General features: G+C 38.6%; 2 protein-coding genes, 1 long non-coding RNA gene and 1 pseudogene across 14 annotated transcripts; 1 reads left to right on the forward strand and 3 right to left on the reverse strand.

Annotated features, from left to right (window-relative positions):
* Positions 1-710: 710 nt before the first annotated feature.
* On the reverse strand, positions 711-97,947 carry mcf2la (mcf.2 cell line derived transforming sequence-like a). 11 transcript variants are annotated; one of them, XM_073861274.1, is made up of 33 exons: positions 87,486-87,638; positions 54,017-54,100; positions 44,926-45,040; positions 41,449-41,539; positions 27,309-27,428; positions 27,102-27,218; positions 25,801-25,950; positions 25,324-25,448; positions 24,636-24,750; positions 24,429-24,548; positions 21,783-21,974; positions 21,497-21,688; positions 20,044-20,203; positions 19,532-19,584; positions 19,342-19,421; positions 18,353-18,419; positions 18,072-18,187; positions 17,824-17,893; positions 17,641-17,733; positions 15,951-16,043; positions 15,745-15,875; positions 15,409-15,625; positions 13,713-13,805; positions 13,528-13,606; positions 12,767-12,940; positions 11,254-11,346; positions 11,055-11,117; positions 6,945-7,019; positions 6,586-6,660; positions 2,735-2,844; positions 2,529-2,641; positions 2,167-2,270; positions 711-2,063 (listed from the first exon to the last, which is right to left on the reverse strand). In XM_073861274.1, the coding sequence occupies exons 1-33, from the start codon at positions 87,625-87,627 to the stop codon at positions 1,984-1,986; spliced, it is 3,702 nt and encodes a 1,233-aa protein (XP_073717375.1). In that variant the 5' UTR covers positions 87,628-87,638; the 3' UTR covers positions 711-1,983. The 11 variants fall into 11 exon arrangements, with proteins under 11 accessions (XP_073717375.1, XP_073717368.1, XP_073717365.1 ...); XM_073861267.1 differs by lacking the exons at positions 6,586-6,660; positions 87,486-87,638 and adding an exon at positions 97,749-97,947; XM_073861264.1 differs by lacking the exons at positions 6,586-6,660; positions 87,486-87,638 and adding an exon at positions 89,731-90,234 and having other exon boundaries at positions 54,017-54,094.
* A 1,293-nt stretch (positions 97,948-99,240) lies between these two features.
* LOC141355232 (uncharacterized) lies at positions 99,241-106,718 on the forward strand (annotated as a pseudogene).
* A 3,920-nt stretch (positions 106,719-110,638) lies between these two features.
* LOC141353291 (GTPase IMAP family member 9-like) lies at positions 110,639-128,606 on the reverse strand. The gene is made up of 3 exons (XM_073859763.1): positions 128,480-128,606; positions 128,360-128,389; positions 110,639-111,716 (listed from the first exon to the last, which is right to left on the reverse strand). The coding sequence occupies exons 1-3, from the start codon at positions 128,490-128,492 to the stop codon at positions 110,890-110,892; spliced, it is 870 nt and encodes a 289-aa protein (XP_073715864.1). The 5' UTR covers positions 128,493-128,606; the 3' UTR covers positions 110,639-110,889.
* Positions 128,607-129,786: 1,180 nt separating this feature from the next.
* Positions 129,787-133,855, reverse strand: LOC129417579 (uncharacterized). Of its 2 annotated transcripts, none has more exons than XR_012365640.1 (6): positions 133,759-133,855; positions 132,378-132,465; positions 132,196-132,303; positions 132,012-132,106; positions 130,522-130,667; positions 129,787-130,401 (listed from the first exon to the last, which is right to left on the reverse strand). It is a non-coding gene; the product is annotated as an uncharacterized lncRNA (long non-coding RNA). The 2 variants fall into 2 exon arrangements; XR_012365639.1 differs by having other exon boundaries at positions 130,522-130,663; positions 133,759-133,853.
* Positions 133,856-138,695: the final 4,840 nt, after the last annotated feature.

The raw sequence follows: 138,695 nt of genomic DNA on the forward strand, positions 1-138,695 counted from the left end.
AATCGTGTGAATCACGACGCTATAAAATATCGCGTCATATGCCAACTATAGGACAAGACGCAGAAAGACTGTCACGGTCAAAGACTACATGGGCGCGGGGCCACCGAGCCGCTGTCAGTCATCTGGAAACAGGCAGTGGGCGTGTCTTTAATTCAGCAGTCATTTTATAACTATCATTTGCTAGACTATTATGCTGAAAATTTATTGGAAAAATATGTTTTTACATACAGTTTGATGTTACCGTATCTACAAGATTTTATTTTAGGGGAGATCTTAAAAAAAACTGTAAAAATAGCTGTAGTTATGCAGCTGTTTGCCAGTAATTTACTGTAGATTTAAATGCATGTTATTTACTGGAAACAGTTTGTTTAAAGCTAAATGAACATTAAACATTAACAAGTTTTTGTCTTTACAGAATAAAACTAATATAACGCCATCATGCATAGCATTCTGGGAACAAGAAATCCTCATCAACCTTTTTCTGTTTTTCCTTCAGATTTTGGTTCCCAGAATGCTTTGCATGAAGCTGTTATTTTAGTTTGATTCTGTAAAGATAAAGATTTGTTCAAAGGTAAATTAACATTAAACGTCAACAAGCTGTTGCCATAAATAACAAATTTAAATCTACAGTAAGTTACTGTAATTTCTACAGATTTTTTTTACAGTGTAGATAAAAAAATGAAATAATAATGGAACAAGCATAAGAGGACTAAATGTTTCAGTGAAGTTTATTTATGCCTAAACACTTTAAATTTCATCTCATACAACCTCTTAAATACATATTTACACATATACAGAGTCTAATACAGAACAATGCTTTAATGCCAAATAAAAACAAGTAGAGCTAAAACAATAACATGCAGCAATGTGCCACATAAAATGTAAAAATTGACAGTGATGTTGTATTGCTTAAAAGGATTAAACACATTTACAATTATGCAATTTTGAATATAAAGTACAGAAATCCAGTATAATATTTAGTTCATCGCCAAAATCAATCGTTTCTGATACATTAATGTAGACCAACTTGCTGACAGATTTTAGGAAATACTTACTAATTGTCAATTTCCTTCTTTTATACCAAATTAAATGATAGATTATCATAACACAAGAAATTACATTAACTAAATTACATACAATGTGAATACAACCGGTATGCTGTTACTGGAAAACTGTAATACCATGTACATGAAAGGTGCAACTCAGTAAAGTGACGCATACAACAAAATACAATAAAATACAATTCATTGACACACACCAATAGTGGTCATCATATACAATATGTATATATTTATATACTGTTTTAATGAAAAACATGAGATAAAAGTTAATATCTGTACAAATCTTCTTTTACAGGAAATAATTTAAACTATACAGATTTTGATTAATACATACAGTGAATGACAGGACTTTTCACAGTCATTTCAATTGCTGGATCCAGGCATATCAAGAATATCTATCGTAAAAAAAAAACACAATTTCATTGTCTTGCTGCTACAGCAAATCAGACAGGAGCTTATGATGGTAAAAAAAATCTGATGTTCCCAAAAGACACTGAATGTAAGATCAATAAAACTGATGGAGACCCGTGATGTCTAGTTAAAGACCCTATAAGGTTTAAATTAAATATGGGCTACTTGGGTGTAACTGATGAATAACAAGAATAATTTTTTTGTTTTGTCATCATTTACGAAAACCATCATGCAGGTAACAGCATCATTTAAAAAAAAAATGGACGAAAAGACTATTTCAAAGAGATCATCATATACCAAAATGTATCGCTCCACATATAAACAAGTAAATGCTGAGAAGGACTGGACCTCTATTTAAATATCCTGAATGGAGGACACTGACTCCAGAAGTCTGTATATTTTCTCAGCAGAAGTGATTCAATACAGTACAAGACTTGAGTAGCGTCAGTAGAAAGTGCACTGTGAGGGAGCTGCCACAAGGCGGCGCTGCAGCGGGTTCGAGTCACTGGCATCAGGCTTTGATATCCGAGAAGCTCGTGTAGGTCTCGCTACAACTGGAGGATGTGCTGAGGTTTCCAGATCCACTGCCTTCTGTTGAAAATCACGTACAGTTACGTAAGTTACGGCATACAGACCTTGTGATGTGGCAGCATACTGATTCATAGCAAATTTTATTTGGTGGGCGATGTGTTACCCGAGCTGGAGAGAGACTGAGACGATTTGGATTCTCCGATAAGCGTGAGCAGGTTTGCGGCACCGACCCAGCCCTCTTTACTGGTCCTCAGATTACGCACAAACCTGAATGACCACAAAACATCAGAGCATTAACATGAGACCAAGACAACAAACACACACAAATGCCATCTAATTTTATTAAACGAGATCAAAGTACAACAGGGTCCCAAATTAATGTCGCTCTTCTGTTACGTAACATTTGATATTTAAAACAAATCTAATTATGGGTTCACTTCATCTGGAAGTAGCCGACTAATATCTGTGTTAGCTTTCAAAGGCGAGTGTTGTTGAACTTGCATAAACTGAAAGTAGGACACTTACCAACGTCCATCATCTCCCTCCCTCACCAGCTCCACTGTGTCTCCACTCTTTACCGTCAGCTCCTGCGGTCCACTTTTGTCATAGTCAGCAACTACCACATACCTGCCTGGAGACTACAAGCACAAACAAACAAGCAAATATGAGGCTATCGTGGGTGAAACTCAACAAGAATGTGATTTTGGGTAATTGTGGCTACAATGACTCACCAGTTTCTTTCCTCCATCTTCCTCAGGGTCAGAGTTCATGGGATCCTCAGCGCTCGAATAATCGTCGTTCTCCTCAGATGCATCCATAGACAGAGATGCCTTGGTGAACCCTTAAAGACGAGAACACAGGTGAACAAACTGGTGATGGTTGGGTTATGGTGATGTGGGACAAGAGAGTGGCAAACCGTGAGGATGGTGCAAGGAACTAGTAAGCTGCCTCGGAGTCTACTACTACTACTTGGGTAGCTGCACACCGATATTCATGCAGTTGATCTGAAACACTCAGCATCTCCATGTGGCACAAACACAGGCAGGTGAAACACACAGCAAACTGGTTTCGGTATAGTTTATACTAAGTTGCACCAATGATGATAGATATAATCAAGATTGAGCACTTGTATTACTATGAACAGGGGGTAAAGCAACGCTCAATATGCCCGCTCTGGAGATGGAAGTCCCGCCTTCCAGAAAAAAAAGAACCAATCAAAAATCAATGAACACTGTCAATTCTCTGGGGAAAGGGATTATGTGAGGCACTTGCCAACCTGTGCACATGCGCAGTAAAGTTGCAATTCGTGCAGTTATGTTACAGTTGATGTCAGGTTAAACTCTGTGCTCTACAACAAAAAATTCTTATATATATATATTTTTTTTTTTATAATGCACACTGCGAAAAATGTTTTTGTCTTGTTTTTCAGTAAAAATATCTAAAAATTCCTAAATTAAGATGCAAAACGACCCAAGAAAATAAGTCTAGTTTTTAGACCAAAAATATCAAATTTAAGTGGTTTTGTGCATAAAACATGCAAAAAAATCTGCTCTGGGCTAAGCAAAAAATCTTGAAAATTTTTTCTTATACACTTAATTCAAGAAAAATAAGCTTACCCCATTGGCAGATTTTTTAGCTTATTTTATGCACAAAATCACTCAAATGAGATATTTTTGGTCTAAAAACTAGACTTATTTACTTGAGTCGTTTTGCTCATTAAGAAAAAGCATCTTAATTTAAGAATTTTTAGATATTTTTACTGAAAACAAGACAAAAATACTAAAAAAAAATTTTCTTGAAGTATGCTTCATTTTTTACGCGTACATGAGGGTCCGCGTACAGTGTGTGTGACGCAAATTTTGGCATTTTGTGCCTGTTGTACACACAGGTCGCGTGTACGTGCGTGTACAGGGGAATGTAGTATGTAGCCCAGGAGATGCATTGCATTTTGTCGAACTCTGCGTTCACGTACAAGTCAAATAAAGCGTTTATTATACTGTTTATTATACTTAGTAGAGCCCGACCGATATGCATTTTTTGGGACCGATGCCGATACAGATATTAGGGAGTAAAAAAAGACCGATAACGATATATCGGCCGATATTCTTTATGTGCATTTTATAGTACAGTACACATATACTACAGTATATTATACTACAATAGGCTACTGTACATATAATACACTATATACATTAACAGAATATACTATATATAAATACTTTTTTGCAATGATCACTCTATGATCACACCACAAATGTGGTGATCAAACACTTAAAATGACGTGACAAAGATATGTAATATAGGCAGGTGTGTTTTACAAGTTAACAATAAACTTTATTATCCAAAACTATTCTGATATAAGTGCACAAAACAGTAAACTTGACTTATTATAAATAACTTTAAAACACAAACAAAACAAAATACATATAACTTAAATCATTGTCAGTTTTGACAAGAATAATGTTATATTGGGCTTATTTTAAAAAATGAAAACTTATAAAGTCATTGTTTATTAGCTTTACATTAAGTTATGTACTTCACAAAATAATTAGAAACTTACCGTTCAGACGACAATGCTTGACTTACTGACAACATACTGATGTAGGCTTATGTTTAATGTACTGCACAACGTTTTTATGACGCGAACCCACAGTGTTCTGCCGGGACTTTAAACTTTTATAAAACTAAAGCGTCTGCTCTCCGCCTCTTTAATTTTGTGAGGGTGTAAAGTTGCGCGAGCTTATTTAATCAATTGCTTTGAAATGAGCATGTAACAGCACAAGCAGCTGTACTCCCACAGACAGTTTATACGCCTCCTTTCTCCGCCTCGCGTTATTTCTCCCGCTTGCGTTTTAAACAACTCGCAAGTGGACAAAAGAGACGGATTAAAAACACCAAAACTAAACGGGAACGTGTCTCTCTCACCCACTTATAATCCAATCGACCAAAGCGCGTCCTAATACCAGCTGTAAAATGTTGTGAAGAAACCGCCTGACTGCCGCCACCTGAACTGAGAGACTGACTGACTGAAGTGAAGGGGCGGGGGATTGGCTGGTGTCACTCCAGTGAGTGACCTGGGTCGCCATTAGCAACCAGTAGGGCGCGCTCTGCTGGACAAACAAGTACTTACATCTTTCAAAAGCATTTAATGTTTTCTGTAAGGAACGTTCATATCGGCTTCATATCTGCGGCTTATACACCGATACAGATATATCTGCGACATGCTCATATCGGCCGATAAAATCGGCAAAACGATAAATCGGTCGGGCTCTAATACTTAGGGCCTACGCCGTAGCCTTAAAGCCTTACCGTGGGTTCACACCAGCCGCGTTTGAGACGTCAAAATCGCGTCAACTGCACCTAGTTTGCCGCTTGAACAGTTTGAGTTTACTCGTTCATTCGCACGTGAAAGCCGTGCGTGAAATTCTAATCATCGAGACATTCACACAGAAATTCGTATCATGGGAGGGGCTTTTGCGACTCTGCTTGCTTTCTGTAATCACGTCACTACAAGAGCAAGCTCCTGATTGGTTAACGCTGCGCGTTTTCCCCCCAAAGTTACATTTTTTCAACTCGCGCGTTTGTCGCGGCAACGCTCAATTTGCAGCATTCACATTGAGTTAAATATCACCTCTCAACTTGGCCCATCTTTGTTTTTACCTTTTGACCTGATGGTAGGGGTCCTAGCAGACCAATCACAGCGCTTGCGTGCATTGAAACGCCATTTCATTTTGGGAGGCTACGCCACACAATCGACGCATAAGTATAAAGCCCGCTTAAACTGTGCTTTGCAAGGCTGTGCATTCGATCACGCACGTACGTTCCCGTAAAAGGCAGCTTAATCATGCCATCTATGTAGGCAGCTTACTAGTTTAAGGAATGAAGTATCTCTTGCTCGTGTACATTTGAAAAGAGAAATAAACAACAGCTTCAGGCATTGAGCTAACAGGAAGAGCTGTCTGTGTTTCATGTTCAGATGACAATGATTTTGATGATAGATTGTGAAAGGGGTATGTGACACAACCACAAACCAACACAAAAACATGTTCATGAGAGATACATAAACACACTAAAATGCATCTTTAGTAGTGGATAATTACGAATAACAATGCATATAAGTGCTTGGTAGAGATAGATTTGTGGTTTCAGAACAGTAAAAGTGAATCCAGCACCGCAAACCAGCTGACAGAAACCCAAACCAGACACTCGTGCATCATTAAACTCGAATGTTTCCACCCGAAGGATTGTATTTTCTAAAGTGGATTCTCTTGCACAATCATTGCAAATTACTGTAAAATTACTGTGTTTCAAAAAAGGCTTAAATTGGGAGAGTTGATCTCATCCGTCACTTACTGTACAAGCGATTATATGAAAGCTTGTGATTGGTTTCACATACATCCAAAATAAAAGCATTTTTAATAATAAACATTGAGCAGTTATCTGGCATTAACTACCACTCGCAGTAAAATAATACAATGCTTCGTAGTTAGTGCTTCCAGTCTGTGTTTGGGAGTTTGCCACGAGTGAGCAATAAAGACGACCGAGTAGTTAAAGTTCATTCCCACACCAGTCATCTAGTTACCTCTCCTTTTAGCCTGTAACAGACTAGATGTGCTCAGCCACTTCACTCGGGTAAGAGTGATGTGAGGACCTGCGTCTGCGGGAGAGGCAGCCAATAAGAACCTTTCACCGCTTTAGTATCCACCCCCATAGATCAGTTTTAGCATAATATACAACTAAATATAGATTTGCATGGATTGTGAGTGCATAACACATAATATCCTGTAGAAGGGCTGTACATTTGGATTTGATGTATGGATTAGATGCCACACAGGTGAAACAATACATAAAAGTAAAATATAATGAAAGTCTATGTAATATGTACAAATAAATGCTTAGGATGGCCATGAGTGATTTTACACGAAGGAATGCTGGCTGTACCTTTGAAGCCAAATGGCGTGGGATCGCTCTTAATCTCATGTCTTTTAGTTTTGTGATCAGGACTAGGGGGAGATCCTGGCAGCAAAAGCAAGAAGGAAGAAAGGAGAAAGCATAAGAAAGGACAAAACCAGGAAAGAAGAAAAAGAAAAAGACAGGGTTGGTAGGAAGGTACACACATATATGGAACATTTTTGACTCATCTTTAAAGTTGTAAAAGGCGTTTTGATCTGGAGCAATCGGAAGTTATTTAAGTGACAACAACGGTAAAGTTGAATTACGCCTGTGATGCAATGTGGCAACTACCAATGGGAGACCAGATGCTAATCTGCTTCCTGATAGAGTTGAAACCTAAGGTGACGGAGGAACGACTGCTATCAGCAAATAGCAGATAGAGTCCACTGTACTGTGATGACCTCCAGGAATTTAATTGCTTTCTGTGTGACCGCGCCTTAATACTGTAACCGGTGACAAGCTCTTTGACGTAAAGTAAAGTCACGACTACGTCAAGCAAAAAGAGAGATACTCGGTTTCTATTACAGCTATGTCATGCTGGGTAATTCGACCTACAGTTGAAATCACATTGGTTCTAACATCCTGCTCATCCATATTCCAAATATTTAATCGCCTCTAAATGAGTTGGATTTTGACATTTCGTATGGATGTAACAATCTTATAGTTACGGAGCCCCTAAGGGGATATGGAGCAAAAATGAAATAAAGTTTAGTTTTGCGTGCACACATGAAACTATAGCGTGCGAATTGATACTTTTGCGTCTGCACGTGATACTTTTGCATGCGCTTATGAAACTTTCAAGTGCAGATTTTTTTTAAGTTTAGTTTTCGCATGCACACGTGAAACTATCACATGCGCGCGTGAAACTATCACGTGCAGAATTTTAAGTTTAGTTTTTGCGTGCGCACGTGATAGCTTCACATGCGCACGCGAAAACTAAACTTAAAAAAATTCTGCATGTGAAGGTTTCGCGTGAGCACATGAAACTACACTTTAGATTTTTTTTACTCCGATGTCACCTAAGGGACTCGGTAAATATTCTACAGTGTTAAAAAATTAGTTGGTTCAACTTAAAAAAGTAATTTACCTGGTTGCATAAAAATTTTACACTCAAAGGAAAACACCACCGTTTTTCAATATTTTACCATGCTCTTACTAGGGCTGGGTATTGTTAGGATTTTCACAATTCGATTCAATTTCGATTCTTGAGGCTTCGATTCAATCCGATTCGATTCAATTCAATATTGATTTACTTGCTTCGATATCGATTCAATAATAAGTAAATACACAAGCAATTAAGTACCTGAGTATATTTTTAAATAATGTGTGTAGTATTACTAATGTTTGATCACGTTGATGGTGCAGGCTTGAAAGAAGTGCTGCTGTTTGCCATCTTTGATCTTTCTGTTTTGATAAAGCGCGTCTTGTACAACGCTGAACGCTCTCACTAGAGTGTTGCCCACAGCGGCGCCATTTGCCGGGGGGCTGAATCGATTCATAGGATTTGATGAATCGATATTGAATTGAGAAACAAATAATTGCAATGCATTGATGAATCGATATTTTTACCCAGCCCTAGTTCTTACCTCAACATAGACAAATGAATATTTTTTCAATGCGTGCACTTAATCTTTGTACAGCGCCCTGTTAATGTGCCAGCATTTAGCATAGCCCCATTCATTCCTATGGCTCCAAACAGGGATGAATTTAGAAGCCACCAAACACTTCCATGTTTCCCCTAATTAAAGACTGTTACATGAGTAGTTACACGAGTAAGTATGGTGGCACAAAATAAAACTTTTGTTTGGATCCTAAGGAATGAATGGGGCTAGGCTAAATGCCAACACATCCAAGAAGCACTGTACAAAGAATAAAAGTGCACGCATTGAAAAAAGGTATGTATTAATTAGTCTAAGTCAGTCGCGTAGCTATGGGTGGGCCTGGGTCCACCCACCTGTCAGCTAGGCCCACCCACCTGCCTATCCAGTAAAGCCTATTAGTTATCCTAAAGAGTAAATTATGTTGCATTTATTACTATACTTGACCTATAAAATACATCTTTTTTTAAACTCTTGTTTGCTATTATAATAAGGAATAAGTTAATTTTGTAAATAGTAGTGCAATAAATAGCGCATTTCGAACAGCCTCCTCGCCCCTCCTACACCCCACATCATAGAAATGAACACCCGGTTTAAGGCTGACACGTAAGGAATAATGAAAGCTGCGCTGCTTCATTGTCTTAGAATGAAGGTCACGAAGACCTTCGGTGAGAAGACTTTATTACAGCTTGATGGTGCACCCTTTAACATTACCGTTGAGGTTTCTGAACCTGAGATGTTGGTTCAGCAGCTAAAAGAAGAAAAGTCTTTGCAGATAACATTTGCGCCCATGAGCCTTCTGGTCTGAAAGTGTGTTCAGGCGCATTGTTGGTGCTTTGCTATTTTGAGGCAAATAAAATAGACTAGCCTACGCCACTGACCAACTAAAACATGCCAATGGAAGAAATATTGCTTTTGTTATTTAATGAGCGCATACGCGCCTATAAACGGCAACGCGCATTTGCGCCTATAAACGGCAACGTGCATTTGCTTATCACATGGATGCGCAGCAGCAAACAAACGTTTAAAATATGAAAAACCAAAGGATTAAAATGTTAAAATGTTTTAAAGATTATTATTGAGTGTCTTGGACATAAATGAGGACCGATTATGACGTTTGAAGGCGTAAAAAGCTGCTTCACCTGTAGCCTGGTAAGTAATTAAATGTTTTGCTTTAAACAAATGCAAATATTGCATTTATTTAGAATTTTTTTAATGCTACCCCAAAAAATTTATTACATATGATGACTTTGTACCTGTGGATATGATGAGATGAGAACCGTTTTTATGTTATGCTTACATTTCAAAACACCCACAGCGCTGTTCTAGTGCTGAAATTGCGTTTATAGATTATTTATTGTTACAAATAAACTATTTTTAAAGTACAAACCTTTTCTTGCATATTTGTAAATTATTCTTTGAGATTAATGATCATGTAGGCTATCCATACATTTACAATAATTAAAAGCCTGCTATTTTTACTTCCATGACTGAAAGAAAACGACTTTTAAAGGTTTAAATGAAGAATTTCGTTGCAAAACGAGAGAACTCCGTTTTTTAACATTTTTATCAAATTATTATTATGTTATGTTATTATTTTGTTTTATAGTGCTACTTAGCTGTATTTTTTAATTTATGAAGGTTTAAATCAAAACAAACCAACTGCAGTTGAATTGATATTAATTGGAATGCACAACCAAAAAACGAGATTTCTTTTGCAACGAAACTTTTCAAATACCAACAAATTAAGCTACTATTTAAAGTATTTTTAAAGTAGGCCTAAAGCTTTTCTTGCATATTTGTAAACTATTCTTTGAGATAACACGGATCATCTGGGCTATCAATACATTTACAGCAATTAAAAGCCTGCTATTTTTACTTGAATGATCATGACTGAAAGAAAACGACTTTTAAATGTTTTAATACAAAAGAATAACAATTTCATTACAAATAAAAACAACGCAATTTTTTAATATCAATCTTAAACTGGTGGTCTTCTTCCTCTGCTCGTTTTTTTAGTTTACAAATTCTGCCAAAATATGGAATCGGGATGGCGCAAGCGCAACTGGCTTGTAAAGGAGATGAGACTCTTATTGGTTTATTGCACATTGCGCTTAGATTGTTAAAATAGGGCCCAGGCTTTTGTTCTTATTAAACGGTGATATATTGAAACTGGTGTAGTTGTGTGTTTGTATATTTGTATATTTTGATAACAGATGCTTTTTTGGCTAAGGCCCACCTGATTTTCTCTGGGCCCACCCACATTGTGAATCCTGGCTACGCTAGTGGTCTAAGTTAAGGCAAGAACATAGTAAAATATTGAAAAATGGTGGTGTTTTCCTTTAAAAATATTAGTGGAATCAAAAAAGTTGTGTTAAAAAAGTTTTAAGGTAATTTTTAAGTTGAACCAACATTTTCTTACAGTGTACAGTTAGCAACTACTGATCCTAATCTAGACTCATCCACAAACTAGTTTAATGTATCTGAGACGGCAATATACCTGGAGGGCAGAGAGTGACCATGGGTAATGTTAGGCTTTTACCACCAGAGGGCGATACGAGCTCTGCAGTTGGATAAATTAAGTCAAATTTGAAATGTTCCTTTTAAAAATGTATACTTAAATTATTTGATAAATATTTTGGCATAATTCAGTAACAGTGCTGTATTTGCCATTTAAAGCTGTTTCCCCACAGCTGTACCTTTTTGGCTCTTGAGGTTACTGAAGCCCTGCAGTGTAAAACGTTTTTTTGCCACTGCAGCTCTCTCAGTGTTGGGACTGGTGACAGTCTCGTCTATTCTCCACAGAAGAAAAGAAGACAACGGAAAGAAAGATTACAGGATTAGTCAGAAGAATAAGGGAAATAGACACGTATAAGAAAATAAAAGAGGGCTGAAAAGAACATCACAGAAATGCAGAAAGACAGCAGCGGACTTCTGAAACAGTATGGGATTGTTTTTATTGATATGTTGTCGAAATCAAACATATGCTGTGTCCAAAATATACTCCATTAATGAGGAGTTTTCTCGTCAATTACGAAAAAACGTTTCCCTGCCAATGACGAGTTTTTACGACAATCCATTTTTCTGCTATTATCCACTGGGTAGCACTCTTATCCAATTTATAAAACTTGAATTCACTTACTGTTTTAATTCACTTATTCAAGTGAACTATATTATGGAGCTTTTCCATTGCATAGTACCCCACTGTTTGGGTCACCTTACTTTTGGGGGCTTTTCCACTGGGTGCAGTACGTAGTACCCGATACTTTTTTTTAGTACCACCTCGGTTGGGGTTCCAAGCGACCCTAGATAATACCAAAACGTGACGCGAAAACACTGTCGATCACTGATTGGTCTGAGAGAATCATCACTACCAGCATCATCGCTATAATGTAAAGATTAGCTTAACCTTCATGCTAGCTTGTGCTGTCTCGAGTAAACCTGACCTGTTGTCATCCGTGCTTTGCTGTAAGTTCCCAAACTCCTTTTAGCAATGAAAACATCCACAGATTGAGAATCAGGAACACCATTACAGTTTTTTTAGACTTGCAGTTTGCGGCGGCACATTCGCGATGCGCATGTCCGCATATATGCTTAAATGCAACTTAAATGAGGCTCAGCGGAGCGTTTCGACCGACGCAACGGGTGTTCATACAGAAACTGCGAGACAGAGGTAGTGATAAACACGATGTGCAAACATGTATTTGTGATGGTCAATTTTAATTTTGTGTTGCACTGAGAAAAAAATAAATGTATGAGAATGTAAAACAACGCTGTCACTTGTATGATGTCACAGCAGTAGGCAGCGCAAATATAACGACACGCCTATAATCCCTCCCACTCTGAAGTGTTACTAAACTCGATGGAAAAACTAACCAAGCCAAAGTGAGGTGAGCTGACCCGACCTGACCCAAACCAAACCGTGGCGTACTATGCAATGGAAAAGCGCCATTAGTGAACTTATGTAGGGAATAGTAAATGAGAGTAGGCATATAGGGGGCTATTTTGGACATAGCCATAATGTCAACTGATTCCAAATAACATCAAAAGATAATCAACATCTCATTGGTTGAAAAACTGATCATGTGACTTAGTGACCTGTTGAGAAATATGCGTTGATAATTCATGATCATAAAGTTTGACAATGTAGTGAATAGCACCTTTTGTGTTTGTGAAGCAATATATCCATAAACAAGAGAGCAGCTGACTGACCTTTGATCTTATCAGTGTTTTTGGGTACTGATGTCGTGCTGGAATCCACTACTGTTGGTTCGGTTTTCTTCTCGTCTCCCTTCTTGATGGTCTTTGGGTTGCTCCTAAAGGGGCTCATGATAAGGGTGGTGCTGGTGGGAGTTAACTGCTCTGAAGTCTTCTGTTGACTCGCTTCTGTCAAACATCAAAATCATTAGAAACATAATGACAAACTGTCTTGAAATTCATTCATTCAATCATATTGACTCTTATTTTTTCAAATAAGCATCCAGGTAATTTTTTATAGAAGCAAGCATGAAATGTGATCTTGGACCACAATACCAGTCATAAGTCACATGGTGTATTGTAGGAATAGTTAACAATACATTGTTTTAGTCAAAATTATACATTTTTATGCCAAAATCATTAGGATATTAAGTAAAGATCATGTTACATGAAGATATTTTGGAAATTTCTTATCGTACATTTATAAAAATGTATTTATCATTAGTAACACGCGTTGCTAAGGACTTTCTCAATATTAAATATTTTTTTATAGCTGTATCTCAGCCAAATATTGTCCTCTTCTAACAAACCATACATCAATCAAAACTCAAAATTGACCCATATGTCTGGTCTTGTAGTACAGAGTCACAAATGTGCTACTGTATAAAATTGTCCTATTTTATTATTTGGTTCAGCTATACAAAATCCTAAAATAGTTTGTGCTCATAAATACCATACGTGTTGACAAACGATTAGTAAGGCACAGGGTTTTTCACCTCTGCAGGCTTTTAGCTGGCCAGTTAAAACCTTCCGGATCTCATTTACCCAAGCGGTTTTGATCTCTGGTGTCGGTGCCTGAAAATAAATGATAAAATGAAAGGGCAAAGAGACTGTTATAGTGAATCATTTACATTCAATTACATTTACAGACGTCTTGCTTTTGACAATTAAAATAGTTTACCTGTACAATATACACCTCCTCCCGAGAGTTACACCAGATCTCAAATTTTTTGTTGTCACTTTTTGCGTTTTCAGTAATGCCTACAGCGCTCATCTATCAGATAAAAAGACAAACATAATCAGACTATTTATCTTGCGATATACTTGACTGTTAACCACGTATACATTATTTTAAACAATATGAATGGCTCAAGCTAAACGAGTTTACATCCACGTGTTTTTATGTACATTTTGAAAGATCATACAAAAAATGGTGGATGGAAACATTCACATTGATTTCTACCTTTGGCATGACCTTACTCAGTCAATATTAAAGATATTCAAGGTTATATTTTCACAGCGTGACCTTTACATTATATAAGAAAACGGCAAATCACAAAAAATTACTTAAACTCATTTTTTTTAAACGTTGCCCGCCAGCATTTTTTGAGATTTTCACAAAGTTTCCAAAAAAAACTTCCAGGAAAATGTTCTTCTTAACATATATATATATATAAATACAAATATATCAAATCTAAGAACAGACCCTCTGCTTTCAAACAAACAATAATCAAACAAACCAAATGAGAAAAAAAACGTTTTATTCTATTGATATCTTTTCTCTGCTTATTAATTCTTAAATATGGGTATTTTTCTTCAAAAAAAAAAAAAAATGATTAGCAAAAAAACCTGAAATAATTGCATTTTTGTAAAGAATTTTGGTTAGAGATCAGATTCAAAACGATTATCAAAATACAAACGCAGTGTAAAATAAAAAATATTTTTTTGCTTCCGTTTTTTTGTAAATTAGGAAGTGCGCCATCTAGTGCATAATCGCGGTATTACAAATAACCCTAAAACCTCATCAGTAATGCTGCGTTCACACCAGCCACGGTAGAGGCGTCAAACGCGAGTGATTTCAATGTCAAGTCAATGTAAAGACACGTTGACGCGCGTCTGGAGGTCTCGCGACGTGAATGAGGCCTTTAGCGTGGTGCGGTAGACGCATTGCAGCGGGAAACGCGCGAGTTGAAAAATCTGAACTTTGGCGAAAAAAAACGTCAAGTTAACCAATCAGGAGCTTGCTCTAGTAGTGATGTGATTACAGGAAGCAAGCAGAGTCGCAGAAGCCCCTCCCATGATGCGAATTTCCGCGTGAATGTCTCGATGACTAAAATTAAGCGTTGCAGTGGGAAACGCACGAGTTGAAAAATCTGAACTTTGGTGAAAAAAAAGCGTCACGTTAACCAATCAGGAGCTTGCTCTAGTAGTGACGTGATTACAGGAGCAAGCGGAGTCCCAGAAGCCCCTCCCATGACGCGAATTTCCACGTGAATGTCTCGAATAACTAGAATTTCATGCGCGGCTTTCACCTACGAATGAAGCGAGTACACTCAAAATGTTCAAGCGTCCAACTACGCGTGGTAGACGTGAATTTGACGCATCAAACGTGTCTGGTGTGAACCCACAGAAACACGTTTTTTTATGCAAATATTTTCTCTTAAATGACGAATGAGATATCTCGTCAATGGCGGGGAAAGAGTTAACTGGGTTTTTACAGGCAGGGTCACACATATGAACATGAAAGTTATGTTGTTAAAAAAAAAGTTATGTTGTTTTATTGTGACTTTAGCAAATGATTTTCATTCAGGATGAAAGGACTTGGTCTTGGTCATAACTGAATATGGCTATTGAACTAATGTAATGTGATCACTTACGTTGAGTGAGTGTTTGAAGCTGTATGAAGGGGCTTTCTCATAACCCTCTCCATTCTCCTCTCGTTTCTTGCAGAACAGCAGAGCTTTCTCGTGAAGGAACAGGTGTCTCTGCATGGGCTTGAACCGCGCAAAGTCTTTTACCTTCACGTGACCCTTCTTATGCTCCGTCCAAACGCTGAAAGATCCCTGCATCATCAGACGGCCCAGATCACTCAGGTTACCCTGGAAGCACAGGTCAGGGGTCAAAAACTGTAATTTAACACCTCTTTACATTTCACAAAACGATTTTATTATTTGACTGTTAAATTAAACAGTAATCGATCTCGCAGAGCGTGCTTACCTTCATATCCAGTGATGGCGATAAGATGCATAGAGTCATTAACAGCCTTTAGGATTCCTAATATAGAGGAGAGCGCCTCCTGCAGGTCATCTTCACCTTCACAGCCTTTACTGTACTTCAGAAGTTCCTGACACGCATCAACACAAATGCTATAAAAACTCTCTGGGCAAATATCACATTTACATTTGAACTCAGGTCCTACCTTCAGTAAAAGCTGATATTTGGTTATTCTCTGAACAGGTTTGAGCAGGTACGAGTCCAAGCCAAGTTTATGTTCTAGTTTCTTTTGACACTCCTGGAATCAAGATCATACATTCTTTATTGTTTTACTTTTCAATACACTATATGGCTAATCCATGCAGACTGTGGCTTATTTGATCATTTGAGTGAGAGATATGTTATATACGTACAATCAAACTAATGTACTGAATTACTGAAAGAAAATTACTTTTTTACTTCGTATTCTTGTCTTGTTTTCAGTACAAATATCTAAAAAGTCTTAAATTAACTCTTTCCCAGCCAGCGTTTTTAAAAAAAAGATGCCAGTCAGTGACAGAATTTTTTATGATTTTCACAAAAAAAAAGTTTACTGCCTTCCAGAAAATGTTCTACTTAAAATATATAAACATCTCTGCCTACAAAAAACAAAATTTTTATCCTATCTTCATTTGTTTTATTTTTATAACCTCTCAAATATGGGTAGGTTTCCTCAAAAGGACCAATTTTTGAGCAAAAAGCTGAGATAATTGCATTTTTGGCAGGTAAAGCGTTAAGATGCATTTCCTTAATGAGCAAAATGACCTAAAAAAATAGGTCTAGTTTTTAGACAAAAAAATAAATACATTTTTAAGTGAATTTTTACTTAAAAGCAAAAAAATCTGCCAATGGGGTTAGACCTTTTTTCTTGAAGTGTTTAAGACACTTACCCCATTTGCAGATTTTTTTGCTTTTAAGGACAAATTCACATAAATTTTATGTTTCTTTTCTCTAAAAACTAGACTTACTTTCTTAGGTCATTTTGCTCATCAAGAAAATGCATCTTAATTTAAGGATTCTTAGATATTTGTACTGAAAAAAAGACAAAAATACTAAGAAAGTCATTTTTTGCAGTGTGAATATTTTAGGTTATATCAATTTTATAACCATTTATGTTTCAAAACACTTTACATATTTTTTTGCTTTTGCTTTCCATTTAAAGGGCACCTATTATACAAAATTCATTCTTACAAGTCGTTTAGACATAAGTGTGTGTGTTAGCAGTGTGTGAACATAACTACCCTAAAATGAAAAAAATCCTCCCTCTTCTTTTCTATTAAGTCTAATAAGACATGCTGTTTTTATTCTCTTGTTAATGTGACATCACACTGATAAACATCCACCCACTGACTGACAGTCCTGCATTACCATAGGTTCCGCCCTCAGTGCTGTCTGCCATATCTCAATAGTGAAATACTCAGACTGTGTTCACAGAAATCAGATCTATTTTAACCGAAAACGCTCACTGTCTGTTGGTAAGGGAATGAGATGCAGTAGTAAAATGCATTTGCATTTAAAGGTACAGACAAGACAACAGTGTGCTTTTGGTCGCACTCAAATAGGGGCATTTTTGACATGCTATAACAAATGATCTGTGAGGTAACTTGAGCTGAAACTTTGCAAAAAACATTCTGGGCACAGCTAAGACTTATACTGCATCTTTTAAAAATTGGCATAATATGTGCCCTTTAAATGTGAAATAAAACGAACTATGATATAAAAATAATTATTCTGCATAGAGTTTACTACTATGTGTCACACTGCTTTTCTTTTAAGTTATAGAGGCTTGATTTATTTGCATATGTGGTCTCAGTCTTATAACAGTGTCTTTTATAGCATCCTGAAAGTAAGATGACCTGAAAGAAAGCGCAGTCAGAGCACTGTCTCCATAAAGACTCGGAGCGAGGCTTGTTCTGACAGTACTTCTCATAGATCTGCAGATCCGTCATCTGAAAAACATGAGTAAAAAACAACATGAGTAATCCGCTCAATCACCTAATAAAGAACCAGAGAAGCACAGGAAGTGACATCAGACTTACCCTCTCTAGAAAACACCGGCCCACCAGCTCAGGGTAGTCTGTGTACGCCTCCAACTCGCGAAGAAAAGTTCTGCAACAAATGAGATAGACAGACATTCAATACAAAACTGTGGTGCACAACACAAGTAATCCCAGAGAATGAGTGTATAGCACAAATGCAACGAGACAAAGCATAAAGCATCTGCGAAACATGTTAACGTGACGTATAAGCCAAATCTACATAACACAGTGCGAGAAGGCTCACTCACTTCTTGTGGAACTGGTATATCTCGGGCATGTTGCCAAAGAGGATGTCCTTCTTATTAAGCAACGTGTTGGGGATGAGAGGAGCCATGGATGGGTTATCCATTTCTGCTGCATAGCCCTCCAACACAATACAATTGTCAAATATTTTGATTGTTAGCATCATATGAACTCATAGAGAAGTGGTCTCTAACATAGTCTGTGAGGTGCCCGCCAAATAGCCCCAATTAATATATATATATATTTATTTATTACATATTTTTATATTAGCATGGCTTCAGCTCACCTCCAACACGCACAGCAATTCCTCCACGTAAGCTCTCTCTGTCTCCAACAGTTCATTCATCACGTGCCTGCAGACATTACACAGGACACAATCAGCCACTGTATATTTCACATTCAAGCTAGCATCGATGCTACATTCTTAATGTATAGCCTGACCGACAATCATATATATATATTAAAAGGATAGTTCACCCAAAAAAAGAAAATGCTGTCATCATTTTCTCATCCTCATGTTGTTCTAAACCTGTATGAATTGAATATTTTGAATAATGATGGTAAGCACACAGCTGATTGTAACCACTAACTTCCATCATATTTGTTTTTCCTACTATGGAAGTCAATGGTCACAATCAGTTGTGTGCTTACCATCATCTATCAAAATATTTTCTTGTGTGTTCATCAGAAAAAATAAACTCATACAGGTTTAGAACAACATGAGGATGGGAAAGTGATGACAGAATTTTTATTTTTTGGGTGAACTAGTCATATCATGACTTTTTCCATGTTTAAGTGCTATAATTGGGTCCCCAGTGCTTCTTTCAACCTAGAAAATGTGTAAAAGATCAACCCAGTAATGTGAGCATGTGAAAAAATAGGATGTTGAAATTTGACTCCCCTTGTGATGTCAGAAGGGGATATACCACCCCTTAATCTGCACTATCCAACCACAGCACTGCCCTTTAGGGCAGAGATGAGCTCATTTGTATTTTAAAGGACACACCCAAAAACAGCACATTTTTGCTCACACCTACAAAGTGGCAATTTTAACATGTTATAATAAATTATCTAGATGGTATTTTGAGCTAAAACTTCACTCTGGGGACACCAAACATTTATTTAACATCTTATAAAAGTCTTGTGAAATGGCCCCTTTAAGGCATAAACTGGTCAGTGAGGATCTTCTGAAAAGCTGTTTTAAAATGTAAAAAGCACTTTAAAAAATAAAATCGACTATTTGTATAAATTTCGTTCCCACTGCCTGTCACTGACCGTCTGAGCACAGCAAAGTTCTCCTCTTCGTCAGAGACGGATGGGTGTCTACTGCTGTCATTCTGCAAGTGTGAATCCCCCTGTAAATGCGAACGCAAAACACTTGAATTCCTTGCACTTCTACATAAACATGTAATGCTTTAGATATATTATAAATTACATAAAGCATTTCACAGACAGGAGAACTTACTTTTCTGCAGTTTCCGTTGATGATGTCACCCTCTATAGACTTCTCCCTATGGACTGCGTAAAGAAATAACATTTTATGTTATACAATGGGTTTATAGTGACCTTGTCTTTACGATGCTCAATAAAACGGTGTAAAGAAATGATAAATGTATGCAATTCTCCATTATGGGCACTAGATGGCAGCAGAATCAACAAAGGCACAGCTATTGTGCACGAGTGACCAAAAGCAGCTAAGCATGACTTTGTGTGTGTGGGGAGGTGGACGGGGACATTAAAAGGACATATAGACAAGAACCGCACTGCGGATGAGAGAAACTGCTATATTGTCATGTAGAATACTGATGTAACGAGTTCAAATCTATTCATATACCCTGAATGATTTAGTTAATTCTTTTAGATGTTTGTTTTGTACTGTAACTAAAGACCAATAATTCTGGGTCGGGAAAGTTTATATTATTTGTTCACTTGGTTTAAGCTTTAAACCCCACACTGAATTCAAAGCGTTTCATTTACTTGGAGAGGGGACGGGCGATTTAATGATAGCCTCTGGACGCGGGGCGACCGGCTGCACGGGCCGCGTTTGTTTGGCTGCTAACTTCTTCAGGCTGACCCTCCTCTTCTCAAACATCTCTTGCATGGACGTCTGCTTCTGAAACACTCGGTCCACCTGATCCTGTTTGAAATATTTAGTATACAATAGAATTAGAAATACTGATGCTTTATACTTATACAAGGGTGTTCAAACTTCAGCAGGGACCCCCACACATGAGGAACCTTCAGCGAGGGACCCCTAAAATTCATATCCATATTTTGTATATAATTTGAAATTTTCTGGGGACGGACCCTAGTTTGAAAACCCATGTACTTACGTATGCATATTTTGTCTATAACACTACATGGGTGATTCTCACGAAAACTTGGTTTTAAAAATGTCAAGCGTGAAAATGTAAAAATTGCTTAAATTTACTTTTTTTCCACCAGACATTGAAAAACAAAGTCTGGAGTAAATGGGAACATTAATTTAAAAACTTTTACTTATAATTTAACACTTTTTGTAACATAATTTAAAAAATTAGTCCTAAAAAATCTCACAGTCAGAAAACATCAACACTGACATATTTTCAAAATGACATGACAAATCTGAAAGAACATAATTTGGAGATTCTGCACATGCATTTAAAATCAAAGTATTATGCTTCTATTAATTAAATTAACATTTAATAAGCATCTGTTGCGGTAATGATAATCAAAATGTCGTGTAAGCATTCTGACAAGACAATATTTCAAATTGTAAAAAAATGATCTTACCTGGTAGCCATCTTGAAGTAACTGGTCCATGTGCTTGGTCACTCAAAATCAAACTTTATTAAAATTCTGTATGTGTGCTTAAACTGTTCTCAAAAAGTGTTGCGGAGGATGAGAACATCAGGGCATGGACACATAATTTTCCTAATTTTTCTTCATTATTATTATACATGAAAATTCAGTAAATATTTTTTCTGTCATCTAAAGTAGTCTAGCAAAACATCCATTTATTTTTTTTCTTAATATTTTTGTGTTAATTTGATTAAATAACAACATAACGCATGTTCAAACACAGCCAGACACATTGCGGTAATGAGAATTTCAGCAGAAAATGAGATAAAATTTCCAATTATAAATTCTTATGTTGAAATCACACATTGTGCAAGGTAGAACACAGTATTGTGTTAATTCTGATGCTTTTTAATGTTACTATATTACACATTTTAAAGCTAAAATCATTAGTGCCGTGGTGTTTCAATGGTTTCGTGAGAATCACCCACATAATACTGACATACATGGTTAAATTATCATTGTATGAATTATTATATGTTCTCAAACTGATACATTTATCCGATTATATAAAAGAAGTACATTTGTATTGATTCATTTAATAACACACAAAAAAATTTATTTTAATGTATTATCAGATTCATCTGTTTACCTTGAAGTCTTGTGTGAGCACTGATTCGTAATCCCTCCAGATTCCATTTAAATCAGTCAGCTTGTGCTGATTGGCTGTATCCAGGTAACGCTCAATCTCTTGCAGCGCTGACTCCGCCCCATCCTGCGACTGACACTTATCCACAGGCTGAGATGCCAGCAGGTAGATGCCATCATCGCACCATTTAGTGGCCTGATGGTGACGGGGAGAGAGAGTGTTTTTTAATTCATGTCTATTAGCTTTGAAACCACTTCTACATTTTTATATGTAAAATGTGCATGTCTACCTTCTCTAAACACTGATGTAGCTCCATGGCTTTGAGCAGATGTGCTTTCTTGGCTTTCAGGACAACACTGATCTCTTCACACACAGCTCGCAGGTCAGAGCATTTGGGAAGGATGGAGTCCACAGCGTAATGAGATGCTTCAATGAGCCGGTCCGCATCACTCACTAGAGAAAGCGCCAGGTCCAACACCGCCTACACATAAACACAAATAATTTAATATATATATATATATATATATACGCTTTTTACTGTGCATACATGCTCCACAGTCTCCATGTTTCAGTGGGGTGATTTATCATTTCACCCCTCCCTTCTCCCCCGGCCCGGTTAAGGACATGCGGGTAATTTCAGAAACTGCTGCACTCAGCAATTTAAAAACACACAGTTTGACTTACATAATAAAGAATATGTGCCTCTATGTACAAGCATTAGTTAATGCTGGGGATGCATGTCAATTAGTCGCGATTGATCTGTGGCAGAATAGAAGTTTTTGTTTGCATCATATATGTGTGTGTACTGTGTATGGTAACTTTGTATAGTTAAATGCACACACATGCATGTATATATTTAAGCAATGTTTACATGTGTATATACATTTGTATATTTATGTATAATTTATATTATATATAAATATAAATACTTAATATATAAATATATTTTTTTCTTAAAATTATACATGCATGTGTGCATATTTATATATACATAATTATTATACACAGTTCACACACATATATGATGTAAACAAAAACTTTTATTCTGCTATAGATTAATCGCGATTAATTGATATGCATCCCTAGTTAATGCATTAGCTAACAATGAGCATTGAATATTTTTATTCTTGATAAAGTTTGTGAACACCAATATGATTATTAGTTCAATTATTTATAGGACTTTTGATTTCGATTAAGTGTTTGATTTAAGGACTTTTGATTAAGTGTTAAAATAAATAATAGTACTAATACATACTTCATGAGTATTAGGGGTTGTGCACACCAAAACTTTTAAACGTGGCTAAAAAAACGCCTGGAGGACGCTGAATGTCAGCTGTTTTTCACCTGAGCGCTTTGGTAGCTGTGATACTTCAGCTGTGAGCCGGTTGGTTGCTGTGGTAATGTCCCACCCCTCCTCCACTGTGATTGGACGGAGGTGTGAGAACTGACATTGACGAGTGGAGCTTTTCACCCAAAGTTTAATATTTTTCAACTCTCGGCACTCACCGCTAGCTGCTGACTTTTTTTAAAAACGCCAAGCTTCTATTGGAAACAATTGAAAACATGCGCCGGCCGCGGGCGTTAAGGCATTGGTGTGCACGCCCCCTTAGTATTGCTTATTGTTACTTTGCGATAACTCATGTAATTGACTTGATGGATAGATGGATGGATGGTTGTGGTCTATATACCTTATAAAATTTCGCTTGCATATAGACGGTTTCTTCGGACGCACGTGCGGTGACGCGACTACGCGTCTGTTCGGAACTTTACTTCCGGTTTCTTTTTGTTTAATGGTCTGACTAGTTGCTAAACTGAACCGAACTGAACTTCTGTGTTGTGACGTATTTTTGAGTAAAACAGAATATCATGCGAGGGAAAAAGTGGGCGTGGTTTGTGTTTTCCACTGTGCTTTCATTGGCTATAGAAAAGTAGGCGTTTCATTCAGAAATGGAACTCGCAGCTGATTGACAGTTGGGGGTGGAGTTAACGAACGCTCCGCCCAAGTCATCTAGCTGATGTCATCAAAGAATGATCGCCACAAGAGGATGAAAGTACATTTTTAGATTTTTTTAAATTAAGCAGTTTAAATTTAGGGCATGAATTTAAAAAATATATATGTTTTACATAGATATGTTGTTTATATATAAACACTGCAATATTACTTTAAAAAAACAAGCCAGTTTTAATTTCATTGGGACTTTAAAGGGACACTCCACTTTGTTTGAAAATATGCTCATTTTCCAGCTCCCCTAGAGTTAAACATTTCATTTTTACCGTTTTCGAATCCATTCAGCTGATCTGCAGGTCTGGCGGTACCACTTTTAGCATAGCTTAGCATAATCCATTGAATCTGATTAGACCATTAGCATCGCGCTCAAAAATAACTAAAGAGTTTAAAAACTTTACTAAAACTTGACTATTCTGTAGTTACATCATGTACGAAGACCGACGGAAAATTAAAAGTTGCGATTTTCTAGGCCGATATGTCTAAAAACTATACTCTCATTCTGGTGTAATAATCAAGGACTTTGCTGCCGTAACATGGCTGCAGGAGGTGCAATGATATTACGCAGTGCCTGAAAATAGTCCCCTGCTACTCGGTCTTAGTACACGATGTAACTACAGAAGAGTCAAGTTTAAATAGGAAAAATATCAAAACTCTTTGTTTCTTTTTAGCGTGATGCTAATGGTCTAATCAGATTCAATGGATTATGCTAAGCTATGCTAAAAGTGATACAGCCACTTAGTAGATCGGCTGAATGGATTCCAAAACTGTAAAAATCAAATATTTAACTCTATGGGAGCTAAAAAATGAGAATATTTTCAAAAAAGCGGAGTGTCCCTTTAAGATTAGCCAATTATTAATACAATGCTACAACAACAACTAATACGTGTGCAAAAACCCGTCATCACACAGCAGCAGTTTAATACTTACACATGTTCGCTCTTCATGATTGGTCAGCTCTTTCAGGATATGTTCAGCGTGGGCGGGGCTTATTCCTACATCAGAGAAGCCTATCAGTCTGTCATACACCAGATCTAACTGAGGTCTGACCTACAACAAAGAAAAACACTTGCATTACCAATGACTGCTCATACACAGACCCACACGACACACACATTTCAAACTCATATATCTCACCTCCCTGAAGTCCTGTTCAAAATGCCTCAGTTGCAAACACTGCTCCAGCTTGGTTTGATGTTTGTCCCAAAAATCATCAAACGCCGTTTCCGTCTCATCTAACTGACCAAGCAGCCTATAGAAAGACAGAGACGTTCATTGTAACATTGTGCAAAATGGTTTTTATTCAATTATGTCATTTTTTACTCAATTCTACCATTTTAGCTACAGAAATAAACTACATCCAAAAAAGCACCACATATGCCTCATGCATACTTTGCGACATTAAAGTCACTCCTTAAAAAAAGCTGTTTTGGTATGACATGAAAATGATAACACATAGACCAATTTTTTATCCTTTAAGTTTGAGATTTCATCCTTAAATATAAAACATATACACATATAAATAATAAAAGCGTGACAGGAAAAGCCTGTGGATATTAAACACAGATAAGCATCTGCACCCCAGAACGCTCCATTATTCAAAGGGTCACAACCTCAGTATATTACTGTCAGTTGACGCTGCTCCGCACATATGTCTGTCGTTTGCTGGATAATATACACCAGGTGGCTGCGTGTGTATAAACACACCTGACCAGATCTTAAATCTTGCTAACACAACTTAACAAGGACACGTAGAGGTTCGCCGTTACATTTAAAGCATCTTGATTTTCTCTTTTTTGCATTGAAGATGGACATGGACACACACCTCTGAACCGTAGACAAGTTTTCTAGTTCATCCTGGTTCATGGTATAATCTGGATCTTTCACCAGCGGCTCATTGATGCTCTCCAACAAACGTCCTCCTTGACAGAGAGCAATCCTCAAGTCCTCCTGCATACAAAGTGACATGAAATAAACCTGCTATTCAGTCCGACACCATCGAATGCAAAGCATGAATTATTAAATCCAACCCTTTTATAATTTCTTTATGGCTCATGTGATCCATTCATGTTAAATTGTTTATTACCCTGTAGTATATCTAATCTTATTTACGGTAGGCCGTTACGATTGGGAGAATTCCATGGAACGCTACCGTTCCTTGGAAGAGTTTACAGCAAAAGGATTAAAAAACTCTTAGTTAATTTAAAACTGCGTTTTAGTGTTTTATAATACATCACGGGAAATACACTGTAAATTCAGCTGGTTATTATGACAAATAACCCAACAAATTTTCTTTTCTGACCTTCATCCTGTCTTTCTTCTCAATGTGGATGGTCAGAAGGTTAGACGTGGCTTCTACATCATTGGGCAGTTCTGTCTCCGCCAACTCCGTCCCGAATGCCTGGAGAGTCTGTGCCGTTTTCTTCACCATCAGAGCGAAACCTTCAATGGCCTGCAAGTACACCGTGATGCAAAAATCATAAATTGTACCGCAACCCATCACTAAACGAATCAGTACAAAAGCATACACTATAAACAAGTGTGTGGTACTTAAACACAACGCAAACTGCAGATCAATACGAAAGTGAAGAAAATCAATTACTGATTACTTAAAAGCAAGTCCACGAATGATAAGGGAAGAGAAGCAATTCATTTGTTTGAAGATAAGGGAGTGTATTATTGCACCATTTTAGGGCATAGTATTCAATTGATGGTTGGAATGGCCTACTTACTGAAGTATTTAATGAACATATTATACGTGCCGGAAGAATTCGGTTAAAGGAATAGTCTACTCATTTTCAATATTAAAATATGTTATTTCCTTAACTAAGATTTGTTGATACATCCCTCTATCATCTGTGTGCGTGTACGTAAGCGCTGGAGCGCGCTGCGACGCTTCGATAGCATTTAGCTTAGCCCCATTCATTCAATGGTACCATTTAGAGATAAAGTTAGAAGTGACCAAACACATAAAAGTTTTTCCTATTTAAGACGAGTAGTTATACGAGCAAGTTTGGTGGTACAAAATAAAACGTAGCGCTTTTCTAAGCGGATTTAAAAGAAGAACTATATTTTATGGCGCAATAGCACTTTTGGGAGTACTTCGACTCGCCTGAAAAGTCCGCTCCCCTTCTCCCTCTCATAATGGGAGAGGGAGGGTGTTACTGCGCAGAGTCGAAGTACTCCCAAAAGTGCTATTTCGCCACAAAATACAGCTCCTCTTTTAAATCAGCTTAGAAAAGCGCTACGTTTTATTTTGTACCACCAAACTTGCTCGTATAACTACTCGTCTTAAATAGGAAAAACGTTGATGTGTTTGGTCACTTCTAACTTTATCTCTAAATGGTACCATTGAATGAATGGGGCTAAGCTAAATGCTATCGAAGCGTCGCAGCGCGCTCCAGCGCTTACGTGCACGCACACAGATGACAGAGGGATGCACCAACAATTCTTAGTTAAGGTAATAACATATTTTAATATTGAAAATGAGTAGACTATTCCTTTAATATCATAATCTAGCGGATTTAGTGGCTTTTGCATCTGAAGTCTTCATTATATTCATCTGTCCATCCGAACAGCACAGAAGAGAGTGTCGGTACTCACAGTGCGATGTGAAATCCATTTCTCGTGGCAGTACTCCTGCGAACCGCCCAATTCCTGAGTGAGCTGCGTGCGGTCGATGTAGCTGTGAAGCTCAGTCACGGAGCTGAGCATTATAACCTACAAACACACACGCACACACTTTATTATGAACTGTCAGCGTGTACTTCATTTGATTTCATTATTTCATTGTTTTTTATACACACTTACCGGCACCTTCATTTTAAACTCATCCTTGTTTAATTTAAATAAAATGTCTGAGATTGTTCGCTGGAAGAGTGTTGTGGGTCTCAGTACCAGCACCAGCTGCAGGTTGCCTGGGAAAGAGCCCTGCGGATCACACACACACACACAAACATAGATAAAGCAACTATAGCAAAATAAATATTAATCCCCTGGTCCATGTATGTGAGCCAGTGCCAGATTCAAACCCTCTCCCTTAGCGTTTCTAGTATAGGCACACATACACATACCTACATCCTGTTGCCATGACAACTCCATTTCTTGAGAGACTAGAAAGGCTAACAATGGTCTCACTATGCCTCTCATCCTCAGGTTTCCCTCTCTCTGAATGAATGAATGTATGTATGAACACACACCAACCCCTCGAGGAGCACCAATGTTTATAGACTCTTCATTAAAATCCCTCCCACTGGGCATCATGTCAAAATCAAAATATTAGACAGATTGATACAGGGGGATGATGTCGATCTGTAGGGTGGGTCTCCTGTCTCTCAGTGTAACACGTAGAGGGTTTTTTGAGTTTGACCTTAACTGATTTTACGGTAATATCAGATTTTTTTATTTTATTATTAAAAAGTCACATGGTATTAAAAAAATTATTTGACTTGAAGTCCGAATGAAATCAAAATATTGCAATGTTTATTATAAACAATTTATCCGTTTAAGTCATTATTATTATTTTTTTATTTCATGCGCTCTCATAAACTTCCGCCCCCTTGTGGCAATCATTCTCTGATGACATCAGCTAGACGGCTTGGGCGGGAGCATCCGTTAACTCCGCCTCCTCTAAAGGGGGGTCGCACACCGGACGAGAAACGCTGCGCCGCGTCGCGTCTAGGACAACTCAGGGGTATCGTACACTAAAAGTGCACATTAAATAGCGCGATCTTAGTCAGGTAGCGTCTACTTAAAAATGCAAAATATACGCTAGCAGCTAATGTTAATCGCTAAAGATTTGGAACAAATATGATGTTATTTAATGTTAAACTATGTGAGTGGCGCGACAGGGATTTGACAGCCGCCGCCGCCAGTGTGCATACATTCATAGAAAATAATGTCTTCTGTTTTTAGATTCTTGGTGAGATGCGGCACTGCGCTTCTCGTCCGGTGTGCGACCCCCTTAAGTGTCAGTCTGCTACGAGTTCCATTCCTGAATGAAACTAGAATTTAAGCATGCCAATATTTTTCGGACGTTACTGCGAATATGGGCGGAAAGCACTTTGTCAATACAAGTTCTTTGGTTTCGTCCACACAGTGACGTAGCGGTTTTCTACAGGTCAGACATCCACGTAATACAAATTCGCATGTCAAGGTTCAGCAGACTTGAACTTTGGTATGCAGCAAAATGCTGAATATATTCGCGCGTGCTTGCATTATTTTTTGCATGTAGTGTGATCACCTCTTTACAAAGTTAATACAGATTTAAGAAAATATATGTAAAACATTTATAAAAAAATTTTATATTAACATATAGTACTTAATATTTATTGGAAAAATAAAAAAGTAATAGCTACTTATGCTGCATACAAACCAAACACGCAGGATTGCGTTCCTCGCTCTAGATTACTCGTGGGATTTAACTTTGTGTCATGCAAATTTTTTGTGAAGTCGAATATTTTCAACTTTCGCAAAGATGCAAGACGAATAGCGCGTGTTTTTGCGGCAAATTCCACCACCCATTTCGCGCCATTCCGTGCGAGTTTGCATCTATTCGTGTTTTTGCATCGACTTTGTACGTAATCTACTCACGCAAATCATAGAATGCTTGTTTTGTGTGTACACCCCAAAACTCTGAATAAGCAAAAGTTATACTGATGGTTGCCATGGCAATCACCCTAAATTAAGCAGAGGTCAAGTTTTTGTAGTGTATTTCCTTTGCACGATGTACAGTATCCAAATCACTCTGACTGCAGACCAGAAGATGGCGAGTAGCATTTATCACATTTTATGTAAACACTTGGGCCGTCCCAAGAATCACGATCGCATGCTTACAGCTCTGCAGGAGTCTGCCAACATGAGATAATCCTGCAGTCTGTCATGCTGAAATTCCTCCAGCTCTGTCTTTCAAGGGAAATTTATTTACCCCGCCCCCCTTTTCTCCTTGGACAGTGTCGCTGTTTGTTTTGACTCTAGCTTAACAATTAGGGACGCGTGTGATTCAAGGCCTAACAGGACCAATTGGTGTGGCAAATAGATGGACTGGTTTCAGAGTGGATTAACTGATATCTACATTTTAAATTTTTATGCATTTGGGAGACAGTCCTAATGCAATGCTCTACCAAGTGAGCCACAGGATCATCTCAAATAATACAGCTTGTATGCAGGTCTGCTAGTACCTTGTCAAGCTTTCAGACTTATAAATAAGGTGAAATAACTGCTTACATTGTGGGCGTTAAAACAGAATATAATAGCTAGATGTATATTCACATTTTTAAAAATTTCAGAATAGTATGTTTGCAATGTACGCACACTGTCGTTTTTTTGTAATGTTCGAGTACACGTTAAAAAACCAACTATATTCTACGTTTATGCCCAGAGTATAGTCCGTTTTTTCCACTGTACACGAACATACGCGTTGTCGAACGCACAGCCTTGGAAGCATAGTTCATTTGACTTCTACGTGTATGCAGACATTTGACCAGTGTTGGGGAAAGTTACTTTTAAAAGTAATGCATTACAATGTTAAGTTACTCCCCAAAAAAGTAACTAATTGCAATACTTACATGGAAAGTAATGCTTACGTTACTTTCAAGTTACTTTTGCGTTACTTTTTCTTACTTGGCTGGGGCTTGATCTCTTTCAGGCCTTGCAGGTGTTTTTTATGATCGCAAAAATGTCAAGCTCTGGCCTCAAACTGTTCCCACTCAGACGCACAGAGTGCGTAATTCTACGTTAATGTGTTCATTTTAATTCAGTACATAATTTTATTTTTGAATTTAATTTATCAAACGGAAAAGTAACGTGTATTACTTTTTTAAAAAAGTAACTTAAATATTAATTTATAAAGTAATGCGTTACTTTACGCGTTACTTCAGAAAAGTAATATTATTACGTAATGCGCGTTACTTGTAATGCGTTACCCCCAACACTGCATTTGACGCATGTGTATTGCGACAAAATGCAATGCATTTCCTGGCCTACATACTACTTTTTTCTGTATGCGCATGCGTGCTATGGGTACAGTGTACACAGGGGTTTGAAAAATCTTAAACACGCTACTGACGACAAAAATTGCGGCATGCACACTGTACTCGGAGAGCCGTAGACGCGTAAAAAATTGACCATACTTCAGCCTTAAGCAACAACTCACAACAGCTTAAAGCCCAGAGTGTAGTCGGTTTATTTCGTGAACATATGCGCATGGTCAAAAAAAAACAGCCTTGCAAAGTATAGTTTATTTGACTTGTATACACATGCATTTTGACGCATGCGCATTGCGACAATATGTAATGCACCCTTTCCTAGGCTACATACTACATAGGCGCATGGCTGACCTATGCGTAGTGTACAAAAGGTTTGAAAAATATGGTGGTGCGCGTACAGAACAGTATTGCAGCCCACGCACTGAACGCGGGCATTCACGTATGCATAAAAACGGGAAAACTATACTTCGGCCTTAACAGTGTGGTGGCAAGTTTGGCACCACACACATTTTCTTTGGAACTTACAAAAATTACTTCTGTTGTATTCTTTATACGCAATGACTAAAGCAATACAAATGTCCAGTCATATTAGAAAATCATTTACCATTCAGAACGCTACTCAATTCTATTAAAAACCTCAAGTTTGATTATTAATAAAGGCAGGACCTTAAATTGAACCCCGCCTTTATATTACCATGACAATATCCAATTCATCTATTCAGCGAATTGGTCATGTTTGTCCTCAACAAGCCAGCAATAAATGCAGAGTCACAGGGGTCGGGTGCGAGCATGACGGGAAGCCAGAGAAACCCGCCCCATTATTGACTCCTCTATTAAAGCTCATTCAAGCAGATCTGACCAACACAACTCCTTTTTTAAAAAGCTTTACTAAAAGGAGGCTATGGGCCTCTCGCAGCAACTGCAATTATATCACATACCAGCAGCCTTGTTTCATATAAGAAGTGATAAAAAATAGGACCATTGTGATGTAGATAATCCACACACTTTGTAATACACAGACATAAACACAGCATGGGCACACACACAGTCTTTTCTATTATTGATTAATATGATCAAGGTTTCTCCATGATGGGGTAAAAAAAATTCATTCACCCTTCCCCCATTCACTTCATTATTATTGGAGTGTGTGTGTGTGTGTGTTGGGGGTAGAGGGGGGAAATGTAAATTTTGTAAGGTGGCCCAGGGACTTAACAGAGGTGCTAACTGGTTGGTTGAGAAATACAGTATTTTTTATTTGGCAATGCTGATAGTGATATTGAAAGATATAGAGTCCTTAATGGCTGCAAATGCAACAATTAAAGAAAAAGTGTGAGATGGAGTTGTGTTTATGGGGGTTGTAGCTAGATGTAGAGGTCTCCTGGGAAATCCATATATATGTGTGTGTGTGTGTGTGTGTGTGTATGAGGTGGATAAACAGCATCTCCCGGGGTCAGCTGCCACCATACGGATAAACCACACACTAATCACACACACGCCATATTAAATTCAATTATCACGCATGCCTCCACGTACTGAATTTTTAAATTTAATATGTAAAATGTTATATCAATAAACGTTTTTTTGCCAAATTGGATGGTAAAATGAGCAACACACACACACACATAGTCAGAAAAAATTTACCAAAACTGTACCTTTTCTGTTGCTGGAGTGGTACCCTGAGGTTCTGTTTTGTACCTTTATAGGTATACTAAACATAATATACAATGTTGTACCCGCTTGGATACATTACTGTACCTTAAGGATCTATTGTGTACTTTTAAAGGTACAGTTAACTGTTTTGCACCCCTTAAAGGGACAATGTGTAGTTTTTTAAAGGACAAGTTCGGTATTTTACACTTAAAGCCCTGTTTTCAGATTGTTTATAATGAAATAGAACGGTTTTGACTGAAATTTGGACATATGATGCTGGCCCGAGAATTTTCGGGTATTTCTTGTATCACCTCCCACCTCTATAATGGGTTTATAGGTGCACAGGAACAATCCTTCCTAAAATGCATTAAACTTTCGTTTACAAAGACGTGAAACTCGCCGAGTGGTCAGGGGTGTTCACTGATATGCTCACACAAAAATCGCTGCAAAAGACACATTCCAACAGGTTTTATCGTAGTTTTTGTCCAACTCCATTGACTTGTATTAGATGTGCTGTGAGGTACGGTATTACTCCGCGCAGGGAACCTTCTTTGTATTTTTGCAATTGGCAAAGGCGGATTATCGCCACCCACTGGGCTGGAGTGTTTATTATTCAAGCTCTCAACGGAAGAATGTACGGCTGTGAGGCGTTTGGAAAAATAGGTCCACAAGTTTAAAACTAACGGTAAAACAGCTGTTGGAACGCATCTTTTGCAGGGATTTTTGTGTGAGCATATCAGTGAACACCTCTGACCACTCGGTGAGTTTCACGTCTTTGTAAAAAAAAGTGTAAAATACCGAACTTGTCCTTTAAGTATTTTATTAGTCAAAATCAATGTCTTTATTCATAAATATGTCCTCGTTGGTGTCAAATGACCTCTGCCAGTGATCTGACTTTTCTTTGTAAGCTTATAACTTCTTCTCTTTATTTACATTAAATGGGTAAGTCCAAGAAAGCTTCCATGTCGTTCCGCCATATTGAAAAACTATTATAGCAGAGAGGGACAAAAAGCACCAGCCTACGGCAATGTGTTTCCACAACGCGTTTTCGTTCAGAACATGTGAACTAGCTGAAACAGACAAGGAGATCAGCGAGTACATAACGGCTACCGTAGTTGCAACACGCATTTGGAAAAGCAAGGCGCTAGAGAGCACTAGTTGTTTGAATGCAAAATACAATTTCACAACTAGATGGGGAACATCCTACACTGTAAAAAAATTCCATAGAAATTACAATGTTATTGCAGCTGGTTTGCCGGTAATTAACCGTAGATTTAAGTTTATGTTATTTGCTGGCAAGAGTTTGTTCAAAGTTAAATACATTTTTAATATAAACAGTTCTTTGTCTTTACAGAGTAAAACTATACAACAACAGGCTCATGCAAAGCATTCTGGAAACCAGAAATCATTATCAACCTTTTTCTGTTTTTTTGCTTCAGATTTTGTTTAGCAGAATGTTTTGCTTGATGCTGTTTTTTTAGTTTTACTCTGTGAAGACAAAGACTTGTAAATATTTAATGTTCATTTAACTTTGAACAAAATGTTGCCAGTAAATAACATAAATTTAAATCTACGGTAAGTTACCGGCAACCCAGCTGCAATAACACTGTAATTTCTACAGATTTTTTTTACAGTGTACATACTGTCCCTTTAAATTAAACTGGTACAAAATTATTCCTTAAAGTACAAAAAAGGTCTTTATGGGTATAATATTGTACCCCAAAATGTATAACATTTCAATGTGTTGTATTACCATAAAAGTACAAAAATGAACCTAGCGACAGAACCTTTTTTCTGACTGAAATACAACAGCCAATTATTTAACGAAACTAGACCTTTTTTTCATAAATGTCTCCACGTGACAAGTCACCTCTCACCCCAAACTAGCCTCAAGCCCTGTGCAAACATCACAGTGATGTGCAGCTCAGCATCACTGTGAAATGCCTCACATCAGTGCCTTTGCTGAATAAATGTAACGGAGCCAGTGAGGTGTATCCTGACACTACAAGTCAAAATTGGGGTCACTGTTAAAAACACGTTTTTTGTTTTTTTTATTAAAATTATTATTATTTATATTTTTTTAAATACAGAAAGACAGACAACCATAGATATACACTTCTTCAATAAAGTAAAAAATGGTACAAAATTTGCCACGAGGACGGTACCATTTAAAAAGGTCCTTCTATGTGATATTTGCAATTCGTTTATTTTGATATAATATGACGAGATTACAGTACAGGCTGGAGAGAGGGGTGCAGGATCGGAAAAGGACCTTAAGCCGGGAAACTCAGGTCGCCGAAAGAGGGTCTGCACTATATGTCGGGGCACTGTCCACAACAACATTGGCCCGACATATATGTACCTTTGAGGTACCAATATGCATCTTTTAAAGTGTACTTTTTGAAATAGTACAGCCCCAGTGACAACTTCTGTACCTAGTACCTTTATTTCTGAGTGTGTTTTTATATAGCTCAGTGGTAAAGCGCTGCAACCCAGAGAACACACATAAATATATATGCCTTGTAATGCACTGTAAGTCGCTTTGGATAAAAGCGTTTGCCAAATGCAAAAATGTAGATGCAATAATGACAAAATAATTTCAGAATGCATCTCATGAAGGTAGTTAAAAGAGAGGATACTAATTTTGATGACTTTATTGTTATTATAACTATAAGGAGGACAATGCAGTTTGGCCACTTGTGTACAAGAAAGCATTGGCACCATTGCCTGATTCAACAACACAATTTTCCATATAATCCATAAGCCACACCACAGGTTTCACCCACAGGGTGAAAATGGACATTGATGCGAATGTCATTGAGGGGACGCTTTCCTTTCTTTCAACACAAGATTCTCTTAACAACCTCCCCTGAGACACAGAAGAGGCTTGACAAAAGATGGCCGCCTGCTCTTTCAAGTAACAAAGAAATAATGTTTAGTGCCGGTAAAAACAAAACCAGCTGGAGGCATTATTTCTATGACGAAGGACCTACAGCCACAGCTGGCCGGCCTACAGAGTGGACGAAATGTAAGAGAGGTGTTTTAATAGTCTGCCCTGTGTCGCTGTCCAAGGTTTCGGCTCTTCAGAATTTATTTATGTGTCACTGTGGAACAATTTGGCGATTTATGTTGCACTTGAACCATTTAGTAAAACCAGACCATCGAATGCAATATTCATGCGCAATAAAAAGTATACGACTAACAATGATCATGTGATATTAAAATTGTATGTACTTTGCATTAAAAAGAAATACACATAAATGTACAATGTTTGTGTGTGTTGGGGTCTTGAGGATGATCATCGGTCATCCATTACAAATAAAAAACAGGGACAGTGCATTTTATCGAGATGTTTAGCTGTGTCTAATTAGCATACATTAGCATTTTTAACACGCATTTCAATTTCCTAAATTGAATTACATTGGGCCGTTCAAGGAAGGTTTCCACCAGACTTTCTTAAAGGGTTTCTTTGTTCATTGGTGCATGGTGTCGAAAACATGAAATCAGTTCAATCTAAAATGCAAAGCAATTAATAGTGCCATTTCTAATAACAAAATGAGAGGAAGGCACCCGGGATTCTGTCATGTCAGAGGAAATAAAGAAGAAATGCAATCAGGAATATAAATGAAATACATTAAGGACACCATTAAACATCTTAATGCTCTACAGAAGAAAAACAAACATCTAATTTATCTTCATGACATACAATCTTTTATAGGTAATAAATGTGTCTCACAAAACCAGTCATAAGTCGCACATGTTAATTTGTAGCAATAGACAACAACACGTTCATAGGATCATTAGGATATTAAGTAAAGATAATGTTCATAGATATAACTTTGCAATTGTAAAAATATTAACAATTTATTAATCATTAATAATATATATTGATAAGGACTTAATTTGGACACATTTTTCTCAAAAATAAATAAATAAATAAAAATTGATGCAATAATGACAAAATAATTTCAGAATGCATCTCATGAAGGTAGTTAATATAATATAATATAATATAATATAATATAATATAATATAATATAATATAATATAATATAATTAATATAATTTAATATAATTTAATATAATATAATATTATATATATATATATATGTATCTCGTACAAATATTGTCCTATCCTAACAAACCTTGCAAAACTTACACTGCAAAAAAGTATTTTCAAGAAAAACATTTTTTTTAGTATTTTCGTCTTGTTTTCAGTAAAAATATCTAAAAATTCTTAAATTAAGATGCTTTTTCTTGATGAGCAAGACGACACAAGGAAATAAGTCTAGTTTTAAGACCAAAAACATAAAATTTAAGTGATTTTGTGTATAAAACAAGCAAAAAAATCTGCCAATGGGGTAAGCAAAAAAAAAAAATCCTGAACATTTTTACACTATATTCAAGAAAAATTGGCTTACCCCATTGGCAGATTTTTTTGCTTGTTTTAAAAATCACTTAAATTTGATATTTTTGGTCTAAAAACTAGACTTATTTTCTTGGGTCGTTTTGCTCATCGAGAAAAAGCATCTTAATTTAAGAATTTTGTGATATTTTTACTGAAAGCAAGACAAAAATACTAAGAAAATTGTTTCTTGAAAATCATTTTTTGCAGTGTATTTATTCAGCAATTTCAAGAATTGACCCTTATGACTGGTTTTGTTGTTTAGTGTTGGATGACAGATCCATGAACTCTTACACATAAATGTACTAAAAATGACATTAACTACAGTTATTGTTATTACAATAATAAATTTTTTGGTAACTAAGGTTGCTGTATAGAAAATGTATATACAGGGGTGCAAACTCATCAGGGGTGAAAAAGGTGACAAGACACAAGCGCTCTTATATAAGCGGATACGCGGCTTGCACGCTCCTCTTAAACAGAAACAGGTATATAGCGCATATAGCACTGTTGTCAACGGCTTAAAATCACTTAACTTAAAACTGCGGTGCGTGAACAAATGTTAAGCTTTATGACCACGCGCACAGCAACGTGACGTGGGCGCGTAACACTACGAGTTAAGTATGTGCACTCAATCTGCAGACTGCTTAAACTTCGGCAGCAAATGAGGTGGCTATAAATTGTAAAACATAACCCGCCAAACTGGCTAGTAATTTGACATCGTTACCACAATAGCTGGACATGATTTTCATAATTTCATTTACTGCTACCATGTCGCAGACCCCCCTCACCCCTCATTTTCAAAAACTCATCGGATCTAGACGAATCACAAGAATGACCTATTTTGTATCAAAAAAACGGCGAATTTCGCCGAAAGGTGACAAGTTTGCACCCCTGATATAAGAGGACTTTGTTTTTGTTTTGTATAGATTTTAGGCACGTGTTGGAAAATCTCCTCAGGCTGTAGCACACCAGCTGCATTGCTGATAACCATATCCAATATAACCATATGTAGTGTGATGGAGAATAGAGGGAGAAAAAAATGAATTACACGCTTATGTGTGTGTGTGTGTGCATGTGAGAGAGAGAGAGAGAGAGAGAGAGAGAGAGAGAGAGAGAGAGAGAGAGAGAGAGAGAGAGAGAGAGAGAGAGAGAGAGAGAGAGAGAGACACACACACACACACACACACACACACACAGACAGACACACACACACACACACACACACACACACACACGCTCACACACACACACACACGCACGCACACACACACACACGCACACACACACACACACGCACACACACACACACACACAGACGAGAGACAGAGAGAGAGAAACAGTATGAACCTTTTTTTCAAAGCTGAAGTAGGTTTGTAGGCTACATTGAAATCAAAACAAACAGTAAATGAAAAGAGAAGCACATTACAAAAATCACTAAACTGAAACACTGAAGAGCTGAAATGAGTATGTAATGGATTGTGTGAGATGCACTGTTCATGCTACAGGCTGTTCAATAACATAATTAAATATTAAGTGCATGCTGCTCATAATAACTCCAAACATGCACTGCAATTACACCCATGACATGGACGCTAATGTTAAGTGTGACCTGTGAATACCTAATTGAAGTTAGATAAAACATTTTTTACTATATTTTATATCTCTATAGCGCCATTACATTACTCAAGGGATTGTAAATAATAAAACAAATTAGTATGCTGATGATCACCCGCCCCTCATTACTTCACTTGGCAGAGAAACAGTGAGAATGCATTGCCCTGACATTTTGTAGGTTGAGCCAATGTTGTTGTTTCGGGAATGGTTGGGATGATCAAACAAACAGATCTTTTACAGCTCTGATAGCACTTTTCCTGGGAATCAAGCTATGAATGGATTACAAAATAGTTGACCTTGCATTTCAAGCTGGACTTGGATGGATAGACTTATATTTTGAATATATTGGAGAATATCATTAAAATCGCTGCCTTCTATTGGGACAAGGAAAACATCTTGATCCCAGTTAAATACTGTTAATCTGATTAGCCCAGTGACCTCTCCCCTACTGACCATCATACACAGCCTCAACACACCTCTTGTGCCGAACACACTTGTTGAAAGTCTGGTAGCGTGTCATAACCACACGTACAACATCACAGTTACACATATGATGTCAAAATAACAATAGTGGCATCATTGTGATTTAATGATAACATCATAGCAACAAATATGACATCGTAGTGACGTAGTTGATAGAATCATAATCACACTGAAAAGATCAAAATGTTTTATTGTTATTCATATCACCATTCCAGCATCTATGGCTATATCCGTGCTCCTGTATAGCTCAGTGGTAAAGCATTGCATTAGCAGCGCAAAAGGTCATGGGTTTGAACCCAGGGAACGCACGTTGATAAAATGTATACCTTGTAATGCACTGTAAGTCGCTTTCAATAAAAGCATGTGCCAAATGCTTAAATGTAAATATTTATGGCAAGAACTGGTTAAACCATACACAAGTTAATTCATGCAAACGTTGGGGGAGGGGTAATTTGGCATCTCCAATTTACCTAACTTGCATGTTTTTGGCCTGTGGTAGGAAACCGTAGTACCCGGAGTAAACCCATGCTGAACATGCAAACTCCACACAGAAAGGCCACCTGACCTAGCCGGGGCTCGAAGCGGGAAACCATCATATACTAATAATGTCAACATGACATCATAGAAACATAGGGGCTTTTTACACCTGGTCATACGATCATAAAAAGACCAGGTGTAAATGCCCTCCGAAATGTTTTCGAGACTGATTTAAATCCGATCGCTCAAACCACTTCATGTGGTATGGGGTGCATTTCAAACGAAACTGGACACGAAAGTGTAAATACATCTGGTGGACAAAACCACATATGTCAGCACATAACATAACGGAGCCACAGCAGCAGGTAAAAAAGCTTCCTAGAATCAATAAAAGTCGAATGAAAACTCGAATGATATTAAACAAATAAATAAAACTTTGGGAGAGAGTTTTGTGAACGCTTTTCCCAGACATGGACCTGCACGCTAAATCATTGCGCCATTCCTCTCCTGCTGCTATGTAGTACATGCTCCAAGTCATGCAGAGCAAGGAGACGCGCGTCCCCTGCCCAACATACAGTACAACATACAGTAAGTGCTGCCATTTGTTGAATAAACGTCGTCTTGAGGTTTTTGAGGCGGAGAAATTAATAGCATATTTGCATTTTGCGCAGGAGTAGAAGATCGGATTGATATCTGTTTTGACAAGACGCATTTATTATCCTTATCGATCTTTATGACGTCGTAGTGTGGTCGTTATGATGTCATAGTGTGGTCATTATTACGCCATAGTATTGTCATTTTTACGTCGTAGTGTGGTCGTTATTACGTCGTCGTGGTGTGGTCGTTATGACATCGTCGTAGTGTGGTTGTTATGACGTCGTCGTAGTGTGGTCGTTATGACGCGTCGTAGTGTGGTCGTTATGACGTCACAATAACAAGAGCTGAAACCGATTACACCTACTTGTTCTGTTATTTATCAGCAAATGTCACTTAACCAAAAACCTTGCAGATGTTTTGACAAGAAGCATTTATTATCGTTATCGATCGTTATGACGTTGTAGTGTGGTCGTTATGACATCATAGTGTGGTCGTTATGATGTCATAGTGTGGTCGTTATGATGTCATAGTGTGGTCGTTATGATGCTGTAGTGTTGTCATTTTTACGTCGTAGTGTGGTCGTTATGACGTCGTCGTAGTGTGGTCGTTATGACGTCACAATAACAAGAGCTGAAACCGATTACATCTACTCATTCTGTTATTTATCAGCAAACGTCACTTAACCAAAGACCTTGCAGATGTTTTGACAAGAAGCATTTATTATCGTTATCGATCGTTATGACGTTGTAGTGTGGTCGTTATGACATCATAGTGTGGTCGTTATGATGTCATAGTGTGGTCGTTATGACGCTGTAGTGTTGTCATTTTTACGTCGTAGTGTGGTCGTTATGCCGTCGTAGTGTGGTCGTTATGCCGTCGTAGTGTGGTTGTTATGACGTCGTCGTAGTGTGGTCATTATGACATCACAATAACAAGGGCTGAAACCGATTACATCTACTCGTTCTGTTATTTATCAGCAAACGTCACTTAACCAAAAACCATGCAGATGATTTGCTGTGTTTATGCTGGTACAGATGTCTACAGCACATCACGTGGCCTGCAGGACATCTCTGTGGTAGAGTTAAATATTTAGGGCTTTTATCAAAAGAAGCGAGAGACTTGTTTAGATGACTTCAGACTTGAAATAAACGCACACAACAAAAAATTAACTTTTGTAATCCGTATTTTTCTCTCTAAATAATCTCAGAAAACCTTTCTTAATCCTTAAAACCAAAAATCCCAAATCTTTCAAAAACCTTCAAAGTTACATCAACTGCTTAATAAAATTGCCTAATAAAGACTTGTTTTCTGAAAAACTCTTGAATTATGCTAATTGTTCTTACCATATTCTGTAAACAAACACCAAGATATACTGCATAAATTTAATATCAACTTCACTTCTTAAGTAATTTATATTATTTAAAGATGTTTAGATATGTTTAGACAAAAATTCTGACCAACAAAGAGATTCTATTTTCAATTTTCGCCTAAGGCACCTCTCTGTCATATCCTGTTCTCATAACACGCATGGCTACACACTTCCACAGAAAACACGCACAACAGTTGTCCATTAACACCCAAATACACACATACAGTCAATTTAATCTTGCAGTGCTCAAACAATGTGATAGATTTCAATGGAACTGCATTTCTACACTGTATGCATGCACATCTTGCACAGAGCATGCCTTTATTTATTTACTCCCTCCCAACACACGCACACTCTGAGACTCACCGCAATCCGCAGCAGCGTCCCCTTCACTGACGCCCATCTGTCTTGCCGCCGGTCAATGACGAGAATGAAGCCGACCCCCGTCGAGCTGAGACTGAAAATCAGAGACACAAACATCACCATGGTAGCAAGCACACACCCCTCCAAAAATGATAAACACTAAAATCCTGGAGATGCTCGCGAGCTCCATTGCATCATCAGTATCAACCATCTGCATCATTCTAACACACTGCAGTCTATAAACTGTACACGCAAATCATGATGTCATTCCCAGAAAGACATCTGCACCCCTAGAGCATTTGAGTTTTAATGCTAAACACATACATGAACGTTGAAGAGCATAAATCCAGGACGCAACGTAGTGCAGAGATGCTGAGCTGGTTGCTACGTCCATCACCATGGAGAAAGACTGCTCGATATCAAAAGGCTCCTTTCTGGTTACCACGGCAGCTGGAAATCCAACTCGCAATGTAAATCCCCCCCTAATCCTTAAAATCCAAATGTCTTTCAGAAAAGGAGGATTGCTGTCGATTTCAGTGTACACACAGATGGTTTCCTCGTTTTTGCGGCGTACCTTCGCCTCCAAGCGCTCTGTTTATGGTTTCATTTGAATGAGTGCCACACCGTGAGCACACACCGTGAAAGAAGCTACAATCTGCCTCCCTCTTCCAAGCGACCAATCACAGGGCATCAGCTGCTTCACCTCAGCCAATCAGAGCACAGTCGAGAGCTGACAGACAGCCAAGCTCAAAATTATGATTGTGGGATGTGGGTGGGAGATAGATGCTGACTGGTATCCTAAGCTCCGCCCACCAAAAACTGGCACTGCAGATACCAATGTAGCAAATGTGGCGCCATTACCGTGACACACAGATTGTGCATCTCTTTCTTTGGCTCAGTCTGTTCTCCTCACTAAATTTCACACATCTCTCCCCTCGACGGCACCTCTCAGCTCTCCGCCCAAGGCTGTTTTTTTCTGGAGCATTTGTTCTTTGCTCCTTTCAGGACGAAAGGATGGAGAAAAAAGGAAGGGGAGAGATGTCGGGGGTCTTATCTGCTGAAAAGGCTCAGTGCAGTTCTGTACTGACACAATGAGTAATGACCTTGAGTGTGTCTGTCAGTAATAAAGATCATAAATGCGATTAAAACCATCACTGTAATTACAACTCTCTATTCAAAGACTGGTGGGAGATTCTGGCACCTTTGGTTCAATGCAAATGATTTATGTTCTCGTCGGTTATTACTGTTTTTAATTACCTTTCTGTTGTATCAGTAGAGTTGTGGACTATTTTGTAATTCTACATAGTATGATCTGGGAACAATGAGGTATATTATTCATATTGCAGTGGATTTGCATTTTCATGAATAAAAAATAACCAGGATAAAATTAATTCATGGATTAAATGTTTTATATGTTTAACATTTCACCTAGGCAAATCAAAAGAAAAATGACCTTGACCATCTGCTTTTGTGAGGTTTGTGCATCTCATGCTAAAAAAAATATGTATATGTATAAGCTATCGGCCAATAGTGCTACAAATTGCTTTTATTGACCTATACAAATGATTGGTTCATCTTTAGTATTATGCTTTTTTATTTAAATATGTGTACAGTACAACAAATATTATTATGATATAATAATACTAAAAGGAATATTCCATTTTCTTAAAAGAAAAATCCAGATAATTTACTTACCACCATTTCATCCAAAATGTTGATGTCTTTCTTTGTTCAGTCGAGAAGAAATTATGTTCATTTTAATGGACTTTAATAGAGCCCAACATTTAATACTTAACTCAACACTTAACAGTTTTTTTCAACGGAATTTCAAATTACTATAAACGATCCCAAACGAGGCATAAGGGTCTTATCTAGCAAAACGATTGTCATTTTTGACAAGAAAAATAAAAAATATCCACTTTTAAACCACAACTTCTCGTCTAAATCCGGTCCTGATGCGCCAGCGTGACCCCACGCAATACGTCATGACGTCAAGAGGTCACAGAGGACAACCGCGAAACTCCGCCCCAGTGTTTACAAGTGTGTTGAAAGAGGACCGTTCCTACGTTGTTTTATGTCAACTGATACTAATTAATGTCTTTGTGACAGTTTATTGTTTAAAATGGTCCGCAAATTTGCATTGTATATATGTAACACGTGACCTAGATCTAGACGAAAAGTTGTGGTTTAAAAGAGCATATTTTTTATTTTTCTTGTCAAAAATGGCAATCGTTTCGTTAGATAAGACACTTATGCCTCGTTTGGGTTTGTTTATAGTCCTTTGAAACTCTGTTGAAAAAAACTGTTAAGTGTTGAGTTAAGTATTAAATGTTGGGCTCTATTAAAGTCCATTAAAATGAGAAAAATCCTGCAATGTTTTCCTCAAAAAACAAAATTTCTTCTCGACTGAACAAAGAAAGACATCAACATTTTGGATGACATGGTGGTGAGTAAATTATCTGGATTTTTCTTTTAAGAAAATGGAATATTCCTTTAATACAATATTGTTCATTTCAGCTAAATATGAATTTCTTATTTTTTTACACTTGGGTGACATTTTGGCCTTTACATCAGGAGTGTACAACTTTTTTTTATCATACAGAACTGAATCCAATTACACAATCACCATCTTTGTTCCCGACTGAGATAATGAAAAAACAGAAGAGAGAAAGAGAGATCCGATTTTGGAATCAGAAAGGTCTTTTCATTTAAAAAAATAATAATAAGAGTGGAGGTTAAATAACATTTGATTTCACTTAAAAATTTAAAAGGGCAAATGGACCAGTGATTTTTTTGGGGGGATTAAAATGAAAAAAAAAATTTATTCAACATATGTATGTAAATCACTGATAGGAAGGCATCTCCAAATCAACACTAATACTACTTTCCACAGAATGTTGTGTATTTAAATTAACACCATCCAAGAATGCATATGTAAAGCATGGGGTATTAAAATGACCAGATTACCTCGTTAACCTCGTACAAGAAATAATTACACATTCTAATTTAATATGCATGATGAATATTAATAAGGTCACACACACAAAAGCATGCAGTCACCTCATTAAATTGCAAACTGCATCCTGTTACTGGCTGGTGTTAGAGCGCCCTCTGCTGGTCAATTTAAGATTTTATTTGTTCATTGTTAAAGGGATAATTCACCCAAAAATCCGGTCATCATTTACTCATGTTGTTACAAACCTGTATAAATTTCTTTGTTTCTGATGAACACGAAGGAAGATATTTTGAGAAATGTAACCAAACCGATCAGAGACCCCATTCACTTCCATAGTATTCTTTTTTCATACTTTAGAAGTGAATGAGGCTCATGATCGGTTTGGTTATAAACATTCCTCAAAATATCTTTCTTCGTGTTCATCAGAACAAAGAAATTTATGGTGACAATATTTTGTTTATTTTTGGGTGAACTACGCCTTTAAGAGCAACCAGGATCAATCCATGCATGTCTCGGTTTTTCACCTGGGAACACTGGTAAGGTACGTCAGCACGTTGTGAAACTCCTCTTCCTCCAGCTCACCAAACGCCGGGTACTCCGGAAAGATGATGATGGGACTGCCATTCTTTCCTCGACCACCTGGACACATACAGGTTTAAAAGACGATCGTTGTAAGCAATTCCGTTACAGATACATTGTCCTTATACCGTGTCTTCTAACATACATGCACAATTATTGACATTTTAATGCACTATATAATAAGCGATGTACTTGAACATGAACACAACACTTCTGTATATATAAAACATCTGATACCCACAAGAGGGCACTTTCACATCTTCCTGTGCAAGGCACAAAGATTAAAGCAGAGACTCACAAAGAGAATTATATAAAGACACATCAAGGGCCAAACTTCTACATCTTATCCCATCACAGAGCTTTGCCAAACGTTACCTTTTAATTATTACAGTGACAAATAAAAGCCTCATTACTGGTCTAAGTATGTTGGTTCAGGTGCTAAGTGTGTGTTTTTGGTGTAGTGTGTGTGTTTGGTGCAGTGTATGTTTTAGCCAAAGGTCATGTGATCATCTGTGTGCTTTTAGTTGTGATTAATAGAGCAGAATGGATCAACCGCAGAGCACAATTATATTAACACCTCCATCACACACACATACGCACGCACATGTACACACAAGGTGAAAAGGACACCTCTGTCGCATTTGTTATTATAAACGGTGCAAACCCAAAGCGCTCATTTCCATCTGGACCATGAGAAAGGAGACATACTGTAACTCCTGCAAATATTAAGATATGCTCTCCAAGAAGATCCCAGCTCCCTTGGACCCAGACACAATGGGAAAAACTAGAAAAAATAAAGTACAACAGTATAAAAGCTTTTACTGTAGATTAAAGGATTAGTCAATTTTCTTAAAAAAATCCTGATAATTTACCCACCACCATGTCATCCAAAATGTTGATGTCTTTCTTTCAGTTGCGAAAAAAATATGTTTTTTGAGGAAAACATTTCAGGATTTTTCTCATTTTAATGGACCCCAACACTTAACAGTTTTTATGCAGTTTAAAATTGCAGTTTCAAATGACTCTAAACGATCTCAAATGAGCCATAAGGGTCTTATCTAGCGAAACGATTGTCATTTTTGGCAAGAAAAATATGCACTTTTAAACCACATGGTCACGGATGACATATCGAAACTACGACCCAAGTGTTTACAAGTGTGGCGAAAGAGGACCATTCCGAAGTTGTGTGTCGAATGATAATAATTAATGTCTTTGTGTCAGTTTATTGTTTAAAATGGTCCGCAAATGTGCGTTTGATATATCTAACACGTGACCTTTCCACATCATTACGCAATTACGCGAGGTCGCGCTGGCTCGTCACACAGCCAGAGGAAGAAGAGAAGTTGTGGTTTAAAAGTGCATATTTTTTATTTTTCTTTGCCAAAAATGACAATCGTTGCTAGATAAGACCCTTATGCCTTGTTTGGGATCATTTAGAGTTCTTTGAAACTGCGTTGAAACTAAAATGAGTAAAATCCTGGAATGTTTTCCTCAAAAAACATAATGTCTTCTTGACTGAACAAAGAAAGACATCAACATTTTGGATGACATGGTGGTGAGTAAATTATCTGGATTTTTTTGAGAAAATGGACGAATCCTTTAACAACATCGAGTACAAGAAACAAGATTAGTGTCGATTGAATACTGTACAATAAAACAGGGCTAACAAAAAGTTACACTTACAAATATACTAATGGTTTTTAAATTGGTATCCATTAGGGATGCACCGATATGGAAATTTTGTCCGATAGCGATAACCGATAACTCTTTATGTTTGGGGGGCGATAACCGATATATATATATATATATATATATATACATATACATATATATATAGGCCGATAAATATTCATATTAATTTCACAATGAAAAACTCACAGGCCGTGGACATCTTGTCTTTGTGCTAGACTAGCATACTCTTCTTAAGCCCGCAACATGTGTCAATCTTTGTGCTATGTCACAGAAAGCACCAATCAAAACTCCACATGGCCAGCAATGAGCAAGTGAAATGGTTCAACAAACAAAAATAATCCATAATTTATCGGCTTTCATTTATCGGCCTAATTTTGCTATCAGACTGATAACCGATAATAATAAAAATAAGCAGTTATCGGCCGATAACGATACGTCGGCCGATATATCGTGCATCTCTAGTATCCATAGCAGTTTCCTGTAACACTCCTGTCATCAGCCATCAAAGGTCAAACAAACTAATAATCCTGCCCCAAACTTTAGCCAGTAGCTGAGGCGAGATTAAGTGCCCTTATAAATAGAGCAACATTTTTAAAGTATCAAAAAGTCACAGTGTGCATACTTTTAAGGGAAAAATCCACCCATGAATAAATAAATAAATTAGTTTTTTCTATATTGTATATTTCATTATTTAAAAATAGGCCTACCTGCGAACAATGAGACAATCTTTAAAATCCAAGAATATTAAATATGTGTTCCAAGTTATTCTCAAAAACAAAAAATATCATGCACCTAGCAAAGTTTTAACGATTTAAAAACCAAGTAAATAAAAAGTTATTAAAATCCAGGAAAAATAAGCAGAATTCTCTGCTCTCAAACGCTGGGGGCGTGTCAGCACTGAAACAACGCCCACTGGCAGAAAAGCTGCCATCCTTCTCAACATTTAAATACCGCTCCGCTATAACATGAATTGATGCTCGCGATTGTATTAGGGGGCCATGCTCGGTGGCTCTGGTGTGTCATCAAGCTACTGTTTTAGCCCCGCCCAAAATATCCTGAACAGAAATGTTAAAAAACTCCACAATGGACTCTATGCACGCTTAACTTCCGCGTTTGACTCAAGGCTGCTCTTCAGTTTCCGGTGTTGTGTCGAAGTCTGTTCCCCCTATTTTTCCCTTCAGTGTAGTGTTTTTATGGCGTTTTTATCACGTTATAGGTTTTATTATTTATATATTTAAAGTTTTAATGGCTACTGAGATGTATATGTGTGCATTTCTGTAATGTATCTGTATTGTTCTTAATGGTAAGTCAATTATTTTTACAGTATGAATCATATTATATGTATAATATTTATTTAATTATGTATGCAAACATTACATTTTTAAAACAACCAGTAAAGGAAAAAAAAAAAAGACAGGCTATATTTTAAAAGAAATACCCTAATAGAAAACTGTCAAATGTATGAAATATTTAATAAATTGTATTATAAAATACATGATATTATGCTTTTTTAGTATAACAAATTCAAATCTTTAATCTTTCTAAATGTAACGTGATGAAAACGCTATAAAAGCACTACACTAAAGGGAAACATAGGGGAATCGCTAAATTTACTCGTTGTTTGCTGGATTTACCCAAATTTACAACCTGTGATGTGTGAAGAATTGTCCAGATGTGCAAACTCGAGAAAGGTTGCAAGTCGTCTTATCTCTGTAATCATTATGATATGTTCATCATACTAGCAGAGCTTACATTGTGCTGTTTTTATGATTCAGGATTAATGTCTTTTTAATGTTATCTTAAAGTGTCAGGTAAATTAAAAGACGTAAATGAAATCTCACTGCTATATGAGGAAAAAGCAACACGAACTGCAGCAGGACTTATATTAAATGTGACGTTTAATACCTTTTTTTTTTGTATATTCACGTCGATTGTCAAAACATTTTTACTTGGATATTTTTGAGTCATATCTTGGAACTTTATAGGATATAAATAACAACGCAAAAAGAACTATTGACTATGGTAAAGTCCATTTAAGAAACCTATTCCATTATTTGTTTATTTCTTGTGCTGTTTGTTTATTTTAATACCCCGTGTATTTAGTTTGTTGTGTGTGTGTTTTATTTTTCTCTGAAGTTATTCTTGTTGTCATTGATATGAATTTTCTATTTGTCTTTTGCATTTGTTATTAATAAAGCATAAATGCGCAAAATACACGTTTTTTACTGTTCTAACATTTTGCTTGTATAACCACAGATGTTATCTTCGCTAGTACTGATGATAACAATTATACAAAATTCATAAGTATATCAACAACAGATGAATAGCACTGTTATCAGTGCAATTTCTATCTAAAACTAGTGTTAACGCAGATACAGGGTAGCAGTGTAGAAGTTGTCATGCTTGAGTCTAATGCTGTAAACACTATGACACACACCAGTGGTGGCTAGAAGTTCGGTTCTCCCGTCTATAAAAATATACTTTCATACGTTTAAATGTCATTATGGTATTAAATGTGAAGTATAAGTTATTTCTATGTAAATTAAACAACCATCAACAAAATTTGCAGTGTTATTTTGACTATTTTGGCAACCAACGTTCCTGAATATCATTGAGCTCTATGACTGGCGGAAGTAGTCCAGCATCCTGAGATTTCACCGGAAACACGTCAAGCACCGCCGTGCATAGAGTCCATTGAATACTACACAATTCACAATTTTTGTAATGTGTTTCAGCAATACATTTCTAACATTTATAATGTGTTTAGAATAGTGCTGCATAACGATTAATCGCAACTAATCGTTTGCAGAATAAAAGTTTTTGTTTACATCATATATGATTGTGTACTGTGTATAATAAATATGTACAAATAAATACACACACATGCATGTATAATTTTAAATAAAATATATAATAGCTTAAGTATTTATATTTAAAATATAAATTATATATAAATATGAAAATGTATGTACACATGTAAATATTTCTTAAATGTATAGATGCATGCGTGTGTATTTAAATATACAGAATTATTATACACAGTACACACACACATATGATATAAACAAATACTTTTATTCTGCAAACAATTAGTTGCAATTAATCATTATTCTGCCGTAGTTTAGAATCAATTCTCTGAAATGACTTTACACGACTTTAAACATATGACTTAATTTATTTATACACTAAGAACAATTAAATATAAAATATACATTTTCCATAAACATTAAGAAAATGCAGAACTTCAAACACTGGTGACCTTAGTTTTGTGTGATTACATCAGATACACATACACACCCTATATGATAATGATAACATCAGGCATATTCCTCTGAAATGGCCTGGAATGGGAAAAAAGTTGAAAGGAGCAAAGAGGAAATGAGGAGGAAATAAACAGACGGAGCGTCTTATAGAAGTCTGTCATTAAATCTAGGTGGAGAACCGAGGCCGAAGACCAGAGGAATATTTTTACCATGAGAACGTGTATACACACAGGCGGACACAGATTTTAAGAAGTCACCACGGGCACCAGTCAGCAGAAACTGAAGTACATGCTGATAACTATAGTAACCACAGTAGCCACAATCTTTAAATACAGTACTGTCATTAACAGTACATTAAAAATAAAATAGCACTGAACTACAACTGAATCACAGAATGAACCTCACTCGCTCTCTTTAATAACTATGTAAAACAGGACTAGGGATGCATATCAATTAATCGCGATTAATCTATAGCAGAATAAAAGTTTTTGTTTACATCATATATGTGTGTGAACTGTGTATAATAATTATGTATATATAAATATGCACACATGCATGTATAATTTTAAGAAAAAATATATTTATATATTAAGTATTTATATTTATATATAATATAAATTATACATAAATATACAAATGTATATACACATGTAAACATTGCTTAAATATATACATGCATGTGTGTGCATTTAACTATACAAAGTTATTATACACAGTACACACACATATATGATGTAAACAAAAACTTTTATTCTGCTATAGATTAATCGCGATTAATTGATATGCATCCCTAAACAGGACACAAAATTATCCAGTGAGGCGATTCAAAAGAAAAAGCAGTCTTCCACCAACGTTGTGAATGTTTTATTGCATGTATAATGTATGAGTTTAGAGTCAGGTTTGTGAATATTCATAGACTTTCTCTTATAGACCTGAAGCAGGAAAGCGTGAGAGATTTTTGCAAAAAATCCACATAATCCTCTTAGCCTCCATTTAACAGACATACAGCCTAACCGTCAGTCAAACATCCATGCAAAGCACATCAGCTGGGAACTGTCATCAAGCGCAGCAGCCATGGCAACACTGAATAATTAAGAGGCTTTCTCCAGTCAGGCATTATCCTGAGCAACCCGAGCCGGGTCCTGACTGGTTTACTTACATGGAGAGTTTGTGTTGTGTCTATTGCTGTGTCCGAAAGCGTTCACTCTTCCACTATTCCCTATATAGAAAATGACATTTGTGTCCACTATATGGGGAAGAAGTGAACAAGTGAACTGTGTGTTATTTACCATTATACCACAGGGCTGTTGAACGCTTTATTATGATTGGTTGAGAAATGTTCCATGGTTATGCATTATGTTTCGATAACCGCATACTTGATCTGTCAAATGTCTTAAATAACCACCAGAGCAATAGTAACTATGGTATAAGCAGAATAATTGACGACGGGCCGTTTAATTATTTGAAAATAATATACACCTAAGGTGGTAATGCGGCATAATGCAGCATAATGCGAAGCGGAGTGTGCATTATTTTCAAATAATTTCAAGACATTGCTCTGGTGTTTATTTTAAAGAGCACCTATTGTCTGATTCACATTTTTACATTTCTTTTGGTGTGTAAGTGTGTATTAGTACATGTTAACAATATGCAAAAGGTACAAACCCCAAAGTAAACGATGACGCGTGTTATCATCTCCAACATAAATCTCTTTTCTTGGACTACAACAAACACACAGATTTTTCACAACAGTTTACTTTTTGGGGGATTGGTGATGTAGTAAAGACCGACATTATCATAATTCCTCCCATTTGGACTTACAGCCTGTAAGTTAACTCCTGTTAGCATTGCATTGTGAGCGAATCTTTCAAACATGGTAAGGTGCGTCACATTTCCGGGTGACGTCAGAGGTATTCAGGCCAATCACAATGTACAGATTAGCAGGCCAATCAGGGACACAGAGCTTTTCAAATCTGTGCGTTTCAGGGAAGAGAGTGAAATCTGGAGCTATAAAAATGTACAGTATGTGAAAAATAATGTGTTTATTAACAATAAACCAAGCGAACACATTGTATTAAACCAAATAAACAAAATAATGTTGTTTTTTAGCAATGAAATAGGTGCTCTTTAAAACATTTGACAAGTTAGGTGTGCGGTTTACAAAAAATAATCAACACCCATTGAACATTTCTCAACCAATCAGAATAAAGCATTCAACAGTTTGAAAATAATGCACACCCGTGTTGTAAAGACACAACGCTAATTTTAGAATAATTTAATGGCCCATCGTCAATTATTCCTTACTTATGTTTTTATTTATTATATTTAACAATAATAAACAAAATAGTAAAGTTTGTGGACAAACTTTTTGTTGGCGTGACAAAGCCTGGCTTGAGCTGGCATGATTTAGCATGAAGCTAGTCTCAGTCTCGGACGTCACACCCAAGGACCATTGGCTGAACATCTGATGCATATGGTACACTTTTCTGGAAACACTTCAACGGCTTCGAAAGTTGTCAACAGGCATTCAACACGACAGGTAATTGAAAATAATGCACATCAGTGGTATAACTGCACAACACTTCGCGTCTACCACCTTGGGTGTGTATCATTGTTGAATAATTTAACAGCCATCGTCGATTATTCCTTACTTATGTTTATTTATTATATTTAATAATACCTCTGACTGGTTGAATACAGGATTTTTGACGTGTGTGTCGCATTCTTCAAAGATATTCATCTGGGCCTTTTATAAAATAAATTCACCCACCATGTTTCTATGACATTGTGTTGCAGTAACGTTCAATATAAAACCCTAAACAATTTACCATATTAGGATAAATGCAATGTTTCACTACTACACACTGTCAAATTCCTTGTTGCACTTATATTTTTAAGTTTAATCAACTTAAAATTACAATTTATTGAAACTTTCGTGACTAGTGTGGAGTGGCTATAAATTATAAAAATTAAGTTGAAATAACTTAAGCTAGTTCAACTTAATTTTATAATTTACAGCAACCCCTTTCTAGGCCAAAATTTTTTATTGTAATTTCAAGTACATTAAACTTAAAAATGTAAGTACAAGAAGGAATTTTTTACAGTGTATGGGCCGATTTCAGGCAGCATTTGCGCCCCAGGGGTACAACTTGCATCATATTTCAAGGTATGTTCTTACAGACCTTAATGTTTATTATATTTTAAATAAAAATTACTGTCTATCACATTTATTTTATTTATCTGTAATAAGTACAAAATAACTGTCAACAAGAACAAACACACAAGTAAACATAAATGTGTGGTGCATCCTTCAGTTTATTCCAGTCACATTTGTCGCATGTTTTAGTGAGTGTACATCAAATGTACCCACAAAATCACAGTGCATTGTGGGTAAAAAGTAGTGAAAAAACATAGGAAATGAATTTGTGCAGATAGGAGATAGGGAGCGGTTTCAAACACAGCATATGTACGTGTGCATAATCTGTGGATGTGAATGACTTTTATGCCATCATTCATTGTTGACACAATGAAAGCGGATACTTATAAATAATCTCCTTCTGCTTTCCTGCATATCATGATACTGTCAAGCGCTATAAATGTTGCAAAAGATCAATTCAAGAGATGCACTTACATCCTGTAGCACATACAGCAGGAACATCTACAGTCTAAACATCTGAGTTCATCCATAACAAAGATGTCTAGACAGTAAAGAAGATAGTGTAAACAATGTGGCTAATATTTATTTAAATTAATCCTTTGCTGTGTGGCTGGGTGATTTATTTACACTTTTAGTTAATGTATATGTACATGCCTTTGTCTGGGTTTATAATGTAAGATAATTATATCTAGAAAACAGTAAATCAGAAATATGACTTAATAGCTAACCTACTGAAAAGTAATCTAACTATATGTACAGTACTGTTATGACGCCTTGTGCTCTTTGATGCTTGGCATTTCGTTCCTTTTGTATACAGTATCTCCACATACACCGTATAGAGGAATGACAAAGATCACTTGAACCTATCCTGATGAGGGTCTTAAGAGGCAAAGGATTGTGGGATTGACTGAACAGCAGACTCACCTGACAGGAAGGCGAACTGTTTCCTGAGGTCAGGGCTGATGTCTGCAGCACACAGAGGACTGTTTTCCTGCTGCATAATCTCATCTGCACAAAAACCCCAAGAGATTTGGTTAGCACATAGCAAAAGGCCATTGACATATCTCAGAAATCACATCGCATAGTTTCATTTCATACACAAAGACAGAAAGGAGAACGTATCTCACTTCACATTCTTAATCCGGTTATGTTTCTGGATTACAGTACAGATGGTTTGATTTAGGGTGTGTTAGACATGGCACAAAGCGGGTGCATGGCACTCATTTTGCAGTGTTTTATTTACACAGGAATATACTGTAGGGTGACCTCAAATATTGGTTATTAAAAATAACCACATAACCAAAACATACTGCCATGTGTTATCGATTTTAAAAATGTATTATAGATCTTTGATGCATACAGCATTGATACATTATGGAACATTAATAGTGATATTTATGCAATAGCTGGGAGACAGGTGTTGTATCTTTAAACCTGCTGTGTGTTTGAGCATTTCATGGTGAGAAGAGGGAAGATGGAGTGAAAGATAGATAGCAGTAAACAGCGATTTCCTCTGTGCATCAGGAGTTGATGGATTACTGTAAGCAGCTTTAGATTCACTGGATTCATCTTTCTCAGAATCAGAGCATAGATCTATACGTGTTTGTATTGTGTGTGTCCTGATATTGTAGTGTTACAGTTACACACGAGACACTTTGATGAATGTGTTTAGGATTTATCTGTTCAATGTTATCCACCCCTGCAACTGGCAAGGTGCCTATCAGCAAAGAAAAACCCTTACTAGACAAAAGTTGAAAACACACACATACACAATTCTAAGAATGCATTTTTCCTGCTGTTACTAAAACATTTGGAAATCTTTTAAAGTGGGGGGTAATTCATGCATTATTAACACAGTTAAAGAGTTGTATTCCTTTTGCTAAACAAAGGCAAAGTGTCAAAAAAGTAGTTTAGGGTGTGACAGAGCATTTGTGGGCCAAAGTTTTTTTAGTACATGGTTAACTGTTACGTATCATGGACCCCTTATTCCTTATATGGGCACTTCCCCTGGAAAAGCTTGCCACACATCAATCAGAGTGAGAGTGCAGGCCCAGCGCCAAAGGGATGGTCTCAAGCCATCCCATCCCGCCAAGCAGAAGGCTTCAGCTCTGCCACGTCTTTTAGGCTGCATTAACATTCAAGTCTAAATCCGCCTCATATCCGATGTCCGTGTTTACATTAAACTATTAATACATATTAATATTCCGATCGTAAATAAAGCATGTAGGAACGTCAGAGAGAAAATAAATTGCGGGACTTAACTGATTTAAATTGTAAGATATGTGATTGATTAACGCCCACTGCCTCTGTGTGCCCCTCTTGCAGGAGTCATAGGCTGTTTCTCAATATGCGCTCTTCAGCAATCTTGCGTCCTTGTGTTCTCGTTCTACGTCATCATCAACCGTCACAGTTCAATTCCAACTCTCAAGAACACAAGTACAGAGGACGCATGAAAAAACCTGGATGTGTTCTTGATATCGAGGATGCATCTTGCGCATGAAATCTGGGGAGGTCAGGTGACCAACAGGAAGATCGCACACATCTCAATTTACATGACCTTCTGAGTTCGTTCTTCCAAGGTCGCCTGGCAAGACCAATCTCCACGAGAACGCAAGTCCGTTCTTGGACTTGAGAAACAGCCATAGCCCCCCCTGCTCAAACGTTCTGGCGCCGGGGCTATGAGAGTAAAAACACTCATTATTAGCATTGTCCCTTTAAGTAAAAGTCACAAGCATCACTGCACGCAACATCTTTGTTATATATCAAGAATCAACAATGGCAAGACAAAAGAAGTGTATTTTTGAAAGTAAGTAGAAGAAAACCTTATTCAACTTTTCAAGAAACCCTGTCTAAATGGGGCGTACACACCAATCGCAAATTCAACGATTTGCGTGAGTAGATTAGACGTGAACTCACGCGTGGCTTTGCAAATGACCCGAATTGGACCCGCTATTCGCCTCAAACGCGTCTTTGTGCAAGTTGAAAATATTCAATTCAAGCAAGAAATTTGACATGACACGAAGGTTAATCCCCCAAATAATAAAGTGAAGAACGCGATGCTTTGCGCTTGGTGTGTGCGCATCATAAGACAACAGTGGATGCAGTTTGTTTTTTCCCAGACAGCAAGATAATTTCGAATGGGTTCATGTTTGTTAAAATACCCCGCTCAGGATTCGGAACCAGAGGCGTTAAGTAAATCAAAATTTTATTTCAAGTGTTATGTTTGCAATCAGCGCATAAGTGCATATAACGCAAACATACAGCTGTGCTGTGACGCTTTATCTCCTCTCACAGTACCCTTCCAAGAGTTTAACTTTTCTGAAAAAAAAACCGGAAAGGCCGTTCTGTCTTTTATAAATCTGACAACACGAAAGACTTTTTAGACATATGAAGGATAAAATACTACTCTATGGCGCAGCTTCCTGGACAGGGTTTAGGCTAATCCAGGACTAGGCCTTATTTATATTAGATCATTTAAAGGTGCTCTAAGCGAATTCACGTGTTTTAAACCATAAAACATTTTTTGTTACATACAGCAATCATCTCCTCACTATCTGCTTGCTGCCTGTCCGCTAATCAAACTGTAAAAAAACGCGATCTCTGTAGACACCCCAGGCTTCACAAACGGCAATAACAACAAAGTGGCCAAACCTACCACCAGAAACAATAACAAAGTGTTCCAGCCAATAAACGACAAGAAGGATTTGAGGGTGTGGGTTGAGCGCGTTCATAAAAGCACGGAAGGGAGGGGGAGAAGTTAGCTACGCTCCGTTAGTTTGAAAACAGTTCAAACATCAACAAAAAGTAACATCACAAAGATTCGCTTTTAGCGCCTTTAAGAAGTTTTTACAAACAAACCTTGCAAAAAACACTACAGGCAAAAAAATGTCACGGATATATGTTAAAATTAGTCAGGACAAGGTGTTTTTAAATTAAAGCAGCTCAAACTTGCATTTTAGGCTGGGACTAGGAGAAGCACTGTCCGGGAAACCGCCCCTAAAGGTACCCAAGATTAACAAGAGAGGTCAGAAACTGTGTATGCTATGTGAACTTTAATAATCTTGCACTCAGCATATGGAAATAAAACTAGGTCACAGAAAAACATTCAACACACATCCACACAAATATAAGTTGGCTTAGTGATTTCACTATTAACAGCTCAGAACTGTGTTGGCATAGGCCTAAAACTCGCAAAACCACCAACAGCACATAAAACATAAAACAAACCTCTATTAATATTCAATAAGGGTAAATTCAGCTACAGATGTTATTTCATAAGTAGATGGTCTGATTTTTATTTGATTCACTTACATCAGTGACATTCCTACAATTTACCTAAACTATGTAATATTGCACCCCTTGATGTAAATACTAATATCATCATCATAAAACAGCACAACTTTTACATCATCTGATAAACCGGCATGCTAATCTAATCTCTAGACACAGGAAAAGTCACACAGGAGGCCATTGTTTAAAATCCACAGAGATCCCATCAAAAGAAGATGTATGGTGTATGGTGACGTGTGTTGCAGTGTTACTCCGGCTTCTCAGCCTGTCATTGAGTTTAAATCATGTGGAGTTCAATGACAATGTCTGTGCTCAGTTAATAAATGTTCAACATTCCTCAACATCTTCAAATTTAGACTAATAAGTACAGTCAGAGTTCAACTCCCTAAAGGACATTAGCGTGAACGAAAACAAGCTTTTCTCATACGAGCGACAGACTGCAAGCCTCAAATAACACCCACGTCATTCACCTGGACGTCAGTAACAGGAAGACAGCACCTGTTTTAACACCTTGTGGCAGGTTGTGATGAAGGTAAGCCAGGTGTTTAATGGTATGCACAAAAAATTTAATTTAAACCCTGAGAACACAGACGGTGGCTCACATTTGTATGTTATTGTGCGTACTGTTCGTAAAAGTGCTCGTGCCGCACTATTCCCAGAGCAGTGCTTATTGTCACCTATCAGTTTTAAAATCAACATGAGGTCGGGATCGCTGTTGCCAGCTGTAACGTGACCGGAGACAGATGCTAGAACGCAGGTTAACACTGAGCCTGTGAGGCTATGGGAAGATTTTGCACGCTTGTGGACAAGAGACATTATAGATAGCAAAATTGTACTTTTCTTATAATTTAGTGCAGGTGTTTGGAGACATGCTTCTTATTACTTAGCTTATCATTTGAGAAACTCAGATGCAAACGCTGCTAAACGACACCTACATCTAAAATATAGTCAAGAATTGTATCATTTAAAACGCATCTTTGAGCATCATACTGTAATAGCATATATAAAAAAGTTTTACCTGTTACAGTAATTTCTTCATGCTTTAAAACAGCTTGAATGTTAAGTCTATACCCTTGCCTCATTTAGTATACGCGTATCTATGAATATGCAAATTCATATTCTCTCTCGCACAGCTGGGACCACAGATATGAATATGCGAATTAGTCCCCACCTCCACTCGTTCGCACCACTTTGGACCATAGATATATATGTAAATAGATGCTACATTCGGCAGCTTTAGACACATAACTGCTAAGTTTGATTTCACACAATGCATACGTGAGCTGCGTATTTGCAGCACTAATCTGCCGTTCTAAACCAGTCATCCAACGTTTTTGCTAACGTTTTTTAGTTTTTTTCTTTTAGCCATTATGCAAAAATTGTAAACAATACTTAAACAGCCCGTATAAATGCACAAATTACTTGCCAGCGTATTTTGTGCGATCTCCGGGTCTGGCGGTACCACTTTTTGCATAGCTTAGCATAATCCATTGAATCTGATTAGACCATTAGCATCGCACTCAAAAATAAGCAAAAAGTTTCGATATTTTTCCTATTTAAAACTTCTGTAGTTTCATCATGTACTAAGACTGACGGAAAATGAAAAGTTGCGCTTTTCTAAGACGATATTGCTTGGAAATTCATATTTAAATCTTTAAAACGAAAATAACTAGCTTCCGGTAACGCCGCCGTCTTAGATGCCACTGCTTTAAAGAGAGAGTATCAGCGTAGTGTACGCACTTTTCTTAGTGATGTATGACAAATGCAGAGGCACAGAGCGCAGCAGCAAAAAACAATACGCAAACTGCGTACACTGAATGCAGAGGCATTTAAGATGGTGGCGTTACCGGAAGCTAGTTATTTTCATTTACAAAGTTTTAAATATGGATATTTCTATGACAAAACCACACAGAATACCCTCACCCCTCGTTCAGACACCCAGCGACGTTATGCCTGTGTGTCACCCGTCTCTTTCAATGAGGCGTTTCTAAATCTGCTTGTCATAAACAAATGTGTACCATCCATGCTAGTAACTGACGAGAGAAGGATGACGTGAACTCCACTGCTTTATTCTCATTGGTAGTCGCTCCCGAAATTTGCTCGACATTTGCATAAAGTTAAACTTTCTCACATCGCTGGACACGCCCATACGGTCGGCAACGGTCACTTTCGCTCGTGCCGCCAGAAGTCGCCCGGTTTTCATTGAAATGAATGTGATCGCGTCGCTCTGCTACTGCTGGTCGCTGGCTGTCTGAATGGGGCGTCAGAAGGCCTTTGTTTATCTCCCTGGAGTCGTTTGGATTACTTTTGTGAAGGATGGATGCACATTTTTTGGAGGTGGACCCCATATCATTATATTTTATAAACTAAAAAATTTAGGATATTTTCTAAAATAAGGCATACAATTCTAGACATATGCATCAGGGACGATTTGAGGGTGAGTAAATTCTGAGTTTAATATCATTTTTGGCCGAATTATACCTTTAAGTGTACGAAAAAGAATTGGATCAATGACTGTGGATCACATTCAAACTTGGGTCCCTTATGAGTACTTGGACCTGAATACAACACAAATGTGGCAGTCACATGCACCACAGCGCCCCCTAATGTGTGGCTCAGTTTCTAAATCATGTGCAATGTTTCTAGTTGCATCTTTTGTGATTGTGCAACTGTTCACCATTTCTTGTCCAAAGAAGTTTAAAAGAAGTGTAAAAGTGGAGGTTTTTGCCAACAAAGCTCGCATGAATTTAAATTTTAGTTGAATTTCCTAAATACCAATTAAATGACTAAAATAACATTCATGAAACTAGGGCACTTGAATTACTGACTAATAACGTTTTTTCATGGTCATTGAAGTGAAATGACTGAACCTAAACATAAAAGCCTGCTAAAAAAGCTAATTTACAAGAAACCATGTCAGACGCATTTAGAAACTTGGCTTTGTGAGCATTGTTGACCTTTGTAATAAATAATTATGTTCCTCATTTGTAAGTCCCTTTGAATAAATGTTTAATGACTAAAATAAATGGAAATGTTAACAGTCAGTCACACCCAAACACAATGACTAAATGTAAACGTCAACAGACAGTCCGGCCCCAAACCCAATGACTAAATGGTAATGTCAAACAAATAGCCCCGCCCCGGAGGCACCGCCTATGGCTTGAAGGATGCTTCAGGATATTCAAACTAAAAGTGCATTGTTTTGATAGCACCACAGCCATCAAAACCTGGACAAGCTGTATCGACCAATCGGCATCCAGGTCCACAATAAGCTGATTTAATAGATAGTCGGCATATAGTACCAGTGTGCTCACGCCAATCTAAGTTTGATTCCCGCTTCTGAGGTCCTTTGGCAATCCCCCTCCCCAATTTTCACGCAACACTTTCCTGTCTATGGTCCACTATACTGTCTCAGTATAAATAAAGGCCAAAAAACATAACTTTAAAAACATTCGCACAGATAGATAAACTTTTGGCCATCAGTCAAACAAGCCCAAACACCCTTACTAGAAAAAACAACTATGATAAAGAAGAGATTTTATTGTACCCGATCACCGGATGCAGTTTCTTATTTACATTTATCCCAACGCTTCTGCTAAACAATAAGAGAGTGTTGATGGAGGACGCGTTCAGTCCTGTCACTGTCACCTCAGCTGGGCTTGTGAGAAACAAAAGCTCGAGCTTTCCAACATTTCATTCACCATCCCATCTCTTGATGTTTAGGCAACAAAGCTCCAGCACAGAGCCTCCATTCAATCCAAAACATCCTCAAAACCAAAGCTCCAATAGCATAGCTAGAAAGTGCCCCTGGGCCCCGTATGGTCGCCAAGAACGCCAACCGGGCAATGATAAAGTGGTTCGGCATCAGGGTGCTGGTATTTAGAAAGAACATAGGAGGGGGAAACGCTCTCATTTTAATGCCGTTCAACGGGCAGATGAGCGTTCTTTACAGGGCTTTCCATTTTTAATGCCCCTTGGATGGGCTGAGCCGTGACTGAGATACAAAATGCGATTCAAGCTCTTGGCTTGGACTGTTGCCAGCAACAGAAGACTAAGATGAGTCCTTTAGGAAACTTGCAAATGTTGTTTCGCAGGACACAAATTGCCTTGCTTTTCCACTAACAAAAACAAGTTTTAGTGCGCCACTGCGCCATAACTTTTTTAAAAGCATTAAAGGAAAACACCACCATTTTTCAATATCTTACTATGTTCTTACCTCAACTTAGACAAATTAATACATACCTATCTTTTTCATTGCATGCACTTAAAGGAATAGTCTACTCATTTTCAATATTAAAATATGTTATTACTAGGGGTGTCACGATTCTCCAAATCCTCGATTCGATTACATTTTCGATTCTAAGGTCACGATTCGATCCGATTCTCGATTTTTACATATTTTTTATATGGCATATAATTTAGACAAAATTATATGCCATTATTTATTATTATTATTATTATAATACTTTAACATTAACATGCACATTGCAAAACTCGCATGGGGGTTTGTGGGCTTCACTTAACGCGAGAGCTTGTAGAGAGAGGATTCCTTCTTGCACGCACATGACTATGCGCGGTTGGCAGTTACATGGATCGGGCGGATGACGTGACGAAAAATAATATTTTAATTAAATTCGGGCGGGTGCCGGATCGACTGCTTGTTATTAGCTCTGTCCTTCTAAGCATACGACATCTCTGTCTTTCATAGTGGCAGCCTCAGAAGTTCAAGAAGAGAACTGAAATGAGACGGTCTAGCCTTCTGAGGACCCAAATTTGCGTCACCTGCTGCACACGCCCCCAGTAGCGCCCACCGCGCCTGTCAGCAGAAAACAGCGGAGACATTTCTGACTTATTAAAATAAATATGTAATCAGAAAAATATTAATTTATTTCAGAACATATGCTGTTAAATAGATTAATCTACATCAATGTGTCATATCAAATAATCAACCTAGAAATATACGCAACATAAACAGAATAATATTAACACAAAACATAACTTATAATACTAAAACAGTGACAAGAAAAAGTTTTCTAATAAATACACACTTTTATTTAATAAAGCTTTTAATTGTTTGGGAAATCCTCGGCTGTTAAGGATCCATTCGTTCTATCATTAACAGCGCGGAGAAATGAGGACGCATTTTGACACAGCTCTTATCAACGCTGGCGAAGGAGGTACGTGGCAAACTCAAAAAATGAGAATTAAAAACAAAGGAAATAGAATGTCAGAAAGGGTTGCCTGGAATTAGTTTTACAACGTGGTAAATCAGGATGACACCAGTGCAGGCTATGAAATAATAGTCCATCCGCGCATCTCTAACATGGACTTAATGCGCGTGTCTTGGACTCATAGCATCTGAAATAAATCCAGCATAATAAGCAGCTGCGCTTCTCTCTGTCTCACGTGCACGTGCTCGCATCTGTCCGACGTCTGAACATAAACTAAAGTAGTAACCCTTACGTATTTGTTCAGTTTTATGCGTTTCATGCAAGCTGAGGCAAACTATCCTTTTGTTTAATATAACCCGCTGCATCTTTGCGCCTCCCTCGCTATCGCGCACGTGCAGAGAGCTGCGCTCTGTCCAAAGTCAGATCACTGGTAATCCTGTTTATGATATGCATTTCAAGGAGTTGTAGCATCCCTCGTCTTTAAAATATGATCGCGTTCCGCTGGACAGATGTTTTTAAAGGCATCTCTGAGAGTTTTTTCCCTCGCTTCGCTTGGCAAGCCGACCGGACGTGAAATGGGGGCGTGGCAGCATCGACGATCCCATTTTTTAATTCGAAGTTCGAAGCTGTGATTTAATTTCGATCGATTTCGATTTAAAATCGAAATCGTGACACCCCTAGTTATTACCTTAACTAAGAATTGTTGATACATCCCTCTATCATCTGTGTGCGTGCACGTAAGCGCTGGAGCGCGCTGCGACGCTTCGATAGCATTTAGCTTAGCCCCATTCATTCAATGGTACCATTTAGAGATAAAGTTAAAAGTGACCAAACACATCAACGTTTTTCCTATTTAAGACGAGTAGTCTTAAATAAAACAAAACGTTTTATTTATACAAAATAAAACGTAGCGCTTTTCTACGCGGATTTAAAAGAGGAACTATATTGTATGGCGTAATAGCACTTTTGGGAGTACTTCGACTCGGCGCAGTAACACCCTCCCTCTCCCATTATGAGAGTGAGAAGGGGAGCGGACTTTTCAGGCGAGTCGAAGTACTCCCAAAAGTGCTATTACGCCATAAAATATAGTTCCTCTTTTAAATCCGCTTAGAAAAGTGCTACGTTTTATTTTGTACCACCAAACTTGCTCGTATAACTACTCGTCTTAAATAGGAAAAACATTGATGTGTTTGGTCACTTCTAACTTTATCTCTAAATGGTAGCATTGAATGAATGGGGCTAAGCTAAATGCTATCGAAGCATCGCAGCGCGCTCCAGCGCTTACGTGCACGCACACAGATGATAGAGGGATGTATCAACAATTCCCAGCTAAGGTAATAACATATTTTAATATTGAAAATGAGTAGACTGTTCCTTTAATCTTTGTACAGCACGTCGTGAATGTGTTACCATTTAGCCTAACCCCATTCATTCCTTAGGATCCAAACAGGGATCAGTTTGGTTGCTCCTAAATTCATCCCTGTTTGGATCCTAAGGAATAAATAGGGCTAGGCTAAATGCTAACACATTCACAACGCGCAGTACAAAGATTATCGAAAAAGATAGGTATGTATACATTTTTCTAAGATGAGGTAAGAACATAGTAAAATATTAAAAAACGGTGGTGTTTTCCTTTAAGGTCTCATATTGTTCTGTCGTGAGACATTACAAATTATACATCTAAAGACTGAATGTGTTCCAACTGTTTTTGATAAAGTAACACACTGTTGTAACAAAACTGTACAGTAGTTTACTATAAGCAGTATCCAAAATCTTTTTCATTTCATGAAAGTTTCAGCTGTACGATATCTATATTTGTGAGCCTTGACAAGATCTCACCTTTCTTGGATCTCTGCTTCTTGGTGCAAGAGAACAAGGACAGTATTTTTTCTCTGTCTCTGCGCGTGTGTGTCTACTGTTTGCATTATTTACAAGAGAGTGTTGGGTATAGTGGCATAAAAACCTCAGTATATTACACTAAGAGCTCAGTTGGAAAACAAGAGCACACACACACACTTATGTTAACATGCAAGGAAAACATTCCCTGTATACTTCATGTCTGTGCAAGCAGCTCAGGTTAAACACAGGCTGAAGTTTTTGTTAAAGACCTCTTTGGTTGTGTCTTGTCCAAGCCTGTCTGAACTATAAAGTACGGCAGAGGAATAGAGGCAATATATGCTGGACATTGTGTCCTGTTGTGTCCCACTACGCAAGACATCGTTCTGGTCAAGACAAAATCTAAGTCACATCTCATTTCCATAATGACTAAATTATTTTTATTCAAGCTCTATATAGTGTCTCCATAAAGCACAACATATTAAAGGGACACCACTGTTTTTAAAAATATTCTCATTTTCCATTTAAACATTAGATTTTTACCATTTTGGAATCCATTCAGGTGATCTCCAGGTCTGGCGGTACCACTTTTAGCATAGCTTAGCATAATCCATTGAATCTGATTAGACCATTAGCATTGCACGTAAAAAAATAACCAAAGAGTTTCGATATTTTTCCTATTTAGATCTTGACTCTTCTGTAGTTGCAGCGTGTACTGAGACAGACAGAAAACTAAAAGCTGTGATTTTCTAGGCAGATATGGCTAGGAACTATACTCTTATTCTGGTGTAATAATCAAGGACTTTGCTGCCGTAACATGGCTGCAGAAGGCGCAATGATAACAAAGTGCCCGAAAATAGTCCCCTTAGTAACTTTCAATGGCAGGGGACTATTTTCGGGCAGTGCGTAATATCATTACTATGTAACTACAGAAGAGTCAAGTTTTAAATAGGAAATATATTGAAACTCTTTGGTTATTTTTTTAGGTGAAATGCTAATGGACTAATCAGATTCAATATATTATGCTAACCTATGCTAAAAGTGCTAGCGCAAGACCCGGAGATCAGTTGAATGGATTCCAAAACGGTAAAAATCAAATGTTTAACTCTAGGGGAGCTGGAAAATGAGCATATTTTCAAAAAAAGTGGAATGTCCCTTTAATATTATTAGTCAGTAATAAGGCATTAATACAGTTAAGGTACAAGTACAAACTACACAAATATACTAGGGTGACCATACGTGCCATTCTTCCCAGACGCATCCCGTCCAGGATTTTGGTGCGTCTTCCGGAAGTCGTATTTGTTGACCGGATACGCCATTCAGTTAAAAACATAAGATATACAATCGTAGTTTCATTCTTACCTTAAAATGTAACGGTTGCTTTTCTGTAATAATAATAATAATAATAATAATAATAATAATAATAATAATAATAATAATAATAATAATAATAATACAAATTCCAGAAGACAAACACAAAATCCTGGATGGCATGCGTCCGGGAAGAATGGCACGTATGGTCACCCTAAAATATACTGTAACCTTGTTTTAAATGTGTGACCTGTTAAAACCCAGCTCAATTTTTTTGTGATTCTGTTTTCAACATAAAAGCATCCTAAAGTACATAAAGTAAGGAGCATTCTGTGAAATTGTAACCTTGATATCTTTAATATTGACTGAGTAAGATCAAAGATTAAAATTAAAGTAAAATCAAATATTGATGTTCTTAATCATATTATTAGCTGGATTTCACAGGCAGGGTCACATATGTTTCATGTTCTTTTTAATGGAACACAAATGGAGATTCATTAAAAAAAACATACTTCTATGAACTGCTAATTTTCAAACAGCCCATTAAAACACTATGGTCTGTGGTCACTACTTATGGACAGAGCAATGTGAACACTCTCCTAAATATCATATGTTGTCTTAGATGAAAGTAAGATAAAGAGGTTTGGAACAACATGATGGTGAATAATGGCCTATGTTTTATTCTTTATGTGTACTACTCCTTTGATAAACTTTAATGACCCAAGGTGACTCACAACATTAACTACATAGTTCACCTGCAAAACAAGGTTAAGTGCTCGTCTCAAGGGAACAATAGTTGTTAAAACACCATTACTGTAAGATCAAACAACAGCCCTGGTCCTGAATTACTAGGCAACTACAGTACCATCACACGCGAACACACACATAGACACACTTCCATTTTTTGTGGGGACACTAACCCAAACCTAAACATCACAGGAAAAACATAAAACAATTCATCATTCTGTATAATTTGTAAACTTGTTTACTCGTGTGGACCAAAAATGTCCCCATAAGATCAAAAATAATAATAAAAAATAATTGCATTTAGTATGTTTATAAGCCATTTAGTTTGTAAGTGTCCTTGAAAACCATGTTTTTTGTATGTTGTCATGTAAAAATATACACATATGTCCTCGTACACCACATATAGCAGTACCAGCAGACACAAGGGCTCTCACACAAAGCACACCAAACAAATAGGTCATTATTTCTAGACTTAGAACACACAAACAACTTAATAGGTTTTGTCCCAAATGGTTCATTAACAGTGCACATGGTTAAGTGTCATGAGGATGCTATGAGGTGTGTGTGTGTGTGTGTCTTTGTATGTGTGTAATAAACGTATCAAAAAATGTGGTGTCTTCTTCACAGCTCCATACCAAACATACAATCACACCAACTGGCAGCATGTGCTATCAGACTCTGACCTATGCCTGTATGTGTGTGCAGAGGATACCATTTGGTATTATATCAGCAGTTTCTCCATCTCCATCTGCCAAACTGTAAAAATAACCAGAAAACATTCACACTGTATACTCACAGACCCCTGAACCAGTAACAAACATGTAAGATTCTTGACATTCCAGTGCCCATTGCTTTAATAATGTCATAATGAGATCACTGTGATTCAAAGTGAACTCACAGTAAAGGGCAGTTCACATTATAACGATAAATATAACGTTAACTATAACAATAACTATATTAGCGTCCACATTATAACGATAACTTTATGCTAATTCGCTCACGCATGGGGCACTCGCACAAATACTTGCCTTTAATAATGACATTAACAATTATTGGATATTTCTTGGAAAAAAAACTTGCAATTGTTTACATGTCACTGAATATGTAAATATGCTGTTCTTGTTGCATTTGCACAGCGGGTAACCCAGCAGATGTCCTCAACACGCTGCGTTTCGTTTTAGTCTAAATAGTGAATCTAAGTTTGTGTAAACTAAGTTAATATCTTACCTTTTGGCGTAGTCCGTGTGGTAGGAAAAAAACATTACGTAGTGAATTTAACAGCAACTGCATCAGCGCTGTATACCTGAGGTCATTGTATGTTATAGACGGTTATTACACGGCTCTCTGAAATGCTTGATTCTGATTGGTCAGTTGAGACATTTGCAGTTTCGTTCTTTTCAAATAATAACCGCTCCAAAGTAATAACGCAGGGCCGGTACTACTTGTATGTTTTAAATCCCTCCGCGCCAACAAAGGTTACTGTTTGGCGCCATCTTGTGAAAAACACTGGACAACCACAATTAAGAATGGAAAAAGTTTGACATTAATTTTAACATGTACGGAAAAAACAAAACATTTAAACAGTGGATAGAAGAACGAACAACGACAAGACACAGAGAGCTTACTGAGACTGAACTTGACAAAATAGAGCATGACAGCTACGAAGCCAACACACAAAAAAATACAGAATGGGCATTAAAACTTCTCAAAGACTGGCTAAAAGAGAAAAAAAATGGAGACAGACAAGTATGAAGCAGAGGATCTTAATAAGGTATTACGATCATTTTATGCATCTGAGCAAAGTTTCCCGGAAGGATAAAAATGTTAATTTAAAACAAATGTGCCAAGAAAATGTTTCAAATTCATATTTATGTCCAGTTTTTTTCTTATGTGGCAAGTAGCCGATAACTACCGGCTGCCTCTACATTATCCCTTACTTTCATCGGACGCACGTGGGGTGACGCAATACGCGTCTGGTCCGAACTTTACTTCCGGTTTCAGTCTGTCAAGTTGCCTAACTGAACTCTTGAACAAATAACTCGTCGAAAATAAGAAATGTTTTGGTTTTATAGGTAATCTACGTGTTGTTTATTTAGCTTGTTATATAAATAAACTATGTTTAAAGACTTTGTTGTTATTTATTCTTAGAGTTTACCGGAAGTTATGTGTTGACCTCACAAGCCGTTTGTTTATGTTGTTACTGCTGAAACTGTCTATAGACCTCAGCATAGAGCATTTCCAGTGTCATTTCAAGTGCGCGTGGCCGCGTGCACTTGAAGTTCAAATTTGATTTGATTGGCTGTCAATGGTTTATCGTACATCATCAGGTGGGGAACAAAATGCTCAAAAAGTGATCCCAACGATACCGTTCGTTGTATCTTTATCGTTATAGTTATGGTGATAACTCCGCTTTTGTCTTTAAAATAAAATGATTTTCAAAACTATATAGTTATAATGTGAACGGCCCTTAATGGTGAAGACAACAGAGGTCTTTTAAATATAGAGGTGCATCATTTTACAGTATGAATACTGGGTATAATTTTATATACAGTACAGTCATTTTCTTTTTTCTCTCTCCCTAATGATATTTGCGAGTAAAATGTTTCTGTTTTTGATGTCCAGTAAAACCACAGCTGGTGGCTATGAACCTACCAGATTAAAAGTTAGGCGAGATCACAGGATGGTCATTTAAGACGGCTAAAGTAGTAACTAAATAGTCACAGTAAGGGAAATTTTCCTATAGTCAAGCAGAAACCACTACAAAACCTGTAATCGAAAAAATATGAACTAATCCTGTAACATCTGTGCTAAAAACATGAACGACACCAATACTGCAGAACATCTGGGGTTTTATTGTTTTTATTGTATTTGGCAAACATATTTATCCAAATCAACTTACAGTGCATTCAGGATGTAAGCATTATAAACGATATCTAGAAGTCATAACATCATCATGGAGACGTAGGTGGGCTTTTCTGACTGAAGCAATAAGCAACCATCTAGCAACATCTTTTAAACCACCTAGAATACCTTTGCAACCGAACAGCAATGCCCTGGCAACCACCCACAACACCCGAGCATCACAAGATTTGCAAAATTATCACCATGATCTCCTGCACAACACTCTTGCAGGCAAACAGATAGCATACAGATCAGAAATGTATAAGTTACACAACTGTAGACACAACATACATACACTCATGCCCAACACACACAAAGCAACAGACAGTCAAGTGTGTTCCTGGACAAACGGTAAAAATTACAACCTGTAGAGATCAGGTATCTGACTTTGCTTTCATTAGAGTTGATCTAAATTCTTATAGCCAGAAGTGATCTAAAACAAACAGAAACTCAAACAAAACTGTCCATGAAGTGTATCGAATCTGACACAGTGCTCAACACCATGAGTTGTTTCAGCATTCGACTGCATTCAACATCCAACATTTTCAATTGACTCAATTGACAGTGTTTTAAACACAGCCCGGAGTTGCATTGAGAGCAACTTTTGGACCCATAGTGAACGTCAAAACTGAACCAAACCTCACACCACGATCGCCGCTGAGTAGACTGACACGCTTTTTGAAACAAAGCTTGAATGTAAAACTACACTTTTGGGGCCGGTCCAAGTGGGTCCTGGAACTTGGCTCGGACCCAGACCGATGACAACCAATGAACATGAATAAAAGAGTTACCAGCTGTTGACCCAGCAACTGATATGCCTCTCACGATCTGATAATGAAGCACAATGGTATTTACGTTCAAATTTAGCCTTGCGTTTGCCTTAACTCTTGCTTTTAAAGGAAAACACCACCGTTTTTCAATAATTTACTATGTTCTTACCTCAACTTAAATGAATTAATACACACCTATCTTTTTTCAATGCGTGCCCATAATCTTTGTACAGCACGCTGTGAATGTGTTAGCATTAGCCTAGCCCCATTCATTCCTTAGGATCCAAACAGTGATGAATTTAGAAGCCACCAAACACTTCCATGTTTTCCCTATTTAAAGACTGTTACATGAGTAGTTACACGAGTAAGTATGGTGGCACCAAAAAAACAACTTTTGTTTGGGGCCATAGGAATGAATGGGGCTAAGCTAAATGCTAACACATTCACAAAGCGCTGTACAAAGATTAAAAGTGCACGCATTGAAAAAAGATGGGTATGTATTAATGGATCTAAGTTGAGGTAAGAACATAGTAAAATGTTGAAAAACGGTGGTGTTTTCCTTTAAGTTTGACACCCAATATATAGTATGAAATGGTAAGCGATGTAAACTACAACATCAAACTGAGCTTTATAATCACAGATCCCATCATGAATTTAGATAGTAATAAGATTTAAACGACTCCACAAACACTGATATAAACAGCAAATTTGAAATATGCAAAAAACTATTTTTTTTAAAAAACAAAAAGGTGGCAATTTTGGCACAGACAAAATGCAAAGCCCAACACCAACTATCAAATAAAACCTCTTTTAAAGAAAGCACTGTTGAATTTGTCGAAGACAAAGACCTGATTCAACAAATTGACCTATTTGTATAGTCAAGTGCCCTACCTGTCATCAGTTTAAGTTGTAGCCATAGTCTGGTGATGTCGTGGCATAGCAGGGACATTCGGTTGAGCTCCATCCCGTTCAAAGTTCACCTTCCCCGGCCACTCTCCAGTCTCAGGTGTCCTTATCTCTGGGGCTTCATCCCCCTGCAGGACTCATTACAGAGGCTAAACCGTCCGTCAACGCGCTTCACATGCATGTCCCCATCTCGCAACACATACAGGCAGGCAGGCGGACACACAGTCTCCCGGTGTCAGGTTACACCCCTCGCAGCTCTAACACACACACGTGCAGGTAACAGACGGTGCAGCTGGAGAAAGGTAAAGCCCTGGGGCGACGCTTAAACCAGAATGCAATTTTGTTGCAGTGTGTGTGTGTGTATGTATGGCGGAAAGGATAAGCTCTTGCATACGCGCACACACTCTTTAATCGTCCTGCTTTGAACAGGTTTGAGGAGAGAGAGAGAGAGAGAGAGAGAGAAAGAGAGAGAGAGAGACCAGTTTCTCTGTCAGGATTAGTTATAGACAACCAATCAAAATACAAGGCTGGACTGAGAGGCGGGGCACAAGAAACACAATTGTCTACATTATTCTATAAACGTCTATCATGATACTCTGTCTATTAGATAGATAGATAGATAGAGAGAGAGAGAAAGAGAGAGAGAGAGAGAGAGAGAGAGAGAGAGAGAGAGAGAGAGAGAGAGAGAGAGATCATAGATAAAGTTGTAGGGGTGCTACACACATCTAAACAAACACACTTTTATAACAGAGAAATGTTTTTTAGTGTCAGGGAGATCTGCAGGCATTTCATAGGAGTGAATGGGGCTTTACGCTTGTATTCTGCATTCACAAAGAGCCTGGGAAACACACACACACATACACACACACGCACACAGGACCACCTGTTTGTGGCTGGAGTTTGTGCTGGGAAAGTTTGCTGCAATGAACTGTTTTGTAAGCATTCGATGGGACTTTTTAGCAGAGAGACAAAGAGAGAAATTATATTCCATTTCATTTTTTTTAATAATTTGAAAACTAAAGCTTTTTTAAATGCATTCTGAATGATTATTTTTAAGCATGTCCATTACTAATATCGGACATCGACAGCATGTCATACATCCCAATGTGCTTTATGCTATTTTAGAATAATATCACATATAGATTTACCGTCCGTCTGGGAAACTATACTTTGGCTGTGACGTTTGCGATATGCAATCTTCACCTGGAGGCTCTCTCGTAGCCTGAAGGTCATTGGCGCTACACAACAGGAGGACTTTAAAACCCAGGTCAAGTCCCACTAACACTTGCTGGAAATCCCCTGGCTCGGTCCTCTTAGATCTCGTGTCTGCCTATATATACCCACTCCCCGCTTCACACGCTAGAGATTATTTAAGAGAGACTTTTATTAAAGACAACACAATGGACCCTTTCTGTGCCCATTAGTAACATTAGGCCTGTGTGAGAGCTCCTCTGGGCTACATCGAATAGCGAGTATGAACCAGAATAAATCTATTATTATTATTATGAAGTTAAAAAACTGTAAAAAGATTTGTTGGTTCAACTTAAAAAAACAAGTTACATGGTTCTTAAAATTTGTAGTTAAGTCAACTTAAAAAATATTGGTTAACGCAAAAAAGTCCTGTAAAAATTGTTGTCAACTAATATTTAAGTTTAATTAACTCTTTCCCTGCCAGTGTTTTAAAAAAAAGTTGCCAGCCAGTGCCATAAAAGTTTAATGCCTTCCAGAAAATGTTCTTCTTAAAATAAATAAACAAACAATATATCAAATGAAAGAACCGACCCTCTGCTTTCAAACAAAAAACCCTGTTTCATCCTACCTTTAGTAGTTCTCTTTTTATCACCTCTCAAATATGGGTAGGTTTCTTCAAAAACACCCAATTTTGAGCAAAAAGAGAATTCCATTTTTGTGAAGGACTTTTGTGCAGAGCGAACTTTAAAACATACACAGAGTTCTTTCTCTTTCACGTGAGGCGTTACTTCCGGGTTGTATAAGTTACCTGGTGGATAATAGCGGTATTGCAGAAAGCCGGAAATTCTCGTCATTGGCATAAGCCTTTTCTCTTAATTGACGAGTTATCTAATGGCTGGCAGATATCCTGGGTGAGCAAATATATATAAAATGTATGAATTTTATGAATTTGAACTTTATGCAAAGTTTATGAATGATTATATTGCTATTTCATGCATTAATGACAGCACGATTAATCAAACTGCGAAGAAATATAAAGAAAGCGACCACACAATACTAAAACAGTGAATGTCTCCTTTCTGCTGCTATATACTAATAAGTCTGTCTTCACTTAACAATGCATTTTTATTTGCATCTGTACGGTGTTGTTTATTATAAACTCACTGAAGGTGCGGCACGCTTTAACCAAATTCTTTAAAGAGACACTCCACTTTTTTAAAATATGCTCATTTTCCAGCTCCCCCAGAGTGAAACATCCGACCTTTACTGCCCTGGAATCTATTCAGCCGATCTCCGGATCCGGCGATAGCACTTTTAGCATAGCTTAGCATAATCCATTGAATTCGATTAGACCATTAGCATCGCGCTCAAAAACAACCAAAAAGTTTCAATATTTTTCCTAGGAGGCACTGCGTAAAATCATTGTGCCTCCTGCAGCCATGTTACGGCAGCAAAGTATTTGATTATTCCCCCAGAATGAGAGTATAGTTCCTCGCCATATCGGCCTAAAAAAATCGAACTTTTAATTTTCCGTCGGTCTTAGTACACAATGTAACTACAGAAGAGTCAAGTTTTAAATAGGAGAAATATCAAAACTCTTTGGTAATTTTTGAGCGCGATGCTAATGGTCTAATAAGATTCAATGGATTATGCTAAGATATGCTAAAAGTGGTACCACCAGACCCAGAAATCGGCTGAATGTATTCCAAAACTGAAAAAAATAAAATGTTTAACTCTAGGAGAGTTGGAAAAGGAGTATATATGTTTTTTTTTTAAAGTGGAATGTCCCTTTAAGTTAAACCAACTTTAATGTTTAAAGTTTAAAATGTCAAAAATTTTCAGAGGGGTCTTTGGTCACTATTATTATTATTATTGCTTTATTCCATTCAATTTATTCCAAATTGTGCAGTCTCAATTAATATGAGGTTATAAAACTAAGATGAGTAAATAAGTATGCACGTCACACTGACAGACATTTTCAATACCACTTGGCTAAAAAACACTTGAAAACCCCTAAATACCCCAATTAATCTCATCTCATTTAATGGTAACACCTTACAATAAGGTTCATTAGTTAACATTACTGTAGTTAATGTATTAACTAACATGAACAAACCATGAGCAATACATTTGTTACAGTATTTTTTTAATCTTTGTTAATAGAAATAAAGCTTTTAATTGTTTGTTCATGTTAACTAATGTAGTTAACTGATGTTAACTAATGAACCTTATTGTAAAGTGCTACCGTTTTAATTTTCAAAACATCAACAGAAAATTGGTCAGATGGTTCGTTTCAGCAGCTAATAAATGGCAGCCTGTGATTGGTTGAGACGGATGCTGTCCAATCACCATGCAGCGATGAAGCTATGCATCCTACATTTGTTTAAACTTGTCACTGAACACAACATTTTCATGTTTTGTGAGGAAGTCTAAATAGGGAAGAGTCTAAATATGCTGAAGGCAGGAAGAACGACTCAGTGTTTGTTCTCTGTCGTTCAATTTACTGCCCGCCACTCACACGCTTTTCAAACCCATTACGTTGTTTACTTATTACAATACTGTAACTGTCTCTCATATTACAATAAATTCTGTCCGAATAATCTTTTATTTATCACAGTGTAAAGAGAGCAGCAACCAGCTCATACAACAATGACCAAAAACCCATAAAACTGATCTCACATCAGTATCTACAGTGTGTACAGCTGGACTAAAGTATAAATAGACTCAAGGCTTATTCATTCAGATAAATGTGGTGTCCTGTTTGACAGGATACATATGGCCATCCCACATACTGTACAGTAATTCGGCAGGACTGCAGCAGTTGTAATGGGATAAACACGCGCGTCTGTTTCTTTAACTTGGGTCAGACTTCCTCATTCAGGAGAACATGAAACCGATGCTCCAAGCGCAACTGCAAATAAACCGTGTGTAAATTATGTAACATATTTATCTAGCAGATAAATAAAGAGGGTGAGGTAAGAAACTATTTGCGACTGTAATAGTGACAAGCCCTTTCAATAAACATATTTGTTCAAGCATCCCAACTACAGACTTATATAGAAACACTGACTCAACCAATGACACACTCAATCGAGTCGCACAGATTTCTATGAATATATTTTTGGTTTAGTTAAGTAATTGTTGGTATTTCATGCAAGCATGTTTGTGTCACTCATTTGAGTCACATGGATCCTCTTTAAGCATACCACATGATTTTTTGCATCTTAGGCAGAAATCGTCTTTCATAAGAGTCAATTTCTTTTAACTCTTCAGTTATGTTTTAATTGATCCACATTCAGCTTTCACAACCTGGTTTGAAATAATATGACTGTCATTGTATCACGTTTCTGAAATCACTTGAGAATTATTGTGAAATGTCAAACATTTTGTCAGCTTACTAGTCATACGAATCATCGAAATCTTCAGTAAGGTGATTCTGGAGGCAAACGTTACATACACAAACGCTTGTCATGTGATCAGCATCATTAACTCAGTGAGTATTTGCATGGGTTTGGTCAGAGCATTGCATCTAAATATATACACCAACCAATCAAACCCTCAGTCCGCTGAGAAAACAACAAAGATGTGTTTCAGCAGATAAAAACGTTTTGAATACCACCACAGTGTTCATGTGCATGCTGGCAGGCGCTTCTTTTTAGGGATTATCAATAAAGTGCCCAGAAGATAAATAAGGACCCTCCTCTTTAATTTACATGATGTTTGCACAACAATGAAAAATGCATGCTTTCGACTTTTCATGATAAAACAGCAGCGAAGACCAGCTGAAGTGCTTTTGTTTTTTTATTACATTATGCCTAAAAAAACAGGATACCGCCTTAAATAATGTCCGAAAGACAAAAGGTAGTTTTATAATGTCCCAGGAACATTGAGAGACAGGAATACAATCCCATCTAGGGCCCACAGGATATTATTATGACAACATGTCTGGTTTATTGCAAAACAAACAATAAACAACAATAAAGCTACAATCCCTGTAGGGTATGGTGAGGGGGGAGTTCATCTTTAAAATTAAATTAAATTCCAAAGATGAACAGACAAGCAAAAAAATCATGAGATTTCCTGGGATTTTTTGTAGTTTACCCCTTCTCTCGCATTTTCGACAGACATTCTGTCATGCCAGTTGGCCAATCATCTGTCATTAACCTAAATCTGTGCATGGGGATCTCATGTGGACTGCAGTCAGCCGAAACGGTCAGCTGTGCCCTGGGGACGACCAACACACCACACCCCCTTTATCACTCAGATTTAATCAGCACACACGGCTAAGCAAATTTATCATCCAATTCCATGTCTCAGTTATCCGCACATACTGACGGCTAATGCAGATTAAGACTGCAGTGTTACCAAACAATAAGAACTCAGTAGCTGGGTTTCCATTAAAACATGAAGCACATTTTTTCTGAATTTGGTAAAAAAAAGTGAATTAGGTGCAAATTGTCAGTGTTGGGTAAAGTTACTTTTAAAAGTAATGCATTACAATATTAAGTTCCTCCCAAAAAAGTAACTAATTGCATTACTTAGTTACTTTTCATGGAAAGTAATGCTTATGTTACTTTTTCTTGGCTGAGGCTTGACCTCTTTTAGGCCTTGCAGGTGTTTTTTATGACTGAAAAGTTCTGCATTCAGAAACTGCATATTTTATCACAAAAATGTCCAGCTCTGACCTGCCATCTCAGTTTCTGACTCAAACTGTTCCCACACAGGCATGTACGCATAATGTGACTACATTTAGTTTAATTCAGTACATAATTTTTTTTAATCGAATTAATTAAACAAAAAAAGTAACTTGCATTACTTTTCTGAAAAGTAACTCAAATATTAATGTGTACATTTATAAAGTAATGCATTACTTTACTCGTTACTTCAGAAAAGTAATATTATTACTTATTACACGGCGCTCCGGAATGCTTGATTCTGATTGGTCAGTTGAAACATTTGCAGGTTCGTTCTTTTCAAAAAATAACCGCTCCAAAGTAATAACGCATAGCCGGTACTACTTGTACGAGTAAAATCGCTCCGCGCCAATAAAGATCAATAAAGATTACTGTTTGGCGCCATCTTGTGACAAACACTGGACAACCACGACAAGACACAGACAGCTTACTGAGACTGAACTTGACAAAATAGAGCATGACAGCTACGAAGCCATCACACAAAAAAAATACAGAATGGGCATTAAAACTTCTCAAAGACTGGCTAAAAGAGAAAAAAATGGAGACAGACAAGTATGAAGCAGAGGATCTTAATAAGGTATTACGATCATTTTATGCATCTTTGCAAAGTTTCGCGGAAGGATAAAAATGTTAATTTAAAACAAATATGCCAATAAAATGTTTCAAATTCATATTCATGTCCGTTTTTTTTCTTATGTGACAAGTAGCCGTGTAATAAGCGGGATAATGTAGAGGCAGCCGGTAGTTATCGGGAAATAAGCCCCTTCAGTGTGATACAAGACCCTCCGCTTCGCATCAGGTCCTGATCACACTGTCGGGGCTTATTTCCCGATAACTACCGGCTGCCTCTACATTATCCCTTACATAATGCACGTTACTTGTAATGCGTTACCCCCAACACTGCAAATTTTTGAAGGCACTAGCAAGCAAGGTCATTACGACGATGTCGAGACCCATATGGGAAAGACAACATCGGCTGATACAGCTAGACGATCAGTGACATGGGCTTAATGTTCGCTATGTCACAATTTATCCGGCAAATGCGTTTCCATCTCCCATTGTTCGCATTTACTCTTTTTCCGATAAAAAACCTCACCTTAAACCATAACTAAACCCTTGGTCAGAGCCTGACTCCACCCACTGGCAATATTTAAAAAATGCAAGAAAAGTGGGCAGATCCCAATGGAGAAAGAGCGGACAAACTAAGCTCTTAGAAAGTGTGTGGTGAGATCGTAACAAGGACATGGTGAGCTTGAACCTGCTTACGTCACGAGTTATTTTTTGGACCCAACATCCAATAGGAAAATTCAACTGCAGTAGCCACCGTTCAACCTGAAGAGGGCAGCACTCAGACATTTTTACACCAAATATTGTAGTATTGATACACTTTATATCCAAATGTCAAAAAACTTACTAAAATCAATGAACAGCACTAATAAAGCATCATTCTTACAGATCATTAACTAAAAAAAGTTGGTTTAGGGTTTAGTTACTCTTTAAGCGAGCATAAAAATGTTTTATTTTAAATTTGGCCTTCAATCACTCATTTCTTATGAGATACTTCAACATGTGCATAAAATCAGTGTGATGGAAACCCAGTTACCGTGTGCATGCGCATGTCACTTCAATAATAAAACCTGAGAAATCAACATGGGGATCAACATAAAAAATAGAAATAATCAGATAAGGAAGTACTTAATTCTTATCTAAAGAAGCAGTTTCACACACAAGAGTGTTTTTGGGACATTCCTTTGTTTTTCTATGTAGAAGTATTCAACTTAAAAGGTTTTAAACCTAATAAAGCTCTTGATTAAAGGAACCACAAAATGTCATGCACACCATAGTCAACACACAAGAGGAACAACCAGCAGATGCAGAAATAATGACTGTCAGCTGATTCTGACAAATTCTTGACATCAAACACAAACAGCTCTTCAAATACAGATATTGCACTATTTAATGAAATATCAATAGAAATATTTGTATATATGTAAAACCATCTACAAATACAGTCTGCTGAAGACTCTGAATACAGATGTAAAAGAGGTAAGTCCACAAGACCATAGGGTGTCTCCTCCTGAACTTAGGAAAATAAACTTCATTAAGTTAAAGTAGCATAAAAACATGGATCTGATAGGGTCCGATACAGAAAATGCAAATACGGTTAGGATACTGAAAATACTGGAAAAAAAAATATAGGTAATTACCTATACTGGGTTGTATGCATTTGACCCAATCAAATATGGCATCCGCAGTAGATCTGATAGGGTCTGATAAAGAAAATGCAAAGGTTAGGATACTGAAAGCAAAGACCCTCTTCAGGGAAGCCTGCAAGCTTAGCATAGCAATGCTGCTAACGCTGCTATACGCTGGGAAGGAGACCAGAAGGCATTTTTAATGAACATATTAAAATGTAATCTTAAATTCTGGCAAGAAACTGTTAAATGTACACTGTAACTGACTGTCGTTACACTATAAATGCCTGCAACATTTATTAAGGGCGATTTATAGTCGTGCGTAGGTTCTACACCGTAGCTACGGCGTAGGCTATCCGTAGCCTGTGCGTAGCTCTGCGTAGCCTGACGCGCACCTCGCAAAATTTTTAACAGCGTGTCAGTTCTACGCGGACCGCAAGCGCTGTGATTGGTCCGCCAGAACCCCTCCCGTCAGGTAAAAAAAAACTGTGTCATAGGTATTTCCGTTTGTGACGGTGAAAACAAAGATGAGCCAAGTTGAGGAGTGATTTAACTCAAACTGCATCAAAAGTCGCTGTTTATTTACTACCATCATTGCTGGTCTTCTCAAAACACACACAACAAGTTGCTGTTTCTTCTTCGTTTGTGGGTTAATTTGCCCGGTTTCTTCTTCTCTCACGGTCGCACTGCTACTGTGGTTACACGTGTGGATACTGCCCACCAGCGGTCGCGCGTGTGTTTGCACGTCGACGCGGACGACGACGCAAACGTATAAATGAAAACCAACGCGGAACCTACGCCGTAGGACCTACGCACGACTATAACTAGCCCTAATGCAGGGTTTACACCAAACGCGTTTTGGGCGTCAAAATCGCGTCTACTGCGCCTAGTTTGTCGCTTGAACACTTTGAATGCATTCGCGCGTGTAGAGTGGAGTAGACGCGCGGAAAAAGCAAGCATTTGACGCGCGTCCGAGGCAAAATCCGCTTCTTGTGGGAGGGGCAACTGCTGTGCGAGTGTCTGTTTGCAAGATGACTGATATTATTTGTGCATTTATCAAGAAAGGTACCAGTTTGTATTGGGTAACCTTACTATAGGGGGAAAATAAACGGCGCGGGTCGATAAACGTCACGTGACTCAAAAGTGAAGTGTGTATTACAACTTACCAGGTTGCCCAAAGTCCTTACTGACACTCATATAGTTTCGAGTGACTGCTTGAGTGAGTGACTCCGGGTGGGGCTGCCACCACAGCAGCAGGCAGGCAGGCTCCTGATTGGTTAACGCAGCGCGAAATTCCCCCAAAGATCAAATTTTTCAACTCGGGCGTCAGCCGCAAATTCACGTTAAACACAAAATGCACAATAGAACCATTTGCGCGTACCGCGCACAACGCTCAATTCGCGCCTTTCGCGCGAACTTCACGCGCGAATGAGGCGGAAACGCGTCTTCCGCTCCGCGCCGAACGCCTCTTCCGCGCCGCGGGACCTCCTGACGCGCGTCAACGCGTCTGCACATTGACTTAACATTGAAATCACTCGCGCTTCACGCCTCTACCGCGGTTGGTGTAAACGTACCATTACTGTTCATTATTGACTGTTTGTTTAACTTCGTTAAATGGGTTGTAATTACCTATACTTGCATTTGACCCAATCAAATATAAACATAATCTGGGTTCATTTAAAAAACGTCTGGGTTCGTCCCTTTTCGACCCAGCACTGTGTTGAAAATAACCCAGCATTTTTTTTAGAGTGCATAGTGTCAGTAAAACCAACAGCCTAGAGTGGCCATTCGTGCCAGTTCCGCCGGACACGTCCCGAACATGTTTTCGGGTTCGTTTTCTGGAAGTCGCGTTGCTCGACCGCATACGTCATCACATTTCAGTTAAAATACATTAAAAAATTAAGATTTATTGCTTTTAAGACGTACAATCATTGTAGTTTCATTCTTACCTTGATATGTACTGATTGCTTTTCTGAAATGAAACCCAAAATATTAAACCTTGATGATGTATGCGGTCGACCAACGCGACTTCCGGAGAACGAACACGAAAACATGTTCGGGACGTGTCCGGCGGAACTGGCACGAATGGCCACCCTACAACAGCCGCACGGCAAGATTTGCCTGAATACACTTACAGTACTATACGCTATACAGCATGCTGCGTTTCGACAGAACTAAGTATGCTAAGTTTGTTTGAAGAAAAGATATTTACTAAGAGCAAATAACCCTGATGAGAAACCACAAGCTGATGGCTCAAGTACATACTGATATTAGTGAATACATTGGGAAAACAATTAAAGGCCAATAAAGGTGGCGGATTTTAAGTAGGTTCAGATGATGAGATGGGACTTTTATGCTGGTGATTAAAATTATAGTGTTCTATACTAAGTATGCAGTATGAGAAGTATGTAGAAGTACGTTATGTCATTTGCAAATTTTTCATTCCCCTGAAAAGAGAACAATGAGGAATTCTGACTCATTCTGCCGTTTTTCTCTTTACCTATGAGGTAAAACACTTTAAATGGACAGTGTAAAAATCTGAGTCAGATCAGTTAAAAACTGAACACAGAATCTTAATGGTGAACACTCCAAAGTTTCGATTTGGTCGTCAATGCTGCTACAGGTATGTGAGCAAAACCCTGCAATAAGATTAGCTTATACAGACTGTTTTTTGCTGAGTGTATATATGAACTCAGCAAGAGTGGGTGCTTACTAAGAGCAAACAAATTTAATAGATGATGAACAACACTATCACAGGGGAGACTATGGCCGTCACCCAAAGTGTACCCTAAACACTCTGATATTCTTACAAGTCTGCACTTTCGAGATGTAACATCACTTTGACTGTCGGGAACAAGGCCCTGTACCAAATGATACCCTAAAGTCTTCCTACAAGTCCGACATAACCCCGCTTTGACTGTTGGAAAGAAGTACGGGCTCTGGAAAAGCACACATCAATGGTACATATCGACCAAAAAGGGGGTCAACCATATGCACCCTTTTCAAATCTAAAATGACAAACGGGACACCCTACATAAGTGGTCACCAGTGTTGAGGAAAGTTACTTTTAAAAGTAATGCATTACAAAATTAAGTTACTCCCAAAAACAAGTAACTAATTGCGTTACTTAGTTACTTTTCATGGAAAGTAATGCTTACGTTACTTTTTAGTTACTTTTGCATTACTACAAAAATGTCGAGCCAGCCACTCAGTTTCTGACTCAAGCTATTCCCACACAGGTTTTTTTATTGAATTAATTAAACTAAAAAAGTAACTTGCATTACTTTTTTAAAAAAGGAACTAAAATATTAATGTGTACATTTAAAAAAGTAATGCTTTACTTTACTCGTAACTTCAGAAAAGTAATATTATTACATAATGCACGTTACTTGTAATGCGTTACCTCCAATACTGGTGGTCACCAACCCTGTTCCTCAAAAGATGAGAGAATAACACGGATTGGATTTTGCGTAAGATTAAGAATTTACTTTTAACTACTGACCTGATATAATACTGATTTTGGCAGCAACTCATTTTTTTTCAGAAATGGCGTTTATCGCGTTTTGGAACCAAGCTCTTCATTTGATCTGGGTTGGAGCTAAACTCTGCAGTGGAGCTAATCTCCTCCAGGGTAAGATTTGGGGAACCTTGTGGTAGGGTGTCCCATCTGTCCTTTTTACGCTCCGAAGTGTGCTCATCAGTGCCCCCTTGATGCAATCTTCAGGGAAGCCCACACTGCTGCAGGCTTTGCAAACTTTACCAACCTAGAAGTCCTTGCGAAAGACCAATCAGACAACAGAAGGGAGGAGTTTACACTGATGGGCAACTTCTCTTCCTATTTCCGGCGTGATGCTCGAGTCTGTCCCAAAATACGACTCTTGGACTCGTGTCAAGGGTCTCTAAGGTCTGCACTACATGATGTCATCTGAGGAGGTCCACAAGTCCAGAGTGTGCCAAAAGTGCGCACACTGACCGAAAAGGGGGCACACATGAGCACCCTTTTTAAAGCTAATATGACAAATGGTACACCCTTCACACTTAAGGACTTGGCGGACACATGCACGCAGCAGCCATTGTAAATCTGTAAGACCACAAGCTCATATAAAGTGCACATGAAGCAGCGTATAAAGCCAAGATTTTTCTTCTTGTTCCAAAGACTTTTGTGACACACACAACTCAATTGTACTGTACCACTGTAGTGGCCCCTTTTCATGCACACAATTACATTTTTAGGTCTTCCAACCTTTAATATGAATACAAAAGTATCATAAATGTGGTCCATGTAAGTAAGATATTCTGATATTCTAAAGCTAACGGACAAATGCAAGTTTATAAAAAAAAATGTTAGTAAATCATTATATTAATTTATACTGTATGTCATTGTATGACTTCAGATTCCTTCTTTAATAAATGTTACTATGCATTCAAAAAATGACCAGCACAATAAACTGCTAAAAAAGTAAAGTCATGACAATTCACATTCAACATTTACTGCAGCTCCTACTGTATATGGTCAAAATGTAACATTTAACAACAAGGCCTTATAGTTCATATAACTGCAACTAACTCTCCGCCAACCGCGTGTCATTGACATTAGATCACTTCTGCTGTCCTCTTGAGAGATGAAACGAGTCTCTTACAACCAGCAATGCAAATACACAAATGTGCATACAACACATTCAAGAAGCAAAACATGCACAGGCTGCAAGCTAAAAGCAAAATGGCCGACATTGTTTAACATTTGTTAACCAACATAAGGTGTCTTCATAAAACCAGAAAAGTTGATCCTAAATAAACAAAGTATAAGCTAGTAGAGATTAGTTTAAGATCAACCCTGTCTTATGAACTGTGTCCACATAACATTAAAGCAAACCTCCAACTCCATAGGCAAATAAAGACGCTCTCGTATCCTCTTACCGCTTCATTGATGCATTGGTGTTACGGAAAAGCTCGATTGTTCCTTGTTTGATTTTCTATGTGATATTCCACAGCAAAACGTATGAAAAATACTCAGAGATGTTGAGAAGCACATGCAGGATAAACCACACCCACAGAGGAACATATAGGCAGGTGTTTCTAATTAGGTTTGCACTTGAAAGTAAGCATCCCTGTGCTTCATTCACTCTGAAGGGTGCAAGGTGTTACAGTCTTGTATGTGCACGTTTAGGACAATAAACAACGTGTGAATGTTTTCACAGTTTTTAGAGAATATATAATAAGTCTATTTCTCTTACCATTGTGACAAATAGATTTTTAAAGAAGATTTAAAATAAATAATTAAAGTTTGCTTCTAAAATAAGATGAGGGACAGATCTTCCTCAATTCACCCAACATTTATCCCAAAATTTTGCTGGCAAACAAGACAAAAATAGTCATTTGTTTGAAGAAGAACTTACAGTTCAGCCCATCGCAGGATAAAGTGAACCTGTAGAAACTTTCCACTTCCTCTAAAGAGATCTTCACCAAGTCCCTGCAATCCTCCAGGGTCCCCTGTCTCTCCATCAGCATCTTCCCTGACTCGCAGGGACCTCCTTCACCAAAACGTCTCAAACAGCCCAAATGTTTCTCAAATGCCACATCCTCTCTTCGCTTACATTGCAAAGATTCACTTGCTCGTTCTTTACACACTCTCACTTTATCTCTCTCTCTGTGTGTGCTGCAGGTGGAACGTGCCGTTGTTATTTTCAGTCACGCCCATCTCTGACACAGGTGACGCCTTGTAACAAAGCAGCTCTGTGCGCATTCAGTTGACTCAGTCATATGCAAACATGCAGTCGCACAATGTGCTCATCTTTCTCCGCCATCTCATCAGGACCGCCAGATGTCTCATCAGATACATTCAGATTTATAATGACCAGAGTCTACCCAAAAATGTGAGGTTGCTCTTGCATAGATCATTTGTTTAACAATAAGTAATGTTTCATTTATTTTGATAGAAACATATACATTAAGAATACAGCTTGGACAATTTAGGCTTGGAGATGTTTAAATAAATGTTCTGGAAATCGAAAAGTAAAAGTGACATGACACTCTCAGAAACAAAAGGTACAAAAGTTGTTAAAAAGGTCCTAATATGTGGGTCAGTGACAAAAATGGTTTGGCAAGATGAGAAATTCAAAAATATAAAAAAAAACTTTTAAAAAGCATGCATCAGGTTTATTTCAATGCATATAGTGTATTTATGTTGATTTTATGCAAAAAAATTACAATTTCATAATTTTTATGAAAGTTAAAACTGAATTGACCTGAAAATGTCAAATGGTGTAACCGTCAATTGTGCCAAAGAATGAAAAATATAAAATATTTTATCCACCTTGATGGCATGTAAGCGTAATCATCATCAAAAAAAAAAAAAAAAAAAATTAAATATCATTTTATTAGTTGTTTCTAAATGTAAATTTTAATGCGTTTTTGTAATATTTGTCTTGACATATGCTGAAAACAGCTGTTTTCTAAAAGATCTTTGACAAATGATGTAAAAATGTATGTAAAAAAAAATCATATTACACTAAACTAGATGATTATATTTTATTCCACATTTTTTATGAATATATTTATATTTTTTATTTAAAAAAATACTAGTTACGCCAATTGACACAGAGCGGTTACACCACATTGACATTTTTGCAATTATCCCCCAAATATTCTTTCAAAATGAAATAAAACCAGAAATTTTAGAGTAGGTCCTCAAAAATGAGAATGTATGCAAGTAATCTGCAAATTTATTTTGAAATTTTAACCCTTTAACATTTAATTGAACCATACGGACACAAAATAATTAACGTTACGTCATTGACCCATGTACCGTTTTGGAACAAATATGTACCTTTGATGTACCTTTTAAGATGAAAAGGTACCACCCCAGTGACAACTTTTGAACCTTCTTGTACCATTTTTCTAGGAGTATATGGTAGCCATTCTCAAAATGTAACCCATTCCTTCATTACACATGCACAAAGCAATAAGCAGCTACCACTGCACCACCCAAGAAGCAATTGGGGCAAATACGCCTTGCCCAAGGGCACCACGGTTCCAGTCATGAGACTTTCAACAATCTAGTTCTCCATTTAATCTCACTGTTATTTAGTAGAAACAAATAAACACAAATGAATCATGTTTATATTTCATCATTACTACTACATGAACACATAACCAAAGTTACTCAGTCTAGATCTATAAAGTCAAAGTCTCAAAGGTCATTTCGAGGTCTCAGAGGTCATTTACCTGATCGTGGGGTCGATGTGTATGTGGTTTGGTTCCTCACAGGTTTGTAAAGAAAACACCACCGCGTTTCCATTTCTAGCTTTCAGGTTTTTCTTCGCACAGCAAACTAACACACCAAAATACATCCAGCACAGTTTCACCGTCTCTAAGCCGCAGTCTATTATACTTTGACCTCATGCGAACCACTCAAGTCTAAAGATGTAGTTAACCATTATCAGACTCCATTACAATAGAGCAACACTCACTTTAAAAAATTATGTTAAATCAACATTTAATAAATTAAGTTAAACAGTTCTAACTTGTTTTTATAAGTTATGTCAACTTACACAAGTCAAAACATAAAATAGTAGGTTGAATTTACTGGCAAAACTTCATGCTGCATAATGAACTGGGTACCTTCATGTGGCCATGATTTATAATGCAAAATACGTAAGGAATAATTGACGACGGGCCATTGAATTATAAGAAAATAATTCACACCCAAGGTGGTAATACAGCACAATGCGAAGTGGAACATTTCTCAGCCAATCAGAATAAAGCATTCAACAGGCCCGTGGTATAAAGTAAAATATATCACATAACAGAAAGATCTGACAATGCAACATCACCATATCTGATGAAAGGGTATACTTTTAGACAAAAATTTAAATTTAATGAAACCACCCCTAAAATGCCCCGAAATACCCTTGCAATCACTATAAGGGCTCAAAGAAATCATGCTAAAGCTGGTCTGAAATCAGTCACAAAATATGTGGAGCCACAAACCTGAATATGCCAGATGAGAGGTGCAAAAAAAAAAGTTTTTCCATAGTGTCGATGTGAACAAGATGGCAACAACACAGGGTCATTGGGATGCTAAGCGTGCACGCATGCAAGTTAAACATCAAAGCCCAAACACACAGACTTAAAGGGATAGTTTAACCTAGTAAAAATAATTTACTCACTCTTATGTATACAATTCTTTAATGACCACAAGAAAGTAAATGGGGCACATGAGCGGTTTTGTTTCAAACATTTCTCAAAATATCTTTCTTTGTGGTCATCAGAACAAAAAAAAAATCAGGTTTGTAACAACATAAGAGTGAAGAAATGATTTTTGGGTGAACTATCCCTTTAAGCAACAATTCGTTAAAAAAACAGATCCGAGATTTACTTACTTTTAAGGACTTCAGACATTGCTCTCCAGTGGCCACAAGTTGTGCTTATCTTCTGTGTCTCTTCACTGTGTACTAACACTATGCACTTGTTCAGCTTGTTACCAGTGTGCGTATGATTATCTTGTGCCTTGTGTGTTCCCATAAATATACCAGTCTGACACGCACTGGTTAACTGAACCAAAAGCAAAACTTTTAGCATAAAGTGTCTGAGAGAGAGAGAGAAAGAGGATGTGTGTCGGTGTGATTTAGGCGTTGTGCCATCCACATGCATCTCAATGATGGGAGAGATCCCATGAGGAAACCACCTCTGAACCTCACGCATTGTTTTATCCGGTAAAATATAACATCTCTAAACATTGTGATTGTTCATTTGGATGTTGCTTTCATCATTTAAGCATAAATCTCATTATATTGTGTATAGCTTTATACTGAAATCTGCAATGGCAGGGGTTAAGGAAAATTTGGCTTTAACTATTACTGTGCAAATACCCTTTTTGCTGTGTCCTCAAAGTGTTTGGTCACGAAAACGTACAAATTTATAATGTATAAAATTTTAAAATGAAGTTAGGTTCTGTGCAGAATAACCAAATGTGTCTATAAAACTAAATAAATACCACGTATTTTTATATTTGACTATTTATTCAGTAACAGTCACACTGCAAAAAATGATTAAAAAAAAAATTCTTAGTATTTTTGTCTTGTTTTCGGTAAAAAATATTTAAAAATTATTAAATTAAGAAGCTTTTTCTTGATGAGCAAAACGAAACAAGAAAATAAGTCTAGTTTTTAGACCAAAAATATCAAGTGATTTTGTGCATAAAACAAGCAAAAAAAATCTGCCAATCGGTTAAGCAAAAATATCTTGAACATTTTTCTTAAACACTAAATTCAAGAAAAAATTAAAAATAAATTGCTTACCCCATTGGCAGATTTTTTTGCTTGTTTTATGCACAAAATATATTTTTGGTCTAAAAATTAGACTTATTAGTTGGGTCGTAGTATTACACTGCAAAAAATTATTTTCAATTAAAAAAAATTGTATTTTTGTCTTGTTTTCAGTAAAAATATCAAAAAATTCTTAAATTAAGATGCTTTTTCTTGATGAGCAAAATGACCCAAGAAAATAAGTCTAGATTTTAGACCAAAAATATAAAATTTAAGTGATTTTGTGCATAAAACAAGCAAAAAAATCTGCCAATGGGTTAAGCAAAAAAATCTTGAAAATTTTTCTTAAACACTAAATTCAAGAAAAAACTCAAAAAATAAATTGCTTACCCCATTGGCAGAATTTTTTGCTTGTTTTATGCACAAAATCAATAAAATTTGATATTTTTGGTCTAAAATTTGACTTATTAGTTGGGTCGTAGTATTACACCGCAAAAAATGATTTTTAATAAAAAAAAAAATTCTTAGAATTTTTGTGTTGTTTTCAGCAAAAATATCAAAAAAATCTTGAATTAAGATGCTTTTCCTTGATGAGCAAAACGACCCATGAAAATAAGTCTAGTTTTTAGACCAAAAATATCAAATTTAAGTGATTTTGTGCATAAAACAAGCAAAAAAATCTTCCAATGGGGTAAGCTAATTTTCTTGATTTTTTCTTGAATTTAGTGTTAAAGAAAAAAATGCAAGATTTTTTGCTTACCCCATTGGCAGATTTTTTTTGCTTGTTTTATGCACAAAAGCACTTTAATTTGATATTTTTGATGTAAAAACTAGACTAAGCTCATCAAGAAAAAGCATCTTAATTGAAGAATTTTTAGATATTTTTACTGAAAACAAGACAAAAATACTAAGAAATTTTTTTTCTTGAAAATAATTTTTTTGCAGTGTAGCCTTGGGTCGTTTTGCTCATCAAGAAAAAGCATCTTAATTGAAGAATTTTTAGATATTTTTACTGAAAACAAGACAAAAATACTAAGAATTTTTTTTTCTTGAAAATAATTTTTTTGCAGTGTAGCCTTGGGTCGTTTTGCTCATCAAGAAAAAGCATCTTCATTTAAGAATTTTTAGATATTTTTTACTGAAAACAAGACAAAAATACTAAGATTATCATTTTTTGCAGTGCAAAATTTTTTAGGTATGACTTAAAATGTGAATGTTTTAAAGGATTCACAACCTAACAAAAACAGCGACCAATTTCTATCCTATTTCCTCTGCAAAACTTTATCTAAAAGCCAACTAACACCCACCCGCCCACCACCATCCTCTCGAAAGTCTCAAATACACAAACAGATCTGTATTCTCTCATCGTTCCAATCCCTCCACGAGCTCTTGCGGCTGAAGCTTGTGAAAGGAGAGAAAGGGACCCCCTGTAAGACAGTAGCCGATAGGTTGTAGAGGAGCTGGGTCAGTCGAGACAAGATCCGCTGTGGGACGTCTTGACCCTCCTGAAGGAACTCGTGCAGAGACATGGAACCCTAAGATGAACTCTTCACACATCCAAACCGGTCCCAACCGGTCCTAGCTCGGCTTGACCTCTTGGAACCAGCCCAAAACTGGTCTGGATGGACCTTCATTCGTTCCAAACCAATCCTGACTGCACAAAGGCTATATGAACTGACTGAAATCCTAAGCCAGTTATATCTGATCCAAGAAAACGCTGGGAATGCTAACAGCAGTTCGACTCTGATCTCAAAAGGCTTCCGGTGTCAGATGCAGCACCTGTAAAGATGCAGCAAACGCAATGCTGCATGCAGAAACATCTCTTCTCACCCGCACAGAGAAGTCCCGGCGTTCACACATGCTGGCGAAACAAACACATGCATATTCTTGCAGAGGAGAGAGGAAGAGTGGAGGAGAGGGGAGGGCGAGTTTTAGCGCAAATCCCCTTCTGCTGTGCTAATTACACACACATAGTCACACACACTAATCTTAAGCATTCTTGTGCGCCACATAGAGGTCAAACTGACTAACAAAACAAGTTGTCTTTAAATAAATATTGTCATCTTTCTGCAACATCTCAACATGGGGCCCACAGAGGGGGCTTAACACATTTACAAGGGGGCTATATGATGACTTAAAATGATTCAAAATAATTACAAAAAGCATTAAAATAAGATAAAACAACCAAAAATGTAATTTTTTTATTGTTTGGTTATTTTTTTATGAATATGTATATGTCTAGTCATGCCAAGCTCTAGAACATTGTATTGTGTAGAAAGAGTGTGGGGGGGCTTCAACAATTGTTTTGTGCAACAGGGGGGCCTTGAAGTGAAACGCATATGGTCTACATTTGCACCCTAAAATCCTTCTTAGTACTGTGATTTACAAAAACTTTTAATTCAGAAAAATATTTGGGGTTAGGTTTGTCTATAATTAATAAGCTTTATATAAAAACAGCCAAACCCCTTTGACCTAAATTATTTACTTTGAAGTACCCCCTGAGATTTTAAGTAAATATTTCAATAATTTAATAGTACATTTGCATGTGTAACTTCAAAAACATTTATTTTTTTATCTGTTTTAAAATTTTAATGTTTTAAATTATTTATTAACATTTTATGATTTAATTATTTGTTATTAATTGTTTTTCATCAACTCATGAACCCTCTGCAATTCCTTCACAAACTCCAATTTGGATTAAGGGAAAGAGCAGTTTTACATATTTGGTAAATGCTTGATTTCTGAAAGTATGATGATCATAGCAATAGCTCAGTATCAAAACTATAAAGTCAATAAACAATTCCCACCCTGATAGCATATTAAGTCATAGTAGGTTCTCCGGGGCTCGAGCACCCACTGAAATGACCAAGCACCCACGAAAAAAACGTCAAATTCGCCATACTGGGCAAATATTGGACAGACCACACCGCTGGGTTAAAATTGACCCAATGTTGGGTTGTTTTAAAGAGCACCTATTTCATTGCTAAAAAACTTTATTTTTTGTATTTGTTAAAAACACACATTATTTCCCACATACCGTACATTTTTGTACCTCCAGATTTTCCTGTCTTCCTGAAACGCATGGATTTTGTACAAAACTGTCCCTGATTGGCCATCTAATCTGTACGTTGTGATTGCTCTGAATACCTCTGACGTCAGCCGGAAATGTGAAGCTCCTTACCATGTTTGAAAGATTTGCGCACAATGCAATTCTGACAAAAGTTAACTTACAGGCTGTGAGTCCGAAGCGGGATGAATTATGATAATGTTGATCTTCTCTACATCACCGATCCCAGGAAGTAAATTGTTGCCTACCTGTTGTACCTTTTGCACATCGTTAACATGCACTAATACACACTTAAGCCCTATTTGGACGGGATTAGTTTTACAGGGGTAGATGGCGTAATGTAATTGTACCACAGGACGTCTGTAATATTAATGGTCAATTCGGACGGGATTAGAAATCTCAGTAAAACATTCAAAAATGGGAGGGGTAACTCGATTGTGCAGCGCGTAACCTCTCGTCGTCACGTGCACATACCTTGCTTCTTGATATTAGATGTGCAAACAACATGAAACAGGCAAGGAAAACGCTTAACAATGTGTTTAATTTGAGTTCGGGGAGAACGTCAGTTTCAGAAACAGTTCCGTGCCTCTGAGAAGTAAACTTGACTTTAAAAAAAAAAAATGTGTCTTGTTATTCAGAAACTGACTTGCCACTGACTTGTTTTTCCGCCTAGAATGCAAGTGCTTCTTTAAGTGCTTTTATATTTAAAAGAAACCCGCAAATTAAAAGGAAATGACGCGATTTACGTGTATATTTACAGCTGGTCTATTCGCACTGGATTAGTATTACCTAAGGTAATTTTTCCGGACCTTTTTACAGAAGGTACAAGTCGCTGTAATCTTTACTGACATTGTCCGTAATGATTACTGACATGGAGCATTCGGACAGGACTAAAATCACTGAGAAGCTCTGATAAAACTTGCTTTACCCCACCCTCCCTATGTAAAACTAATCCCGTCCAAATAGTACTTTACACACCAAAGGAAATGTAAAATCGTGAATCAGACAATTGGTGCTCTTTAATAACCCAACCGCTGGGTTATTAACAGTGTTGGGGAAAGTAACCTTTAAAAGTAATGCATTACAATATTAAGTTACTCCCCAAAAAAGTAATTAAATGCATTATTTAGTTACTTTTCATGGAAAGTAATACATGCATTACTTTTAAGTTACTTTTGCGTTACTTTTCCTTATGCCGAGTTCAGACTGCACGATTTTAGCCCTGATTTTGACTCGCCGACAGGTTTTGAGAAATCGCCGACAAATGCCCGAAATCACATGCAAATCGATGCTCGTGCACGTGAGTGACAATCACACAGTATAAATTATCAATGACGCGATCAGAGAGAATCGCCGACGAGTCGCTGACACCCGTGAGATATCTGGCATGCAATATATCTGGACCGGTCGGCGATTCAAAATCATTCCGTGTGAAATGTGTTTTGACTGACAATAACATCGGCGATGACCTACATCCAATGAGAGAGCAACATACAGGACAGCTGGAAGTTCGGGGAGGAGTCTCTCCAAACATTTCCTCATTCATAATTTTTATTTCTTCTTCTTTCTGCTGCAAATGAGCGCACATGCAATGTGTATGGTAAACTTCTTGCGGGTGACTATTTTTAATAATAATCCCAGTCTCACGTGAGAACTCCGGTCTTGCACGCGTGACCTCGCGCTGTTTCCTTCGCGTCACTTCTCGCGTGCGTTTGGTTGTGAGACGTAGTTTGCGGACCGGGAAAAAGTTATCGGCGATTCTTCTTACGATAAAGTCATGCAGTATGAAAACCCCTGTCGCCAATCCATCATGCAGTGTGAAACAGCAGCGACTAAACGCTTCCCCTGATAATCACGCAGTGTGAAACCACAGGTGACCCGACTAGTTTGAAAATCATACAGTCTGAACTCGGCATAACTTGTCTGAGGCTTGATCTCTTTCAGTTTTATGACTGAAAAGTTCCGCATTCAGCAATTGCATATTTCCATCGCAAAAATGTCAAGCTCTGGCCTGCCATGTCTGTTTTCTGACTCAAACTGCTCCTAAAATGTGACTACATTTAGTTTAATTCAGTACATTATTTTTTTCGAATTAATTAAACTAAAAAGTAACTCGCATTACTTTTTTAAAAAAGTAACTTAAATAATAATATGTACATTTATAAAGTAATGCGTTACTTTACTCGTTACTTTAGAAAAGTAATATTATTACGTAATGCACGTTACTTGAAATGCATTACCCCTAACACTGGTTATTAACCCATGTTTGCATAACAACAACCCAACATGGTGGGTCATTTTTAACTTCAATATTTATCCAGAATGGGTTAAAAACAACCAAGCCATTTTTAGAGTGTATGTGGATCTCGTGAGTTGTAATATTTACAATGCTTTGATGAATAAGCTGAGGGGTGCTTCACATTTTACATCTAAAACCATGCGGAAAATGAGACTGCAACCTAAGTGTTGCGTGATGATGTCCCAAGCACCCAGCGGCAGATAAAGAAATCAGCACCTATGCACTAAGGTGTGTGTATGATGTTGAGTTACATTAACTTGAGCTAGTACGCAATTAAAGTAGCTCTTCTCACTCTGAACACCCTAGCAACACCCTGGCAACCATACTACTGTACTACCGTAGCATCCTGAGAGTGCAAGAACATCTCACATTTACACGTTAGAACTTCTATACGACACACGCACGACAATTTATGATCAACTCACAGGAACTTTCTGTCATTTATTCACCCCTGGCACTCTCTAAAGAGAATACAGAGAATAGTGGAGAGAAGGAGAAACTGCTTGCCAAGGTTTGGGCTAAAGTCCTCACACCATGTAATTTACTCCAGTTCTCCTCCTATTACCACGGTGGACGTTATCCCACAGACGAAAACAGTGAGCTCTCTCAGAGCTCTCTTAAAATAGGAAAGACCCCAAAATCAGTTACCACAGCAACCCACAGCGACTGTACTGTATGTATTCAAAATAGATGAAAACAAAGATTATTTGTATTGTAAGTGTTTTTATCAGCATTGTGAAAGGCTCAGCCTCATATACACAATTTTTTGTGTAGACAATGTCAAATTTAGGGGTGGTTTGATTTTGTAGCGTAGGTATTTGGTCCAATGATATTTTTTGCAGTGTTAAAAGTATCATAGACTGTTTGATGTCACCTCGCATTGAGACATGTGATTACTTTAAAATGTGTGGATAGGATTGTGAACATGTTAAGAAGACAGCTGTGAGACAGCATTAGCTCTTTGGCTAGACTGTGTATTAAACACCCAATAAACACTACAGAAATTGTTTCACACTGTCTACACTGTGTCAATATTTTGATCACAGTTTACATCATCTATACATCAAACTATGAATTCTTGGGTCATCTGACTCTATATTGCACTCGGTACATCAATACTACTGGAGTTATATTACGACTTTCTATTCTAGGGGTTTTAATATTATATTAGGTGTATTCTTCTGGAAAGAAACTAAATAATACTTAATTTAGTCATTTAGCACAGCTGAGGTAAAAAGTGTGTGTGTGGGAAAATCAGCAGTCGAGCAGGTTGAACAAACAGCAGCACACAATGTAAACAGTAGCGTGTATCTGTATTATACTGCAGAACGCTAAAGGCCAAAACATCTTTAATAAAGATGACCCAATTCTAGACACGTAATACTTTTTTAAGACCACAAGTCTAAGAAAAGATGCTTTTATGCTGTGCGTGTTCACCGTTTCATTGTGCTGGTGTGGTTTCAGCTCAGTGCCACTGGCAAACAGCTTAGAAAAGCTTTTAAAAAATGTTAACAAACATAGGTTATAATAACATTACAAGGGTTACCTTTACAAAATCGTAAAGATGTATGAAATACTATGGAGAAAGTAAAAGATCGGGGGGAGCAGGTAAGGCACGACAAAATAAAAAATTCAAAGTTTAACTTAAAAGGTAAGTTACCTTGTTGCCTTAAAATTTTGAGTTCATTCAACTTAAAAATTGAAACAATTGAAAAACTTCAAAGTTGACACAATTACAATTTTACACAACTTTTTTGAGTCAACTAATATTTTTAAGTTGAATAAAATAAAGTTTTAATGCAAAAACTTACTTTTTACCGAGCCCCAAATCTGTGCTCACGTGAAACTTTCATGTGCTCACGTGAAACCTTCATGTGCAGAATTTTTTAAAAAGTTTAGGTTCATGTGCGCACGTGACACTTTCGCGTGCGCACATGAAACTTTCGTGTGCGCGTCATATCCCAGATAGTAAGCAACTATTGAAACAATGGTAAACATTTATTTGTCAATTTTAATCATATAAACCCTCCATTAAAGGCGCTCTAAGTGAATTCACACGTGTAAGGCCATCAAACATTTTTTGTTTCATAGAGTAAACATCTCCTCACTATCTGCTAGCTGCTTGTCCCCTGAACACGCTGTAGACAGCCCAGACTCCACAAACTGCAACAAAAACAAAGTGGTCAAACCTACCACCACGAAACATGACAAAGTGTTTCAGCCAATAAACGACAAGAAAGCATGGAAGGGAGGGGGAGGGGAGGAGTTTTGTTTGAGAACATTTCGAACGTCAAAAATAAGTGACATCACACAAATTTGCTTAGAGCGCCTTTAATATAAAAAAAATTTGAAATTTCAACAAACCATCGTTATGGTGATCAGTGTTTCCTTTAGTTGGGCTCTTGATAGCTAAGAACTAGTGGTGTCCATGGTTAACCATTTAACCGTAAAAAATTGCGTAACCGAGTGAAACATTTTGCTCGGTTAAGTGGCGTCAATGGCGTGCATTGAATTTAGTTGTAATACATTTTTGCACAACCAAAGACCGCCAGAGCGCTCCCAGACATTTGTAATGTCCACCAGAAGTAGTCATTACCTAGCCTGGTCCAACCAGACTCTCGTACAAGTGTAAGCACGTAGAAGGGCAGAGCCAGGCTAGTCATGACCAGTTTTCTAATATGAAGCGGGGCAAAGAAAAGCACAACGTGGGAGCACTTTAAAATTGAGAATGATGGTTTATTTCTATAAATTAATTTTGTTTCAAATGTGGTCCAACCAGTTACTAAAGGTGTTAAAAGTGAACTACCCCTTTCTCGTGTGTTTGTATCTCTGGGTTGCGGCGCGCACAATATGGTTAACCGAGTATTAACCGATAAGAGTGTCGGTTAACGGTTAATGAAAAACTTGAAAACGTGCAGCCCTACTAAGAACCAATAAGAATCAATGTCAACGATGAGCCGCCATATTTGAACTTAAGGAGGGGTGCACACCAAAGCTTTTAAACACGGCTGAAATGCCAGGCGGATGCCCACTGTCAGCTTTTTTCAGCCGGCTGCCAGCTTTTTCCGCTGAACGCTTTGGTTGCTGTGATACTTCTGCTTTCTTTATCAGTCATTGAACGATGCACCGGTTTGTTGTTGTGATTTTCTCCCGCCCCTCCTCCACTGTGATTGGATGGGCATGTGAGAATTGACACACAATTTTTTTTTTTTTAAAGTGCCGCGCTTCCATAGGAAACAATTAAAAACATACACTGGTTGCTGCCATAAAAGCTTTACTGTGCTATTTCCATACCTGATGTATCAATCGCTAAATAAGCTCAAAATATTTCGGTTGTTAACATACATTACTTTAGACAACACATATTAACAAACTGGAACTATTTGGATTACATACAGAAGGATGTATGTGCTTTTGAACCTTCCCTCTGTTGATACCCAATAAAGGTGTAATGTGGGTTTTTTAGCGCCGTGTAGTGGTGAGATTGCAAATTCCAACCAACCTCAATTTCAAAACGCAATGAGAAGCTACAATAGCTGCCACAGGACAAACATGTCGTCATCTGAGACAACGTAGGAATGAAATGCGCTCTGTAAAACTGTTTGTCCGTTTAGGGCTACTGTAGAAACATGACGGTGACTTCCATGTAAGAAGAACTGTGGCGTTTGTAGATAAAAATGGCTCATTCTAAGCTAATAAAACAATACAGTTCATTATGTATGGTCTTTATACACCACTGATAATATAGTTATGTATATGATATTGCATTTCTGTCAAGATCCCTCTAAACAGTTACGCATTGCATTTTCTTCTGTATGAAGTACTAAATAACTAGTTGAACTGGTTGAAAAGATTTAAATAAATTAATCAACTAGCAAAATCAACTAAAAGCATTCTAACCAAATATTTACAAAGCAAAGACAAAATGAAGCTTGAAACAACCATGCATTTCTCCCAATATTTGATTCACACTAGCACGTGCACACACACAAACACTCGCAGCTCCTCCTACCGATTTTTTGTAAGATAGCAGTGAGTCGTCTGAAAAGCTCCAGCAAGGAGTCTTCAACCATTTTTATCCACAGGACCATGATGAGCAGGATGCAGAAAACCAGCAGCGGCAAAGAACCGCTGCGCTGTTCCCCAGGAAAGGAGAATTCTGACGGGGGACGAGAGGAAGCCGTCTCGCTGCTCAAACCAATGCTGCTGCTGCAAAGGAAAGATGATGCCCGGAGAGAGAGAGAGAGAGAGAGAGAGAGAGAGAGAGAGAGAGAGAGAGAGAGAGAGAGAGAGAGAGAGAGAGAGAGAGAGAGACATGAAAGGATTTCTCAGCAAAGCAGCAGGGATGAGACAGCAACACACTGACACACATTTAGAAGCCATATATATAAATGATGTCACCATGTTAACATTTAACACACCTCTGTGTGCAGCAACACACCTCTAAATCAACACAAAAACACACATGCCCACTCTACAGTATACATACAGTAATACAAGCAGACCATGACCTACAAACAGATGTGTATAAACATGCTTGTACTCATGTGCATTCAAATTCATGTGGCTGTATGACTTCTGGGCTGATAAGGACAGTGAGCCTGCAGCTGTGTGTGTGTGTGTGTGTGTGTGTGTGTGTGTGTGTGTGTGTGTGTGTGTGTGTGTGTGTGTGTGTGTGTGTGTGTGTGTGTGTGTGTGTGTGTGTGTGTGTTGTCATATCCATTTAGATCTTCTCTCTATAAAATCGAGAAGAGAGACTGAGGAAATAGTCTAATGAGATCCTCATGGTTCCTTTATATTTTTGGTCAAGGTCAAAAAAGGTTATTTAGGTTTATGCTGGATAAATATATAGCTTTGATTCTTACATTTTGTAAAGATCATTTAATGGTTCTTTGTCTTTTTTACTTTGATGATAGCGATGGCAATGGAAAAGACACATCAGAAGGATTGGTAAGGGATCCCTTTTTACCTGTGTATGTCCACCTGGACAGAATTCCAGAAACGCTTTAACTTTCTTAAACATGAGCGACGCCTTGTGGACATGAAGCAGAATTACAGGATGGATTGACGTAGACGTTTCCGTATAGACCTCAAGGACAGTGTAAAAGTCAACTTGAAGAAAAAAACAGTTTATATAACATATAAATGAAATAAACATTATAAACATATAAGGTGTAGATTACAAAATAGAGAACAAAAACTTATTGTAAAATTATTAGCTACACTGTTTTTCGATAAGTTTAGTCATTGTTAAAAATAACATACGATTTAATTCATCTAAGATTTTAAACCAAACAACTTTAGTCTTTTTCATTATTGCCTACTAAAATAAGTGACGTTACTACCAAGTATTAAAAATAGCTAGCTTTACAGTAACTAATCAATCAGCTTGTTAAAATGAGTAACGCAAGTGCCCAGCTAACAGAAAAAAGGTCTGAGAACGTTCCTTGAAAGTTCCCAACATTCCCAAAAAATGTTAAGCTGACAAAAGTGTCCACAGGACCATGATGAGCAGGATGCAGAAAACCAGCAGCAGCAGAGAACCGCTGCACTGCTCCCCAGGAAAGGAAGATTCTGACGGGGGACGAGAGGAAGCGTCCAGTTTTTTATGTTTTAAAAACGTTTCTTGATTGTGTGAATGTTACTGAAATGTTACATGTCATTTTATGACAATGTCATATCTTGATGTTCTCACAACGTTTACAACATTTTTTCCATGCTATGTAACCGATAGAGAAACATTACATTATATTATTTTTAAACTGTTATAAAACATTATTTCTGAATGTTCTGTAAAAATACTGCTGCAGAAAACGCTATCAAGTAGGTTTAGATGTTGATGTTTTGTTTCTTTTAAAGTCACTATTATGGTGAAGGTGTATTGGTTGGACTAGAATGAAACACACATTGGAATGTATGTAGTAAGAAATAAGAGATATATCCACTGATCTATATAAATGACTGGATTGCGCATGACGTCACACTTGTGAAGCCACCGCGCCTCCATGTTGGTATACCCAAACGTTCTATTAAATCAATGGACGTTATCAGATTTTAATGATAAAACATCACTTTACTAGTCTTCGTTTTTATATGTGAAGTTACCCTGTACATTATTACAACATAAACGTCTTAAGCATGTACATAGTTATTTACTGAAAGTTGTACATTTTGCGTCCTAATCAGTTATTATACATTCATCTTTATTACAGTATCAGATCAAGACAGACCGCAGCATATTTAGTATTAATGACAATAAACGTGCTTATTCTGAAATCTAAATAAATAATCATACTTTGTACCGTATGTGCATGCAATAATTTGCTAGTTTTGTAATTATGTTGTAAACTTACAAGTTACCTAAACTTATTTAGAGAAATAACGCTGACCGTCACAGTGTAGCTGAATGTCAAAAAAAACTTTATTTATACCCGTGTCATTAACAAATGCAACAGACACACTCACCTTAAAGGCGGAGTCCACGATGTTTGAAAAACGCTTTGGAAAATTAGACGGGCCGTCTACCAAAACACACTTATACCAAATCAAATCAAATGCCGGGTTGCGTATGTGTGGGGCGGGTCTATCAAAAGAAGGTCCAGATTCTATTGGGGTAGGGGCGTGTTTGTTTAGGTGATTTCAAATATCAACATTGGCTTTCAAACATCATGGACTCCGCCTTTAACGGTTTTTTATAAATCCATTATCCTGCCCGATTAAAACATAAACATTGCAAATAACACCAGAATTAACAAATAATTAACGTACACATATTCTAAAAATTAACCGTGTGTAACTGATACGCTGTAAAGGGGGTACATTTTAATCATGATTTTGAATGGAAGTCAATGACGCTCTCTGCCGGTTGGGTATACCAAGATGGCGGCTCGAACTCTGCGCTGGCTTCACCTCACGCAGTTACGTCAAGCGTTCTATGCGCAATCCAGTCATTTATATAGATCAGTGGATATATCTAATTTTGAAACCTAAAATAAAAACACTAAATTGTCTGAAATTCTCTTGGGACCCCATAGAACTCATGGGGGCCCCCTGGGGGTCCCTGTTACCCCATTTTGAAAACCCCTGTACTAACATATCTCACTAAATTATTGATTAATTATTCTGTTTCTGCCTAAACTCAAACCTTCCTCCTGAACAACATTAACATAAACTGAGTGCCCGCTTGTATGTAATGAACATATCAAGGTTCAGTTCAAATGCCTTGAACACAAAGTGCTGTGAGAATGCTAATCACTGAGAAGCACCGGGAGGATTCTAGTGATCTGGAACACATAGACGCGGTCCTGTAGTCAGTGCAGAAGGTCCTTAACAAATCTGGAACACACAGGTGAAAGTCCCTTGGAGTGTAGGTTTGCTCTTCTGAGCTGTACCTTGTTGCAGACATAGGTTATTGCCTTTCTGAATGTGAGGCTTGAAACGTGGTGTGATCCGCTCAGTCTCTGGACACACAGGCCAGAAACTCAGAACTTGTGGTCGATCTGGTTCAGTCTCTGTTGTCGAACTCAGAACGAGGAGCTGCAAAATCTCAAAGAGAAATCCACAAACTTGGTTGTTTTTTTGATGATCTGTTTTTGTCTCTCCCAGCGGGAGACAAGAAGTTGGGTGCTCTGTTTCAGTCTCTTAGCACATGACCGAAGACTCAGAGCGATGGGGTTTGTCCCTATATCCCTAAAGCATGCAGCTGGAGACTCAGAAGAACTTGAAGTACTCTGCAAATGTCTCTCTTTTCAGGGTGAGACTTAGAGCTGGGGTACTTTGTTTACGTCTCTAGCACGCAGGCAGGAGACTCAGAACTTGTGTGTACTCTGTTAATGTCTCTTTTTTGGGGTGAGCCAGGAATGTCTGGCAAAAAGGTACTTTTATAATATATATAAGGAGGAGTTTGCATTTTGGCATTTCTTAATGCAGAACCGTGATTGGCTGTTGATATCACGAGGAGCCCACAACTGGATGAGAACTCATTTGCATAGCATGACATACAGAGTTTAACTTTGTCTTTAGAATTTCATCTATGCATTTTCCACTTACCAAACCATTTCCAAAATACCATTGGCATTGTCCTGAGTGTAAAAAATATAAACATGAAAGCAAAATGTTACCATCAGTGGCGGCTCGTGACTCCTCATCCGAGGGGTGCTAATTCTAAATAAGTGTTCGGAGTATCATGTGTGTGGTTCACTTTTCCAAAATATGTGTTTTGCGTGTCAAGAGATCCTGTGTGCATCATGTGTTTTGTCAAAATAAGTGCCTGCTGCACACATGTCAAAACCGTTTGATAAATAAATTGATGATAAAAACAAAATACACACAAGACACTCCCTTAACAGTAAACTCTGATTACGCATGAGATTATGCGAATATCTGGCAAACGCGAGCGTCTCTTTTATTATAAACCCTTTAGACGCATCTGCAGCAGGCACTTATTTTGTCAAGACACGTGATGCACATAGGGTCTCTCAACGTGCAGAACACGCAGAAAAAAAGGGAAGCACACACATGACGGGCTACATATATGTTGTTACGAACTTTGCATCGAGCGCCCTCAAAAAAAGAAGTCACCGGCTGCCACTATAATAATACATGCATTTATTCATTAAATTGTTAATAACTGTGCCTATTTGAACAGTTTCATAAAAAAGATGTAATTTAGAATGCTAGTGTCTTTAAACAAGTCAAGTCAATAGGTAATGGTTTTAGTACATTTTGTTGGTGGAAGGATTGTAAAGATTTGTTCTTTGGTAAGCCAATACTTTGAAAAAATGCTTTTCCTTAAGGAATTTTAACAATCATCCTGCCTTCATGAGATGCCAAAGGGAGGTTTGAAATGATGATAAGCAGAGATGGTGTGAGCCAATCAAATGTCCTCTTCTTCTCTGCTTTAGCATGGAGGTCGGCCATAAAAGATGTTGGTCAGTTGTCTTATCTGATCGAACTGGACACCTTTATGTTAACCCACCAAAATCCAGTCCAAATATAGCAGTTGGGAGGGGTCTGAAATGCTTTGTTGTACGCTGTTCACTACAGAGGTCAATCACAATGTACTGGTAAGCTGGCCAATCAGGTACACAGCGCTTTTCAGATCAATGAGCTTTGTACAAAATCAGAGCATTTGAGAAAGGCAGATATATCTTGAGCTACAAAAATGTACGGTATGTGGAAAATAATGTGTTTTTTTGAACCATTAACACGTGTATTATACAAAATAGCCTACACAAATTAACGCTGTTTTAGCAACAAGATAGGTGCTCTTTAATGATGATACCTGCTCTTAACAAACAGGATCACCAAAGAAAAAATAAACAAGAGCAACAAAAAAGCCAATACCAGCAAAAACACAATTATAGTAGATTTGACTTACAATCACACAACCTTATATGTACATCAAGTGCAAATAAATCACATTAAATATATCAAAATCTCAAGAGATGGGGTTAAACACTCACAAACATCATTACCATTAAGCTCTTGTTGAGAATGAACAGTACGGTTATTAGTGTAAGAGCTCTGACCTTGACTACTGTAATTTTGGGCCTGTTCTTCGTACATCGGAGACCAAATGACAAATCCAAGATGTTTAGATCTGTCTAATTATGATCTTGCTAGTTCGGTGGAACACAAAGATTAATATGCTGCCCTGAATTATCTGAGATCCTACATGAAAAGGGAATCAATAGTAGAAACATTGATCATTTACTCTGTGATTGGCCAGTTCTTACAATGGCTAAAGAACATGTCCAAGTTTTTAACCCCTGAAGTACACAAGCACAAGCTATTGATGAAAAGTTATAGTGAACTTTAAAAATTATGACTCTGCCTTTGTTAACCCAGACACAGCTATTTTTGCGATTCACTGTTTAAAAAAAAATCAGTCTACATAATGCAAAGAACAGTCTGTAAAAATATAGCCTAATCTTTGATATCTTTAATGCTGGCTGAGTAAGGTCATGTCAAAGATGAATATCATTGTGAAATCAGTAATATTCAAACGTTGATGATGCTCCTAAAGTATTTCAAATCTTTCCTAAAATTTGTTAAATGCTGTTTTTGTTTGTGTATAACAGCAACCCAAAAAGTTGAATAAAACAGGTGGAAAAAAGACAGAGCTCTCATGAGAGAGATGAGGAACAGGATGACACTGCAACGAAATGTAAACGTTCGCTGCCATCCTGTTCCTCATCTCTCTCGCAAGAGCTCAGTCTTTTTTCTGCAAGCTCTGATGTCAGATTAGTTCCAACTTTATTTAAAACAAAATCCACATCTTGAACCAATGCATTAAATTTTCCCTTACTGTTTATTTTACTGAATTTATATCTGTGAATCATTAAAAATTAATTAAATTATAAATCTTAATGCAACTCAATAGTCAATATCCATACATATTATGTGAACACTCAAAAGAAAAGAATTTTCAGGTTTTGGAATAGGAACACATTGAATAATATTATTCTCCACTGATATTTATCAGGACGTTACATGTAGAAGAGCAGTCGTTTTTCCAAAATATGAAATTGTGTTTTTAAAGTAAAAATTAATGTCCATGTATAACTATAGTATATATATATATATATATATATATATATATATATATATATATATATATATATTAATATAATTTGGCGATTGTTAATAAAAACTTAGTAGCCAGTTTGGCCGGTGATGCACGAGGCATTGCATGCATGATACATAATGCTCTGTTCTCGGACATTTGTCCCTATGGCAGTACTTCCTACATTTCTCATGAACACTGTACCGTAATGCTACGATGATGTGTCATACACCCATTGGCTGCGCGCAGTTTGCAGTGAAACCAGCGCGAGAAACCAAAACACAAGGAAGGCGGCACGCACGTACCCCAGTATAAATCTTTTGTGCCCCGGTGTAAATCTCAAGTTAAAATTTTAGCAGTTAACTGGTGAGCGGCAAAAACAGATCTATAGGTAATATAGTTACCCAACTTACGCTTGTAAAAGCGACGCAGCAGGCGCACTGACACATACACGCACAAAATTATGTTTTATTAACAAAGTTCGGGAGAAACACATTCAAATAATCAACCTAATCACCTCATCTACGACCAGCTGTTGACAATCAGCAATCAGGTATCCACTTGATCGGCATCAACAGAAACCTATATAGACTGGAAACCAACTCACCCTCATTCCTCGATAGTTTCAGCATAAATTGAACATTGCTTAAACTTAAGACAAACATCAACCAACGCCAACATCTTCTCTAAGAAGTTCCACAATCTTCACATCTCTCTCCAACCAACTCTTCCATCTACAAAATCCACACCCAGCCACAAACTAAACAAGGAAAGATCACAAAGCTACATCTCTACTCATCAAAAGGTTTTCCATCCTCGCAAGAGCGGTTTCGTCAGACCGCACCAGCAGGCCTTCAGCCTGTCCAGGTTGTGATCCAGATTCTGCCGCAAAGCCTCAATCATCTTTTTGCTCCAAAGCAGCCTGCCATGCACCGCACGATTCAACATATCCCAGCGATACAGGTTTCCCATCCAGCTCAAGCATGTTTCCGCCAGCGGCGTTATAGCCCTGCCTTCACAAGCCTTTCCGTCTAATTTCTAACCTTTTCCCTTGTCTGTGGCCTGCCGCTCCACCATCGGGCTCGAGCACGAGGCTGCCTCCGCTAGCAGCTCATGCCCAGACACCCCTACCTTTCCCCCCTTGTTTTTCGTATAATTATAAATCAAACTGGTATGACATACATCGTAACTTACATCATGTTGCCAGTTGCGCAAGAAATAACTTCAAAGCCACATGCACTGGCAGTGGAAGCAGCTCCTGTTATCCAACAGCTACATTAATTTAATTCCATACTGGGAAACGCAATCGTTTTACATAAGGAACACAACCCGAGCCTATATTGATTCCTGCCCCGCATCCGCAGGTGACACATTGATGTTGTTCCGCTGGCTCGTGCGCGGGACCCTGCTCAGGGGTGCTTTTCCAGAGCAACGGCCTAACGCGCTGCTGAACCACCATACCGTGCATAGTTGGAGAGGCCAGCTGGCTTGTCATTACTAATTCCCGAAAACATAGCAATTTTGTATCCCCCAGAACCCTAGAAACCTATCTACCCCCTTGAAAGAGCTTCAAGACTTTCTACTCTTCTTACAACCTGTTTCCTGATTTTGTCCCTACTCACCATCTCATTCATATCCTACCTCAATCACCACAAGAACCTCAAAGCCAGCTCCATTAAAGGATACCTAAGCGGAATCCAAAAATTTTTCCACAAACTTATTTTCTGGCTCACCCTCTCCAGTAATAGCTAGCACCCAGACATCCACGCTCATTAGGAATCCAAAGAACCCACCCACCCGTCCTGATGCAAGACAGCCAGTAACCTTAGAAATACTCACCATATGCATCTCCACCCTCTGTCGAGTTTACCACTCCACTAACACCGCCCTCATACTCTACGCAATGTTCATTCTGGCCATCACTTGCAACTTCAATCCAAATAATCACCCAACAGTTTCAGATCTATCACTTCTGGACAACGATACCATTTCTTATTCCATCAAACAAAGCAAGATGGACCAAATGAGAAAAGGCCATTCCATTTACATCTTCAACTTCCAAACACCAATCCAACCATACCAGACTCTCCTAGCATACCTACATTCCAGAGACTCCCAGGGTAGATCCACATCAAACCCACTCTTCATAGATTACTCAAATCGTCTGGTTACACGCTTCCGGTTCCAAAACACCTTAAATCTGTCCTACTCCTATCTGGCTTCCCAGCAGACCGCTTGTCCAAAACCTACATTCAATCAAATTGCTCCCACATCAGAGAAGCTCAACGAACTTTCATCAGCGGATCCCACCAGCTCCAAGACCATATAAACTATCAGACTTTATCCACTGCCGCAGCAGTGACATTTCTCTGCTCCCGCAGGAGCCCCCATCCCTTTTCCCCTGAACTCTACTAACCCCCACTGCTATGGAAGTGGTTATCCTCTGCTCCCACAAGAGCCTTCCCTTCCACAATTTCTACACCACTACAGCAGTGATGTTTTCCTCTGCTCTCACATCAAACCGCTCCCACATCAGAGAAACCCAACAAACCCTCATCAGTGGATCCCACCAGCTCCAGGACAACAAACTATAAGACTCTCTCCACTGCCACAGCATTGATTTTCCTTCTGCTCCCGCAGGAGCCAGCTTTTTACTAAAATCCAATGCCGCAGTAGTGGTGTTTTTGCTATCTCCCGCAGGAGATCTGTTCTCCATTGCTGCAGTGGTGTCATTTTCTGCCCTGCTTTTACTAATCCCCACTGCAATAGCAGTGATGTTTCCCCTGCTTCCAAAGAAGCCCTACTCTCCACTGCTGCAGCAGTGACGTTTCCTCTGCTCCCGCAGGAGCCCTGTTTTCCACCTCCGCACCAGTGTTGTTTCCTCTGCTCCCGCAGGAGCCCTGCTTTCACTAACCTCCACTGCCATCGCAGTAATGTTTCCCTCTGCTCCTGCAGGAGTTCGTTTCCACTGCCGCAGCAGTGATGTTTCCCCTGCCTCCTGCAGATGCCTGTCTCTCCACCACCGCATCAATGTTGTTTCCTCTGATTCGCAGGAGCACCGCTTTCACTAACCTCCACTGCCACAGCAGTGATGTTTCCTCTGCTCCCGCAGGAGCCCTGCTTTCCACAATTTTCCTCCACTGCTGCAGCAGTGATGTTTCCCCTGCCCTCGCAGGAACCCTATTTTCACAGCGGTGCCATTTCCCTTTGCTCCCGCAGGAGCCCTGCTTTCCACTAATCTCTACTGCCATCGCAGTACTGTCTCCTCTGCTCCCGCAGTAGCCCTACATTTCACAAATTCTCCACTGCCACAGCAGTGATGTTTCCTCTGCTCCCGCAGGAGCCCTAATTTTCACAATTTCTCAACTGCCGCAGCAGTGATGTCTGTACTGCTCCCACAGGAGCCCCACCTTTCACAATCTCCACTGCCACAGCAGTGTCACTTTCCCTGCTCCCGCAGGAGCCCTGCTTTTCACAATCTCTACTCCCGCAGGAGCCCTGTTTTTCCCAACCGCCGCAGCGGTACTATTCCCTCTGCTCCCCCAGGAGCCATGTTTTCTCACAATCTCCACTACCACAGCAGTGTCACTTTCCCTGCACCCACAGGAGCCCTGCTTTTCACAATCTCTGCTCTCGTAGGAGCCCTGTTTTCCCAACTGCCGCAGCGGTACTATTCCCTATGCTCCCGCAGGAGCCATGCCTTCTCACAATCTCCACTGCCACGGCAGTGTCACTTTCCCTGCTCCCGCAGGAGCCCTGCTTTTCACAATCTCTGCTCCCGCAGGAGCCCTATTTCTCCACCGCCACAGTGGTGCTGTCTCCTATGCTCCCGCAGTTTTCCACTGCTCCCGCATGAGCCCTGCTCTTACAATTTCCCCACTGCCGCAACAGTGATGTCTCCCCTGCTCCCGCAGGAGCCCTGTTTCTCCACCGCCGCAGCGGTGCTGTTTTCTCTGCTCCCGCAGGAGCCCTGCTTTTCACAATTTCCAACTGTCACAGCAGTGATGTTTTCTACGATCCCGCAGGAGCCCAGTTACCTCCCACTTTACATTCAGCAATTTCTGGGGGGACCCACACAGTTCCTGGCTGCTGTCTGATGCTAGTTTGCGATCTTTTGGGGGATTGTTCTGGGTTCGGGCCTAAGGCTGAGCTCGGAACCCTCTCCCTGCCAGGAAGCTCTCCGGGCTCAGTCCATTAACGAGCTCGGAGCCCTCTCCTCGGACAGCACGCCAAATACGCATATTAATAACTGTGTTCTGAATTATTTGTAAGTGTGAACTTGTGAATCCATGTCCGTGCGTCTTTGCGTTCATGCACGCACAACCGCATTCAAAAGTAGAGGTGACGCCACGCGATTGAGTTTCTAAATTATAATGTTAATCTTATTTTGACTCGATCACTATTGGCTTCTGTGGACATCATGTTTTGTGCAAAGCAGGGAAAGGGAAGAAGAAAGGAGAGATGATGAGTTTAAGGGAGGTAAGAGAAATTACATCCTCACCCTGTCAGGTCTCAAACATTAGAGAAAATCAACAGATGTATGTGTTATACTGTTCTGTATTTTCAGATATGAAATTAATATTTAGCTTACTAATGTTTAACTCTAGGATACTACATAAACAGTTAGTAATAACTATGACTGAGATTAGTTTAGTATAGTATAGTTTCTTTAAATATTGTAAAAATATTATTGTAAAAATAAGTTATTAATCATTGCTATCATTGTATAATGTTGAAAATATGCATGTACGTGAAATAGAAAACGAAACGAAAAATTTTGTGCTGGGAAAAGTAATTTTAAAGTTGATGCAGTAAAGGACCATGAGAGTGCCCGAAGTCATCAGAGAGCCTAACGTTAATTAAAACTGCAAAGACAGGTCATATTGAAGAGAGCCTTGCTGGAAGAAGCCTCAATTTATGTGTGTTTTTCATACCAACAATGTTAATAAAATTATCAAGTGCATTCAGTGGCACTCATAATTTCTCTTTTTCACCGGAAAAAATTTGGCTAGTGGAAATGCTGATTGGCTGGTAACTTTAGACATATATATATATATAAGTAAAACTAAATTTGCCATTCACAACATTCTTCAAATGTATTTCAACCTGATGTGGCCCTTGAGTCAAAAATAGTTGCCTACCCCTAGTACAACAGGTACAACCTGGGCACAGCACCCTAAAACGTGATCCACCATTAGGCTGGAGTAGCCTACTGTCAATCTGATGCCTATATGCCCTTGGATTGAAGGGCTATCAGTTGATAACCTGATTATTAATTACATGTAAAATTATCATGTTCAGTGCTCAACACCACCACTAGATCAAAGCATTCAAAGGTCAATTAAAAAATTGTCCCAGTAAAAAACACACAAAATTCTTTTTCCCTTGTAAAACTTTAATAGACATTAAAAAAAAAAATTTTCACTAACTGCTTTGTTGAATTTAATGCATTTAAGATTTAACAAAACCGATTAATCTGCAGGTCGATTTTGCCAATTTATCTGAAAAAGTGATCTTCCGCAGATTATTCGCTTTACCTATAATAAGATTAATCGGCCTACCTCTAATCAAAACACATGTTCTACAAAAAAAGTTGCAAAAAGTACAGAAAAATTATATCTTTAAATCTGCTGAATTTGAAAAGCCTTTCACATGAATGGTGCTTTGGTATTTTAACAATGCCGTACTTCAAAATGATAACTGCAAAAACCATTACGTCATGCCTGGTGTCACATTGCACTGAATGCTGCGTGGAAAACGCAACCCTATTCTCAACTGGCTGCGGTGCCAACGTATATTTGAACATGATTTCCGCATGTCGACATTTAAAATGCTGTCTTTGCACGTACAAAATATGCAAAATGTGACCCGCCCCTAAATCAGTTAATCATTTAACAGAAACTAAACATTTGCTTAGCAAATAATTGATAAAATATTTGTAGGTATGTAACCCTTACAATAAATTTGCAGGTCTTGTGCATGTTAGCTGTTTTGAAATAACAAACACAATATAGCATACTCATACCATTTTCAATATATCATTGGAGTAAAACACTACAACATTTGAATATCTATTGATTATTAAGGGGACAGTGAATAATGTTGGTGCAGTATCAAAGTATGTCTGATCTGGCATATGTGTGTGGATCACAATAAAAAATGAAAAGTAAAATAGTCCATTTTCTGACAATCAAGCTTTAATTTATCAGTTTTTAATGTTTTTTACACACTACATCTGTGAATATACAGTTGATCAATTTATTTTATATGTTTACAATGAAGTTACATTGATCAATAAAGCAGAATTATTATTAAGCTGTAAAATATTCCATAAAATAGCATTTATTGATTTAAAAGATTTGCTGACCCATTAGTCAAAGCATCAGTAAAAGTACATTTTATTAACCTGTATTTTCTGAGAAAGTCAAACCCAAAGCCTCTGTGCTTTTAATACTCCACTAGACTAGATGAGATATACTGAAACAAATCAAACAACAAAAACAAGCATGCTTAATACTACCAGCTGAAATCTGGGTGCTAGATCTAAGCATTAATATGTTATAAAGAATTTTTTTAGCTTAATTGTTTATTCTCTTTTATTCTCTTTGATCTTTTTTACGGCGAGATTGACACCAAACCCCAATCCAGCAGCGGCTCCCCCTGCTACTAAAATTCCACCAACAGCCACAGCCTCAGTAACACCCAGAACAATCCCTCCTGCTACAGCTGCACCTGTTCCCACTACTGATCCAACTCCTAATGCGACATCTACTGCCTGATTAAGCGTCTCTCCTCTTTTAACCTTTCTCTGTGCTTCTTTAAATGTTTCATTTGAGTAATGTCCTCCTCCATTCTCCTCTATCATTTTATCAATCATCTTCAGAAGATCCTCTACCTGAGACCGATCAGCTATGTTTTTATTGTTAAATGCATGATATCTGCCTCCACATCTGTCAGTAAGTGTTTTTAGATGTGTGCTTTTTCCTACATAACTTTGCAAACTTTTATTTTCCAGCTGTTCTGCATGAGTAAAAAGAACAATTATGTATTTTACAGCATCTTCACCAAAGTTTTTCTGGATCAGTTTCACTGTAGTCACATCCTCTGCTGTGAATCTCTCACTCAGACTGATCACCAATAGAAACACATGAGGACCAGGAATACTCAATTCAACACATTTCTCTAAGTGTCTCTTCATGCCTTGATCAGCAGTTTCTGAAATGCCACAAAATCCTGGCATGTCAATGACAGACATTTTTCTTCCTTCGTGTACCACAGAATGTCTGCTGCACTCTGTTGTAACTTCATTGGGTGAGAGCTCTGAATTAAACACTTCTTCTCCCAGGATTGTGTTTCCTGTTGCACTCTTGCCTGTCCCTGTCTTACCCACCAGAATAATCCTCAGATCAGAATCTGTAAATCAATCAGATTTTAGATAGGTGGTTAGGTTAAGTAATTTTACTCTATAGGTCTTTGTATATCTGTCAAGAATGGGGGTGGATGAACCCAAGTGCAGACAGCTCTCAACTCAAAAGACTTTTATTAATAAACAAAAACTCCCTCGAGGGGGTAAACAAGACAAGAATTAAATGAAATACAAGACTCCTGACAGTGTCACACAAACACATACAATGATTCCGCATAGACAAGAGACACAATGTCATTTAATTTGGGAAACTAATTAGGGGACAATAACAAAGAGGTGAGCAAACTAATCATTCATAATTAACAAGGAAACGAGGGGGCAGTGTCAAGACTTAAGACAGGAGAGCATGCGGTACACAAAACATAAACACAGACCACATGACTCTCCACACAGACACAGAACACGGATACGGGGGTGTCAGGATCCCGGCACCAGAAACAAGACAAAATACACTTAATAACATTCGGGACCCTGACAATATCCAGATTGCAAGCAACCATTGAATTAAGCATAAAAAAGTTGATGCCTTAATGGTAATGGCATTGAATCAACAACACTTTTGCACTCGAAATTGATGCTGAATTTTTTTTTTATCAAAAATCAACAGTAAAGGCTCTGAATGTTATAATGTGATGATCCTTTGATGTTTGCTTTCTCAGAAAATAAAACACAACAACTACAACCACACAGCCTAAAACCAACTATAAATAACGGTTTGCATTGAATCAGCATCACTTTTCCATCCAAAATTCATGTTAACATATTCTTAGAGGATTAACTAAATGTACTTGAGTTTCAAATGACTGAACAAATTTAAACACAAAGACATCAAGAATCAGAATATAAATCTCAACAATGTTGACAATCAATTCATGTTATAATGCATGTTGTTGGGTACATAATGCAAAACTCACCCAAGACTTCCAACTTGCATGCGTATTTACAAAGTTATAAACTGAGCAGATTTATTATTTAAACTGTCATTCACACAGTTAATACTTAATCATTTTAAAACCCCCCATGTAGCCCCATGCATTTCTCTGGCCAAAAATATGTTTAAATATATGCTAAATACATTTCGTAGAAAGTAAAGCTTAATTAAATATATTTTTTAATTTGAAAGTATATTTGGTATTAACCTTCATATATTAACATAAACATAAAAATTTATTTTAAGGGCAACAAATACATTTAAAATTTTAAAACCATACGACAGATCTGTTATATAGGACTTGATGTTGATATCCCTTAATGCATACTTTAGGCACCAATGAGACTGTCTGGGATGGTCAATTGAGTGACCCTCTGCCACACTACTCCTTAGCCCTTCCATCTACTGAGGTTGCTCCTTTTGCGTAACTCAGGGCATAAACCCTTGAAATGACCTAACCTCAATCTCTAACGCCACAATCTCACCACAACCCAACCATACATGCCAACCCGTTTGACTAAGACCAGAAGCCCCACTGTCGTCGTAATGCAGGTTCAGTGGCAAACGGTTCTCTATGGCATACAATTAACCGCAATACACAAAACCACAAAAAAAACGTCAAAATGTCACCGCAACCCAACCATGTGCGCCAACCTGTTTGACTAAGGCCAGATGCCCCACTGTCGTTGTTAATGCAGGTTCAGTGGCAAACTATCTGCCGCAATTACCCAGCAACACCGGTCAATTGTTGATATCCCTTAATACTTACCTGAGGCATTGTTGAGACTCCGTGGGAAGGTCAATTAAGGGATGGCACCCTTTGGGTTGTCAAGTGGGCGCCCTCCTTCCTGTGTGTTTTGCTGATAGGCCCACGACACCTCCAGAGTGTTCAGCAGTGAATCCCAGCGTCCCAGGTTCATTCCATAGGTGCCACCAACTCACTTGAAGACCCAGGAGGAGTCTTTTCTCTTCACCCACAGCCAGTGGCTTTCCTTTTCTGCAGCCGTGGAGAGGTCTTTGACTGCCTGCTGGTGGGCCTTCCCTCACACTCATCTCCCTGAGTAGCCTGGATGTTGAGGTGGCTACGAACCCTCTGCAACCTACTTCCACTGGGTGTACCTTCACATTCCAGCCTTGTGGTTGCGCATCGGTTGCAAGTTCACCATAACACAGCCTTTTCCGTTTATAGGCCTCCTCCACTGCACCCTCCCAGGGCACGGTGAGCTCAGTGAGGTAGACGAGCTTGAGCGAGGCTGACCACAAAAAAAGTTCTGGTCGCAGGATGGTGGCTGCAATTTCAGGTGGGAAGCAGAGTTTCTTGTTCAAGTCTGCCAACAGCTTCCAGTCCCAAACTCTGCACAGCTGACCAGAGTCTGATCTTATGATGATGAGGTTGGCTGGACCCTTACCCTCCTAAACAAATGGTGTTGGTTGCCACTGGGATGATGGGGGATGAAGGGCATTCACACTTGTCTGTCGACTTTCCAACACTGCAGCAAGACACTTCAGCACTGAGCATAGAGGACACGTGGGGTCCTCAGCTTACCATTGGCTTAGGTTTGCGGGAGAAGGTAATTATAATAATTCGTTACATTTATATAGCCCTTTTCTCAGTGCTCAAAGCGCTTTACATATGAATGGGGGAATCTCCTCAACCACCACCAATGTGCAGCATCCACCTGGATGATGCGATGGCAGCCATATTGCGCCAGAACGCCCACCACACACCAGCTTATTAGTGGTGAGGAGACAGAGGGATATAGACAATTAGTATGAGGGATGATTAGTAGGCCAATGGGCAAGTTTGGCCAGGATTTCGGGGCACACCCCTACTCTTTTTTTCGAAGGACATCCTGGGATTTTTAACAACCACAGAAAGTCAGGACCTCGGTTTAATGTCACATCTGAAGGACGGTGCTTACAGTATAGTGTCCCCTTCACTATACGGGGGTGTTAGGACCCACACAGACCACTGGTCTCACTAACACCTCTACAGGTAGGACATCGTAGGCAACCCTGATGGTAAAGCTTGGCCTGAATGCCTCCATCTCCCACAGCTCTTTCCAGGAGATCTTCCTCTTCTCCACTCCTTCCCATGCCATCCACTGCACTTGCTTTGCCTGTGCCACAGCTTGGGGGCATCTTCTTCCTTCCTCCTCCCGATGTACCTCCTGGACCACCTGCATCTCTGAGATGGAGAGGTCTTGCTCCACAATGGTGTCTCTCCAGCTTTTACACCTTTGAGAGCGGGACTTCATAGAGGGTTAGTGGCCACAGCAGACATGGAAGTAGTCCATACTTCAGCTTGCCTGGAAGCAGGGTTCTGTCGACAGGGGCGGAGTGGGACCAAAAAATCTACAGGGAATTTTAGGAGACCACCAGCTCTTCGTTGTTAAAAAAAATGGTTCCCTGTAAATAAGCAAATGCTGAAATCTAAAATTACAATAAAATGACTACACAACAACATAAAAAACAAAGGGTAATAATTAGTATTTTTTTCAACAACAGTTTTTAAGTCAACAACAGTTAACATTTAATAACAGTAAATAACAGCTTAATTTGGTTGCAAAGCAGTTGCTTATAACATTATTAAGCCTTTTTGGAGAGAGAGATGTTTAATGTGACAAAATGTTAGTCATCGGGTGGTAATGAAAATATAAGGTGTTCTGTCCTTCAGGCATTTAATTTTTATGCTTTTAATTTGATATACTTTCAGTTCCATGCAGACTCTTATTTTGACGTTTGTTGACTGAGTAAAAACAGGAAGTACTAGGAATCCATTTTAGAAATGCATTGGAAAAATGTTCAGAGGCCCTGTCCCAATATACGCACTTCTGCCCTTGTGCCCCTCATATGCGCGCTCTCGCTAACGGGTGCAAGACCGTAGGGTGTCCCGATTATCTAATGGTGCTCTCCAGGGGTGATCATAAGTGCACTTAATGCACCCTTTTCGCAAGTGTGCATCAGACCGCACTTTGCTATGGGCTATTTCCCAGAATCCTTGTAGTGTCCTGACATTTCCAACAGCTAACCAATGAGGGAGCGAAACGGTTGCTATGGTCGGACGCCGGCAAAACTCAGAGGGAAAACATTTAAAATGTTTACTTCACAAAGATAAGTTTAATAAGAAATGTCATACTCCTGAAATAATAGAGGCTTACTTCAGTTATTGTGTCACAAAACACATAAGTATTAGCTAACATTTTACTTTATAGTACATTTATTGTGAAATACTAACAGCTGGAAAACGCTCTGAGCGGGAGTCAAACCAGCAATCGATCCGCCATGTGAGTCGAACGCTCCGAAAGCCCGGGCAAACTTCACCACTCTCCGCGTGCATCTCTGTCATCTCTACCACTTCGAGGAAGACCTTAGGGCTTAGTGTGAATATTGGGACAGGGCAAGACAGTCATTTCATCAGACAAAAATCATCCTGCCTGTTGATTCCTCGGCAGAAGCATCGCTTGTATATATATCATCTTTGTTCTGACAAAGTTAACTTTTAAGCATTTGATTTTGTGCTGTAAAAGTAATCTTCATGAAAGCTAAGTGGCTTAGCTAATCATAGTATTTTGCTGTTTGTTTTCTAGTTTCACTCTCTCATTTCTCATCACTCACCTCATATATATGGTTCCCCTTCGAGGGAACTCGAGCTGCGTCGCCGAAGCTACGCTATGGGAACGCCCTCTGCGTGATTGCGTCTGAAGCACGTATGTCAAATCAGTCCAATGGTCAAGTGACACGTCATAGGCGGGTGACGTGGGAACCAGGAAGCTATAAAAAGAGCACCCGGCAAGCCAACTTCAGCTCTTTGTGCCTCAGCAAGCGAGTGTGTGTTATTATCATGTCTAAGTCCAAACAAAGTTTTAAGGAGTGTGCTTCCCCGTGTCCTCGTTTCATTACGAGCGAGGACTCGCATCGTCTCTGTGTTATGTGCCTCGGGGCACAACACGCACGATCATCTCTTGAGAGGGGTGGTTGTGCACATTGTGAAAGGATGCCGCTCCGTACGTTGCGCTCGCAGCTCGCACTCTTCGAGGAGGGTGGTGAGCCGCGTGTTTCCCACGGTTCTGGCCCCGCTGCTGCCAAGGCAGAGCGGAAGCTGCGAACGTGGGGATCACAACTAGATCTCGCGGACGAGCTTGAGACGGGTCTTCCCCTTTCTCAGCCTTCACCCGCGGGATCTAGTGCCCCGTCTCTGGATTCGGAAGCACGTGCTGCGGTTTCTTCCGCCCAGGGCGGGAGCCCAGATTTGCATTTATCGTCGTCCGAGGAAGTCTATATTATGTCTGTGGACGTGGTGGACGCTGAGGAGCCTTCTCATTCGTCCCCCGCGTTCGATGATTTGATGGAGGTTGTCACTAATGCCGTGGCTCGCTTAAAATTAGACTGGCCGGCGGAGACACAGAGCGCGCGTCCTCAGAGTTTGTTAGATGATCGGTTTTTAAAACAGAAACCTCAACCTTCGCGGCGCAACATGCCTTTCTTTCCTGATCTCCACAGCGAGCTGTCGAGATCATGGAAAGCTCCGTATTCAGCCCGTGTTCATACCCCTCACGCCATCATGTATTCCAACATTGTGGGGATGGGTGAGCACGGATATTTAACAATGCCCCGGGTGGAGCAGACGCATGCGAGCTATCTCTCCCCCGCTGCGGCGTCATCATTAAAATCGCCTTCGCTTCCCACGAAACCGGTTAGGTTAACCTCATCTTTAGAGGGTAAAGCTTATAAGTCTGCAGGGCAGGCTGGGGCTTCACTGCATACCCTAGCTGTCTTACAGGTGTACCAAGCAGAACTGCTTAAAGATTTAGATACCGAGGCGGGGGGTATGTCTGATGTATTTAAAGAGCTTCGTCGAGTCACTGATGTGTAACTCAGGGCGATTAAAGAAACTGCGAAAGCCGTGGGTAGATCGATGGGAGCTCTCGTAGCCACGGAACGCCATTTATGGCTTAATCTGTCCGAGCTTAAAACCTCAGATAGGGCTTTTCTCTTAGACGCGCCCGTTGCACCCTCCGGTCTCTTCGGCGATGCCGTTAATACTGTCGTCGAGAGATTTGCGGAGGCTCGTAAGCAGTCGGCGGCGTTCGAACGCTATCTCCCCCGCCGTGCTATTGATTATAGGGCTACTGGGCGGGAGCAGCCATCGACATCATATAGAGCATCGCAAAAGCATAGTGTTGCCACTCGTGGTCCCCCTCAAAAAAACTGGGGTTCGGGCGGTCGCACTCAGACATCATCCAAGCAGAAAACAGACCTTAGGGCTGTTATTATGGCGAGGAAGGCGTCGGCTAAAAAGAAGTCCTGAGGGACGTAGTGTCATATTTCCGAGGGCAGCCCCCAATCGGGGAGAGCCGGCAGTCACCTCACAACACGGTGCCCGTCTCTCCTCAATGCCCTCGGGATGCCAGTGTGTTAACCCCGCCGCAGTGTGTGTTTCGGGGTACAGCGGCTTCATATTCTTGTGTGCCTCGTGCGCGGGGCACGCAACACCTCTCTCCGAGGAGGGAGGCATTAATATCACCCAGGTTGAACCCTGCCAGTTTGGTTCAGGGCACCGGGAAAAGTTTAAGCAGTACACAAAAAGCCAGTCTCGAGAGGCTGGTCCCCCTTATAGAAAATTTGGCAGCGTGGAAACTCCTGCCAAACGTGTCTCAGTGGGTTCTGCAAATAATAGAAAATTCAGTTTTGCAACCAGCCACCCCAATTCAACGGCGTGTTATCTACCATAGTGGGTGCTGGGCAGACTCTAACAATGGAACAAGAAGTAGAAACTCTCTTGTGCAAGGAAGCCTTAGAATGTGTTCCTCCTCACAACAGGGAGTCAGGGTTTTACAGCCGCTATTTCATAGTTTCAAAGAAAGACGGGGGGTTACGTCCGATTTTATATCTACGTCATCTGAACCGGTCTGTTGCAAAACTAAAGTTCAAGATGTTAACTATAAAGCAGATCGTCACACAAATCAGATCCGAGGACTGGTTTGTGATGATAGATCTAAAAGACGCGTATTTTCACATATCTATCCTCCCGCAACACAGGAGATTCCTGAGGTTCGCCTTCGGGGGCGTGGCTTACCAATATCGGGTTCTCCCTTTCGGTCTATCTCTGTGCATGGATGCAGCGCTGGCTCCATTACGACTCCGGGGCATCCGTGTCTTAAACTACATAGACGATTGGCTAATTTTAGCCCAATCAGAGAGTATGGCAGCGCAGCATCGAGATGCTGTGCTGACCCACATGAGAGAACTGGGGTTAAGGCTAAATGCAAAGAAAAGCATGCTCTCTCCAGTACAGAGGACAGCTTTTCTTGGCGTTATATGGGATTCAACAACAATGCAGGCACATCTGTCCCCTGCTCGTGTGGAATCCATTCCTTTGGCTGTAGGCAGAGTGGAGTTAGGCCAGTCACACACTGTAAAACAATTTCAGAGGTTGTTGGGGCTCATGGCAGCAGCGTCCAATGTGATACCCCTCGGGCTGCTTCACATGAGACCGCTACAGTGGTGGCTCAAAACCAAAGGGTTTTCCCCGAGGGGCAACCCGTTCCGTCTGATCAAGGTCACACGCAGATGTCTTCGTGCCTTAGATCTTTGGAAGAGACCATGGTTTCTCTCCCAAGGACTGATGTTGGGGGCTCAGTACCGTCAAGTTACGCTGACAACGGATGCTTCCCTCACAGGCTGGGGAGCAACTACGGGGAGCCATCTGGCTCATGGATTATGGGGGGCCAGACAGCTCAGCTGGCACATAAATTGCCTAGAGATGATGACAGTGTTCTACGCCCTGAGATGTTTCATCCCTCACCTGCGGGGCCATCACGTGTTTGTCCGGACAGACAACACGTCGGTAGTCGCGTACATCAACCACCAGGGGGGTTTGCGTTCACGCCCTTTGTACAAATTGGCACGGCATATCCTTCTGTGGACACAGGGGAAGTTACTGTCCCTCAGAGCAGTGTACATTCCCGGGTGTCTGAATCAGGGAGCAGACGTCCTGTCGAGACAGGGGCTGAGGCCTGGGGAGTGGAGGCTCCACCCTCATGTGGTGGAGTCCATCTGGACGAGATTTTACCAGGCGGAAGTGGATCTGTTTGCGTCCAGAGAGACGACACACTGTCCGCTATGGTTTTCTCTCACACATCCAGCACCGCTGGGACTGGATGCCATGGTTCAGCCATGGCCGAGGCTACGGCTGTACGCTTTTCCCCCGATCGCTTTGCTCCCGGGAGTTCTGGAAAGGGTTCGTCGCAACAACGTCCGCTTGTTGTTGGTTGCCCCACTCTGGCCGAACCGAATATGGTTCTCTGACCTGGTGTCCCTCCTCGACGGCTCACCTTGGGAAATACCCGTCAGGAGGGATCTCCTCTCTCTGGCGGGTGGCTCGATTCTTCACCCCCGCCCAGAGTTATGGAAACTGTGGGTCTGGCCTCTGAGGGGGCCAGACTGATAGAATCTGGTCTCTCAGCTGAGGCTGCTGAGACCATTCTTCACTCCAGAGCTCCCTCCACGAGGAAGCTTTATGCCTTTAAATGGAGAGTTTTTACTTCCTGGTGCAGCAAACACCTGCATGACCCTGTGAACTGCCCAATTGGTACAGTCTTGGAGTTTCTGCAGGAAAAGTTCACCGCAGGGTTATCTCCTTCTACACTGAAGGTGTATGTGGCGGCCATCTCAGCTTACCATGTTCCTTTGGTCGGGCAATCCCTTGGGAGAGACCCGCTGGTGGTTCGCTTCCTTCGTGGCACTCGGAGGCTGAGACCTGTAGTCCGACCCAGGGTCCCAGCTTGGGACCTGGCCGTTGTGCTGGAAGGTCTGTCCATGGCTCCGTTTGAGCCCATTGAGACCGTTCCAGTCAAGTTTGTGGCACTTAAGACAGTACTTCTGTTGGCAGTCACTTCTCTGAGGAGAGTGGGTGACCTTCAGGCCCTGTCCGTTTCCCCTACGTGCCTTGAATTTGCCCCGGGGATGGTTAAGGCTTTCTTGTACCCAAGGCCCAGCTATGTGCCTAAGGTACCGACTAATGTGCCACGACCTGTCGTACTTCAGGCCCTCTGTCCTCCCCCATTTAGGGATAGGAATCAGGAAAAGCTTAACTTGGTGTGTCCAGTGCGAGCACTGGATGCCTACGTTCACAGATCTTTTTTGTGGAGGAGGTCTGAGCAACTGTTTGTGTGCTTTGGCTCGCCCAAGAAAGGCCTGCCGGCGACCAAATAGACACTCAGTAAGTGGATAGTTGAGGCTATCTCTCTGGCTTATGAGACCACTGGACGGCCTTCATCTGTCGCCGTCAGGGCTCATTCTACTCGGGGTATGGCAGCCTCCAAGGCCTTGTGGCTAGGGGCTTCAATGCAGGATGTCTGTGATGCGGCAGGCTGGTCCTCTCCGCTCACATTCATTCGGTTTTACGAGTTAGATGTTGGTGCTACTCCTGGAGCCCAGGTGCTCATGTCTTACGCTGTGCGCGTTTTTACACACAGACAGGCATTTGGTAGTATGGTGTTTTGGTACATCGTTCCCATAGCGTAGCTTCGGCGACGCAGCTCGAGTTCCCTCGAAGGGGAACGTCTCGGGTTACGAATGTAACCATTGTTCCCCGAGAAGGGAACGAGACGCTGCGTCTCCCTGCCATACTCCCTGCATCCCTGTCTCGCCTTGCTTCGGCACAATCTAGCTGAAGTTGGCTTGCCGGGTGCTCTTTTTATAGCTTCCTGGTTCCCACGTCACCCGCCTATGACGTGTCACTTGACCATTGGACTGATTTGACATACGTGCTTCAGACGCAATCACGCAGAGGGCGTTCCCATAGCGTAGCTTTGGCGACGCAGCGTCTCGTTCCCTTCTCTGGGAACAATGGTTACATTCGTAACCCTAGACGATTCAGTACAATGTGAAGAAAATAAATCTGCATACAAAGAATTTCGGATTTCTTCATGTTCATGAATAGAGAGAGTTTAGCTCACTGTTAAGTTGGAGTTGTTACACCCCAGTGAGAACAGTACAGGAGGCCTAGACTATATGTTCTAAGCAGGTGTTGTCAGTGAACAGGCTGTAAAACTGTTTGCTAAGTTACAGGCACTCATGAAAAACTGATGCTAATTTTCTGGGAAACATTCTCTAACAGCAGTCAAGTTGTCATTGTTTGTGTCAAACAAGTTGTGGATTTGTTGTAACATTAAAACAGGAGATCAGAGTTACTCTGTGCTCAAAGTGATGCCCTCAGAGACAGGGTCGGACTGGGAACAAAATTCGGCCCTGGCAATTTTCTTGTGGAACGGCCCACAACTGGACCGACGACACCCCCTTCCCCCCACTAAAATCGCCCCACTAACACAATGCTTTGATTTATTGAACATTTATATGAATTTCACAGTAGGCTATAGTTAAAATTCAACCACCGCAAACTCTCTTTGCCATGAACACAGCTGACACTGTTTTGTCAAAGCACCACAAAAACACTTTACAATTTTTGCACTGATATATAAAGCAATACTTGTGTAGATAACCCCTTTTATATTGAATACAATAATATGTAAAGTATATTAATGATAGAAAGTGCAGGTCTATAGATTATAAAAGTGACCTGTGTTATAAAGTTTATGTAGCTTTCTTCACTTTCTATTAGATAGAGCAGAAGCAGTAAAAGTTCCTCTCTTTCTATTCCTCCCTTGCAGATTAAAAGAGCTTAATCCACTCATTATGTCAGATTCAAAATTTTACTTGCTGTCACTGTGACGGGTGACTTAACTTTACAGCTTTGCGTTTTTATATCTTGAGTCAGCTTATAATGACTGTTTGCCCATCTGAGCTATAACTGCTCGTTTAGTGCAATGGGCTTGATATTAACTTTGCTTATTTGCTACCATCTCCATCTCTTATATCTAAAATGTTTGTTCAGAAAGCAAAGATGGTTCATTAATAATATTTATAAAAATACGAAAAAGAAAGTGCATTGTGACTTTCAAAACAAGAAACAGAGAGCATGCAAACACATACCGAACTCGTTGGAAGAGACACATGCTCGCACGCAAATGTCATTGTCACGGAAAATCAAAAAAAAGTTATGCTAGATATACTTGGGTGGTTGTTAATATACCTGGCCGACTTTTTCTCGCGGATCTTCTCCGCTCCCCCTTTCTTCTTTTTGGAGCCTCTGTTGTCCATAATGATTATTCTTAAGTGCAAGGCTAAATGATGCGCTATCATCACTGTATATTTCCCCATGAACCTCGCGGCTGCTTGGACAAATCCACTTGAGGGGTGGAGCAGGGGGGCGCGATCGTAACACACACTGAACCTGTGTCATGAAGAGGCCGAAAATATTTACCTGTCACCCACCCCCCAAGCTAAATGCAACTGCATTTATTCATGACGTGCCGAAAATAAATAACTTTAACATTTTGGCATTAAAAAAAAAATTAATCTCGGGGGCCATCGGCCCTCATGTCGACCGCCCACCGGGCATTTGCCCGGTTGTACAGATTATCAGTCCGAGCCTGCTCAGAGATCCATTCCATGTGAGTGAACTAGGATATGGTTTTTTAGGTGAACGTGATTTCACCATGTAGGATGTGATCCTGGATCAACACCATTGTTGGTCCTGGATAAACATTTTCATTAACCAATCAGATTGCAGAATTAGGATTAGTGTATATGTTAGGTTTAGCCGTTTAGGTTTAGGATTGGATTAGGGGCTTTAAAGAAATACTCCTCACACTATTATTTCACACTAATCTGAGGGTTTAAAAATGGTTAGGGTTTGAGTTAAGGGTAGGTTGGGGTATGTTTGATTAAAACATCTTACTTGGTGAAATCACGGCGACCGGTTTTTTATTGGTTGTTGCATGAAATCTTATCCAGATACAACAGTGCTATTTTCTGATTGGCTATTGTTTAGCCTCTTTATTTTTTTTGGATTGGCTGATAAGTGGCATGCTTGACTAGAACTCCAGGGGAGACGGGCTTGATAGAGAGAGCGGTTCAGCCAGATACATTTTGGGCGCTGCAGCATATTAAATATATGATAAATAGTTTTTATATAAATAGTTTTTATATAAATAGTGCTATTATCAAAAACACGACCCACCAGAAAAAGTGGTGACTCTCCCGATTGCCACTCCACCACTGTCTGTCGATGTTCTCCAGGCCACTGGCTACCTCTTTCCTAAGCTTTTTTTTTTGCTCTCTGTCTTTAAGGGAAGCATCATACCAATGACCTAGGCCCTTCACTGGCTTCTCTGAGACAGTTGGGATGGGTTCCTCACCAATGTGGAAGCAGAGGTCTGACAGCTTCTCCTTGATGATGGAGATACTTTTAGACTTGCTCGGCTTGATCTTTATGCAAGCCTGCTCAATATTTTCCTGGAGCTCACTTAGTAGCCGAACAGTGCAAACCTTGGTCGTGGTGAGAGTTGTGAGGTCATCCATGTAGGCTCTGACTAGCGGCAGCCTCAGCCCAGGTCTTATTCGCTGTCTGCCAACTGTCCATCTAGAGCAGGGGTCCCCAACCTTTTTTTCACCACGGACCGGTTTCAGCTTTAAAAAAAATTCGCGGACCGGGGGGTGGCGGGGGATGGGGTGTGAAATTGTGTGTGTTGGGGGGGGGGTTGGGGTCATTGAGTTGCTGTTCAAACGTGCTGAAAATCCTACTTTTCGAAATGTACATTTTAAACGGAAGTAAAGATAACAACCATGCATTAGGAAAATTAATAATTGCTTTATTTAGGCTATAGTATATTTTCTATAGACGTGTAAAACCATATTTTGGCGGATTGTTTTTTACTTTCATTGTTTTTACTAGTTTGCCTGCCCATTTAGTCTTAATAATTAATGGAACCTAAACGAACTTGGCTTGCTGTTCTCGAAGGCAGCTCGAATCTTGGTCGGGCTCGAGACCCAATTCCAAGTAACAGAAGAGAAGAAAAATGCAGTGAAGGAGGAGAGATGCCAGAAGAATTGCGGCTGGGCGCAGAGGCACGGAGACTCACGTTTACCATGATTAATGATGATTGACAAGTTTAGGTTCCTTTCAAACATACGTTTAAAGTGTAGCTGTTAAAATATTATTAGTTTATTTTGATCATGGTGCTACGATCGATGGATAATTCTGAAGTTGTTTTAAAGAAGAATAAAATAATTACTTTTCAGTCATTTGCGCTGTCACACACTTGAACGTCTCCGCATATGTGTCACGGCTAGGGGCTGGCTGTAAATGGCTAAAGCCACGCCCCTTCTCAACTTCCACCTCGAGGAGGTCCCCAAAGCCAACCCAATGACCAGACAACACGAGAGCAGGTAAGTATTTAAAACAAACTTTATTTAAATATTTAAAATAACTTGGGGAATGGGGAAGGGGTAAATTAAAACTAAGCGTCCTCTCTGCCTTCCAGGCAGACCACAGCACAGGAAGGTGGCAAGAAAGGGAAGAGGGCAACGGGGGTTCCAGGGGCTGGTGACCAAAGATATAGGGGGGGGGGGAAGACGGGAGACACAGCTCCTGCCAAACTCCGCTATCCGTGGCGCCCCCCTCTTCTTTCCTGGAGGCAAAGACAAAATAGTGTGATTTAGGGGTTTAACTCTCTCTTCGCCCGTTGTACCTGTATCACGCTAGTCGGATGCTTCACTGCTCACTCTCCTTTCTTCCTCTTTCCACAGGCAGCGACTGGGAACACAAAGACACGTTTAATCTGGACTTGGGTCGTCCTCACCTGCCTGCTGCTTACAGCTCTCGGTAAGTGTGGTTTTCCACAGTTCACTCTCCTGACGTTCACTCCTGTTCTCTCTTCCTCCACAGGCAGCTTGGACACAACAACACGGTTAGTTCCACTTGGATGCTTCTCACCTCTCTGCTGTTTACAGCTCTGGGTATGTATGACTGTCCGCAGTTCGTTCTCCTGACGTTCACTCTCGTTCTCTCTTTCTCCACAGGCAGCTTGGACACAACAACACGGTTAGTTCAACTTGGATGCTTCTCACCTCTCGGCTGTTTACAACTCTGGGTAAGTACAGCTTTTCCTCAGCTCGCTGTACGGCGTTCTGATCGACACGCACGGGGCGGGCTTACGACGGCTGGCCTGCACAGAAGGGCAAACGGGCGATGATTCCCCCAGAAGGCGCCGGGGACCAACCCTCTCGGCGAGTTCGCTGGTCAGCAGGGGGCGAACTGTCACACCGTCTCACCGGGCCGAGCGCTGCCCTATCCTCAATGCCCGTAGGGCAATCGAATACCGGACAGGGGCGCCCTTTTGTAGAGACCACGGGGCGGCGGAACTCCTTCGCCTCTCACTCTGCCACAAGGGAGAACACACAGGTAAGGTAGCAATACACAGGCCCGTAGTTTTACTCACACACACACTGCCAGCTTTCAAGTCTTCACCGCCACACTCCGAAAACAGTCGACACACAGACGGGGCGGCTTCCAGAGGCCCACACCGTCACTTCATACTCAAACCGCACACAGCGTATAATAGATGATGTTACTCACGACTGTCAGCCTCTCCGTCTCTTCCTCGGTAAAAGGGATGATGCGGGGTACGTCTGACAAGACACACAGCACTTGCACAGCAACCCACAGCAAATACACAGCACCACTTCAACGTGAAAGGTTTTCAAATTACATGGACTCACCCACCACACTACAGGTGTACACAAGAGACGCCCGACGTCCTCCACTTCGCTGAGGTCGGATGGGGGCGATGACAATACGGCCGGGATGTTTAGCTCTGCTGCTGTGGCTGCTGAGTCCAACTATTCCTGCAGCTCACCTACCGCGCTAGATCAGGGGTAGGGCCGCCCTCCTCTTCCTGGAGGTGTTCGATAAATGCACAGGTTAGTGGTTACACTTCGTTTACATCCAGAAGCTAATACTCACAGCGGTCCTCTTGGTTAACGTTTTGCCAAACTGTTTCGTTTCCTTCTTCCTTGGTTTCTCTAAATGTGTCACGTATACCGATGTTTCCTCTACCCACAGGGTTTTCTCTTACTCCAACATCCACTGCGAAACACTAAGCACCAACGTTCACAAAGCACCCTCCGGTGCAGTGCTCCTTTAAATATCACAGCTCCGTCCTTTTCGCCTCTCTTGACTGCCGCACTCTTTCCTCTTGCTATAAGCACTCCGTGGATCAACAGCGCCCTCCGGCTCCTCCAAGGACGGAGCGTGTGATTTCTCTGCCCTAGGCAGCAAATGGAGCTCGTGCCCAACACAACTCTCCCCGTTTGTGCTTTCCTTAGATCTTTTATGGGTCTTGTCTCTCTTCTCTCCTCCAATCACGAGTTGCCAGCTTAATCTATAACACCTGTGGCTCGTCTGCCCGTGATCTGTGTTGCCAGGGAGACCAGGAAGTAAAATGTGCGGTTAAAAATCGGGCACGGGCGGAAAACATCTTCAGGCGGAACCTTTTTCCGCCACTTTCGGTTCCGCCCCATCGAAGTCACCCGGTGACATATGTACATCATTGCGACGTACATTTGCAAATGATTCATAAAGTCATACCTCCGCAATTCTTTGATCGATTGTGTTTTAGAAGTACTGTATGCTCAAACTCTAATGACAGCAATGTGATCGCTGATGCACTGGTAGAGAGAGAGAGAGAGGCGGAGAAAAAGAGAGAGAGCACGGCTCCTGTTCAAAAGTGGAAATGATCGATGTTATTTGTAGTCGGCTCTTAAAGGACAAAATACCCGATTAAGCTATTACGTGGCTATTATACAAATTTTTTTCGGGACGTTCTTGCGACCCGGTGGCAACTTGTCCACGACCCAGTACTGGGTCGCGACCCGGTGGTTGGGGACCTCTGCAACACATGAGTTATAAAAATAAATATTTAGACAATTTTGACGATTGTAACACATATTTTTTATTAAATGCAACTGCTCAAACCCACTGCTTGTGACTCTTTAAATAACAATGTTAGCTAAATATTTAGCATTTTGTTTGTTTTAATAACTTGGCCAAAAACGAAGTGCCATCTTTTGAACATGTGTTGATTCATCGCACAGAATACAACGGAGAAATTATTTTATAGAATCATTAAGATACGTAGGTATTAACACATTGTCAGTAAATAGCTGGTTTGCCAACCATAAGACTCCAAAAGAAGAAGTGTCACCTTACTATAAGCTTGAAGGGATTTATAGCTCTTATAAACTCCTGCAAAGTGTAAATAAAGTCCTGCAAAAACAAGGTAATTGACCAGATATGTAAGCGGAGGTCCGTAATCCAGTCTTGGGCTGCTAAATCATATGGATCTATGTTGTTTGTTTGTCCAAATAAAGTTTTTTGGCAGTAGCGATTAGTTTCTCCCGATAGGGTCCCTTCTCTTTTTCTTTCAACTTCTCGATTTCTTCCGTTCTTCAATTTTACCTAGTTTTAGCTTATAACATGCCCACAATTAAATGGCATAGCGGTCGGCGGTGCCTCTAAACATGGCGCCCACGTCCCATAATGCAACACTGCGGTGACGTACATTAACATTCACACAAACAAGACACTATTTCCTGTTACCGAGCTATTAACAAACTGGATACCAATTGCCTTTTAAAACCTTTTAGTGTCAGTATTGTGAATTTATTTAAGTTAATTCCACAATAATATTTTTTCTCAATAGAAAAATGTAACTGCAAACACTGCTCAAAATATGTAATAGTGATGTAATATTTTATTTGTAGTGCACATGTGAAATAACAAATAGGTCTGACCAGTTGGATCTTCATTTGGAATCGATTGGACTGTAAGAAGACAAATATTTATTTGAACTAAATGTATTTGTTTGTATTTTATACATCATACGGTATACTGTAGATTATAAATGTACTTACGTCTAGAATACATTTTCTTTCTTTTATTACTGTGATGATTTAGCGGTGATGATGAGTTGACTACTCCAATTTAGTCACTTATCTTTAATCACACAAGGTCTCTTTATTAAGACTTCCTCAAGCTTCTGCTTCAAGTGAAACCAAGATTTGCTTAAACATGTGTGAGAAGAACCATGTGACCATAGGTAACACAAGCATTTTTTTTTTTTTTTAGAAGAAAGAGGTTCTTATATCTTATAAACAACACACTGAATATTTTCAATATTAAACATAATGTACAATGAAGCTTTACAAACAGTTCCCATACAGTTCAGTCATTAACATCAATCCGCACCTTTGACATTAAACATTTTAACATGTGGATACCATCATATAAATATGTTTACAAAATGAGATTAATTTGATTCTGCTTGTGACTGAGCAGTAAAGTAATGTTGTTTTGTGATTCTGTAAAATCATTAAAATAATCTATAAAATAGTTTTACTCACATCTAAACGTTTGGTAATTGCAAAGTCTTTTCTTATGTGGTAAAGTGTGGTTTATTGCAAAAATACATTGAGCAAATTTTCAACTCTGTTTGTAATCTTTCTTTCTTCCTCTTAGCTCTCTTTGACCTTTAATGTACCAGTAAAACAAAACTAAATAAACCATTTTCCACTACATGTATACATCTGTTTTGGAGAAAAAAGAATAAAATAAGCCTGCACAAAATATGTTGCACTTAAATGATTAGCAGATTGACAAAACAAATCAAAAAGTAGCCTAGTGAGTTTCTGTTCTTTTTGTGACGTGCTCCAAAACGAATGCAGCAGAAAGCTTTTTAAAATGTTTTTTTTTTAAAGAAATACAACGTCTTCCTCTTATTGTGAGAGTACACAAATAAAAGTACACCATTTACATTTTCGTATGTTACTTTGACCTGTATGACCATAATTTAGGGTAATTTAAGGTGCAAGCTCATCACGCATATGCTGTTCACCCACACAGCAAAACCACCAGTGTTAATTTAACTCTATGAGAGTTGATTTCAACACTATACCAGTGTTTATATAATTCTCACTGCCCAGAGTTAAAATAACACTCCAACTAGTGTTAAAGATTTTACTCCACCTTGGTGTTGATCATTTTACTCTGATAGTGTTAAAGAATTAACTCCAAACACTGCCTTTAAAACACCCATTAGAGTTAATTACACTTAAGTAGAGTCAATATTAAAACACTGATAGAGAGTTACTTGAACACTGAAAATAGTACTTCATCATACATCTTTGATTATTAATGACAACAAGAATTAAATTAAGCAAAGTTATTGACCACAAATTTATTTAACAAATTTATTTGACATTATTAAATATTTATAAAAAAATAAAGTTTCACTTGTGAACTTTTTCAAAATTTTCAGAGAGTGGTTATGTATACAGTCCTTTCAATTTTGCCAAGGAGTTTAAACAAAACTGGAAAAGTGTTTTAAAATCCATGTCTGACACACATCTAGGGCAAATCACAGCAAATCTTTCACTAAACATTCTGTAAAACAATACATCACAAAAGTAATCACAATTTTCTTCAGCACATATTAATTAGAAATTTGGGCAAGGATAAAATGCATGCTGAAACCATAAATGAGATACTAGTTACAGCTAGTTAAAAAAAGTTTGCTCTCAGCTCTCAATCTCTAGTTTTCCCAACATGTAAACTGTTGTTTGATTAAATTAGTTAAAGTAAAGGAGTCCATCATCATACATTACATTAAAAACAAAGTCAAATGCTAATAAAAGGGAGCCTTCCGACTGATGGGGTGAGATTCTTATCAAAAGCCACGTCAAAGTTCTCAAATCTGGCCGCAGATCCTGCTAACCGCAGTAAGGTACGGTTGTCATCCTACTCGTTGCTGAAGATGTTCTTCAAGGCTGGTACAAGACTATAAAAGATAAAGAACAACAGTTATTATATTAGACCTATACATCTGCATAACATTGAGAAAATCATTAGAAGTACAGAGCCACAGAGACAGATTTAGAAAGCAGGCTCTCCTACTTACCTTATGATACACCACAAGCCTGCTCACTGCAAATCTGATGCACTGATTCCGTTGAGGTGATGGTGGAAGGAGATGGAGCAGTAAAGGCAGTGTTGCCATGTCACTATCACAGTCTATGCTCTCACTGGTTCCTTGTAGGAGTCTTCCTTAAACAACATAAACAGACATGTCACAATACTGTACAATTAGGGCTGTGCAAAAATATCGATACAGCTAACTATCGTGATAGTTGGCTGTATCGAAAGTGTATCGATATTTCGATCGCTACTATTGATATTTTAAAACCAATCAAATTCTTCTGTGTGCGTCAAACGACCTCCTCTGCCGCTGCTGTAGTTGTCACTGTCCAGTTGTCTGCCATATACGGCCAATGTCTCAGAAGTTAGAGGGAGTGAGAAAATGGCAGAAAATTTAAAAGAGCTGCAGGTGTTCAGTTCTATTTTTTTTTACATTTTTGATAAAAAAAGAAAAAGTATTGCAATGTATCACAACATGCAACGCATTGTATCGTGATACGTATCGTATCGGTAGGCCCTTGCCAATACCCAGCTCTATGTACAATACATAATAGAGGTTGACCGATTTTTGGCATATTTTTAAAATTAGGCCGAATAATAGACAGGCGCATCTGCGGGCACCTAAGCGTTGTTGTAGAACTCGTGACGCTGCATCTTGCTGCAAGCAGATAGCTCCCGTGTGTGTGCAGCCGTGCCTTGTTCACAAACAACTTTAGTAAACGATGGCGGGACAAGACATCACTGTCAGCACAATCAGTCACTTATAGCGCCTCAGAAATGATAATGAAAATGTGTTTAGAAAGATTTGCCCTAAATAACAGTCTCAACTAAAAAACATAGACATTTACTATGTTAAATTTATGATGAATAAATAATTTATCAGGTCTACCATATAAAGATTTTATCCTACAAAGCAATAAAAGCCATGGAAAAAAACTGATCAAAGATGACAGCAGAGTGTCAGGTAATATCTGTGTCTGATAAATGCACGGTGCAGAGGAGGTTGTAAAACTCTTCAGAAAGACCAGTCATAATTTTTTTAAATACTTTGACTTAAATAGTGACATTTTTACATTTAAAATATCTGCTAATGATGAGAACATTTTGATTATTATGTACATGTAGAAAATCAGCCAAACATATCGGCCATCGGCTGCCCTGATTTCTAAACATCGGCCAGAGAAAAAGCCATATCGGTCGACCTCTAATACATAAGATGACAGACACATTTCAATTTGACAAATGAATAAAGATTTTGAAAGTCATCATTTATGAAAGCATGTATTTTGACAAATTAAATTAAAATAATGAAGTGCATTTACCAATATGTGCAACAAAAATGTTGACTAGGACTTCCACTATTCTGCTTAATGGCACAAATGACCATCTTCCAAAACACAACAAATGTTTGCTTGTTACTTCTTCACACACATTTAATTATGCATAGTGAAAATACTATGTGTATTCTTTTACCTCGGTCATGGAGTCATCTGTTGTCTTAGATTTCTTGGAACGACTTTGGTCAAGTTCAGATGGTAAATGACAGTGGCAGAAGCTGCTTGTTGCATCTGGTGACAAAAATTCATGACAAACACACAAAAACTGAAAAATAAACCTAAATTAGTTTTATAAAACAAAGATAATCATCACACTGTACCTTCATTTTGTCCTCTAACTGTAAGCAGCACATCTTGTAGAATGTCTTCCTCGATTTCAGTGTCATCAACAATGCATACATTAGTCCACAGTCAGTTTAGCTTACCACCTATGACAAAACACAAATTGCATTTTATATATATGTAAGGAAGCAACAAATAAATGAACAGTGAAAAAAATCACCTTCACTAATGAGCAAAAATAAATCAATCCTGCAGTTTGATACATTTCCTGGAGCCCTGATAACCAACTTCAGCAGCATGTTCCAAACCTGAAATAGTGATTGAATAAAAAACTTTGTATTATCAAACAAAATGTACTATAACATTAAATATGAAAATGTTTTTCATAAAGTTATCGCATCTTATTATAAAGTAATTTAACAAAAATATATGCAATAAAAAAACTGTGGCTTAGGTGAGTGACTTGGTTAACAAAAACTATTCAGGACAGGTTTTAGTACATTGATGATGAGTGTTCTTTTAATGTATTCCCATAAATGCACCTTTAAAGACCTTAACGCGCTTACGTGCGATTTCTTAATTTTCTACCTTCTGTAAAGTTGTGCATTCAAATCGCGCGTGGTCATGCGTCGTCATACGTAGATCAGACGCGCGTGAACAGCTTTGAACGCGGTTCAACCAATCAAATCTAATTCCAGCTATCCGACACTATTAGGGCGAATTCCAATCGTTAGTCACCGTCCCTATGCCCTACTCCCTTCAAAGTGCAGACATACTCGTGTGTGAACTCTGAAAGAAGCAGCACACATTTAAAATGCTACATTTTAAGACAAGTTACATTAGGCGAAAAAACGAGCAAATCATTTTCTCTCACGAAGTGAATGACGCAGCCATTTACCACACCGCGTGTAACAAGCAGAAATAACTGACATTCACAATTTAATTACATTTAAACAGCGAAAATAACCCCCAAAGTCTAATTTATTAACAGTCTAAAATGAAGATATTGTGACAAATGTACAATTAAGGAGTTAGTGATAAAGGTTGAATATCACAAACACCTGCATTGCATCATGTTTCTTTGCCCACATTGCTTGACTCACACCATAATCTGAAACCACGACCCTGAACGTAAGAGAACTGCACTAACTTAACTGGTTAAATGTACCCGCAAATACAAAATTAGCTATTTTTGCGTTGTTTTGCAAATACGTCGAGCACATACAGAATTATAGATTTTATTAACGTTAATTATGTAATGTTAGACAAATTGTAGTGTAAGTTACCTCAAAACAAAATTAAGAAAGCACATTTAATAACGTTAGTCTCTTAATAATAATAATTGGTTAACATTACATATTTGTCCAAAATCACTCAAAAATTGAACTCATTGCATTATTTAAACAAAACTGCACCGTCATGAGGTAACGTTAAACCGATTAAACAACGTCAGCCAATTACAAATTGAAATTCAGTTCAGTTCAATTTTAAAGATTTCCTTGTGGTCACCCACCAAAATATTCACGATTTAACAAACCTACACGGATTATTTGCAGTTTATTATACATTTATCACCATCATATTTAACTTATTTGGCTTACCTCAGTAACGTGAGTCCAGGTCGGTCGATGCTGAGTAACTGACTTTCCCGCTTCAGAAAGAAGGGGCGTGGCGTGAATCTTAACTCCCCGCAAACGGGGAGTTATTGGAACACTGGAAAGCAACACCCCCTTGTGGAAGTTTCTGACACTGTGAGTGATGATAAATTATAAACGAACACTACAACTAACACCTGACCACTCTAGAGTAGCGAACTCTGTAAAATCAACACTGGTGGTTTTGCTGTGCACGTGTATACACGGGCACAGCGCAGGGTGCCGAGAAAGACATTAAACTTTTTATTTAACATATTATAACATATTATTGGAGTTTTTGGACATTCTTTTGTACTCACTGTAGTCATATCATCAAGTTATCATGCCATTAGTTATTTTATAGGCTAAATAGAAGCACAACGCACTGTTGACCACTCAGCTGTCAATCTGCTGCACCTCAGATAGACACTCACAAAGTTTTACATTAAATGATAAGATATTTGTCCAAAACCAAAAGGTAGGCTAATACTACTTAACACGGTACTGCAATAATAATAATAATAATAATAATAATAAACTTTATTTTCTATAGCGCCTTTAAAGTGCACATCTCAAAGCGCTGTACAAAAACAATTAAAACAACAGAGATACAACACATAATAAAGATTAAGAGTAAAAAGACATTATACAATGTAAAACAAAGATAAAAGCAATCAATCAATTAAAAGCTAACATAAAAAATGAGTTTTAAGCTGAGATTTAAAAATACCAAAAGAATTTGCTTGCCTAATTTCAATCGGCAGAGAATTCCAGAGTTTAGGAGCTAATGAGGAAAAAGCCCTGTCTCCCATTCGTTTTAAACGAGTTGAGGGAACAGTTAAAAGACCAGTTTCTGAGGAACGAAGATCACTCTGTCAAGTGAGGCGCCAAACCATTCAATGCCTTGTAAGTAAGCATCAAAATCTTGAAGTCCACCCTAAACCTAATGGGTAACCAGTGCAAAGACTCTAAAACAGGAGTAATATGTTCTCGTATATTAGTTCTAGTCAGGATTCTCGCAGCCGAATTTTGCAAAACCTGCATTCTGTTTAGGGTAGCTTTTGACACTCCAGCTAACCAGGCATTACAGTAATCAATATGAGAAAACACAAAAGTGTTAATCAATTTCTCAGCAGTATTAAAAGACAGCATAGGAGACAACCTGGCAATATTTCTAAGATGAAAGAATGAAATTTTTACAGTATTCAGAACATGAGGTTCAAACGTTAGATTAGCATCAAAAATCACTCCTAGATTCCTCAACCTAGTCTTAAACTCCACATTTGAACCATCAAGAGTTAATGTACTTGGCTCTACTTTGCGTAGTTGGTGGGGTGAACCAACACGCATAATCTCAGTCTTTTCACTGTTAAGACAAAGAGAGTTTTCAGTTATCCATTCTTTCATCTTAAAAATACACTCAGAAAGAAAATTGACTGGCACAATTTCTTTAGGTCTACAATGAATGTAGATCTGTGTATCATCTGCATAGAAGTGAAATTTTAGACCAAGTGATCTCAAAAGTTGGCCTAGAGCAGGGGTCTTCAACTACTTTTCTTCGGGGGCCAGATTTTAAAATTGTAAATATGACGCGGCCAAACTTTTACCCCTATTTTTACTTTTGATATATTTTTTACTTTTACCATATATGTGTGTGTGTGTGTGTGTTGTTGTCATTTTTATTACTTTTGTTGTAGTATATTTGAAAAAAACATATTAAAAACATAAATTTTCAAAAAAAAATTGAAATTAAAAGCCTTTTAATTACAGAAAACTCATATTTTCTTTATTAATATTTAAAAACAATTGCAGTTTCACATGTAAGAGCCAAATGTTAATAGTAAAAGTGTAAAAGATCAACACTCCTAAACATATTTTGTTTATAACTGTTTACTTTCATTAATTGTTACATGTCAAGTATTCACAACATATAGCCAGTCTTCTCCTAATGACTTAAATTGCACTACATGTTTTCTTTTTTAATATTTTATAGATATAAAGGCTAAACAGCCTATCCATTGTACATTACATACAGATATAAATGTCGGAAGTTCGCCCCCTAGTGGGAGTCGTAACGAAAATGTAGTTTAATCGTAAATCTGTCATGGGAAAGAACCTTTAATCTACGAATATATGTATAGTTAATAATTTACTTTCCAGTAATTAAAGTATTCAAGTGTTACTGATAAAGTAAAACAAAAAAAATTAAAGGAGCGGTGAATCAAAAACTCAATTTTAACTTGATAATTTGTTATATAAGAGGTCATCATACTTAAATGAACATCCTGCAAGTTTCAGAACTGAAAACGTCCGTGCTACTGAAATATAACCGTCTTTGGCACCAAGCCAGCTAAAAACTCCAGTCTAAAATTCGGAAATCTATGACGTCAAAGTAGAATTGAAACACCTCCCCATAACCAAAAGGACAAGTCTACTTTTGTAGCCCCGCCCACAGCTTCGGGTGACACGTGTGTCTCAGTAAGTAAACATGTCTTTAAAGATTGACAAATTTAACCAAAATGACTTTTTAAATACATTTTTTCTGAGAGACTTTTATTTTGACGCGGTGATCTGTTATGATACCATGGAAACGCATTTTCACAACCGCGTGGGAACAACCATGGGAATAACACAGAAGCTAAATACTTCAATTCGGAGGCTTGGAACTTAACATTAGCAATATGCTTGGATAAAGTTTGCTTTTGAAGAAGTTCCAGCTCGTGTGGGGAGCGTTTGTTAACGTTGTGGACATGGATTCATTTGTAAAGAAGTCGATGCTGGATTTGCAGAGAGACTCAGTCAGAAGCACCACTTATATTGGATCTGACAACAATGACACAGCAGTATAATTCACAGTAAGACATTTTACTTTATTTAAGTTACTGCGTTTCACTATTGCTTTGTTAAAAGAGATTGCTTAATGTGTCCTGTTGTAACATCCGTGTCTAAATACGTTTGTTGACTGTTTTAATTTACTAAAAACATTAAACGATTAATAAAGGTACAACACTTAACAATACGACTGTAATTTAAAGGTAGAAACATACAAAGTTAGTTATAAGGAAGGATTTATCAACCGCAGTTTAGATTCTGATGCCCGTTTACTGTGTTGTATACGGTAATTTAGGCAAGTTCCGTTTGAAAGGTCAAACACTCAACAAAGCTTATTTTTTATCATATGACTGTGGTATTTAACATTACGTCAATGTAAAAGCGACCTCACAAGCACAATAGAAATATACAAAGTTATTGATAAGGATTTATTAGCCGCAGTTTAGATTCGGATGCACGCTTACTGTGTTTTATACGGTAATTTAGTCACGTCGAGTTTTGTTTCTACTTTAATATACGTATTGTCATTTATGTGTATCATGTTTAGCACCCAGAATCTTTTGTGTCTCAAACATATTTGTGTTCGGCTGCTATTTTTATCACATTAATGTTTTTAAAACATTTCCCTACATGTAATGACGGGGAATGAAGCTGTCCAATCATAGCAGTGGGTGTTTACGTTCAGGTCTTCAATGCGGCCCGCCCCTTCAAACGAACCATTTCTCAAGACAGCCACTAATCCATGTTACAAAATAGCGTATTACTTATTGCTTTTGATGTTTTTGAATGTAAAAACAACGCGAAATGCATAAGTAGACATCAATCAACGTCATAAAGCAATAAAATCGACCAATTCACGGCCCCTTTAATAATTTAACTTTGCACACAGTTTTGATTGGAACACACTGAAATACATCACTTCCGGTCGCCGCGTCACAGTCGCATAACGTTATTTTCTTGAATGCATCCAAAGCTCGAATTGGATCAGATAATTACGCACCCGCAGATGGTTGGCACCCCACACAGCCCCTTTCTGTGTTGTCTTGTACAGTGTAAAGGTAAAAGTAACCACGCTGAATTTCAGACTATGGTCGTTTCTCAATAAGGCTGCAGCCTCCGGAGGTCGCATTTTGGATACGTCATTAAGTCTACTTTCAGAATTTAACAATTATAAAGTTGACTATTATTCTTAGTTAATCGTAAATTGTTGTAATATGCTTATGATTTGTGAATGTAATGCTCAGTTAACTTAAACTTGATGACGAATGAAGTCTGCATATGCGACCTCCGGAGGCTGCAGCCTTCCGATTGAAAACGGCCAAAGGTGACCGGCGGGCCGGATAAAGATGATTGGCGGGCCACAATTGGCCCGCGGGCCGCCAGTTGACTAGCCCTGGCCTAGAGGATAGACGTAAATATTAAAAAGAAGAGGGCCCAAAATTGACCCCTGAGGGACACCAGACTGCACAACATTAACCTCAGATCTAAAACCACCCATGGCAACAAACTGCTTCCGATCAAAAAGGTAAGACTTAAACCAATTTAGAACGGTGTTAGAAACACCAAAAACTGTTTCAAGACGAGTAATTAAAATTGAGTGATCAACAGTGTCAAAAGCGGCACTGAGATCAAGTAAGATCAAAACTGAAAGACATACATTACAAAGACAATACATTAATAGTGTACATTAATATGTTTGGGAGGAAACCATATTCCTATGGGAAGGGAAGGGCGTTGGTAATAGTTTTTAAAGGCCCTGTGCTGTACTTATTAAGATATGAAGAGTTTCGTTGCAAAACGAGATAACTCCGTTTTTTTTTCAGAAATCTTGTTTTTTTGGTTTTGCATTCCAATTAATATCAATTCAACTTCAGTTTTTTTTTTAAACCTTCATAACTTAAAAAATACATCTAAGTAGCACCATAAAACAAAATAATAACATGATAACATAATAATAAACATGTTTTGACAAAAATGTAAAAAAATGGATTTATCTCGTTTTGCAACTAAACTCTTCATATGTTCAGCTAGCCTGTACCATATATACACTAGATGTCGCTTTGGGGTTCTAA

The sequence above is a fragment of the Misgurnus anguillicaudatus genome, chromosome 3 (assembly GCF_027580225.2).
Source record: "Misgurnus anguillicaudatus chromosome 3, ASM2758022v2, whole genome shotgun sequence".
Taxonomy (NCBI): Eukaryota; Metazoa; Chordata; class Actinopteri; order Cypriniformes; family Cobitidae; genus Misgurnus; species Misgurnus anguillicaudatus.

Bases quoted from the DNA above. Each gene is read 5' to 3' on its own strand.
- mcf2la (XM_073861274.1), bottom strand. From the start codon at position 87,627: ATGGGAACACACAAGGCACAAGATAATCATACGCACACTGGTAACAAG. The intron at 13,607-13,712 runs GTAAACTATTTT...ATTTATTTTCAG, and splicing joins AGGAGGTGTATATTGTACAG to GCACCGACACCAGAGATCAA. The intron at 2,845-6,585 runs GTAACTAGATGA...CTCGTCTTTAAG, and splicing joins GTTACAGGCTAAAAGGAGAG to GGTTCACCAAGGCATCTCTG.
- LOC141353291 (XM_073859763.1), bottom strand. The intron at 111,717-128,359 runs GTCAGACCTATT...ATTGATTTACAG, and splicing joins TCCAAATGAAGATCCAACTG to ATTCTGATCTGAGGATTATT.